Source organism: Pezoporus wallicus, unplaced genomic scaffold, assembly GCF_028554395.1.
Source record: "Pezoporus wallicus isolate ANWC-B61680 ecotype Strahan unplaced genomic scaffold, APGP_CSIRO_Pwel_v1 contig_749, whole genome shotgun sequence".
Taxonomy (NCBI): domain Eukaryota; kingdom Metazoa; phylum Chordata; class Aves; order Psittaciformes; family Psittacidae; genus Pezoporus; species Pezoporus wallicus.
This window is the reverse complement of record NW_026641327.1, coordinates 3,689,438-3,832,507: the sequence shown is the minus strand read 5'-3', so window position 1 is coordinate 3,832,507 and position 143,070 is coordinate 3,689,438. Positions and strand designations below refer to the sequence as shown.

Below are 143,070 nucleotides of genomic sequence, written 5' to 3'. Positions count from 1 at the left end.
TATACTGGTACCGTTGTCTTTGTATCCTTCAGTGCTTGAATAGTGTAATTAGCTTGTTCCATATTAAAAGACTGCTGTGATAGATTATCCCTCTGTTGTTCATACCTGTTAAAAACAATATAAATAATGGCTTTAAAACACCACACTTTATTGCTGCAAAAATTCTTTTTTTTTTTTAATTGAAAAATCAGGGCCCAGTGACTGTAAACGGGGGAATAATTAGCACACAAGATCAGCAGGCAGACAGAAAACCCAAAACAAAGCAGTCATTCTCACATCTAACTGAACTGTTGCATTCCTTAACATAGGATATTTTAGACTGTAAAGAGTTCACAGGTATTTTGGATGATAAGAGTTCATAAAGAACAAGAAACTGAGCAAGCCTGTAGAGGTAGAATTCATCTGAGGAATATGACATACAAGACAGTACAAGCTTTGGCTCAGGCAGCATCTAAAAGATTTGTAGCTCGGGGGCTATAACATTACAGTGGAGCACCCCTGAATATTTGCCATGTTTTGTCATTCTCTCCCTTGTATTTGTTGCTGGTCACTTTCCAGGACACTGTATTAGACTAGACCTGACCACAGGATCATCTATCCTGTCCATTCTGGTTTCTTGCATAGACACAACAACCTGTGGTACATATGCTCAAGTCTTAAAGGGTATCTACAGAGAAGAGGTAAATTTCCAGTAAACCAGTCAAAGATAATTAAGTACACAATTTATAGTAACCAATTAATAACAGAAAATGAGGCATTCTCAGGAAGTTTAGGAACCAAGCATAGCTTTAATAATGAGCCGATTTAGGCCAGCTTGTCTCAGTCCAAATCTATAACTCATATATAAAGGCATAAATGTGCTGACACTGTATCTGCAAGGAGATGCTTCTGAAAGGCTGGCTGGCTTGTTCAGCAGTTTTTTTTAAAGAATATTCAGAAATGAGAGCACTGGAAAGAGAAAGTGTGCCCCTCCCCCCCCCACAAAAAAAAAACAGGCTTTCATTCATCCCAAACTGAGAAAGGTTTAAACTTACATTCGCTTCTGCTTTAACACTCTCAATGCTTTCTGCTTTACTGTGTTCTGAAAAACAAAATATTGTTACATTAGGAAAAATATTTGACTACACTTGATTATATTGTTTAAACCTAATGTATGACATTGAAGTTTTCCAGAAGATTGCTCAGTTACTACTGCAAAGAGTTTAATAATAGTCACATTCAGCATTTGTAACATATTAATGATTAACCAAACAGGCTTGTATGTAAAGCTGGTAATAAAAATACTTTTAACATTTCTGGCTTTTGAATGTTTTTTTGATAAGCAGAACACAAAGTCAAACTTAGTGCATCAGAACCATCTTTCAGCAACACATTTCAATGGTCAGCAAATAATACTGCAAAAGGTACTTTAACAATACTGTTTATATATGTTGTTTATTATCATTATACATTTTATATTATATGTTGATCCCCTTTCAGAAATGGGTTTTCCTACCCCCTTTCTGCCTAGTGCAGACCTTTTTATTTTAGCTGATGAACAAAACAGCCTTTCTACCAGATTTAGTTCAGGTAACGAAGGAAGAAGGGAAGCAAGTTACTTCAGAGTGAGGAATTATATTACATTTTTGAATAAATAAAAACCAATGAAAACACTGTTCAAAGATACATGTCTAATAAAAATAACCCTGTAGGATCTTACATCTCGTCAGTAGGGCAAGGTGCAATTCTAAGGACCTAATGAACTGGCTAAATCACCCTGCTACATGACAAGCAGTGTGAGTCACATCCTCTTATGCTTAAATCCCACAGAATATTCATACCTTTGCAGGCCCCTCTCTCATCTTCTTCATTTGATCCTTATACTTCACAAGTTCTGCATCAAGCCTAGCAATTTTCTTGTCAATTGACTCAGCTCTGCTATCCACCTTTAACACAAACAAAAAAAAAATTAATTAAGGCTTTATTCAGGAATTGGACAATAAGAGAACAGCCTCAGTCTTATTATGCTTCTAACTGAATTGTTTCTTCACTCAGTGTTTTTTAAACAGTTTATGAAGTTTGTAGAGAATCCAAAACCAGAATCAAATGAAACACCTTCTAGAAGGAGCACAAGAAACATTCTGAGATTGCAGGAAGCTCTGCCATTGTAACAAGTTCTCACATTTTGACATAATCCCTTGCACACCCACTGAAGTCACAGTCTCTATTCAGGAATTTCTGATAACATACAGTGCCAGGGACTAAACCTTTTTTCAAAGGTGCCTAACTTCTTTGTCGGAAAGACACTTTTCCCATCACTTCCCACAAAGGAACCAGGACACAGCAGTTCCACCTGGTAGCTACTCTGGATTCTTTTGTTTCTAATCCCAACATTAGCTGCATAGCTCAGTAAGAAACCCCCAGAAGTCAGCCCTAAAACAGCCTTGGTGCAAAGCATGACAGAGGTGTCATTATGGAAATATTTTAACCCTTCTGCATAAGAGGGTTAAAGATGATAACCACAGAGCCAAGCATGGTATGGACCATCTAACAGCACACACAAATTCATAAAGAACCCCCAATCAAACAGACAAAAAATTAAAGAAAGCCTCCTTAACATGAACCAACTATCACAGCATTTCTTGGAAAACCACAAAATAAAGCTTCTTAACTCCTCACGGAGCCTCTCTAGGGATTAGAATATAATGACAGTCCAATTATAGCGTGAGACCAATCAGTGCAAATTTACAATTCTGACTTGCTAGAAGTGTGGCTAAACAAGTATAATTATGCAGATTTTCATCTGGGTGTCTCAGTGATCCTTCCAAATCTCTGTTGTCTGACAGCAACATGCATTTGCCAGAGGCACCCCGAGCAGAACATTTGATATGAACACTCCACACAAGACATTAAAGTGTCTGGGCACAGCTGGCATTGAAAAAAAGAAATGTGTTAAGCTTTCTATTTTGTCAAATATTGTACTAATAGCAAGAAAATGAGATATTTGTGATTTTAAAACTCTTGCAGGTTCAAAGCGTAGCCCTTCCTCAAGATGTCATCAGCTAAATGCATCTTTGAGGTCAGCCTCCTCTCCAGGGGAAAGCCAGTTATTTGGCTTATTTATATAATGATTCTTTTAAGCAGTACTAGCAGGAAACGGAGACAGATCCTCCTCCATCGATTAACTGCATTAAGTATTTCCCACACACATTGAACAGGACCTCAGATCTTAAAAATGCGAATGGACAGAAAATGGGAAAATGGATCTAATTTATCCAAAAGAAAAATCAGAGTGTATTATGACCTGAAGAGCCGCTTTCTTTTATTCACAGATAAGGCATATCAACATACAGTCCATTGCTACAGAAGAGCCCCAATTCAAACAAAAGAAAGGGATGGTGGTATCCCAAATACCTATGAAGCAAAATTGCAGTTTATTTCAGTAAATAACAACAAGTAAAAAAAACAGCAGCACATATCAGATTGAATTTTAACATTGTTGTCACAACTATCAGCCAATTGTTCCTATGTTCCCTACTTACTAGTCTGAAAAAAATAACATAAAATTGGAGTGTTCTATCGAAGAAGAAAAAAAACAATGCAAATGCAGCAGCTCCTGATGCATCCTTCCTCCTACCATCCTCAGGATGGCTTTGAGTCATCTGATTGTGCTCAGCTAGCAAGGATTGAAAGAAGTCTGCCACGTGGTGCAGTGCTGAGGCAGGCACAGCGAGCAGAAACTGCAAGGGGGAGTGGGTACATACTCATGGAGATTAAGTGGGGAGACAGGAGGGCATCACCCTGGCAAACTCGATAGTAACCAGCCATCAAAGCAAAATAGGGAGAAATGTTCCCTGGGCTTCACTAAACACTTCAGATTAGTGATTCCACAGAACCAGCTCTTAAAATACAAAAACCTTGAATCGTTTAGCTACCTTAAGGTGATGCTTATTCTCTTTTACAACAGGAAAAGAAAGTGTATCGTGTTCTGATCTTATTGGGTTCAGTTGTACTGCTTTTGCAGGGAAGAACATCCAAAACACAGGCACAGAGTTGTCTCTGCTTTTGGCAAACAGTAACTATGAACATTAAGCACCGCTTGCCAAATACAGTAATTCCTACCTGCCATTTCATGGCTTATTACTATTTAGGTAACATGGCAAGAGATTTCACAAAGCGTGTAATGCTTTGTTGTCCTGGGTTCAGCAGTAGCAGTCATTTTTCTCCTTCTTGGTAGCTGGTGCAGTGCAGTGTTTTGACTTTCGGCCTGGGAACAGAGCTGATAATAATGATGTTTTGGTTTGGCCAAGGACTTTGTGAGGCTCATGCTCTGCCAGGGAGGAGGGGAAGCCAGGAGGAAGCAGAGACAGGACACCTGACCTAAACTAGCCAAAGAGGTATTCCATACCACAGCACGTCATGCCCAGGATGTAACTGGGAGTTAGCCGGAAGGGCTGGGACTGCAGGGCTGGAGGAGGTATCGGTCGGAGCTTGGTCAGGCCTGGGGGGTGAGTTATCGGTTGGCTGGTGGTGAGGTGTTGTATTCTCTTCCCTTGTTATTTCCTTTATCATTATTATTATTGGTGGTAGCAGTGGCGATTTGTGTTATACCTTAGTTACTAAACTGTTCTTATCTCAACCCATGGGAGTTGCATTCTTTTTGACTCTCCCCTCCGTCCCGCCGGGAGCAGGGGGAGGGCAAGAAGTGGGGGGAAGTGAGTGAACAAATTGCCTGACTGGGTTTAAACCACAATATTTGTACAATAAAAAGTTTGACTCTCAAAAGGTACAACAAAATGTGTCTAAGACTTAAAACAACACAGAAGTGACATCACTTGAGTCTCCGAACTGTAGAATTTAACACAGTAAAGAAACAACGCAAGTTTCTTTAATGTCTCACGCAACTCTATTCAATAATAATTCCCATGCGATGTAAGAAAAATATCTAATGATATCTCTAGCCCTCTAGCAGGACTTACACTAGAGACTTCACTGTTGTGAAAATGAACTGAAAGTACAGCAAGCCTTTCACAAATCAGATTGATTATTTTATGTAAATTGGCTCAAAAATTTAACTCATCAACTTTGAATTTGCAAAAGTATGTTTCTCCCCACACTTACTAGTGTACAGCTTACACTGCTGAAATGGCAAATTTAAGTACTAATAACAGCATCTTGGGTGGATTTTGGAGTTCTAGCCATCCACTAAAGCATTTCCTGCTAATAGCGGGAAAGCCCTAATTTTTGAGCACGATTTATTTACTGTTCTAACTAAACAGGCTTAGAGGTATGTTTAGGCTTAATACTGCTAAAAAGCAATATGGATTCTTTGCCAATAATGTACTGGGAAAAACACTATGACCACTTCTCTCCCTGTCCCAGCCACTGGCATATGCAGGAGGCTGACGTGCACAGGTTTGTCCAGGTAGTACTGACAAATATTAGGTGTTTGACTTAGGTCTCTTCACTGGATAGCAAATTAATCTTCTGGGAGGAAAATCATGATTTTCCGAAGAAACTTCCTGTTGTCAGGTTCCAGACAACGCTCAGTTTTGGGCGCTCACCCTCACATTCACCCTCCATTTAAACCACAACCCTTACCAACCTTTCACCTGACTTTGCTAACCACTGACACAAATACTCAGGATCTCCGTGTTCTTTCTTCACCTTTTAAAATTGGTTTACAACAGAAAGAGCCGTAAAAACACACCAGTTTTCTTCACAAGCTTAAAAGCCAAGAAAAGGCTGTAAAACTACAAGATTAACCTTCTTAAAACCGTTCCTCAACGTTCTTTTCAGGCAGGCAAACCTTACAGCAGCTGTCGTGTTCTACCATGTTTCCTCAGCATTTCTTTCTTGGTCTGGGCTTAACCATCCCTCTGTTCACACCTTCACCACTGACCCTATGGCAAGCTCATGCATAGCAGACAGAACAATTCTCATCAGACAGTGGGATCTGCCCTCCGGCCTCCTAGCCTGGACAAAGAGCCTGGTTTCCTTGCTCCGGTCATTGACTTCATGTAGGTTGGCATAGGGGAGTCAGCTAGTGCAATCAAGGCAGTGATTGCCAATAATATGGGGTTCAACAAGGCAAAGTGCTGGGTCTTGCACTCGGGCCAACACAACCCTATTCAATGCTGCAGGCTTGAGAAGAGTGGCTGGAAAGCCGCTTGGTGGAAAAGGACCTGGAGGTGCTGACGGATGGAGCTGAACATGAGCCATCTTGTGCCCAGGTGGGCAAGAAGACCAACAGCATCTTAACCTGTATCAGCAACAGTGTGGCCAGCAGGGCCGGGGCAGTGATCATCCATCCTGCTGTACTCAGCACTGGTGAGGCTGCACCTCAAACCCTGTGTTCAGTTCTGGGTCCCTCCCTACAAGAGACATTTGAGGTGCTGGAGCAGGTCCAGAGAAGGGCAACGAAGCTGGTGAAGGGTCTGGAGCACAAGTCTGATGAGGAACAGCTGAGGGAACTGAGGTTGTTCAGCCTGGAGAAGGCTCGGGGGAGGGGGGGCATATTACTCTCTACAACTGCCTGCAAGGAGGTTTTAGTGAGGTTGGGGCTGGCCTCTTCTCCCAAGTTAACAAGTGTCAGGACAAGAGATAATGGTCTCAAGCTGTGCCAGGGGAGGTTTAGACTGGATATCGGGAAAAATTTCCTCACAGAGAGGGTGCTCAGGCATTGGAACAGGCTGCCCAGGGCAGTGGAGTCACCATCCCTGGAAGCGTCGACAAGCCGTGTAGATGAAGCCCTCAGTGATACGGTTTAGTGGTGGTGGTCATGGCAGTCCTGGGGTAATGGCTGGACTTGACGATCTTAAAGGTTTTTTCCATCCTGTCTGACTGCAATCAGTGCACACACCGCACCAAAGCACAGGCACATTCACTGTATTACACACACAAGAGCCGCGCTCCCACACACACAGCCGGGAACACACCCGCGCTTCCGCGTGCCGACGGCATAGACACGCAGTGACCCGCGGACGGAGCTCTGCGCACACGTACACACACACACACACACACACACACACACACACGTACACACACACACACACACACACACACGAGCGGAGCCGCGGCCCGCCGGGCTCACACCGCCTGAGCTGCCGGGCCGCCCCGCTGCTGCCAGGCCTACGGCCGGCTGCGTCCGCCCGGGGAAGGCACTCACCGTGCCGATGCAGTCGGTGAGGCTGGGCGGAGGCGCCTTCGGCTTCGCTTTGCCGAAGAAGCGGTTCATGGCGGCGGCGCGTCGGTCTCCTGCTCCCGGTCCCGGTAAACAGCAGCAGCGATACCCACCGACCCGGAAGCCGACAGCCAGCCGGGCACGGCACGCCACGCCCCGGTACCGCCCCGCAGGCATCACGTGCACAGGCCAGAACTTCCGCGCCGTGCGTAGCAGGAGACGCCTCTAATCGCGGCACAGGCGGTTGCCGGGCTTGCGCCAGCTCTTCGGAACCGCTGTCAGCGCCTAGAGAAACACCCTTTAAGTTACATCAGCAGTGACGTTTTACTGATTTTCTAATATAAAGGAATTGTAGTTGGAGAATCTTCCCTCCAAGATCAAGTTTATCTGAGCTGTTACAAAGTAACAGCACGAACAGACGTGAAACAGAAGCACATAGTAGTTGGTTTATTTCATTTATTTTTGTGTTAAGAACACGTGGGGTTTGCAGTCTTTTTTTGTACAGATGTTACTGAGGACCTAACATATCTTTAGGCTTCACCCACTGATCAAACTGGTCTGATGTGAGGAATCCCAGCTTTATAGCAGCTTCTTTTAACGTCGTCCCTTCTTTGTGTGCAGTTTTGGCAATCTTAGCTGCTTTATCATATCCTGTAACAAAACAAAACAAAGCAGTTAGCCATGCACAGTTTCACAAAATTTAGAGGTGAGAAGAAAGTGGGACACTTGGCCTATGGAGAATTAATTTGCAGGACACAGCCACTGCTGCTTAACTCAATTTGTACTAAATGTGCACCAAATGTAACGTGCAAAATCATGATACCGCAAGCTATTTCAGTGTAACGTTCTGGTAAGTTTCTGAGCCTTAAACCTACCTATATGTGGGTTCAGTGCTGTTACCAGCATCAGAGATTCATTCATCAGTTTGTTGATCCTGTCTGTATTAGCTTGGATTCCAACTACACAGTTGTCCGTAAAAGACACACAAACATCTCCGAGAAGTCTTGCAGAGTTTAAAACGTTCTTAATCTAACAACAACAACAAAACAAAAGAAATACCAGGTATTACATTCAGTCAGTAACAGGTGCACAGTCTGGTGTGTTTGTTCATAGCCAGTGACCCCCTGCAATACCCAATTCTTTAGCAAGCCTTTTGTAAAAAACGAGTGGCTGCAGGGTGTAAGCTCAGCCCACTCTCATTTAAAGGGTTCCTGAGAAGCATTCAGTGGTAGAACTAAACGTGCATGAAGATGACCACAGTACGTATAATCATTTTCTTCACAAATAACCAAGTAAAACCTACGTGAAAGCATTTGATTCATTGTTATTTCCCTTTCCAAGTACTGATCAAGAGAAGATATCTAACGATATAAAGTACAATAATGTCTGGCATTAGTCACCTACTTTGACAAGTCATCTATTTTGACAATCCATAAGATGCATTCTTGGTTTCTTTTTTGGGGAGGGATCTCTATCTCTTATGTGTATCTTATGTGTATCTCTTGGCTGTTCATGATTCCTCCCTCCCGCTTCAAAACCAGATGCTATATGCTTAGAAGAAATATGCCCTGACTGGCAGAAAAAAAAAAAAAAAAAGACATTACCCTGAGCAGGCACAGTAAGTTAGAGACAAATACTGATTCTATTGTAAAATTTCAGTTTTCTTTCAGTCATTTCCAACTAACATAATAAAAATGCCGTATCAGTCAGTATAGACTGTGCAGAATAATAACATAACATGCTGCTTCCTTTGTGCCTCTTACTTCTAACAATACAACAGAATCTTAAAAACCTTCCTTTTATTACTATTTTCTGCAAGTCACCTTAATTCTTTTTAAACTATTATCTCTACCCTAACTTCTGTGCTATTCCTTTAACAGTCTATATATAGTTATCCACAATCTTCTGATTTGATGCTTTTGTTTATATTCTCTCCCTCAATTTCTCCTGTTCATTTTTCCTTCTTGGTTTTAAGGGAGCAAAACAACCAACCAAACCAAAAGTACATAGCCCAAAGAAGAAAATAGGAATTACGACTTGGTGTCAAAACATGCAGATTTCAGTACAAGGTGATTTGTAACACTCAATTAACTTGACTGTTTTTAAATTAAACGTACAGAAGCAGCAATTATGTCTCTTGGCGTATCGTCCTCACGCTGTAGAAGGCAGAAGTACTGAAGTCTAATTATTTACAATTTTACATGACTCAGTTGCCAAAGACCTGTAATCCTTTGGTAGTCGGCAGTAACAAAGCTTAGTAACAGATAGTTGTTAAAGAAAAAAAAAAAAATCCTCATTTTTAGCTGAGACGCCAAATTCTCTTTGGCTTTGGACAAAATTTTGTCTCAGCTTGTGCTCCTCTCTCCCTGCTTCCTTTGATGATAAGCAGACATTGTTAAGATAAAAGCTTATCTGCATAAAGTAGTTTCACGTTAGAAAGATCACCACTTCCCTGTCAAAATAACAGGGACTTGCCATACAAAGGAATAAATCTTGTTTGCACAGCTCATTAGCTTCTCTGGTGCTTGTATTGACCAAATATTCACTGAGGTTTTTTTCCTACAAATTATCTGATTGTACAAACAATGACTTTAAAAACTCCTAGATATTTAAAACTTCAAGAACTTACCATCATGGGCTTAAAAACATTCAGTTCAAAGTGTCCGTTGCTACCTCCTACAGTAACAGCAACATGGTTTCCCATAACTTGAGCTGCCACCATGGTTACAGCTTCACACTGGGTAGGGTTCACTTTTCCTAGTTGCAGAAAGGAGAGAAAAAGGTTACCCAAGAAGAAGCAGTGGAAGGGAAGAAACAAACAAAACCAAAACACACAAGCAAACAAAACCAACAACCAGTTGCATTTCCTCATTTACCAAATCACATTCAACAGAAGATGTTTTGTAGGAGGTAGCATCCTACTCATGTCTATCTGTGCACCACAGAAATAATTTCCATAAATGATATTAACTGTACAATTCCAATAATTCAGCTAAGATTTTTAAAATAACTATGGTTGCTTTAGCAATTCACCAAGATTTTGAGAGCTGGACCAAACGTGCATGAGCTAAACTGCTGTTCATTACCAACATTCTTAACAGATTAACAACACATTAAAAACTGTCTTTACTTGTGCAAGTGGGCATTTCTGGTAAATCACTACTAAATCTCAATTTAGGAAAAGTATTCCTAATCTGTTAGAATTACTTTGTAATAAAATTAGTACACTATCTTTACTTTGCAGGAAAAAAAAAAGGGGGGGGCAAAACAACACAAAACAAAAACCAAACACACAAAACCCCCCAATTTAGAATGGGCTCCTAATAAGGAAGGGTTTTTTAATAGCTGATGTCATTTCTAGAAATAATCCTAATAAGAACATTATCTGCTTTTTTTAAAGCCAGATATGCTCACAACCTGTTTTATAATTTATCATAAAGGAAAAACATATTTTTGATGTAAAATATTCATATATGCATACTTTTTTAGGAGAGAGTAAAGAATGATTACTAATATTCCTTCCTTATCAACCCATACAATGGCATCATTGCCACTGTATATCATATTATATGTATATCATATGGCAGAAAGGAAAATATGAGTATGTAATAATAATCATGGTAGGAAGTAAAGATAGAAGTCAGTTTACATCACAATATTGCTACAATTCATAAATTAGATCATTTAAAGCTTGTTTCAGAAAAGCCTTTACATAAAAATCATAGAGATCTTGCAATTCTAAAAGAAGGTTTTGAGAAGTATGCTTGTATTAATAGAGACATATGCTTACAGATAATGCTCACCCCCACATACTGGCCAACACACAGCTGTGCAAACAAGGATTTTTATGAACACCAGCTTTCGTAAAATACGGCAGAAGATAAAAACTGACAGAATTGTTGAATCATAGACTTATTGATGTGTGATGGCATTTGATAAATAAGAGTTAGTAGTCCAAATCAAAAGAAACATGCAAGGTTTCTCTGTACCTGGCATGATGCTGCTTCCTGGTTCATTTTCAGGCAGGATGAGTTCTCCTAGTCCAGAACGTGGTCCAGAACCCAGGAAACGAATATCATTAGCTATTTTCATCAGACTACATGCCACTGTGTTCATAGCTCCGCTGAGTTCAACCAGAGCATCATGAGCCGCAAGAGCTTCAAACTTATTTGGAGCAGTGACAAAAGGCAAACCTACAGGGGGGAAGGGGAAATATTAAGCAGTGAGGCACATGAACTAGATAATCAAACACATAATTAGCTTCATTTGAAAATAATAACAGTCAGATCATCTCTCCTCTCTAGACCTTTCCTCAAAAACATTGCTTAAACAGATTAATACAATGTAAAAGTCACTAAAATACACAAGAATACGAAATTTGAGCATCTACGCACAACAAAATTTCAAAGATTTCACAGTGTTGCATACTAAGCCTCGCTTTCCCACTGCAGTATTTTATGAATGTCAGTAATCTCTTACAGGTTAGCCCAAATTTAATTTCTCCTGTTAAATCAAAGTTAGATTCTTTAGACCGTCAAGTGCTATGATGCTTTCTCTCTGTTATGACAATGAGGTTTTTACAGCACAGCGCAGACATTAGGATAAAGCAGTCACAATGGAATTAGGTCCTTAAAGGAAAAAAAAAGGCATTCAAGTATCAGCACTGGAAGGGAACAACAAACCAGACAGAACATGTGAAAGCTGATTCAGACTCAGAAGCATGCCTGAAACCGCTGCCAACAACAAGAGCACAGACTCAACAGAAGCAACAGCTCTGCTGACATTAATTAAATGCCTGAGATTTAAGGCTAGGTTCCATAATGAAAAACATGTCTTCAGGGCTTTGCCCTGGAAGAAAAGTCAGTAGAATGCTATTAGTGGTAATGGACATCTCTAAAGACTAACTGTGGGTTGGACTTTGTGCCTGCAAAACTCCTGGTCTGAGCTTACATTACCAGTTCAAAGAAGAGCAGCATAACACCATGATTTCTAGTGTTTTGCAATACCTGCTAAACACCAAATCCCACCCAATGTGCATGGGCTTCCAAATTGCATAGCTGCCTTCTCAGTTGCAGAGATCATTCTACACTTTTCCTTTTGTCCTTGCCAATAAACTTGCCTATAAGAACATATGGAACTTCGTAAGTCTGCCTTACTTGTTTTAAACTAGTACAGCTTTCCCATGCAGTACACCTAACATGCGTTAACATGGGGGAGCTTCCTAACCACCAATAGCTTCTTCAAGCACAAAAACCAAGCCCTGTACTGCTGCCAACAGCTGTTGTTTATGACAAGTTACTTCTGCCCTCTCAGGGTGCAAGGAAGTCTTGATTCTCTACAAGACAGAGAATAATAGATCCATTAAAACAAAAATACCATTGATAAGCAGTTTCAGCAACTTTAAATGACAGACACACGCATTCATTTTGGGGGCATTTTAAAAACATACTGTGATGCCAAAGATCTGGTTTATAGATCAAAAAACTCAATGGCTCTGTAAATTAAGTTTCAATGTCTATAAAAATAGCATAAAAAAATCAGACAGCTAACTTTTTGATATGAAAAACATAGTGGCTTTGGGAGGGTTTTTCCCCTTCTTTTGTGCCAAGTCACTGTAAATTAGCAGAGCCAGAGGAGCAAAGATCAAGACAGAGCTTTATAGCTGGACTAATAATAGAAGCCTGAAACTGTATCCATAAGCCTCACTCAGAAAAACATGGTAATTTCAGTCACTTTCAATGCACCAAGTATAATTCTAAAAATACATTGCATGAAAAACCCTAAGTATAAGGCATATAACATACAGCATTAACAGAAACTTTCATGTTAAAATATAAATACAATTTGAGCTTATAAGCAGCCTGGAAACTGAAAGCATTTTGTTTCAGTTTGACTCTATGCTACATATACTGCTTTACTGATAACTGAAGTATCATTCCTCACCCGTCAGTTCAGCTACTTTAGCAGCAACTTTCTCAGCAAAACCAATCCTTGTGTTTAGTCCTGTACCAACTGCAGTCCCGCCAGCTGCCAGCTGATACACTCTTGGCATGGTTGACTCAATCCTAGCCACACCATATTTAATTTGTTGCACATAGCCACTAAATTCCTTTGAAAGAAAGGAGGACAAAATAAACCAACAAAGACAAGGACCAAGAATAAGCATTATTACTTAAGATTTTTATCATGATTGGACTAATTTCTTTACAAACCTGAAGGCACTCAACTTTACCCAAATACAGAATTTTAGCATGTTTTCATTAAGAGGTAGAGTTTGTATGTACTAGAAGACTGCTCTCACACTACAAACAATTACACAAAAACAATCTATATATATATAAATGTGTAAACAATACATCTTTCTCTTGCCTTTTATCTCAGTTGTGTACTTAGTAGGACCTGAATCCATGTTAATCAGATTAAACTAATGTTCTCAAAGGACAAATAGAGAAGCAGATCTTGGACTTTGTTCACTGAATTTTACTTAGTAAAAAACTAACTGAGCGTTCTTGGATAAATCCACAGTTTACATGGAGTTTTATCAGTTAAAGTTAATTCATTACCAAATTAATGTAATATAAACCATTCTTGCCAATATCTAATAAAAACTTGCTATCATATACATATAAAGATCATGTATTAAACATTTTCATTCAAAATACTTGCTAGTTTTGTGTGGGCAAAATCTCATTTATGTAAATTTACCAGTCAGACTACCTATCTTCTCCCTTGCATGTCATCATTAATAGAAATACCACATTGTGTTACTTGGTAATGGAACATCATTTAAAAATCATTTATATCTTACTACTGTTAGAAGCAAGACACAAGGAAAAAATGAAGAAAATTTATGTTGCAGTTATTAGAGTGCATTATCCAAACTCTGCTAAAGATGAAAATACTTAGACTGAAATTGAGCCAGTTTCCTGTGATTTATCTTAACATGCCAATTAAGGCATCCTCAAGTTTGCCTCCATTTCCTCCAATACATTTATAAGAATTTTCCAAACAAACCCATAATTTGGGATTTTACCTGTCCAAGCGTAAGTGGAACAGCATCTTGTGTGTGAGTGCGTCCTATTTTTATGATCTGGGAAAACTCTTTGGATTTCGCTTCCAGTGCATTCTGTAGCTTCTTTAGTCCAGGTAACAACACCTCATTAACCTCCTGGGCAGCAGCAATATGCATTGCTGTTGGGAAAGTGTCATTTGAACTCTGTAAAAGAAGCTCAAGAAATTTAGTTACAAGCTCTTCTTCCCCTTACTGCTAGAAGATGTACATGTATGGCTTTATTCTCTTTATTTTGTAAACAAGAAGAAACTAAGAACAAGCAACTTTGGAGTGTTCCACAAGTCAATCTGCAGGAAGACTAAAATCTTCCAAATTCTAATCCAGTACCTTAAGGATAAAATCAACTTTTTATAACTATACCTACAGAAAGTTCAGTTGAGTAGATTGTTCACAACAATATGGGGGGGAGGAGAGAGGAGAGGAAGAAAAAAGAAAAATAATTACTAGGAGAAACAGGTGACGAATAGATGATTTTAAAGGAATTATAGGTGACTTTGAAACACCTATGTGTTGATTTGTTAATGTTAAATATAAATGTAAGGTGATGTTAAATGTAGTTTAGTTCCTAGGATACTGAGTAAGCATAAAAGATCAGGAAGGAATACAACCAAGTCAGTGGCCTAAACTTCAGCTACTCTGAAGGAAGTATCAAGAGTGAAATGTAATAAAATCGCTTACCACAATCCTTGGGGAAAATAAAAAAAATTAAATGGATATTTCATTTGCCAATTACAGGACTAAAACCACTATTATATTCTTTCTACATGCTCTATGCAATGTAGATACAGAGATAATAATTGCAAGTATCCAACTTTTACATGCTGGGTGTATATTTAAGACTGCTTGCAGTAGCAGTGGTTGTCACAAGGATACCTCTACCCACTACACTATGTGTGAAATTACGTCATGAATGAGTTGAAAGTTTCTGACATAAAACGCTCATGCTGTCACCAGTGAACATTCTAAAGTTCTTTTAAACTGAAAAACCCAGAAAGCTGTTGCCAAGGCTGTACACAAAACTCTGTTTTCGCCAAAATCTAAACAGTGGCTCTAAAAGAATTTCATTTAAATTCACAATTTAGAGCAAAAATACACTTTTCACATCAAAAGAAGTATAATATAAGTGTAACAACCTGGCTTTTGTTAACATGATCATTCGGATGCACTGGTTTTTTGCTTCCCAGTGTGCCTCCCATTATCTCAATGGCTCTATTGCTGATGACTTCATTGACATTCATATTGGTTTGAGTTCCAGAGCCAGTCTGCCACACCACCAACGGAAAATGATCATTTAATTTTCCTTCAGCTACCTAGAATGGAAAAAAAAGAAAAGTTGTTCTACTGGAACAACAAAAAAAAAAATTTAAAATCATAAATCTGAACACCTTATAGCTATAATTAAAATAATGTTCTCCATTATATTTGTAAATCTACACAGAACAATTGTGAATTTACACCAGAATAATTAAGAGTTTGATGTAATACCAGATATTAAAAGGGCAAAAAACTTTTGCTCTGCTTTTCAAAGATGCTGAATTCTGAAACACAAAGATATATTTAATTTCATGTTCTACCATCATAGAAAAGATTTTTAAAAGGTCTTTTAGATCTTATCTTCTCTTTCGCAAACAATGCAGATGATTTTGTAAGTCAAAAAACGTCACTCCCTTCCCAAATTTTAAAGCAACTGGGATTCTAATCCTCCTGGGTAGGACTAGAGGTAGTATGAGCTGGTTCTCCCTGCCACAGTTATTTCTCAGGTCAGTAAGATATCCCAGACAAGGGAAACATGTTAAGCAGTTTCTCAGTCAGAGCAGGCGCTTCAGGACACTGATTCAGTGTTATGTGTCTCCTTCAGTTACGAACATCCTCTGCGTGCCAGAAACATCAAGTTTTGGACAGTGCTTGTCTGTTTACAAACTCATCATCATCATGGGTATGCTGCTTTCTCCCATGAAATCAGGCTCAACAGCTGCACAGTTTCATCATGCATACTGATCACAACTATACTACAATCAGGGGCACCCAGAAGTCCATTCCTTGTGGCAAACGGTCCCCCAGAAGAGGTGTTTTTGGCAAAAATAATCTGAGATGCACATGCAGTACATAATATTTGTATAATCAGACTCTAAAATTTCTCCAGAAATAAATTTCATACAGGGAGGTTCCAGACTTCTTATACATGTAGACATTAAGTTTTGCATTAACAAAATGAGCCAGCAGATGGTTGCTGCTATCAAACACCTTCTTCATGTAAGGCATACTTTCCCTAGTACTGTCCTGGACCTGTGTGACTTTAAACTGAGAAGTGCCTAAAAAAGACTCATGACCGTCTTTACTGTGCCTCAACTGTAACTGAGTATGTTACACATATAAACAGGAGAGTCACATAGACTTAACAAGATTTGTATGTATTGACTTGCTGATTGTTCATGGAAACAGGGTCCTGATCAGCCAAAGACAGCTACAACAACTTTTATCTGCTACAGACAGGCTATGACAACTACTGTCTCAAATCAAAACAGAACAACTCTCCTGTTTGATCTATATTTTTTAGAGCCCACTGAAACTTATATGCATTTATCATTTTTTTTAATATGTATTTTAGGTAGTATCAGAATCTGTACTCAGAAGCATCACGCTACCATGCATATTAGCCTCAGAAAAGTTGAGAATGTAAAGCAGAGGATCTGTCGTCACAACTCTGAGGCTAGGTAACTATCTCCAGTTTAACAGGATACACCAGTCTTACTGGAATTGTACTTTTCAAGAAAGGATCTTAAGTATTTCCCATTTTATACAGGAGCAAAGTTCCCACCTCCAAGAGTAACTTGATTCCTTGCTGTACCTCTTCCTTTTTAAGTTATATTAGAAAGTTATTTTGGAGGTAGGGGAAAGGATGTCACTGCAGGGGTATTTTTAAAACCAAACAAACAAACCACTTTCAGAACTCATGAATCTAAGCTAAGTACTGGCACTAATTAATTTTGTGTCAGCCTCACCTCTGTGCCTGGCAAAATCATGGAGCAGATTCTCCTGGAAGGCATGCTACGGCACATGAAAAACAACAAGGTGCTTGGTGACAGCCAGCATGGCTTCATTAAGAGGAATCCTGTCTGACCAATTTGGTGGCCTTCTATGTTGGGGCTACAGAAGTGATGGACAGAGCAGAGCAGTTGATGTCATCTACCTGGACTTGTGCAAAGCGTTCAACACTGTCCCACACGACATCCTTGTCTCTAAATTGGAGAGACATCAATTTGATAGGTGGACCACTTGGTGGATAAAGAACTGGCTGGACGGCCACAGGCAGAGTTGTGGTCAACAGCTCAGTGTCTGGCTGGAGACCAGTAACGAGTGGCGCCCCTCAGGGATCGGTGTTGGGACTGATGCTGTTCAACATCTTTGTCAGCGACATGGACAGCAGACATGGATTGAGTGTGTGTTCAGCCTGGAGAAGAGAAGGCTGCATGGAGACCTCATAGCAGGCTTCCAGTACCTGAAGGGGACCTACAAGGATGCTGGAGAGAAACTCTACATCAAGGACTGTCATGGTGGGCCAGGTTGGACAGACCCTTGGACATGTTCTAGTGTAAAGCCATGATCTTAAGATCCTTTCCAACCCAAACCATTCTAGGATTCTGTAAGTAGCCTTTTAGCCACTGAAACTTCTGATCCCTCTTTAACTAGGAGATCCCTTGAAACCACAAGAAGAGCCTGAACATGTTCTGGGCTTCTCCAAAGCTCTTGGGTTTTGGGACTTACAGTGCTACAGCTGGTAGAAACAGTATTAAGCTTCTGCAAATACTGAAAGACTTTTAAGCTAGTTAGAATGAGAAAGCTCTGTAAAATAATGCTTCAAGATAAACACATCTGTCAACTTACAGAAAGCAACACGCCTGGTATTACCATACCTCAAATAATGGTCATTCACAATTCTCTGCACTTGGGTGGCATTTATCCTGAGAAAGAGGAGATGCCTCTGTGTGTCGCATCATGTCCTCTTTAGCTATAAAAGTGATACTTAAAAAACAGATTTACTAGTAAGTTTAAGTCTGAAGAGGAAATGGACCAGCAGCAAACTATTCAGATTGCAGATGCTCTTCACATTACCAAGATCCAATTGCTTAACGACTGAGGACTTCCAAAACAAAAAAAGCTTTGCTTGGCAAGTCGGACTTCATACTAGGTGAATGAACAAAGACTGTATTCCTCTCTTAGCTGTTGGGGTTTTTTTTTATACTGTTCATCTGGTAAGAGTCAACACTATGTAAGTAATGAGTAGTCCTAATAAAGGGGAAAATTACATTGTTTTTATAATTTAAGTATCAATATACATTTGAACATTCCATCATTTATGTAAATATGAGAAGTAACATAGTAAAACATATGAAGTAAATGATTTCTCAACCTGAAAACCAAAATTTAGTAACAATAAATGCCTTCCTCTAACAATTTGAGAAAAGCAGGTCGTCTTCCCCCAGCCTCCAAACTTCATGTGAAAAGCTTAACAAAAATACAATTGACAGTTCTAGTATTTTGAACTACCTCTAGTATTTGTTCCTACCTCATTAGCTGCCTTCACGATAGCATTAGCAATCTTTGGGTCAAGACCGTAATCTTGATTTACTTCAGCAGCTGCCCTCTTCAAGATGCCAAAAGCCCTTATAACTTGAACCTGTGACACAAGAATAAGTTTAAATGTATAATTTTGTGTATCAAAAAGGATTACATATGTTAAAATTAACAGAAAAGGAGGACTGGTTCAATTTCTAAGTAGTCTTTTTGAGGACATGTTTCAGCACACGGAAAGCCAGTAGATGACAAAGCACATGCACACTAATGCTCTATGCGCAGCTACATGTGGAAAAGTAGCTTCATATCAACTAATACTACACTAAATATCTTCAATTAAAAAAACTATATAATGCTATAGAAACAAACTACTCCAGTTTTTCTTCTTAAAAAAAAAAGGATAATTCCTATTCATTCTGGTTATTAAAAAAATTAAGCAACACAATAAAATAAAAGCAATTTATTTAAATACAACAAAAAATATTTCTACTGCAGCACAATATCTTGCCATGCAATTTCCAACTTTAATTAAAAGTCAAAGATGCTCATACTTTCAGCAAAAGTCTAAGAAGAAGGTATTCTCTCTCACATCCAAAACATACTTAAAAGAAGAAACTGAACACATTTGAATTACTTACTGGCATCCTTTCTGAAACACCTCCAATCTTGAAGTTCATTGTAGATCTTACAGTTTGGGCACCATAGTATTTGTCACTTGGGACCTTCAGTTCACCAAAGGTATCAAATTCTATCCTAAAAGCCTCCTGACTTGACTATAGAAAAAGGAAAAAAACAATTTCAAACACTGGTAAACAGCACATCCTTTTTGAAAGCAGACACAGCTACGAAAAATGTTCAAGAAGGGGGAAGAAAGAAGACAAAGACGTGCAGGTAGTCAAAGGTATTTTTCTAATTATATCTTCAAAGTTAAGACATTTTTCTAGTTTGAGCACTCGTCTCACTAAAAGTCACTTCTAACATCGTACAACCTAGCAGACCCACTGGTAACTGGCAGCACTGCAAGACTTAAGATCTCTAGCTTCCCACTGTAAGGAACACAACATCCTGATGAAAGACTCCGCTTCTTCTTTTGGAAGAACTTATCTTGGAATTCATGGAATTAGTTTTGTAAAAACCAAACTGAAGAACTAGCACAGTAAGAATTCAGGTACCATCCGCCCAGCCAACATACACGTAACACAATCCCTATCTGAAATCCACACTGCACATGAGACTTACGAAGAATACTGGAAAGGAGAAACTGATTAATCCAGTACCAAGGTACTGACAATTAATTATCTTCTTAAGCCTAACAAACCAGGAACGCAGTTGCCCTAGCTGTGCAATTCAAACCCTGCACCTAGGTATATTTTGTGCAATATTTATGGAAGGCAGTATTTCTGTATTATGTATAAACACCTAGCATGCATTATTATCTAACACAGCAAAAGTAAACTGATTTTAGCCAATGTACACCAACTAAAAATTAATTTTTCACTTTCTGTGAAACAACCCATTCATTTGTGATAATGTGAACACATTCACACACAGCTCTACAAAGACTGAGAGACTGGACAGGAAGCAAGAGCAGTTTCTCTTCCTCTTCCCATGCCTTGGTCAGCAAAGTCCCAATTTTCTGTGAGAAAGGTGTTCATCCTTCTCCAGAAGAGAAGACTACCTTCTTGCACAGTTTTCAGGAAGGGAAAGAAGTCTTTTTGAATTCTTAATCATACACAGAGTGAACCAATCCCAGCTCCATCAGTAAGATACATATATAAAGTGCTGAGCTCTGACAGAACCATGACCATCAGGGGCAAGTGTTTGGGAAAGCTCTATCAGAGCACTGAGTCAGCATTGCAGTGCAGCTAAAGGAAGAAAAAAAAATGTTAGGAACTATTAAGAAACACAGAGGACAGCAAAAGAAACACTGCTGGGCCACCCTGGTTCATCTACCCTCTGAAGTCTTTGTGCGGATTTGGTTCTTTCAGCGCCCCCCAGAGTTTATTACTGAAAATGGTTCAAAGAAAGGCAATAAAGCTGATGAAAGGTAGGGAGCAGCTTTCTTAAGACAACTTTTTTGTTCAGAAAAAAGCCAGCTTGGGGATTGAATTAAAACTGAGGCCAATATAAGCATCAGCAGATTGGTGATGGGTATTAGCTGCTCAATGTCTCTTCCAATACAAGAAATAGGAGCCACAACATTAGGCTAGTAGGAGTCAGGTTCAAAGCAAGGAAGAGGAAGCAGCTCTTCACACAAGTAGCAGACTGATGAAACTCCTTGTCAGCTGATGCCGAGGGTGCAAGAAGTCTGCACAAGTTCAGGGAACATGAGATAAACACTCAGAAGAAATATCTGAACAGTGGTATGCACAGACAAACCACAGAATCTGAAACCCCCCTGATGTGAAAATTAAGATTCTGGGTCAGAATACAAGGCAAGCATCATCTCTGTTTGCACAATTCCTTCTCTTCCCTAGGTGTCCACTTCTGAAATCATTCTGTTCCTCTCTTTTCTTGATCCATTCTCCTGGCTCCTTGCTTGGTAGGTCTTAGTCATCTTGGACAGAAGCACAGCTGGGTATTGGACAGAATACCCTCTCCAGCAGCACAGACTTTCTGCAGCACCCTGCCCAGGTCCGCATCACCACAGATGGCAAGCTGAAGGCAGCAGTGATGTGGGGGACATTTCCAGCATTTTTACTGTCCTGAGCGGCTTCCCAGCTGGATGGAGATACTCTGCCTTCAGGTACTCCAGGAGTTACATAATGGAGAGTTAAATTACCCATAGCCTTTTAGACAAAAAAGCTAGCAGTTGCACAATTGATTCGTCAAACTCACATTAATGCTAATGCTAACAATGATGAAACAAAGATAAACAAGATCAGTACCTCCTCATACAAGTACCTTTAAACAATGCAATCCGCCTAACTTTAAAAAATAAAAAATAAAAAAATTACTTCCCTACCCAATTCCATGTTACACACGCTCCCAAACTCAACTGAAGTTAACAGGGTGAGGTGCTTTAAATTGAATGTCATTTGCTGATTAACAGAGTAACAGGTGACATTAGGTAAAAAAGTGATATTTCTCTTACATACTAAAGTAATGAAACTAAATTCAGCATTACCTTCAGACTAACTAACAGCATGCAGAAGTCATGAGTTTTAATGTAAAAAACATGCTTCCTTAACTGCTTAGACAGAATTCACCCTCTTGAGTAGCTTTATGAGCAGAAGGCCCCAGTTTCTGTACCTAGAGCAGTTTCTGCAGTCACCCCACTCACTTAGGGAACCTGCTATAGAAGGGTACAAGAAGCACAGTTGTGTCAGCCCTATGCTCACCCACCAGTGGGCAAAGGGAGAAGCCAAAAGGAGACCTAGCAACTCTGACACAAGACAAGGTCACTTCGTTTCTGCCATAGCTACAGCAAGTCTCAGCTCAGAGCTATCCCTCACCTTTACAAAACAAGGTATGCTGTGCCCTCCAAAATCCCAAGAACCCACAGCACAGAGCTTATGTAGTTAGACAAATATAACTGTACTTTTGCCTTGTAGGGAACTAATCAGCTAAAACTGATTGCACCATAACACAGTGGAGATAGGCAAATGGCAGACCTGTTGCAATAATGCTTCCCATGGAAAATTACATTCTGATTTATGGATGCAGCAACTTGTGGATGTAAGTATTTAAATAATCATTTTTAGCATGTCAAAACCAATTCTCAAGGCCGGCAGAAAAAGGAATCTGTGCTCAGCTGCTCTCCTTTAGCAGATGAAGATTGCTTCAATTTTTTAGCACTGTTCCTCCTTTATAGTATCGAGTCACAAACTCTGAAATTTACTCTTTAGAAACCAAACCCAAGTATTTTACAACAATCAGCTAAGAAGGACCATTACGACTGGAATTCCATTTAGAATATCTTGTGCGATTTAGCTCCAAGTTAAGGCAACGCAACAGTCATACCATAGAACAACATGCACATTTGGTTGTGTCTACACATGTTCCTAAACAACTCTTGCTGCTTAAAAATCTCTGCAAACATTGTAAAGCATGGGTTTTCTGTTTTAAAAATGACTGGTACATTTTTGGTGGTCCTCTTGGAAACAGAGGCATTCAAAAGTTTTCCTGTAAGAATTCAACAGCTGCTTGAGTTCCAAGTTGACTGAGGAACATTCTGCTATAACCACTGCTGTTATTTAAACCCAAACAACTCATAATGTCTATGTACAGGCCAGGTCACACTTCTGACCAGCAAAGATCAAAAATGTATGTTTCTTCTAAGACTGCAGCCTTTCATAAATACTGGGTCTTCACCAAGTAAATGATGGCCATGAGCTATAATGCTTCTCTTGGATGATACCAAACAGAAAAATAAAAAAGGGTTCCATCTGACAAGCCAACGTTTGAGTTACATATTATGCCCTGACCCCGGTTTTCTTACACAGATTATGTTTCATTCACTATGCAGTTGATTCACTCATTGGGAAGCTTGTTCTTTTAAATGTGATTTTCTACCCCTTAATCAATATCACAAGTTAGAAACCAATGTTCCAGTTGAATTCATTAGCTAATTTCGTAAACTAATTAATTAATAAAATCCTAAACACCCCACTTTCTGCATAAAGTGCCACAGCACTAACACTTTTCCTGCTTACTTGCTCGGATGCCACCTCTCTCCTCCGCTCCTCGGCCATGCTAGCACAGCGTACTCACGCCGCAAATCTCGCCCTTTGGGCAGCGCACCCGGACGGGCAGTTGCGCGCTGCAGAATCCGGCCCGCCCCGGGAGCAACAGCCGGCGCGGGGCTGCAAATCCGGGTGCGACAGCGGGGCCGAACTGGGCCTCGGGACTACCCGAAGGCCGCGCAGCCCCAGGAGGGAACCGGCCCCAGAGCCTCCTTGGCGGAAGAGGGAAACGGCAGCGAAAGCCTGACAAGGAAGGGCGGCAGCGGCTTCCCGCTGCCGTTCGCTGCCCGCGGCCGCCGTTCCCTCAGGTGGTGCGCGCCCGCTCCCCCGCCCCGTGCGCCAGAGGGTAGCGAGCGCCGGCGGGCGCAGTGGGAGGAGCCATGTCGGCCGCTGCCGGCCGTGGCAGTTAGAGGTCACTGCTCCTCCCTCACCCCCCCCACCCCGTGCTTACCATAGTGGCGCTGGGCGGCGGGCCCCAGCGGGGGACTGCGGCGCGCGGGGGCGGCTGGCTCACGAGGAGCCCGGCGGAGCAGCCCAGGCGGCGGCAGGCGCGGAGTGAGCGGTGCATGGCCGGGGCGGCGGGGAGGAGACGGGGCTGCGAGACCGCCCCGGACGAGCGTCAAGGTGTGACGGGCGTCCATCACCGTACAGGCTCCGCCCCGCCAATCGGCTGCAGCGGGAGCACCGCCTCAGCCGCGGGAGCACCGCCTCAGCAGCGGCAACCGGCGCCTGCGCAGCGGCCCTTTCGTTCCTCCCGGCCTGAGGGGAACCCGCCTTCCTTACGCCAAAGGCGGCGCGGGGGTGGGACGGGCATCGGCACAGCAGGTTCCAGAGGAAGGATGAAGGCAGGGTAATTGTGCAACATTGCTTTATTACGGTATGCATGAAATGTTATTTCCTCTCTCCTTCACAAACAGTCAAGCCTTTTTCTATAAAAAGTAAGTCAAGATATAGTCTCCTTTTCCCTTCCTCTCCACACAAAAGTAATGCTTTGGTACGCTACACTTCTCCCAGGCCAGTCTCAACACCATGGCACAAGATGCAAAATCACTACAGGGGTGAAACATAGTATATTTTTTCCAACCACCCGCAGAAACATTCCAACATTAACTTTTTTCTCAAAACCAACTAACATTCAACAGTCAAAATTACAGAATGCTTCATTCAACTGAGCCTGCATAGTTACAATTCAGTCCTCCAAGAACAGGGAGCTGTTCACAGAAACGCTGCTAGCAACTGCACTATTGCCACCTTACAAGTTACATCTTGGCATTAAAACATATTGAAGTTCACAGCTGGCAAATTTTAATAAGCTGCAAAATTGCCCCTTGATTCGAGACAAAATATAGTCTAGGAAATACATACACAGGACATGATAAAAATAGCTTCAGAAATTCTAAAGATAATATCTGATCTCTACCAAGATTAAATTCTGTTCATGGTATATTTGGGAGGAAGCAACTGGTGTAGAAGTATCTTGTATTCTTCAACAGCACAACAGTATGGCACTTTTTACAATTTTAGCTTTGGAAAAAAAACAAAGTTGCAATTACTACTGCATTGTTTTCTTTCATGTTACTTGCATCAGCAATTATGATGCTTGGCTTTAAGTCCCCATTCATAAAATTCAGCATCTCAATCTTGTCCAAAACTACTGCATTTCTTGTTCTTAAAATATGGAAAAATAACTATACATCCAAAATAAAAGTATGGTAATTATATACATAACATTCGAACAAATACAAATATAAGACTTTATCACTTTATTTAGACACATCATGTGTTTTTCCTGTCAGTTTTAATAGATGGGTGAAAGAACATAAGCTGTCCTGTATTCCGTTTTCATAACTGTACAGTAAGCCACAGGAGAATACAAGCTGGAGAGAAGTTTAGTCAGCATTTTCCATTAATTGACAGTGGCAATACTATTTTGATTTGCTTGTGCTATGCTTACATACACTAACCCCCTCTAGAAGAGGGCTGACAGTTAAATTTAAGTTACTAGTATGAACGAATAGCAGGGGGGACAGTTGAGCAGTCTTGTTCATTCAGAGTTCTGTCGATCACAGGTCTGTATTTCAAGGTCACCTGAAGTAAAAGAGAACAAAGAACTTTAAGACAAAGCTTTTTTATTTAAACAAGATAGTCTAGCTAATAAGAATGACTAACACAGATAAATGAATTACTTCGTTGATGTTAAAAGCCTATTTCTCCATTATTCTCCTCCTTCCATAAAAAATGAACAGTTAGTAACCTACAAGTAACACTTAAATTCCACTGAGTTACTACTGACTGAATGCCTTAAAAAGCAAAGCCTGACCAAAAACTGGTATGAGGACTACTACTTTTAAAAAGCCTTTTGGACAAAAGTGAAGCTTTGGCTAAGATTACTAGTTCTTTAAGCTAGAAAAGTCTTGGATATAGAAAACCCAAATGGATCAGTTAGGGGACAGAACTGTGTGACACTTTCTGTTCTCAGCAGCTATTCAGGAAGCGAGGTGCTCTCACTTGTCACCATAGTAGATTCAAGGAAGCTGGAACTGGGGGAGAGCAAACAAAGAGGATCCAGAGGACAGGTTAAAAAAAACAAACAAAAAACAAAATAAAACCTCCCAAAACAAACCAAACAAAGTAAACCACTCAAGATTTTTTTATAGGGCCAGATTTTTCAGCTGCATCTTTGAAATACCATGAAAACTCTCAGATGCCTACTGTTAAACACCAACAGTACCAAGAGGTGTCTGAGAGCAGCTGTTTGTTGACAGTGAGAAAGACCCTCAAGCATCACGCTCTACCTACCTTCCCAGATGGGATATCCACATATGAAAGGGTGTGTTTTCTCCAGTGCTCTTCAAATGGCTTTCGCTGCTGGCCTTGGAGTGGTTTAGAGTAGTCAAACTCATCTACACGTAACTAAGGAGAAAGTTAGGTTAGTATAGACCAGAAGTTACATCTGCAAATCACTTCACAACCACATGATTAGTTTCCAATTACAACTGTAACACAATGTGTCCCCTAATAGCCAGCAAGCTTTATTTTAGCACTGCTCATGGCAGATTTTAAATACGAAAGCTTAACCAGGGCTTTAAGGTAAAGTTTCTTGCACAAGACAAAATAATAGTCCTGTTTATGCATTCATGACCTTATTATTACTATAGTCCTAGTTCAGATCTAATAATGCAGATGCACATATGGCACAACTCTCCTCTCAGGATTGTTACCCAGTGTTGCATGTATTGGTCATTTTATATTTATATATAACAAATAACAGATAAAACAGAGCATATGGGACCCCAAACAAATACTACACTAATCCCAACTCAAGACTCTGAGGACTGCACTTCAAAGAAATTACAACTTTTAAATAATCCATCCAAGGACACGTAACAAGGAAAATTGTCACAGAAAATATTTATACCTTATAGTCTTCTCTGGCATGAGCACCCCGAGACTCTTTGCGAGCCTCAGCTCCATAAATGGTTTGTAGAGCACAAAGCATCAGGTTTTGCAGTTCAAGGGTCTCCACCAAGTCAGTGTTCCACACAATACCTAGTAAAATATTAAAAGGCTATGGAAGATGTTCTACTCTTCAATTTACTTCTGTCCTATTGCTGATACTTAGAATTATACCAGCCAATGCTCTACCTACTGCAGTCACAGTACTCTGCAATATGGAATTATTCACTATTGCCTGCAAGGCTCAGTAACAATTCCTATACTCTAACAAATAATAATGAATCTTGGAAAAGTTCAGTTCTACCAGGTATCCCTGTTGCATGTGTGTTACTGAGACAAAATTACATCATAGATTCTTGCCTGCTTTGTATCATCCCTACAACTCAGTCCCCATACCTCATTTCAGATCACAAGATCTGGCTAAATGGTAGCTCTCTAAGTAGATCCCTAACAGATCCAGACAACAGGGCTTTCCCTTTCTTCCCACCCTTGGGGGGGGGGGGGGGAACCCCAAACAGCCCTGCTAGTTATACAAAGTTCTTAATTTAAGTACCTTCAAGGTGGACCCAAGTTCATTTACGTGAATCTATCTTCATTTTGATCCCTACATTTTAAGCTACTGTAACACTTTTATCAATGCTTGGTGAGGGCTGTCCCAGAAAGCCAGTTTTACTTTCACTGTTAGGACACACATCCAACAGCAGTAATTGGAGAGACATACACAAAAGGACAAAAGGTACATCATCAGTTTTACTTAATTAAGTTCTCCTAAGACACACTGCAGGACATAGCAGTATCTGTATGCAGCACTATCTACTCAGCTGAAAAATTAAAACTTGAGTGTTCAACCTATGAATAGTCTTGCTACCTTTTTGCAACTCCCTGGCTTTTTTAGAAGATACTAATAAAGTTCATCTTAGTAATCGAACAACTTCAAATCATGTTCCGAGAGAACAGCATTTAGTACCTTATACAGTTAAATCCAAGTTCAGGCTCTGCTTCTTTTTAAATGTATACAACCAGAAAGTGACCAGTAACATCAAGTACTTTATTAATCACTACATTTAAACAAGCAGGGCTCTAACAACATAGTTTTAAAGATTCAAAATGGTCAAAACCTTTAACAAAAGTTTCAAGAAAAGGTTTTCAGAAGAGGAAAATAATAATTTCTAAAAAACACACCAAACACCACACTTTTCCTATAGTACTCTATCAGATTACCTCTGTCAAATGTCTTTAGATGAGCCAGATCACCATAAATTTGGCTAACTTTTTCACAGCCTTCTTTGAGCACAGAACCAGTTCGAAACACAGCAGCATGGTTTTGCATTGTCTGCAAGACAGTAAAGCAAAATCAGTTTGATGTACTGCATGTGCATAATATCCCAAATAGCTTCATGAGTTCCAACAGCGCTTGATACGGAGCTGTTATGACTTCAAACATATCTGCAGCCTGAATAAAAAACATTCTTCTGTTCATCCCAAACAGAAGAAACCCTACTGTATTTGAGCAGTCCGGTCTAGTGGGATGTGTTCCTGCCCATGACAGGGCGGCTGGAACTAGATGATCTTTAAAGTCCCTTACAACCCAAACCTATGACTCAATGATTCTATGATTCCCTTATACAGCAGGTAAACTACCCAAGAGAAATAACCATGAAGAGAAGAAGAAACTAACAAAACTGATACAGCCTTTGCTGCACACAGACAGTTTACTCACACTGCTTTTTACTTCCAGAAACTGTATTTTACTTCCTAGTGTATTTTGCAATGTGACCACACCCCACTGACTGCAGCTTCTCACACGTTATAGTCAAGAGCTTAACCAGGCTTACCTTCTGCATGTTAAGTCGCACTTCTGAAGTCCTTATGGTTCCATTCGCAAATCTTAATTTGTCAAGGTTAGCAACCGATTCTTCACCAGCATTTGGTTTAATAGAGGGAATTGTCTCTCCTAATAAGAAAGATTCAATTATCAGCTCAGGCTTGGTTTTGGTTTCTATCAGTTTCGTAGACTAGCAGCTACTAAAAGTCAGATTTAACTAAAACACAATCTGTTTTCTTCCTCTGAGGTACAGGTTAATTATAACTTTCCTGAACTCCCACCAATATTATCCATACACTTAAAAATAGAGTTCTCAGTAGAGTATACAAATCACGTTTTTTTTCCTGTGACAGTTAGTGGGAAATGTATGGGTTTGGCTAAATTCTGCTGTTAATTCCTTAAAGGCAGCACGTGATGCAAATTCTCCTAAACTATGGAATAAGCTTGTGGCTCCTTACTATCTTCTCCTATACTCTCCTTGTCTCTTCACTATTAAGAAAGTTTTCTTAACATCCAAGATGCAGTGCAGGATGTAGAGAAGTCAGTCTTCATATTTAATATTCTCTTTTGCTAATTTGTGAAAAATCTCAACTGTTTTCACAACAGCACTGACCCAATTCTAGTTTTAAAAATATCATCTCACAAAGCGAATGTAAACTTCAAACATTCACATGGCAAAGAACATGCCTATAAAAAGCATAAACATGATTTCTGCCTTTTCTAACAAATAATAGTCTATATCTAGCATTCTGAATTAGGTAGTAACCACTCTTTGTGGACAAGAAATTAAATCATAAAGGCAAATGTCTCTAAAACTGTGAGACTTACCAGGCTTGCAAGTGTTTGCAATAGTAAGGGCACAAGCACGACCAAAGACCACCAAATCCAGAAGCGAGTTTGCTCCGAGTCGATTTGCACCATGGACAGATGCAGAGGCTGCTTCTCCACAAGCATATAAACCAGGTACCACTTTATCCTCACCATTCACATGTGTAATAACCTATCATTTCAGACAATTAGCACTCATTTCTTAAACAGTTTATAACAGTGCAAACCTGCAAAGGTCATGTACATCTAAGGATGAAACACAGCGATCAAGTTTTTGCCAACTCTAAAACCATAAATATTCTGGTTCTAAAGGGTAAATAGCAATGCTATGTAAATACAGGTTATCACTAAACCCGAGGTTTCTTTAATTATTCTTATGAAAAGTATGTGGTTCTGTTTCATTACAATTCTGCATCAAGACAGAAAAACACAGGAAGAAATTCTGATCAGACGTTTCTAAGGCAAAATTTTACACTGAAAATTAACAAGTACAATACACTGAAATAGAAAAATTCAGCTGACACCATCACACTGATTTTTAATGAGTATAAGTTAGAGGAACCTGCTTTAGCATGGAGATTACATGAGGTATAGAGAATTAATATACACTGACTTACACTATAGATTATAACAGAGCCTTAGTTTGATCTTTGTTCAACTATATTATCTTCAACTTGACAAACAGAATTGTTGTCAGACATGACAGTAACTTCATTTTAGATGTTTCTTGGTATTCCCATCTCCAGATGGACTGGAACGTGGTTTTTAAGTTATTTACAACAACAGACCAGATTGTGTACAAGTACTGACGTTATTATTGTAGTAGTAGTAGTATTCATCCTTACACATATGAAAAATATCTTTAATGCTTTTCTATTTGGAAAATAATTTCCTATTATTACAGTAAAAAGAAATACTGAGCGATATTTTACTTACTTGTCCTTTGTAGTTTGTAGGAATACCTCCCATATTATAATGGACAGTAGGCAGAACAGGAATAGGCTCTTTAGTGACATCAACTCCAGCAAATATCATAGCCGTTTCTGAAATTCCTGGGAGACGGGTTGCTAGCTGCTGTGGTGGTAAGTGGTGCAACTGCAGGTATACATGGTCTTTTTCAGGCCCACAACCCCTATTAAAAAAAGTAAACACTGGAATATGTAACAGGAATTCTGCAAACACCAGTAATATTTCTAATCCAATTTGTTTCATTTGTGGGGAAAATAATTTTCAAATGTTATCTGACAAAAATTAGTATCTAGCATATTTGAAAAATACTATTGACCATGGCAATATTTAAGCATATTTTTCATCTCCCAGCTTTTTGCTTACATAATTTACAGTATTTAAGACGTTAAACCACTGTATCTCTGCAGAAATATGTAAAATTTGAAGATAATTAGTGAAGAGAACAGAGCACCAAATTATTTCCATTGTTTGCAGTAAGAGCATATACATTAAACTTGCTGAACAATTGCGTCTAGATGCACCAAATTGAAGCAGGAGACTCCTGATGTCTTCTGTTCCCTTTCAGTATCTTCAGGAAGTCATAAGCAAAATTTCTGCCCTGCATGCAGAGTTCAGCTGTCAGTTATTAAAGCTCACTTGCGTGAAACATCAGGCGTTTATCAAATGAAGTATTGTACTCTATACAGTCTAGTATGATTAAGTATTTCTTCTGCACCTTCATTAAGGGTATTTAACTAACCTTCCTTCACGGATTTCTATGGTCATGGATCGAGATACTACATCCCTGGAAGCCAGGTCCTTCGCAACAGGTGCGTATCTCTCCATGAATCTTTCACCTTGACTGTTAATTAGAATACCTCCCTCTCCACGACATCCTTCTGTTATAAGGCAGCCAGCCCCATAGATACCTGTCAAAAAAAAAAAAAAAGCCCAAAACCAAACCATCAAATGAGATATTCTCTAGGGAGCTGCACAGTCAGGATGACTAGGACTGAATAAACAATATCTTCTTAAAACAAAGCAAGTCACAGGGGTAGATTTTATTCCACCCTAATCATACCACTAGGAACTGTCCCCCCAAGGACTGCTCAAAAACATGTATTGTTACTCCTTTCAAATACTTTTCCAAAAGCTGGTCAAGTTGATTTAGAACACCAACACTATCCAAAATATTAGAACTACAGAGATCTGCACCCATCAATATGCAAGGAGAATTTTACAAAGATTTTGTAGACCTTCAGCAATTAGTTTGTTAAAGATTAAGTAAAGTTGATTATCTCAAGACCAGTTTGCTCATCTTTGTTCCCTCTTCCCCTGTGCTAAGGCAATAGGGGATGGCTTCAAATAGTGTGGAATGTCAAAGCTTACTCAGTGTTAGCCTTCAGCACTTGTCATCATAGAAAACAAAAATGCTAACCAACTCGTACATTTGATTATTACATTAAAAGCTACAGAATTATCACACAGGCAATGAAGCTTCAACTGGAAAAAAAATTATCCAAGTCAAATGAACAGTGTACTGCTATAACATTGCAAAATAAATGAACAATTAAATTCACCACTTATCACAAGTTAAAACTAAGCATTTAATTAGCCACAAAAAAATATTTTTGTTTGTGACCACTGTTGTCCACAGTTTAGTGATCCTGCAATATAAAAATCAGAGTCCAAAATATATACCTTTACTTCTACTATCCCACTTCCACAAAAGATTTAGTATGTAATTCCATAATACTTGCATCTATCCTATTGCTCCTGTATCTACTATCAAACCCTTTAATATTTTAAAGGCAAAAGGAAACGTAAGTTTTAAAGGTGAAGTGGTTTCAGCCTGGAGTAAAATAAATTTGATAATAAAAATAAATAATATAATTTGGAATAAAATATAAATTGGAATAAAAAACCTTTTTGTTTTGTAAAGACAGCACCTCCAAATATTTAACACTGATCTTTAAATTAGAACAGATGAAACCCTTATGACATTCTAAGTCTTACTTAGATTTCTATTCAACAGCAGTTGCAGAGAAGTGTGAACGGCTGTCACAAACAACTAATGAACAGCTATGGAAAAGTGCAAACTGACTTGAGCACATTTTAAAACAACAACAAAAAAATGTTAATGTCAAAATCAATGTATTATTTTGTATTTTGTACCTGTAGGGTGAAACTGTACAAATTCTAAGTCCTGGCAAGGAAGACCAGCTCGTGTGACCATAGCAGTGCCATCACCCGTACTAGTATGAGCAGACGTGCAGCTGAAGTAAGTGCGGCCATACCCACTACAGAACACAAAAGTTTAAAGAATTAGCAAGGAGAAGAAATCTCTAGAACATACTGCTCAGCTATGCTGTTTGTACAATAACAGAAACAGAGCAGAGGGTTAATAAGCAAGATGCATAAATGTTGCCACATACTAAGTTCAAACAAAAGAAAGAAAGAAAAAAAACTGGTATTGCCCTGTTATGCTTGTAACTGCTGGTGACAGAAGGTCCAAGAAAAAGAATAACAATTCCAAAGCAGAACAGCTAGGTTAGTATCAGAACCCTTTTTGCAGATAAAGGTTGTGTCAGGAAATTCTCTCAATCCACTACCATTAGATTTCATTCGAACTATTACCAGCAGTTCTACCAAAACCAACATATAGCAGTAGTTTATATCCTCAGTATGGCCCTGATTTTACGTTCTTAGATTTCAAAACTCAGTTGTCTAAAATTACGTGTTAAACATTAAATCTTATACCTAAACCAAATAGGTTAGTTTCCAACATTACTGAGAACTGCCACTACTCACAATTTCAGGGCAAACTCTCACAAAAAGTATCTATCTATGTATTCAATATACCTCAAAGAACACAAGTATGAAAACAGCCCTGTCTTTAACAAAGCCGAATTATGTAGGCAAACAAACAGTCTCTCTTTGATAGGTATGCTTATAAATATTTTGCACACTGAAACAGATAGGAGACAGCCATAAGGAGCAAAAGACTAAGGCATATAGTCTTCTAATAAACATATGGCATGTTTTAAAAATTTAAGGCCATTTGGGTCATACACATGCCTTACACATTCCAACTTTATGTCATTGTTCTAGAATTCAAGGTCAGACCTGGTACTAAATTTATACTTGGTCATAAAATCAGTATGTGTCTCCTTTCAGAGGGTATGACAGAATTCAGTTATATTGCTTTTGATCAAGGCAGGAGGGGGAGGGAAGATGAACATAAAAATTACGTTTTTCAAGTCAACATGTCATCTCCACACTTCGTATTCAAATACATGTGAAAACACACACACTTTCAACTAGCAGCACTCTGAAGTTTGTCATCCGTCACAGACTTTACATTACCCTGTGGCAATGACAGTGTTCTTCGCTCTAAAACGATGGATAGTGCCATCTTCTATGCAAAGGGCAATAACACCACGACATTCTCCGTTTTCCATAAGTAGGTCCAAGGCAAAATATTCAACAAAGTAGCTTGTGTCGTATCTTAGAGACTGAAGGAAAATGAAAAAAGGAACTTTAAGAAAAACCCAGAAACCAAAGTAAACTCTTTTCAAAACTGTCAATGCCTGTGGGCTATATCAGGATACAAACTACTCCAAACAACTATCAGGAAAACCGGTTTCTTTGCAAATCCTTATAAAACTTTGCCAATGAATCCAACCTAGCTTAAAGGAATATAAGTAGTTACCAAACCATTTAATCCAAGAAGTCATAGCTAGTCAGCAACACTCATTATTTCCCTGTACCTCTGGCAACACTTTAGTCAGCTGCATTGCTTAATACGTGTACCAGCATGTTTTTTTTACTTAAACCTCTCACAGAGAAGTGGAATACATCTCCTGGAGCCTAGTATACCAGAAGAAGCAGCAGGCATCAAGTCAAACATTCTTTCATACCCTCAAGGATCAACACTGAGCAGCTGTGTTGCAGCAACATTTATAGTGTGGACGTGAAGGAGAGCAATTAGCTAGCTGCTAAGTAAATTAAAAAACATTAGCTAGTAGGTACTTAATTTCAGGTTTCAAGTAGTTTACTACCATTTTAAAATAACCAACTATTTCTTCAGTTACAGTTTACAGAACTGAGGGAATAGATGCTGGAACAGCAGTCACTTACTTGCCAGAGAGCAAGCTCAGAAATGCACAGTACACCTTCATGCATTTACACCTGTTATCTCCCCTTGTTCCCTGTTTGAAGATGAGCTGAAAGAAAATGCTGCCTTGTACTTCTTTTCATAGTTCCCCAATGCTGCTGTGTCAGGTTTTTTGTAAAAATTTTTGGTGGAATGTTTACATGAATTCTCCTTGGGTGTGGTTAACAGATCCAAAAGTATTAAAAGTGAAGAACTACTACAGACCACAAAGCTAAGACAGTGTACACTAATCAACACCTGTTGTGTTCACAAGAGCAATTACGTATCTTTCAATTTAATCTATTTCTGTACACTCCTGACACAAAACAAGCATCACCTCAGCTACATCCTTCCACATTCACTGAGGAAGGAAGGAAAACCAGAATAGTTATCAGTCATTTCCCTGGAATCCTCATTCATATGTGAACAGCTACACATTTGGTTTGGGCTTTGTTTGGGGTGGGTTTTTTTTTCCTCTTGGCTGGGTTTTTTGTTGTTTTGTTGGGGTTTTGGGGGGGAGAGAGGGAGGTGTGTTTGGTTCTCCCAAACTCTAGGGGAAAACAGGAAGACAAAAAAATGAAATAAAACTGCAAATAAAAAAGCAAGTTTACTTCACAGCTGCTTACCCTGCCATAGAGAGTATGTAACAGTGAGTGTCCTGTCCTGTCTGCCACACAGCAGCATCTGTGCGCCTGTCCTCCTTTTCCAAACTGAAGACTTTGTCCACCAAACGCACGCTGATATATTTTTCCTTCTTCAGTTCTGCTGAATGGCATCCCATAGTTTTCCAGCTGTTGAACCCAAATACAAGCATCAGAAACTCTTGTGCATAACAAGGCAAAAAGTTATTTTATTATGTTCCTAGGAAGCAGATCTCCTTGGAAGCTAGTCTGTGTTATAAACACTTACAAATATAAATACTGACAAAATTCAACAAGTCTCACCTCTATCACCGCAGCTGGAGCTTGCTCAGTCATGTAGTGTATGGCATCCTGGTCACCCAGCCAATCAGACCCTTTCACTGTGTCATAGAAATGCCACCTCCAGTTATCATCTTCCATGTTTCCTAGGGCAGCATTGATCCCTCCCTGAAAATGAAAATCCATTTCCCTGGAATTATATCACTGAAGTTGTTTTAGTAGGTTTCCCTCATTTCTGTTAAAAATCATGCACCATTTTAGCCTTCTATGAGCAAGTAACTAGGTGGATGGATGATGGTAGAGTGGTAGATGTGGTTTTTCTTGATTTCAGTAAGGTTTTCTTGATACTGTCTCCCACAGCATCCTCATAGATAAGCTAAGGAAGTGTGGGCTTGATGATCAGGTAGTGAGGTAGATCAAGAACCGGTTGGAAGGAAGAAGGCAGAGAGTTGTGGTTAATGGGGCAGAATCTAGCTGGAGGTCTGTGACTAGTGGAGTCCCTCAGGGGTCAGCGCTGGGACCAGTGCTGTTTAATATTTTCATCAACGACCTGGATGAGGGAACTGAATGTACCCTCAGCAAGTTTGCTGATGATACTAAACTGGGAGGAGTGGCTGACACACCAGAGGGCTGTGTTGCCATTCAGCAAGACCTGGACAGGCTGGAGAGGAACTTGATGAAATTCAACAAGGGCAAGTATAGTCTTGCATCTGGGGAAGAACAACCCCATGTACCAGTACAGGTTGGGGGTTGACCTGCTGGACAGTAGTGAAGAAGGCCAATGGCATCCTAGGGTGCATTAGAAAGGGTGTGGTTAGTAGGTCAAGAGAGGTTCTCCTCCCCCTCTACTCTGCCTTGGTGAGGCTGTATCTGGAATATTGTGTCCAGTTCTGGGCCCCTCAGTTCAAGAAGGACAGGGAATTGCTTGAAAGAGTCCAGCGCAGAGCTACAAAGATGATTAAGGGAATGGAACATCTCTCTTATGAGGAGAGGCTGAGGGAGCTGGGACTCTTTAGCTTGGAGGAGACTGAGGGGTGACCTCATCAATGTTTAAAAATATGTAAAGGGTGAGTGTCAGGATGATGGAGCTAGGTTTTCTTCAGTGATGTCCAGTGATGGGACAAGGGCAATGGGTGTAAACTGAATCATAGGAGGTTCCATGTGAACATCAGGAAAAACTTCTTTACTGTGAGAGTGACAGATCACTGGAACAGATTGCCCAGGGGGGTTGTGGAGTCTCCTACACTGGAGATATTCAAGGCCTGCCTGGACAAGTTCCTGTGTGATGTACTCTAGGTTACCCTGCTCTTGCAGGAGGGTTGGACTAGATGATCTTTTGAGGTCCCTTCCAACCCTTAGGATTCTGCGATTCTGTGATTTATGCCCCTGTGTACAAGAAATACAGTAAAATCATATTTAATGTGGCTGCGAGAGACATCTGCAGTTCACAGTGGCTCTTATTTTGTTCTGCTTTGTTTAACACAGGAAATTGCAAAGTTACATTGAATGCAGTGAAAAAGCACTGAACAGAATCTAAACAGATATCACCCTTCAAAATTGTTTCAACTAAACATGCGATATCCATAAGAGGAAACGTAGCCTTGAAACGTGATGTTGATGTACCTATCCAAAGCAGCTTTCTGACAGCAGGGATTTTTTAAATGTTCTATCTCATTTCTCACCTGTGCGGCAACAGTATGAGATCTGGTGGGAAATAGCTTTGTAATACATGCTGTATTAAACCCAGCTTCTGACAAACCAAACGCAGCTCGCAGACCTGCTCCTCCTGCACCCACAACAACTGCATCGAATTCATGGTCTACTACAGGGTATTGTGTAGAAATCTGGGAAAACAAATCAGTTTGTTATGATCACAAAGATTTCAAGCTAGGTCAAACTTAAGTTTTATGGGGATTCAAGCAGTATAGGTTTAATGTTCTCAAAAGACCCCTGCAGCAAGTGTTATGTACCCTCCTGGGTGGAAACGATCATTAAAAAGAGATAACCATTTCAAAATTCAGTCTCATTACGTACTTGAGCGCAACACAAAACACCAATACCCATTTGTTTAATGTCGCTCAAGCATTGTGTATTATCCAATCTGTTACTTAAGATATCAGGAAGTACAAACATACCGAATCAGAAACCTTTGTAGAAGCATTCTTCTTTCCATAGGCTGTGAAGTGTAAATTGCGGGCAAGAGTCTGGCATGCCGCTGGCCACTATGGACAGAAATCAAGACAACTGTTATGGAACACATTTCACATTAAATGTTTCCACAAGGAAGGCTGCCAGCATTCTCAGCTGCCCTACTTTTATAACAAACCTTTACTTACCACTGATACCACATACACAAAAACATTGTATCAACATATTTGAGAGCTACATGCAATGAAGTTTTGGCTTTCCTATATTTTCCGGGGGAAAAAAAAATAAATAAATAAAAGGGAAAAAAAGGTTTTGACTTGATGAGAGAACAGCATGTTTCAGGCTGTTATTTTACTTTATTAATACTAGACAGTCTCTCAGACCTATCTGAGGCTGCACTGACAGAAAAATATGCTTACAATTAATGCTGTAGTATTCTTGCAGGTTTTTCATTCAGTAAAGATGGAAGATGTCCTTATGAGAACCACAGCAATTAATGGGAAATACCTCTCATGTCAAGCAATCCTGAGAATTTGAATTATTTCAGGTGGGCAAGAATAACGAAGATAAAAACAGATGGTAGGGAAAGCTGTTCCAGCTCATTATTGCTGCAAAAGTCAGAGATATTTCTCTTCTTTTCATTCTCTATTAAATGACCAAATTAACCACTTATTAATACCTAAGTGAAGCACAGAGTTTCCCCTTCTGTAATGTTATTCCCTCTCCCCTGGCACGTTCAAAATCAAAACAAAAAAAAACAGCATCCAAACCTACCCAATACCCAGGCTTTGCTTTGACAGGTTAAAATAATCACAGTTTTAGTCTTCATCATATAAAACTCCAATGCCTTGGAACCTGGTATCCCTTCTTTACACCATTCAGAAGAATACACCTAACTCAGCACGTACAATCGATGAGAATGGCAACACAGAACATAACAGTGACCTCTGCACTTCCCTATTTGAAATACATCCTAAAATGCACTGGGACTGATTTTTGCCATTTCCAGCAACTGTTACAGCCATGGTTCAACCACCCTGTAACATGCTAACAAGCAGGCCTTCCCTCTGTGTCACTGCCAAAAGTCCACCTCTTCCCCCACCCCTGACATGAACTACAATACACTTTCCTCAACCTACTTTTATCATCTCATACTAGTTTGCTCAAATTATCTTCTTGCATAACAGTGAATCTAATGGGTCATCGCACAAACACGTTTCTGGTTTTTACAGCCATCTTTTAAGAAAGACCGGTCTTAACTCCTACCTGGAAGGAGTTCTACTAGTGCCCTCCTCCAGGCAGCTACTCTCCTCCTTCCACCCTACTATTTTATCACACTCTGGGTATTTACCATCTTCATTAATATTTCACATACAGAATCAGATCAACTAGTTCACCCAATGAAATCCAAGTATCAGATGTAGTTTACCTACACAACAGATTACCCAAGAATCACAGCTCAACCTGAAAGGGGGTGTCCTCTCTAGCAAAACTGCTTGCACAGGCCTGAGTGCAACTGAAGTTCGACTGCAGAACTGTAACTGACATGGCAGGCTACAAGGCACACTTTAAATGCAGCAGCCATACATTCTCCAGCATGTATTACTACTGCTCGTTTCCAAAATCTTGTTCCAGCAACAGTACAGCTTTTTTTACTGCAATAAATGATTCGCCATAAGTAAGCAACAGTACATTCAGTTATTGCATCAAACAAATGAAAGAAAAACTATACTGTAGGTAAAGCCAGCACACAACAGGTTTGTACATACTTTGTATTGCTTAAATAAACTACAAATGACCAAGAGGAAAAAAACACCAAAAAAATCCCAATCCCAAAACCTGTAAACTGTTCTTATGCCCTAAAACTGCAAAAGAAATTGACTAGTTTTTCTTCCCCTTAAACAGCCTTCTACAGCCTCCAGTTAGAATCCTGCCACAAAGACTTGCAACTGATTTCCTTTCAGAAAACTTTTATTTTCTAAGTTGCTACAAACAGTTATCAAATATATTTTGCATCAGAGAACACTGGAAACATATTACAACCCCCCAAACCACACAACTGTTTAGCTTTCTTTTCACAAAACTGCTATTTTTTTTCACAAGCTGCTATTCCCATCCATATACTTTTTTGTTAAAACTACACATAAGAATTTCTGCTGCCACTAAGTGTTGTCCTGAATAAGCCTGAATAAAAGTCCATAGAGCAGAAAAAAAAAAGTTATACTAAATTTGAAAGAACACTGGTCGTCGCACTGATCCTGAACTGTTATGCTAGCAGGAACACCATGGCCCTTAGCAATTAAAAGTCCTATCAGGGCCAGTTCACTGCCCTCCCAAACATGTCACTTCTAAGCCCTTCTCCCTGTCAGCTGGTTGCCTTTTCTGCACTTGCTTTACAAGAGAGGGGCACCTACAGCTTCATTTACATGCTCCTTTTCCCACACACTTAACTTCTGTAATCCCAAACACACCATGGACAAGCACGATGAGAACAGTGGAAAGAAACTGAAAACTCCCGCTTCACCACGGAGAAAACCAAGTCTTCACTGCTTGCAGATCAGCTACAACAAAACAGTTACGACACTGAAGAAGCACTTCTGCAAACACACGCTGAACAGATTTAAGCAACACGCAGACACGCACCAGCTTCCCGAAAGCGCCAGCACTGAGCTTCCTACCCAGGCACTGGCGCTGGAAGGCGCCGCCAACTGCCAAGCTCTCCCAGGGCCTTTTCCCGGCGCGCCCCGTACCCGCTGCCAGCCCACTGACGGCCTAAGGCTACGCGTTTGCTTCCCACTCCAGGAGAAGCGGCCTGGCCACAACCGCAGTCAGTTAATCCCTTGAGCCGACCACAAGGACAGCCCCGCTCCGGAAACAGAGCCGGAGGAACTGAGTCTACCGAGGGAGCAGTCGGCTCCGCAGGGCTCTCTGGCTGCCCCGTTGCTGCAGCCAAGCCTGGCTCACCGCCCCAGGGCGGGTGCTGGCAGCCAAGGTCACGGCGGAGACAACGGGTTACGGGCTGCCACCGGCCTCCGCGCACCTCAGCACGGGGGAGGGCGGGGCAGGCCGGAGCCAGGCGCGCTCCCCCACCACGGCTAAGGAGACAGGCAGGAGTCTCACGGAGTCCTGAGGCCCAGACGGCCCGGCCCCCTCCGGAAGGGGCTTCTCCGCGCCAGCTTCGCTGTCTGGCCCCTTCCCCGCCACCAGAACGCCGGCGGAGGGGAAATCAGCCCAACGCAGGGCAGAGCGGACCGGGCCGGGTCAAAAACAAGCACTCACCGGTCTCATCCAACGCCTCGCCAAACCCCGCGAAGCCGCTACCGCCGCCGCCATCTCACACGGACCCGGGGGAAGGAGCAAACACGCATGCGCGAAAGCGCCGCTAGCGACTCAACTACCCGCAAGGCTCAGCGAGAGAGACCAATTATGCTGAGAGGGGGGGAGTCGCGGGCTGAGCGTGTGCGTGTTTGCATGCGGGATTTCCCACCAAATCTCCCCCTCGTCCCACCACCTGAGCTGCCTGGGATGGGGCCAGGCCACCGAAAGCGTTTAGGGATAGGGCGAACCTGTTTGCTGTCCCCGTCGGATACCCCCCTCTTTGTCTCGGCTAATGGGCCGGCCCAGTGGGGGCCGCGTCCGCTGGTAAGTGACAGCACCCGCACTCCGCCGCGGCCCGTGCTCCGGGCTGGTAAGTGTCCGTCGGGCTGTGGGACAGCGCCATGGGGCCGCGCTCCCGTCCGGGCTGCCTGGGGACCTCCGGGGTGGTAACACCAGCAGTCAAGAGTCCTGCCGGCGTGGAAGGGGTGGGCGGTAACAGCGGCAGTGCCGAGGCCCTCGGGGCCGAGCGCGGGCGGACAGGCGCGGGGTGGGCCGCGCAGGGGGGGCTCTGGTCGGAAATCACGTCCGTGTGAAGTACCCAATTGCCGCCGTTCGAGGGTTTCGGGCAGAAAGCAGTACGGTTGGGTGCGGGGCTATCGTGGTGTTCTGCGTGCCGCTGAGGCCGTGCTTCTCCCCTGTGCTTCGCAGGTGCTTCCATGAATAATTTAAATGACCCTCCCAACTGGAACATCCTGCCAAATCGACGGGATCCCGGGGATGAAGGCAGCAGATGGAACTACGCCCTGCTGGTCCCCATGCTGGGCTTGGCCGCTTTCCGTAAGTAGTGCCCGGGCCTCTCCAACTTGCCCGCTGGCCAAAGGGAAGCCTCTGAAGTAGTGCAGTGGTACCCCGTCTAGGGATTTCCTCTGGCCTGCTCTTTTTTAGTGCTCTGAACAGTAAGCACAGCTTATAGCATAAGTAACAGCTATTTCTCGCAGATGGAATTGAGTCTGTATTTAATAAGCTCCCATTTATAAAGCCGTCTCAGAAGAGTGGACATACAATGTTCTAGAGAGGCCAAAAGTAACAACTCAGGGAGCTGCTGATGTATAATTTATGTACTGGACTTGGAAGGTTCTCAGTGCATTTACTATATTGGAAACCTCCAGTCCGATTTCCTGTAACTATTTTCCCTCTTTAATCCAAGAAGTGCATGTGTTAACAATAAAAGACTTGGCAGATTTTTTTTTTTTTTTTTACTTCATAGCATCATAGAATCACAGAATGGTTTGGGTTGGAAAGTACCTTAAGATCATCCAGTTCCAACCACCCTGCCATAGGCAGGGATGCCTCAAACTAGACCATGTTGCCCAAGGCTGTGCCCAACCTGGCTCTGTCCATCTTCAAAGGAAACTTGATCATTTCAAGTGACTTAAAGTGAAATATGGATCCACAGAAAAACATTTTGTGGGATGTGTGAATAGAAGTGAATATTACTGGGGAAGGCAGGAAAGAAAGTTCTTTACCACTTCATAGCTTCTTTCTTCACATAGTTAATTAATCATACCCATCAATGTTATATGTGTTATTCTTATGTCCGAAGTCTCAATTTATATATGATAGGTTGGATCTGGACCAGAGAATGTCAAAAAGAAATAGAAAGAGAAAGAAAAGAATACTATAAAAAACATTCATCTTTACAAAAAGATCTGGAAGGCAAATACCGGGATATAATCACAGAAAACCGTCGCACAGTTGCTCATTTGGAGCTGGAGCTTGAAAAGGAACGCAACAGAACCCTGAGTTACCGGGAAGCCCTCGTGTCCCAGAGTCGCAAACTAGTAGAAGAAAGAAGGATCCTAGAACAGGAGCAGGAGAAGTTAGAGCGAGAGAAACAAGTCCTTTTGCACTCAGGAGCAGAAGGTAGCTTGTACCAAAGTTGTCTGGCAAAGGAAGAAGACTGGCAAAAGAGAGCCAATAATTTACTAAAGGAATTTGAAGAGGGGCTTAAAGAAAGACAGGACATCTACTGCAGTCTTGTGGTACCCAGAGGCCAGAGACTAGAAATAGAGAAAAATCTGCTAGTTAAAGCAGCAACTGATCCTGTTGCTATGGCTCTACATATGGAAAGTGGCTTAAAAGATATTTTCAAACATGATAACTACTGTGGCAATATGCTGAACCGAAATAAAAGTCAAAATGGAAAACTTATGTGGCTGTATCTGAGATACTGGGAGCTAGCTATTGAGCTACAGAAGTTCAAGAGAGCAGAAAAGGCCATGTTAGGAAAACGATAAGCAGGGGAAGTAACGAGATTTCATGTGATCCACTGTGCATAGTAGGGACAATCACAGTTGTAGTCTGAAGCTGTTAAGTTCTCCTACTGTGTTTCCGTTCCTCCTCCTCGTTGCACTTGCATATGCATGGGACTTTTGCAGAGGTTGCTGCCTTTCCTTTCACTGTCTAACAACAGATGCTCCAGTTAGCTATGCATGCTCTTAAACTCTGTGAGTGTGTTTGTTTTGCAGACTGCAGCATAGTAGAGATAATGCCAGCTTCCACAGGAATCAGAAGCAGCAGAACAGGACTCGGTTTAGAGTGATTTACCTGGTTGATGGTCATACTCCATCAACAGAGAAGTGTGATTTTTCTCCCCCAAGTGAGATAGCACATTGTGCTCCTTTTCACTGATATTTTACATGGTGTCTCAACACTATCTTTTTTTTTTTTTTTTTTAAGCAAGACTGATTTTGAGGCATACATTTGGAAAACATGTTTGAGCAAGCTTCTTGCCACATAAATCCTGCATGCATGTACATACATTTATGTAAATATATATTTGTGAATGTGTGTGCATATAAGTGTATGCATTAGTATTTTGAGGGAGGGGAGTAATATCATATTTCAAATTAATCAGTCTTGCATTGTCTTCCAGCTTAATATACAAATAGTATTTTATGAATGAGCTATCCAAAAGATGCTAATTAAAATAACACATAAAGAAAAAGATTGATCAAAGTCTCATTGGAGCTTAGGATCTATGGTTGAATACTTGAGAGTGTATAAACCCAAAGTTATATGCTCATCATTCTGGACATATGTTAAGAATACTTACTTTTTTCTCAGTCAAGGTTTTATTTGTAAACCAACAGTGTGCCTCAGATGTCACTGTGCCACTGTCTCTGCATCCCAGTGCACTGCAGTTCCTCCAACTGCAGGAACCTCCATGGGTTACAGCTGTTGCACCTGGTTCACACAGGTCCTTTTTGTTATTTGCAGATAGAAACCTAAATGCAGCCTGCACTGATAGCCCCTATCTGCCTCTCTGACTGCGAGTTCTCCCAGAACTGAAGTATATGTCCCCATGACTTAAATTTCAAGCTTATGGTTCAATGCTTCACTTATGCATGACATTGGAAGTCTACAGTTATACAAGCTTTGCAAACTTTTAAGGGGGCTTTTTCAGTTAATTAACATAGGCAAACAAACATACCTAGATTTAAACAAAACAAGCAGAACAGTGCATTTCCGTGCTTGAAATCCCTTAAAACGCTGAGTGTTCTCTGGGTCTGTGTAGCAGTAGGAACCACCTTCTTTTTTCAAATGTGCCTTGTATTTTGGAGAGTAACTTTTTTTCTTCCTCCTTTTGGAATTAGCCCTAGACCTCACGGGGCAGTGTTTACACTTTTGTTTATAACATCTGGTCTTCTCTCTTACTTGCCTTTGATTAGTGTTGGTAGGCTGTCAGTTCTTTAATTAGCAGTTCTTTATTTACTGAGGGCTAGACTTGGCAAACACATTTTCTCTAGGCAATCAGCTACTGCATGGCAGGGAAGCACTCCAGGTGAAGGCACATCCAGGTTTTAATAGAGAACTCCAGCAGATATGGGGGGTGTTTTTTAGTGTTTCCTTTTGGTTTCATTTCAGTCTGGACACAGAAGACAGCAAATAAATCCTTTGAAGTAGCATGTGCAACCTAATGCAGTTACCAAGCAAAAATATCTAACATGAAACAGAATCCTTAAACAGAATACATGTTTGCCAGCTACTCAGTTTTTCAGTTGTGATTTTGCTCCCCTTGGTAGTACTAATTATATTGTTGTATTGATTTACTTGTCTCTTATGTACTGATTTTTTTTTTTTTTTTTTAAATAAAATTGTAGTAGATGGACAGACCTGGAAAAAAACTTAAATAAAGATACTGTCACAAACACCAGAGAGGCCAAAGCTTGTCTGGATGCCAAGCATATATGGGTTGGGAGATGAGACTGCAATTGAGTTACTACTCTTGTATGACAGCCTGAGGACAGCTGCTATGGCTGCCACATACACATGCCCTTATTGCCCAGTATATTGAATAACTTATCTTGTGTATAATTCCACCAGGATATGGGAAATGTCTTACCACACAGCTGTGGCACATTTCATATGTGCATACAGGCAGCTGAGCAACTTGGCTTACAAACAGCAGCCAGTGAATCAATGTCAGTGTATTTGAAAATCATGTCTTGGATTTGTACATATTCATTAAATTTTAGTATTAAAAGGTCAGGCATTTTATGCTGGTTTTTTTTTTTTTTTCCAGTTTGTCATTGACATTCAAAATGTTTAAAGAAAATGTAATCAAGAGGGTGAAATGTATACTTTATACTTTTTTCAATATACATATGTAAGTTGAAGCATCATACACTCGATTGTACAGGGTTGGATGCAATGTAATATGTGTTTGATACTCGCTTTCCCTTTTTGAGAAGTATTGATTATTTATACGATGAATTGTTGAACTATTTCTCATGGATACTTTGCAGATCATTGTATAAAGACAGAAAAGTTATTTGAGGAGGGTTTTTTAAAGTGTGTAAAGTTTAGAAGCACTGGTCCTGATAGTTTCTACCAAAACTCATGTTTGTCGATCTGTTCCGTATTTGTAGAAACTTTCCCCCTTTGTAAGTCATCATGTTGAAAATTCTATTATGAGCTTTATCTTGCCAAACAGCTCTTGTTCTGGATTGGTTGTTTCTTTGGAAATGCCCATATATATGTAAAATGCAAGAATCATTTGCTTTCAGAATATTTCATGAACCTTTTTTTGTTATGAAAATTGTCGCTCACCTGTTAATAACAATTAATAAAAACCCTTACATATTTCTGCACTGGTTTGTAACTTGGGCAAGGGGGGGGATTTACTATTCCAGTTTTCCAAGCAAATTGCACAATTTTAAGTTTTTAAAAATTGGACAGTTTTTAAATTGGCATGTTTTGTCGTTGGTGCTGAGAAGAGAGTATGTTGGAAAGATTTTATCTATCTTAGGAAAGAACTGCGTTGTTAAACAGGTAAGTGCACCAGTTTCAACTAAAGATGAGTGATTAAAGGTGACCGTCCCACTGAAAGACTGGAGTAATTCCTTCTGTTTGTTCTGTAGGGTACTCTGCCTTCCTTCAGGATCCCTCTGATGTATCTCTCATTCTGCACATCAGCTCCTTTTAATTTCAGTGTGGATTTTCTCTTGCTGCTCTCTGTGAGGAACTGCAATCCAGCTGCTCTAGGACAGTGTTCAGACACTGGAAGTCTTGTTTCCTTCATAAAAGATCCTTAGTCTCTTTGTATTTGACACATTTATCCATTTCTTACATCACAGCTAAGTCATCCCCCATCCATACTTTGCAGGGCAGTAGCTGTGTTCATATGACTTTCTACATTTAGACACAGGTAAGGAGACACCTTGAGATAACTTGTGCTTTTAATAAAAGCAAAAAAACAGATATTTGGTCTGTGTTGGGCGATACAGCTGCTGTCGTGTGTGCATGCAGCCCAAAGAGAAACACAAACCACGCTCTCAACTTCACAGAACTTGGGCTGAGTGCTAGAAAAGGGAAATCTCCCTCAGAAAGTGTTCCTAAAGGGGGGTGGGCAAAAAGGAGCAGCCCGGAGGGTCTGGCTTTCTCTTACTCCTTTTACCTAAAGAGCTGCCAGAAGACTGCTGACATGATGTCTTGCTCAAAGGGATGCTGTGGTCTGGGAGTGACAGCTCTGTTCAAGCTCTCCAGAAGGGAAGGGTCTTCAGAAGCCACCTGTGGCCTCTTGCTCTTTGAATCATGTTTTTGAGCACTCCTGCATGAGATTGAGAAAATACTGAGTGTTCCTATGTGGATTATGCAAGTCGGAAACAGTGGTCAACAGTTCACACAGTATGGCAAAATCAAAGGAATTTAAGTTACTGCTGTGATAAAAGGATGAAGTTCAAGTTTACTCAATAGTTACGGGCATGGTGTTGGATATGAAGCCTTTGCCTGTGTGCATGCCAAGGCCACTTAGTCATTAATGGACTGCCTTGTCCAGGAGCTGTCCAGCTAATGACTGCATAGCTGAGACAACAGATGGATCTGCAAAGAAGTAACTCACTGAAATGGAGGATAGCTTGGCAATGAGATCAACTGATCTGCCAGCCACTTCACAACAAAACAGTCAACTGAGGGCTGTGGGAGCTCTCCCAGCAGCTGGCACCACTCCAGTGGTTTCCCCAGCGAGCTCCTGCTAATAGGCATGAGCTCTGCTCTATAAAGCTGATAGACGCTGTCTGTGTGATTAGATATATTGCTTAACCACTTGGGGTGAAGGATCCAGTGCACAGTGAGGGTTTTCCCCAAGCAGTTCCTGTTGTCAGTTAAAGAATTGACCAAACGTGCATAATTTTATATAGTCAGTGGAAATCAGTCCTGCCTGTGCAAGGCTGAGCATGTGGGGCTGTGTTTTGTTTGTAGTTAAGAAGTGTTTTGAAGGAGATAAACATGTAAAAGCTCAGCATCTGACCTAGACTAAGTTTAAAAGACCTTGTACAGACAGACTTTCAAAGTACTGGTATTAGCAGAACTTTGACTTACAGAGGGCAACATCTGTGCTCAATAGTATCAAGGAACACAGAACTATTTTGATACTGAAATCAACTTACATGGCAAAACTGAGAGACCTATCACAATCTGATCAACCATCTTAATACTCTTTCCATGGATTCTGACAACCAGAATGGCTGATGGGTGACAAAGAGGCCTTATAGCTCAGGGTTCCCTGAGAGTGTACAATCACTCCAAGTCATCATTCAATATGCTAGGAAAAACCACAACCCTTTTGGACAGTATTCACAGAAGTGTCAAGGCCTCCTACTCAGTGACACACGAGCATTCCTTCTGGTTCCAAAGTAAAAGGAACTGCCTAAGAACATGGCCAGATGAAACTTGATCTGGAAGTGCCACCACTCATCTGGAATTGAAAAAGGATCACTACTATGTATAGTGCTAATGGAAACAACTGAAAGTAAATGGTGGCTCTGGAAACAAAGAGCGTGCACAGAGGGACTGTGAGATGCGCCGTGATGGCCATTCGCTGTTGTGCACCCCAAGCAGTCCCGTGCTCCAGGCTGATCCAAGCCTCAGCCGTCCAGCTGCTGGAAAAATGTCTCTTCACCTTTCCCTTTATAAGTGCTCCTGCAGGTCTGGGTCTGTATTTCTGAGACACCTCACCTCTAAACCAGAACGAAATCCTCAGCTAAAGCGTTTGGTGCCTCTTATTACTAAATGCTACCTCCCCCTTGTGGCTGATGGCTCTTCAAGCCAGAGCCTCAACAAAGCTTGTGTTTTGTTCCCATGAGCTCCTCTTGGGAGCATCTCTGGTGCTACGTGCTCTCTGCTCCAAACATGACTAGAGTGTAATAACAAAAAAAGACTGGAAAGACCATGGTGTTCAGTGATCAAGCCAAAACGAACTTGTCTCCACTAAAGTGGATATTGCAGTAGACCTCTATGCAAAGATAACATGCAGGAATTTGATATAGTTCAGCAACCTGTTAAGGTCTCACTGTATACTACAGCACTGTAAAAGAAAAGCAGTAACAACCTTAGTTAAAGAACACTGTTCATTGCTTAATGAACATGGAAAGCAACAACCTACAACTGTCAACATGTCCTGCTGCCTGCTAGAGAAGAGATGCATGTGATGAGAGAGATTCAATAGCGCTTCACTGACTAAGAAATTTAGAGTGACGCTAGCCACTGTGAAATCAGGTAACTTGGTGCTGTCCACAGAAGCATTTCTACACCTATGGACCTTGCCTGTATTTCACCCTGAAGTGATTCCAAAGATGAAATGCATTCTTCAAAGATGAAAGCAGTATTTTGGGGATCTTCTGAATGTGTGCAGTGCACCTTCAAGGACAGCAAATCTCCCTCCATGGTGTCAACAAGAAGAGCAAAACAAAGAAGAAGGATGCTGCTGTTGGAGCTGACATTACTCCAATAAATATTTTTACACAAAGCTGAAGTAAGTATTATACAAACTACAAGTATATACAAAATATCAAGACTGTGCCTATTTCTGGAAGATAAAAAGGAGACTGCCACGTGGGCATCAGTGTCAGCTCAGTTCTGGCTGAACTGCAGCAGACATGATGTTTGTAGCTTGTTCCCTTTAATTCTGTGGCTAAGGACACTGCTACTCCCACAGTAAACGTGGACTGGCAGTTTCTAGGCATATCAGATTGCTGAAGGAAACTCCCTGGCAGCATAAAAACACCCCAGAATAGTGTGGTTGTGGAAGCCATTGTTTATGACATCCTACCTCTGTTGTATTCTCAATAGCCTGAGACAGTGTTTCAATGACAGCTCAGTGTTGTACTGTTACTCCTCTGAAGTGATACTTGCTAGCACAAAATGACTTTCCCATCTGGAGAAGTTTACGACCACATGGGAAAGAGATTTAGCCTCAAAAGTTTATTGGGCTTCTTGAAGCCTTCAGAGTATTCTTCTTGAACTGCTATGAATGGACAGTGGCATCCATGAAACACTCATGCAGGAAATCAAATTATGCCAGCTGAGGAGCTGTGTCTTTTGGTTATTAATCAGGTAACATTTGAGAACAACAGAGCATAAAACTTAGATCAAGTTAAAGATTGACAGAACGTTTCCTGACAAGGTAAACTCCATTACCACCTGCTATTGGTTATTAGCCTTCAAACCAAGAAACTCTGAAGCATTTTGCCTGTGTATTTTCTATTGTAATACGATCATTAGTGCCCTCTAGGCTGGAGATTTTGAGTCTCCTCCTGAGCCTGGGATTCAGTGCTCCCTCTTTGTATACCTGGTCAATCATTTTACCCGCCATTGGCAGCTCATAAAAAGATTTTGTGTTTTCTCTGCATATTTTAAAAGAGAAAATTTAATTTCACCTCTGTATTTGCTTTTCTTCTTGTTTGTTTGTTTGTTTGTTTTTTTAAAGAACAAGCACCTGCCCTGTCTTGCTGGTTGCTTCTTGTCCTCCCCTTCATAGGATCTAGCCTGAAGAGGTTCTCTCAGTGCAGTTTGCCTCCAGTCCATGGTGGAGGGCAGAAGCCGAGAGGTGCTTCAGCCAGGTCCTTCAATCAGTCAACTCAACTCATTCACAGGAGAAACCTGTCCTTCTCCATACGGGAATGGCTTCCTGCAGGGCAAGTGAGCTGTGCTGGTCCAGAAATGCCCACACCAGCATGAACAGAGACCCCTAAAAGGTCAGAAGCAGGAGCAGCTGGTAGGGAGTCAGTTTGAAAGAGGGTGTCCAGTCCCTCAGGGCAGGACAGCTTGTCTCTCAGCTGGAGACAGTCACCATGGAGAGCTGGATACCACAGACACTCTGAGGGCTGCCTGTAGCCAGGAGCCCCTCAACCCAGCTGGGTACCACACCATACCTGGACCTTGCCCAGCAGAGGGAAGCAAAAGGCTCCATCCTTCTATTGTCTTGGTTTACATCCCTGATATCCATCTACTGCCCTTTATTTTATTTACTGCTACTTCCTCTCATACTTTTTCCTAACATCTTCATCATTCAGTGAGATGAAAGGCATTTTCACCCAAGAAAAAGAATAATTCTATTCAATATTCTAGGAATATGCCCATATTCTTCCACAAATGTGTATGTGTGTATATTCCAGTAAAATATATGACTTTTAGAAAGGGGGTATTTCCTTTTTGATCAATTTTTTTGTAAAATGGTGAGTTACTTATGGACAAGTTAGCTGACCTTTCTGTATAGCCTTTTCTAATTTTTGAAAAAAATAGTACGTTAAAAACATAGGGGTAGTAGATAAAAAGACAAACATGTCATTAGAAATGTTTTAACTCAAGTAATCCAGTCTAAGAACCGTTTTCTCCTGCATTTATAATTGGCAATTTACAAAACATGTCTTGTTTAGCAGCCCATATTGTGAAAGGATTGATTTCATAGAGGTTATTATCCATAACAAACCCGGTGGGACGTGCCAAACTGAAGGGAAAGTTTACCTTACAGCAAAGGACTCTGATGAATAAGCAGGTTGACTGCCGCAGAGCAGCCTCCACTTGCTTGTTCAAATCCACAGGGTGGCAATATAGACAACCCCTCCGTGCAACTGAGAGTCATGCTCGAGCTGGTGTCACTGCTACAGCAGGTCCTTCAGAAAAAGGTGCTGTGCCTTCCAAGATCATTAGCTGTGTGATTACACTGATAAAGAAATTTGAGCCTGATGCTATACCAACATATTGCTTCTGCAAATATGTAACAACAGGCAGATAACTAAGAGCCACTGAACCCTGGCATTACCCAAGTAAAATAAACTTCTCCGGAAACATACTTTGGATTTATTCCTTAGAAAGCAAATCTGGAAAGTTGGGGTTTTTTTTTTTGATACTGATAGAAACTGCTTGTACATGAAACTTAGCAGAGGGAAATTTTCAGATCATCCTAACACAAGTGTGAATTTATTTCATATCCTATCAATTTACTCTCATATAATTTGGTTCCCTGAGGAAGCTACATTCGTTCCCTCCGTGTCAGCCTTCAATGTGCTTATAGATACACATGCTATTTTAAGCTCAATAAGTTCTATACAGAATCTTGGTTGTCAAAGATTTCTAATTACATAAAGTCATTAAATTGTAGCTGTAAAATATGTTGTGCAGACAGCATGTAATCGTCATCTGATTCAGTTATTGAAAGAAGTTCTGCTTACAACTTTGCTAAGACTTAGAAATAAAGCCTATAAGTCAGGGAATGTAGAAATATTATGGGTAGGATGTTGGGTTTTCCTATTTGTCTTCTGTCTATCTTTTACTACTCTCTCATATTTCCTACAGCATGATCACTAGGGTTATCTTCCTGTGATTCAGGAGGCAGAATAATACCCCAGATGAGCTGTGAGCTCCTGGACCATGCAGTTTCTTGCTATTGACCAATAGGTCAATGTCTTTCTGCAAAACTGAAGAGGTGCAATTTGAAAGCTCTGTATTGCCACTAACAAGTGAAAATTCATTTTTCTAACTCAGGGAAGTACAATAAATGTAGTCTTTTCGGACTTCAGTAGACCAGTTACCACTTGACCACAACTGGGTGTGTTAGCTGAGCTAAACAGGAGACATAAGATGAACAAAGAACTAGGTAAAGAGCTGATGATGATAATAAACTGTGCTGAAAGCTGAACTGGTGGTCTAAGGAGAAGTTACTAATGCAGTTCCTCAAGGATGTTTAGGACAGTCATTCTTTCACTAATGACTAAGGTCAAAAACGTTATCATGTTAATGAATACTTATGACAGTCTCAGAATTATTGTAAATGCTGAAAAAATATCATTCAGGAAGAACCTCAGTGCACTGGAGTAGCAGAAATGGGGTGAAATTTAAAATACACTTGGTAGCTTAGAAAAAGAAGTTCTGCTGCAAGCCAGGAAATCCCTAGTTGGAACCACCAAAAGAGAAGAAAGGTGTTAATCCAGTGGTTAATCAGGAGACAGCCCACCCACAGAACTGACAGGGTCATGAAAAAGGCAAGTGCTATCACTAGGAAGACTGATAGAGATATTTCAAGGTAGGGAAATATTAATACCTGATTATGAGGCACAGAGAAAGTCCATCTGTATACAGCTGTCCTTGTCAAAGACTTTGTACCTTTTCTATTCAAAAGGTAATGAACAGCCTTCTTGAGGCATAAGAGGACTGAAATTCTAAACCAGATTTCTGGAAGTAGGGAGTACAAAAACTCAATTTTGAGGAACATGGTAAGATTGCAAAGGGATGCTGTGATGTGTTCGCCTTCTCTGGCAGGGACTGGACTTACAATATCCCTTCTAGTTTTATTTTCTCCACCCTGTATCATTGTATGCAATGAGCCTGTAGGGCTTAGGTGACAAAAGTCTTTCGCACAACATACACTGTGTTAGGTTTTATATATAGTTTTCAGTGGCAAGTACCTACTTTTAGATAACACTGAGGTATAAATGGAACAGTCTTGTTATGATGTACTGAAAGAATGAGGATGTGAGTAGTACCTGTAATATTTGATAACCAGAGCTGCTTTTTCATTTTTGACCAGTGTATCATAAGGTCATTAAAAAAAAGTGAAGGAACCTTTGATTTCAAGCCCATTTACAAGAAAAATGCTATATTCCTCAGACCTTGTTCCACAATGATTAGAAGCGTTAGAGTAAGCAGATTATGCTTATAATTTTAAAGGTCAGATTTTATAATCCTTTTCACTCTCCATCCTTTTTGTCAGAGCATTTAGAACAGCAAGATCTGTTTTACAGAAGGAAGAGCATGTTTCAGTAATTATCATGAAGCATACAATATTGTAAGCATATGCTATGGGAAACTGAACATGATGGTGATTCACAAGCAGTTTATCGTCCTGATAAAAACCAGCATGAAACCTCTATATTCAGTCTGAGGCCAGTGGAATCTTTTTACTCCATATTTGCTAGGGCTATATATGTATTTAAGTGAGTTTAAACAGGGGAGTGGCAAGGGATGTTTCATAACCTTATAGGTGATTACAGTTCATAGCCAAATTAGCTCTTGAATTACATTAGCTGAAATCAATGTCTTCTACTAGGTGAACAGACTGTTCCATAAAACCTCGACAGATAAAGCATTAATAAGTGTCAGAGCTGACTTAGTCAATCGAATGATTTGCTGACACTTGTTTTTACCACAAGCCTGCACTTTCAAGTTTAGTGCCAAAGGTTCATTATATATAGCTGAAGACAGCAAATAGATGATCTCTTTTTGCACAGATTTCTACCTAGCTGCCTGTTTCACTGTCTCCTCGCTGGGGCAGCATTTCTGGTCAAGAAATTGAAAAGCATGGTGAAGCTACAGTTGCCCAATCCTGGCCTGGAGGACAGGATACCTTCCCTTGAAGAACTTGAGGTCCTTGAGAAGGAAGAGGCAGACACCAGACCAAAATGGGATAACAAGGCTCAGTATATGCTGACATGTGTAGGGTTTTGCGTGGGCTTAGGAAATGTGTGGCGGTTTCCATATCTCTGTCAGAGTCACGGAGGAGGTAGGTCTTTAATATATCTTAACTGGCTTTGTCTATAAACTAGGTTTAATCTCTTTTGGGAAACAAATAGTGGAATATGTTTAGACCTGGTCAGTTCCTATAATGATGTTCACATATAGAAGGTTATTTCCCAGGTTATGTATATCCACTGAAGTCACATTAGTGATGGAGAAAAAGGAAGGGACTGGTTTTATTTCAGGACGCAGGACTGATCAAATCAGTCTTGCACTGCCATGTACATAATGTATTTTCTTTATCTAAAACTAATGTTACTTTACATACATACATATATATATAGTGTTTATTTAAAGTATTAATAAACTACTTGGGAATATGATTCTGGTCACGATGCCAATGATCATTTCATAATGGTGCTTTCATAGGTTTTGGACTGATCTGTGTATCAGCTGTAGGGCCAGTGTGTGTAATTTTTGATAGAAGTAATAGTGTGAAAGCAGTTAACGTTAAGGACATGGTATTAGCAGCTGGTGTTGTTAAGTCATTTGAAATCCGAATGTATGCCTCCAAAATCCATGGCACTTGTTGACTTCTCAACTTCTTCTACTTAGAAAGTGGGCATGCCCAGTTTCCCAGGGTTGATTTATAGTCACATTCCTGCTTTTCTATCTATCTTTCCTCATGTTCTAGCTGTATGAAATGCAGCTGAAAAATGAACGTCCAACAAACACAAAGAACTTGGTGTGGATCATGGTTTTGTGACTGATGTCAATGAAGATTTATGAATTGCTTGTGTGTGTCTGTCAGTACTGTGTTTCAATTTATCCTTTGGCAGAAATTATTTTTCTTTCTCATTATCCTGTGGCTTTGATTGCAAAGACACTCTGAAGTCTGGGTTCAGCTATCTCCAGTTGGAAATATGTATTTACTAGACATTTTGGAAAAGTTTTGCTTTAGTATTTGCCACTCAACATGGTAGCCAAGACGATTCATTCATCTTTGCACTTGTGTGGACCACTCAGGGACACAGATGTGTCTCTGTAACAGAGTAGGGGAAAACCACAACCTTCTTCCAGTCTATTACAAAGCATATACACCAAACTCGTGCGTGAGCTGAGCAAGCTCCATTTTCCCCCAGTCTGTCCAGTGCCTTTACCCTGGATGGTGTATGTCTTCACAGTTCATGTCTTCAAGGTACTACACCACAAGGTCTTCACTGAATCCTGGATGCAGAGCAGCAGGAATCTCTGCTGCTGCTCTGTTTCACTGGAGATGGGGATTATGCTGCACCTCAGTCTGTCCCTGGTATGACTGTTTTATAGACTTTTAAAGCTCACTTTGGATTTTATGGTGGATTATGGCCGTGCTTTAGGAGACAGAAAAAAATACAGCTGTTTACTACACAGTAAATACCTGCAGAGAATAAGAAGTCTTTGTGATCACATAATTAGAGGTTGTCTCTTAAGGTGCATACAGAATCAAGGCTGCATAGACAACTTCATGAAAACAGTTTCTAATTTCTAAGGGTTGGCTTTGCTATCTTAACTTCTTTCTTTTTGAAATAAGAGTTACACGGATGAGCATTCGGAGTCATTTAGCGCTGGTCAGGTCTGGTAGCAAAGATGTAGCTAGTCAGTATTTCAGCAAGGACACTCCTAAATGAGGCTAGATGTCCACTTACCTTGTGAATCAGTGTTTGTACATGTTATATTCCTCAGGAAACGTAGCCAGACTACAGTGTAGCATAAAATCTATCCTTGTAGTACTTGGACTTCAAGGAAGGTGGATTTCTTTTCTCTGCAAATAGACTGTAGTGAAGGTAGTTAAGAGCACTGAATTTACAGCTAGCTTGCCTTTCAAAAACAAATCAGTTGTTAACATAATTTGGCCACTTCTGTTTCACAGATTATGAGTCTATACTTTTTAAAAAAATTATATTTACCCCAGTCCAAGTTAGTAGAATAAAGCACATTTTATCTTTTCTATGTCTTGAAAGTTGTAAAATGTATCATTACCACAAGTGAACTAGATTTCAATATACACACAACATAAAAGCCAGTGTTTGCCACAGTGCTTTCACCAGCTTAATAAGACAGACATTTCCTTTCATTTGATAGCTTTCTCTGACATTGCTTATAGCTTTTGTTTAATCTTTATTGAGCAACATGTCATTTAATCAAGTGTTAAACATTTTGTTCCATACCTGATTAGTATTATGAAAAAGAGGATGTATGTTTAATGTTTAAACTGTTGATTAAAATAGAAGTATTTAAGTCTTCAGCTCGCATTTGTCTGCACTAAACCTTGCCACTATGTGAGGGAGAACCTGTTCATCTCTGTGCATACCACACTGAATGAAGTAGCACTAATGGCATTGGCAGTCCCTTGCTGGTTTCGGCACCCTCACTACAGTTCAGGTCTAAGAATATGATAGCATAGAAAAACATTTTTGTCTGAATTTTACCTGTCTTCTCTTTATGAGAAATTATGTGAAAACAGTAATATTTCTTTCAATTTCACATTAGAAACTCTTATATTAAAGAGAGAGTAATAGATGTTCAACAGGTGTTCAAACCAAATATTATACGTTCTGAAATGCAGCACTGAAACATGGTTAGAATCTAGTATTCCAGCTGAAAGGTTTTCAGACTGGAAGACTGCCCACTGTTTATATACATCTGTACAGCACTTATTTTCAGAGCATTGGTTTACTTGTTAGGTTCATGAAATTGTGACAGCTTAAAAACCATTGTTTCTTTTAATGTCCTGTATAGCAGCTTTGCAGAGTCGTTATCACCATTTTTCCATTATAGCTTCCTTCAGTAAGCTAGGGGAGAAATTGAGAGAAACAGAAAATACAGCAGAGTTGGATTTCTGAGCTGGCTGTTAGAGTTGAATCCTGTAAAGGAAAGAACCCAAGAAAGAGGAGAAGCGGCATACACAATTCAGAACTGCCACTTTATTTCTCTTGCAAATCTACCATATTCCAACAGCTAAATATTAGTGGTTTTACTTATTTGCTCAGTTCTGACATGGCACACACTGCATTTTTAACACATCAGTTACACTATACCATGTATAGTGTGGTAGCTAGAAATGTTTTAGTTTTATATGTTTGTGTAGGGGTATAGATCATGCAGTTCAGGTGTATACACACACCACATAGTTTGTATCTGTGGTAACAAAAAGACAGAGATAAACCTTCATTTGTATCCGTCCCAGAACCCGGTCTTTATTTCCCAGTGATTCTAATGTAATGAGAAAGCTTGGGAGCTGTGAGCACACACTTGGACAGCACACCTTTTTCTTGTGATAGATGGCTCCATGAGGGCATCCTTCCCCCTTTCCATGGCTGCACAGGAAGGCCATGGAGTCCCTTTACCTGACTGCTTTTAAAGATGTGTCATGCTTAAATACTGGTTTTATGACATCATAATAAATATATCTAAGTATCTCAAGGCCTCAGGAAATCCCCTGAGGCTAATAGAGTGCTCACAGCATGTTCACCACAAAAGATGGTTCAGTTCTGAAAGCCTTGCAGCAAATTTGATGCAGTGTGCTGCCCGCAGGGAGTGTTATGGTGCAGGGACAGAGCTGTTGCCGAATCTCACTGCCTTGGAGCGTGAAGCATCATGTCTACACAGACTGCAAGAGCTGTGTGAGTGGTGGTGTGCTTTGCATTTAAGGTTTGCAAGAATGTCTTAAGCAAGTTAAAAATGAAGGCCAAATCCGAATATCAACTTTTTATCATTCGAATATCAACTACTTTTTACCGAAAGTGGAAAGCTGACGCCTTCTAAAGGAAATGCTTTTAATGCTGATCTTCCTTTCCTTCTGCTAACAGAGATGGTAAGCACCAAACCCATTTTTTCTTTGACAGGTATGATAAGAAACAAGTGGTCACAGATTGAAAGGACTATAAAGCATGTGCATTTCTTTACGCAACAAGATCTTTGATCGGGGGGGAAGTTCTAATGAAGTCCTTATGTGATCTTACTGTGACCTGATGAAAAAAAGTGACGTCTCTAATAGGAGCAAAAATGGTTAAGCAATGCACCTTAGCAGAACTGACTGCTGGTACACTCTTCATTTCAATAGATGATCTAAAATCACTGCAAACCAAGTTTCAAAGGGGGACAAGGACTTGCCCTGAGTGCAAAAGAGGAGTACTTGAATCAGGTAGCTGTACAGATCCATCTTCTGGACTTAATTACTACTATTGCTGAGAAAGGGCTTTACCTTTCTCAGCAATAGTAGAGATAAGTGAGATTGCAGTACAGCAGAGGCATATCCAGCATTCAAGAGGGAATGTAGAAAAGATCCAAATGGAGCAGCCATACGAATTCTGTAGGGTCAGGTTTCAGACTCTTAGGAGGTGTCTTGTGCTTAAAACAGGGAATGCTCTGGAACTAAAAATCGCTGGTATAAACACAATTATCTTGCCCTTATCTCATCTTACCCTCTTGAGAGCTCCTGGACAGAGTGTGATATGAGGGAAAATGTGTGCCAGCCTGACATGAGATTGGAGAGCATGACATATTTTTGGCAGCTTGCAGCTCCATTCAGTGGTAAGTAACTTTCTGTGAAAGGCCAGAGGCCATGTGTGTGGAGGTTGTTCCCGCTGGCTCTTCCACATAGAAAGGAAGCCATTGGGATGTAGTGGGACATATCAACAGTGAGAGGGCACTCATCATGTACATTCAAAATCTTGTTTTCTAGGACAGCACGAATAAGACAATTGGGAGAAGTGTTATTCACAGAAATAAGGAGGGGTTTCAGTAGAGAACAAACTCTTTGAAGCCAAATCTGCATGCACTGCATGTCTAATCAAATGAAGAGGGACCCTTATGTGCACGTCAGTGCATGTTCCAGCACAGCTAAGCAAGTCCCTAAACCACTGGCGAGTAAGCACCATGCAGCAGCTTGCTCAGTTCCCACCTGCTGAAGACCCTGGAGCGGTGGGAAGACAGAAGGGAAGAACTTTGTTTTGGAAGATATCCCAGTCCCTCTAAAATTGCCCTATATGTTTCGTGTTTGTTATCTGAAAATACGTATCCAGAAAGGAGCTGATTGTTCTAGCACTGATACTGTTTGTAATGATACCTCAGCTAAGACTACAGTGCTAAATTTGAATTTGCAACTAGAGTTCAGTTTCCTCAGATCTAGGGTTGACCACCATACTTCATTCCTTTGTGGCATTGCAAAGCAGCCACTTTCCTCCGAGATCAGAGAACATCAGCTTGAGGCTCCTAGATCTAAAAGGTAGCTGCTCCCCATTAATGCAAGACTTTTGTTCTTGTAAAGACTACGTGGTATCTGGAAAAGTGAATGTGAAAGAAAACAAACGGGATACTGTCCTCTTTGGTGGTGATACCCATATAATCCTTTTCCTGAGGTGATAGATTGACACAAGAGAAATAAAGGAAGAGTCAGCAAAGTTGGAATTTTAGCAAACTTCTCTACAAATAACGATTCATAATGAGTCCTTCAATTTTTAACTAATAAAAAATTTCCCAAGTCAGTCATACTTCTGGCTCTCCTCTGAAACCTTTTCAGTTTGTCAGTCTCCATTTTCACAGCGATAGCCAGTTTTTAATGCAGGCAAGATGAGCTACACTGATTTTATAAGGTGTTAAACTTTTAGTAAGAAGTTTCTGTGTTGCTAAATGGCATACTTTATACAAGTCTGAGAATAGCATGCCCATACAGCTACCTTTGCCAACTGGCGTCAACAAAAAATGTCTTTTCTGGTGCATCAGTGATTAATCATTCAACCTGAAGTGTGGCATGTGCATTTTCAAAGTGCTCAGCATTTTTAATAGCTTTTTATGTATTCAAAACTACTGATTTTGATTAGCAAACCTTAAAAATGTCAGTGAAAGACAGGTGAGTAGCTAACATTACTTGAATTCCATAGGAGTGGAAAGCAGAAAGTATAATTGGCTGGTTTCATTATAATAGTGGCCACTTGGTACAACCATATTGGTTCTAGCAGACTTTACTGAAATACATAGAAAATGAAGACTTCGCTGTAATGATAATTTCTAAAACTCTGGTGTAGACAACATCATAAGATACCCCATGGAGTAGACAAGTATGCAGTTCAGCTCTTCCAAAAGCCATTCAACTGCCTTGAATTCCAAACTATAGTTTCCATTCTTCAACTTTCCTCTTTTCCTCACTATCTGATTTTCATTTCACACATGAGGAAAAAGTCAGCAAGTACCCAAGCAGGAAATGTTCACATGCTGGTTTGCATTTTTTATGCGCTGAGATTATGTACTACCTATAATTAGAAAGTTAAAGGCTTTTTGCAATGACAGATAACCATAATTCTAGTAAGCAGCAGTATAAAAGCATCTGCACTGTGGCATTCTGGTGTGGAATGTTATCTCCCAGGTCTTAGATACACTTTATTCAGGAAAAAAAATAATTTAGAATTGTCCTGTACCAATCAGCCTTGTCATAATTATCAAGGTTTGAACCCTGTACTTCAGAACTCTTCTACTCAAACATAAAGGCTGTTGAACGCAGCTGCTGCCAGGAAGTTACTGGTTACTTTATGCAGACAGTCCCAGTCTCCTGACTAATCATTTGTGGCATTTTGATCAGTTCATTCAAATACTTCACATACTTTTCATGATTCACAGTTATAACACCTGAATCCTTTCCAGAAAGAAAAGGAAGTCATTCCAGGAAAGCAGCTACCTTTCCTCCGCTTGCAACACAAAGGGGGTTTCTTCAAAGCTTAACCTTGGGGCTGTATAATTTCTGTTTATGTTTGTCACTTGGGAAGAGTAGGAATTCCTACCTGAAACCACATCTGTAATCAAGTCCCATGCTTGGGCAATCAGGCAAAAGCCTTGCTCAGAAACCAGAAAAGGTTTCCACAAGTATGCTTTCAAGTCGCTTGCTATGTCAAAAGCCCTACATGTCTGTGGTTTTTGCAGTACTTCACTGATAGGAATATTTTGTTTCTTTCTTTTCCATTTCAGGAGCTTTCATGATCCCTTTCCTGATTTTGCTAGTCTTGGAGGGTATCCCCCTGCTTCACCTTGAGTTTGCCATTGGCCAAAGGCTGAGGAGAGGCAGTGTGGGTGTCTGGAGCTCTATCCACCCTACCCTGAAAGGGGTTGGTAAGTCTGAAGAGGATACAAAAAGTTAACCGAGAAAGCATAAGTCTCTGAACTCATAATGGGAAAAGCAAATCTTCAGGACTTTATTCTGGCGTGCCATAAGAGATTCTAGGATCTATTACTTTTCCCTTCTTACTAACTCTCCATTGAGAGGTCAAACTAATAATGACAAGGCACTACAACAATTTAGTGTCCACATTCCCAGGTACTGTGGGCCCAGTTAAAACCTTTCTCGAATTTGAGACAGATTTTGTGTTTAAGAGAGATATTTTTTGTATTATCGATATTCACCGTTTTTACCATTAGGTTGAATGTTTAAGTGTGCCAAAACTTTATTCTGTAACTGTTCTAGGGATAAATAATAGTTAATTCTTTCTTTAAGCTAGTTTACTAGACTTTAGTTCCATATAATGTTACTTTCCTACATTTGAGATGTACCATGTCAAAAGCCATGGACACAGTATTTTGCAGAAATTCTTCACATTTGTACTAGACTTCTGAGTATTCAAACACTCCATCTAACAATGCAGTTAAAGCCGCATTATGCACACAGCGTAAAACACTCCACAGATAGCTCGTAACACAAGAAACTCGGAAGGTGCCATTTGAACACCACGAAACACTGGGAGGGTGACCAACCACTGGCACAGGTTTCACAGAGAGGTTGTGGAATCTCCATCCTTGGGGATGGATACTCAAAATCTGCCAGGACATGGTCCTGGACAACTGATTGTAAGCAACCCTGTTTGAGCAGGGGGTTGGACCAAGGATCCTGTCCAGCCTCAGCCATGCTGTGATTTTATGATTACCACACACTTGAAAGGGAAAAAACACAATCATTATGATGGCTGTTGGCATCCACCAGATCTGTAAATCAGTTACAAAACTTAGTTGCTCATTGCATCTGGAATTTTTCAAACTTCTTTAGAAACTAAGAGCCTACAGGAGCTAATTGTTAGCATTCACTGCTAACAAATACTGCTAACTCCTCTGCCAAAGGGGTCAGCAGAGATTGATTACAAGTGGAGGAAGAGAGGTACCAGCTTGAGCCCTGAACCTTTTCACAGACTGTGCCTCCTGGCAGCCATCCATCCTATACAACAACACATATGCTGACCTCCGCCGTGACACTGTGGCTTCTAAATGGCTGTCAGCTTCAATTCCAGAGTAGTTTTAGGCTATACTTCTATGTAGGACCCACCTGTCCAACCTTTAGGGGACAAATTTACTGTGATTAAATCTAAATCCAAAATAAAGAGAGGAGAAGGGAAAGGCTATAAACCCTGGAATTATGGCAGGGAGAAGAGCACAGAAAGGCTGAGGCTCATACTATATGTTTTGATATGTCTTGAAGACAAGAGTACTGAAACTCACATAGTGTTCTGATTTATTTTCTTCAGGCATAGCAGCAATGTTTGTATCCCTCCTGGTGGGTTTATATTATAACACTATTATTGCCTGGGTAATGTGGTATTTCTTCAACTCCTTTCAAGACCCCCTGCCTTGGAGTAGCTGCCCTCTCAATGCCAACAGAACAGGTATATTTTATGACATATTGTATTTCATCGCACAGCACATTTCTCTGTTTCTAGCAATTAGCCTAATTGAGTTTTTCTGTCATACAACAGTAAGGCATGCCAGCCCTGTCAGGAACAATGTTCTGTGTTCTGTGTTCTGTAAAATTTCACATTCTATGAAATGTGACCAATGCTTAATCTTTGAGACAAACTTTGACTTTTTATATGAAACTTCAGGGCTGATTTTGACAGATGCTCACACACAGAATACTCACAGAGTGCAACTCTAGCATAAACATTAGCATTTTCCGGATTTAGACAGTGTGTTTCATCCATCTCTTCACCAATAACCCTCTGTTAGCATACTGAAAAGGGAAAAAAAAATATTACAAAGCATAGTCCACATGAAACACCTGTATGTCTCAGTACAGCAACAGTCCATAGCAGCTTTGTTTTCCATTGTAAGCCTGACATGAAACTGAAGCAGGCTTTCCTGGTGGGTCAGTGAACAGCAATTCAGAGAGCTTTGCTCCTCTCCTCCCAGAACAGGTATAAAAAGCCATATATAAGAGCAGGCCAGGGCAGAATACTGCACAGGTCAGCACATTCCAAGGAGCTGGGAATGCAACCTGAGCTGACAACATCTTGAATGGTGCCCCATAAAACAGAAAGAAAAGGAATTGCTGATCTGAAGGAAGTGTGGGAGGGGAAGAGCTGCCTGGATGCAGGAAGCTGTGGGCAGGTCCTCACACGCCATCAGGGAAGGAAAACCAGGATGCATGTGGAAATCCCAAAGTTGGTTGGTTTTTGCTAGGAAGTGTACAATCATAGGAAAACATCAGCCTAACTGTTTTTCTTCTACTTAACATAAAAATCCATGCAATGTACATACATTTGTACTCAGAAATCCTCCCCAGTGTTTCTTTGGCACAAGCGGTTTCTAACCTCACAGTTTTGTAGAAAAAAAAGAAAAAAAACATAAAGATAGAAAAGACTTTGGGTGAGCTTCATAGATTTTATCTTCATGGTTGCATTAATAGAAATAACAGTGAAATCCGTATTAAAATCCCTGTTAAACAATTCTCTTTTAAATCTCTTATTTTTCCATGAAACCAACCTCTAAGACTCTGAAATTTGGAAACAACAAATTCGATGGCATTAGGTGGCATAATTTAGAGCACTGGTGTTTATTATTTAACGTCCTTCTTTTTTTTTCAAGTAAATAAAAAAACATAGAGAATGACAACCATTTTGTGGTTACAGGTTACATAGAAGAGTGTGCCAAGAGCTCTCCTGTAGATTATTTCTGGTACAGAGAAACACTGAACATCTCCACTTCCATTGATGATTCAGGCACTATACAGTGGTGGCTTTTGTTATGTTTAACATGTGCATGGGGTGTACTGTATGTGTGCACAATCAGAGGAATTGAAACATCAGGAAAGGTACTCTGTTTTTTGTTATTTATGAGATGATATCCATTATGCTGCTGTGATTCCTGATTCATACAGACTGAGTCATACTGTTGAAACCACCTGTTTCTTGAGTAAAAGCACATCTAAAACTTCATGTGTGATCACTAGGACTGCATTTTTAAGAAGGAAGCTAAATTTGATTTTATTTGAATTATGTGGAGATTTTTGACAGCAGTTTCACTTCCTTGTCCCTGTAGGTCCTAGTAAAACATTCGTTAGGTATCACCACCTTAACATTAATATTAATCTTAAATGCAGGATTGAGGAACTCTGTCTTTTTGCTATGGCCATTCTCTTCAAAACATACATGTAAACATTTATTTGGGTTTGTGCTAGTCCTGAATGTTACCTCTCTAAAACTGTGATCAATGCTCTGCGGCTCAGTGAAGCCTAAGAGCCCATACTTGCATTGGCAGCACCAACCTGATTCCACTGTGTAGATTATATTTTATGCTGCTTTTGAGTGATCTGATTTTAATATCAACAATGGGGATTTGTCTTAAATAGAGCACTGTAACTGTAAACATTTATTCTTAAAATGTTCTGCACATACTGTTTCCCTTGGACATAGTTTTCTTTAGTAGGCTAATTGTGACTCACTTAAAACTTGCCATTATTGTTAGTCACAGTACCGTATTTATTCCCCCTTTCTTCCCTGAAGTGCTGTTTGTATTCCAGTGCTCTGTTTTATCGGAGTGTTTTATTTAAATGTTCCTTTTGTAGGCTGTCTATGTAACATCAACTCTTCCATACCTTGTGCTTACCATTTTTTTAATCCGCGGCTTGACACTGAAAGGATCCACCAATGGAATCGTGTATCTCTTCACCCCAAATGTAAGTCACTGCATGGCTTGTCCCTTAGTGAACACGATGTAGTTCTCTCTGTAATTAACAACTGATTGAAAATTAGTGCCCCCATCGGTGCTTTTCTATCACTCAGACACCTTTAAGATCTTGATTCTGGGAGGTGAATCCTTTGCATCAGATGTAAAATGTATACATACACACAGGCATTTTCTCCCTCTCTCTCTTTCTCCACTCCTCAGCAAAATCTGTTATAAAAATGGAAGGATCATCACAGAGCAATGGAATGGGATTGCCTTAAGGGGGCTTGCTTGCTTTTCCTGTATTCCTGTTAAGGACAAGTCTAACTTTATAAAGCACAAATCATAGTTGGGAGTAGAACCCTTCTAATCAGCGCAGCTTATATGGACAAAAGACCTAAGAGAATGGTTTAAATATACAACAGTTTTTAAACAAATTAAAAGGGGCTTGATTTTCCATGAGAAGATCCCTGAATGGTCATTATTAATGCTAAATAATAAACACCTTTTCTGGAAACAGGCAAGGAAGCTGTCAGCTGTTGAAAGTAATATGTTTATCTTCAAAATACTTGTATAAAACTTAGATAGGTTTTCTTTTGAAAAACAAAACAAAACAACAGCCAAAAAACCCACATCCAAGTTTGACCAAAGTATCAACCTGTTTGTTGATATTCTTCAAAAATGGTGAGTTCTGCATGGCTAATGTTCTTGGTTTAATTGTTGTTTTAAATCCCTCATATTCGGTCACAATAGCAATGTTGCATATGCTTAAAGCTGTATGTCTGATGCCTCAGGTAACCGAGCTGGCTAACCCAGTGACGTGGCTGGATGCAGGTGCTCAGGTGTTTTACTCTTTCTCCCTGGCCTTTGGAGGCCTTATTTCATTCTCCAGTTACAACTCTGTTCAGTAAGTAGCCAGGCAAAAGCCAAATTTTATATGAATATTTCATTCTTTCAAGTGAAAAACTTCCACTTTTGCCCTATCATTACATTACATGGGACCAGTCTATGCTCCTTCAATGCCTGGTCATTCACAACTTAAGGAGGAAACTTGAGAAAGTCATTACATTCCCATGGAGATATAAGAAAAAACCCAATGCAAGTTCCAGCATTACACAGTGGAGTTGGGCTACGTGCAGTCCGACATCAGCTGATGGACGGTTTGGGAGTATAAACATCCCAGGAAAACCATGAGGTTTCAGTGCTTCAAGATTCAGTCATTCATAACAGGGAGGAGCTTGAGCATCTTAATTTCTTTGAAAGGAAGAAATCTTTTTATCAAGCCTGTTATTGAGAATCTCATGTGACAGTGGGAAAGCTGACACAAGAATACAGCAAGGAATTCCCATTCAGTGCTCTCCACCCAGTAGAGACCTATTTGCAATGCTACAAATGCAGACGGGCCACAGTGTCACAGGTCTTGGCTGGACAGGCTTGTCTTTTCTCTCCTCCTCTCAAAGGTGATCAGGAAATTAAATATGACATCAACTTAATTTCAATAGTAATCTCTTGCCCAAGAGGAATGCGACATCTACAGCTTTACAGCCTTCTCATAAAACCATTAACTAATTTAATATTGATTCTTCATCTTCTCCCTCAGATGAAAGTCTCTTTCTGGCTCTGCAATTTTTTTGTCTTAACATAGATACATACACTGGCAAGAAGTGCCCGCAGCAGAGAAGTCTCTATGAGGCAGTTAAACTTTTACAATGGAACAGTTTCTCTCTCTGTTGTTATCAGCAAAATGTTCCATCCCATTTCCAAAACCTGAGGACATTTTGAGCCATCTTTTGTCCAGCAGTCAAACACAACTGTTCCTAAATGCTCTTGGCTACTTCAATTTCACCATACCAAACTGCAATGGAAACTTTTGTTCAATTTTCCTTTGTGACTGCCTGCATCCAAACCCAAATTTTTCACCTTGCTGCAGAATACCCCAGCACCTAAAATACAGTCCGTGGCAATGTGTGTCTGCAGACACGTATGACAGGCATGAAAAGGAAGAGGCATATTTTTTGCTGTTCATGTTTTACTTTCCATGACCTGGACATGGAAACAACTCAGGCAGTTATTACTTATGAACAGGATTGTTTCAAGAAAAAAATGACAACCAACCAACCAAACCAACCAACCAAACCCATGTCTGTTAAACTGGTCAAGTCACCAAGTTTTAATTCACTAAATCTCTCTCTAACAGCATTATTCATATACTCTTAGAGACTATACTGATGTACCAATGCATCTGTAGACTACTTTTCTGGTTAGTCTTGGTAGCCAGTTTTCAGTGTTTATTTTGGGAATGTGCTTGAAACCCATTGTTTCATCTCTTTGCATTGCAGCAATAACTGTGAGAAAGATGCTCTGATTATCTCAGTGATCAATGGTTTCACATCCATCTATGCAGCAACTGTTGTATACTCCATCATTGGATTCAGAGCCACAGAAAGATATGATGACTGTTTTGACACGTAAGTTATTGCAACCCCCCCTCCCCAGATTTATGATTTCTGAATTATTGCAGCTCTTGACCTACCTGGTATCAGACTATGTATTACTTCCAAAAGTTCAAATCAAATGGTACCGTTCCCATAGAAAATGGTAATTGCTTGAGCCACCTGATTTTCTACATAAATGTTGCATACGCGACCATATTTTGCATTATTCCCCAACATTTCTGAAAAATAACATAGAAGAGTGTATTCCACATTTTAATGTGGGTTTTTTCTAAACAATTCTTTCAAATATAACCGCAGTTATTGTAACAATTTCTACCTACATAAAGTCCGATTGTTTGTGATATCTTATTTCACTAAAACATGCTAAAATAGCTATAGTTTTGGAGGTAAATGTGAAAAATTAGTACTGTGCAACAATGTGTATGAAACAGCATGTCCTGAAGAAATGTGTTTCTTTAACCTCATGTTTTCACAGAACTAGTTTTGTTGAAACTTTTGCCTTATGAGGTTTACACCACATACTTAAGAAAACATGAAATAGATATTAGGCTGCTGCTGCTACATCTACTAAGGTTGATGTCAAACCCTCAAAGGTCTCCGATATTCTTGGCCAAACTATGTGGTTCTGCTTTGGAGATCACTTGCAATGAGACACTGAAACACTGCCCATTTTATGAGAGCTCTCCATGTCTAGGCAGTTCTGAGAGTCCTGCAAAGTCCCAGCCACAGCTGAATGACAGTGTAGGTGCCTCAGGTATTGCTAATGGCTCCGCATATTCCCTTGGGAAATTACCCAAATTAATTAATTACATTATTTCTATTCTAATTTATTAGATGGAGCTCCACCAATCACTGGAAAATTGGCTAGAAGCTTTGCAAAAAAAAACCCCAAAACGCACAAACCCAATGCTGAATTCACAATAACTGATGTTTGCTGAGCTGACATGAATTCAATATTCCCTGGCCTTTGTGTTAGCTCTATATTTAGGTTGCCTTTCGAAGAGCTTAAATGCTTAGGTCTTATCAGAGGTACCTAATTTTACCAGAGCAATTCAGATCCCCTTCTAACTGGGGCTGCCAGACCTTGTAGGTTCCAGTCAAGTTCTTCCACGGTCAGCTGTAAAAGTGCATGATGCTTACCTGTGGACACCTTACACATTCCCAGAACCTGCTCAATCTGGTAACTGGTGCCTCGCCTGCAGTGCAAAGATGGTCACGTAACCTCTGCACAGGTCCCTAGAGCATCCATCCATTTAGCTGTCGTCTGTCCCATGAAAGACACTCAGTCAGACTCATCATGGAAGAAGAAAGAAAGAATTGCACATGCAACCACTGGACTCTCCAGTTTCAAAGTCTGATCTTGACATCATGCTCTCAATAACTCGCTTGGTGATGAAAATAAATCCTGAGGATGCTCACAAATAAATAATTTCAAATTACTTGTATTTCACTTTTTCAGAAATATTCTTACTCTGATGAATGCATTTGATTTGCCAGAAGGTAATGTAACCCAAGATAACTTTGAACAAATGCAGCACCTATGTAACATGACTGATCCAATGACTTTTGCAAGCCTGAAGTTTGAAACCTGTGATCTAGAAAGTTTCTTGAATGATGTAAGTTTAATACCCACACTCATATCAATGCCATAAATATAGTGGGAACACACCAGTTTTTTAATTGCCTAATGCTTTTTCTTCTGAGGTTGTTTTTTATATAGTTGCACTGACTGATTGCAGTTGGCCTGGAACACTCTTGAACTAAAGGATTACTTTTGTTTACCACATTTCTCTTTTGAAGCTATAAACTGTTAATTCCTCTGAAAGGTACTGGCAACATGTCAGACTAGCAACTAAAACCACAAGTGTTCTAGGCTGGTCAAATAGCAGCAGGCATTTCTCTAGAACTATCTGGTTGCAGCTGTGGTGGGACAGGATGACCACAGAAGAGACTCCCAGAGCAAGTAAGCAGATGGAGCAAGCCCTGTCCCAGTCAGTAGGAGCATGTCACAACACAGAAAGAATGGACCTGGACACTGGGGTTAAAAAGTCACAAGAAGGATCAAACGGTTGCACAGGGTTTTTTGGATGAAAAGGTGATGAATTGCAGATGAAAATAGGTGTCCATGAAATTTCATGAAATAGAATTCGTATTATAATTACAGAAAACATACTGCTGCATTAGGAGGTCTTTGTGAAAACAAAAGCCTAAGTATTGTGGTGTGGTGTAGCATATGCCAAGTATAGTGAATACCAATGTAAATGTCTGTGCTGTGTGATGTTAATGAGCCTGACATTGGAGCTTCTGAAATCTTCCACAGGGAGCTGAAGGAACTGGCCTAGCCTTTATTGTCTTCACGGAAGCTATCACCAGAATGCCTATCTCACCTTTGTGGTCCATTCTCTTCTTCATTATGCTCTTCTGCTTGGGTTTGTCATCTATGTTTGGAAACATTGAAGGTGTGATTGTACCTTTACAAGATCTTAAGATTATAACCCCAAAAGTGCCTAAGGAGCTTTCTAACTGTGAGTGTTTCTTTTTGGAGACAAGTGAACCTTGGGTGACATGGTTTAGTGCCAGGTGTCCCTGCCCACGGCAGGGGGGGTGGAACTAGATGATCTTAAGGTCCTTTCCAACCCAAACTATTCTATGATTCAATGACCACCCCAGGGAATATCTTGTGTGCTGAAAACTCAACCCACCAGCCATCTGTTTGCTGATCTGGCATGGTCTTAAGACATAGATAACCTAGACCTGATAACCAACTGAAGGTTTTCTCATGTCCCCCAGTGGGACAGCTCCTGTGAGGTTGCTTCAGAGCCTTGCAGAGAGCTGCTTATGCTGTGGCTTGCCCACCAGCCTGCTCATGATGATTACCATCTCCTCCAGTGGGAATCTAGAGGATCTGACTCCTCCACCCAGGCATGATTTCTCCTAGGACAGCATTGCCCAACCAATGGAGGAAGAGGACCTGCTCTGTCTCCTCATCCGTCTCCCATTTTATTTGCAGCATCTCCCACCTGTGCAATGCTAGGAGAGTTGTCATTTTACTTCCATAGAAGCAGACCTCCTCAGAGTGCCATGAAAAATTAAGTGGTTACATTCAGGCTGCAATTGAATTAGAAGTTACTTATAAAGCTTTCTAGATATTGCAAAAATATCTTACTTGTTTTATTTTGTTTTCCTTATCTAAGTGTGCTGTTTTGTTCTTTTCACAGGTTTCATTTGTTTGGGTTCTTACCTGGTAGCTTTAATTTTTGTGCTGGAGTCTGGTAATTACTGGCTAGCTCTCTTTGACAGTTTTGCTGGCTCTATTCCCCTGCTAATCATTGCATTTTTTGAGATGTTTTCAGTCGTCTACATTTATGGAATAGACAGGTATGAAATACGAGTTAAAAGTTACTAGAAACTGGTGCATAACTCAGTTATATAACTGCAATCTTGCTACATCTCGATGCATTGTTCTGTCATAGAAAATACTGAGATCACGCAGCTGTAGTTCAGGGTTGTTTATCTGATTTAGGTTTCCAAAAGAGTTCTCAACAGCAAGAAAAAATGCTTGTGAAGAGTGCAGTAGGGATTTTTATTTGCACATGAAAGCTTTCCACCTTATTAATACATTATAACAGATAATGCTCTATAATGACCAGCTAAAATAAACACACCCTTAAGATATTGCAAGACAACGTTAAGCATTAGCAAGTGCCCTAAAGTATAATAATATGAGTGCAAATAATTTAGTCTTAAAGTAGGCATCAGAATGTATGTATTTGCAACAGTTACATTAGTGCCACTGCAGCTCATTTACGTTTAAAATCTGGTGATCTTTACAATAAATCTTCCTCAGGAAAATTGCATTAAAGATTTAATTAGCAGGAGCAAATTACAAATACATTGGCACTGAGATGAAAGTTTAAAACAGAGGTATGTCCCAGGAGTATTTAATGTGACTGCTAAATGATCCTGTCCAAAGCAGGGATCTCCAGGCAGGCTGCAGATACTGTTTTATAGCCGGATGCAAATCGAAGGCTACAAAGATATGTAGAAAGCTGATAGATTCAGGACTTTATCAGTTGTAGCAGTGAGTAATTATCCCATCAACCTATAACCCTATCAGGTTCCATAGATGTAATAAATCAAATTCCACCATATTTCTATTTATAGTTAGTACATACTGAAGATGACAAAAGCATGGGGACTTCAGTCACCCACGGGTTTTGCTTGAACCTGCGCCAGCTGTGCTGCTTTTAGTGATGGGGGGATTGCTACATTGCTGTAGCCCTTTTAGAGTACAGAGCTTATCAGGGCTGCCCAAAGGTGGTCTTACCTGCTCCAGGTGAGCGTCTGTGACCTTTTTCTGAGAAAAAGGCCTTGGTAAAGAGATGACTGTTTGAAGGAGAGCCCACATGTTATCCATGACACTCCTGTGAACTACGCCTTGGGCATGCTCTGCAGTCAGGACATGGGCTCCATAGCATTTTAAGAATGACACCTAAATCTTAGAAGTTAGGGATGAAAAGATAAAATAAATTCGCATAGTAGTTGAGACTCAACTGAATTCTGTGTGTTGTTCATAGCTATAGGACCAATAAACTGTTCCCTCAGATGTATCCCCATGGGATAAGCTGGAAAGGCAGACAAGAGGACTAACAATAGAAGTCCAAATTTCCAAAATCGTTATTTTCAAGAAGTGCATGCACATGGTTCTGTATCATATGTAGAGGTCATAAATTGGTTCAGGACTGATGCAGGCAGTACCTCTCTCAACTCTGAGATGCTTACCAAAAGATTATGAACCAATACTGCAATGAGTTATGGGGAAAGTCCATTTCCATTGACTGTTTTGTGCAGCAACTATTTCACATGGGCTTCACTGACTACTTGAAGAAAGTACACTTCCAAAAACAATTTGCCTGACTTACAACAAATTCTACCTTAATTTGAACTACTTAGGTCTAACTCCTGATGTTATTATCAGTCCTCATTTCACACTGACATTGTGAAGTCCAGGGAATCCCAGCGAGGGGTAGTTTGGAGTCTCCTGTTTATGAGCAGGCACCCTTTGATCCTGATCAGTTTTTAGTGTCCTGAACTTCCTGTTTTTGTTTCTAGGTTTAACAAGGATATTGAGTTCATGGTTGGACACAAGCCCAATATTTTCTGGCAGGCTACCTGGAGAGTTATCAGTCCTCTCATTATGTTAGTTATCTTCCTCTTTTATTTTGTGGTGAAAGTCAATGAAGAGCTGCTCTACAGTGTTTGGGACCCTAGCTACGTAAGTTTATAACACCAAAAAAATTATGTACAATTATTGTCTCTATTCTTCTTTCATCTGAGTCACACTCAGTTATACGCAGCTTCCATCTGAAACAGTTTTCTAGTAAAAGACTTATTACAACACATATAGTAATAAAAAAAGGTAACCCTTAGAAAAATAAGACCTAAATTCAATTGCAATGCCTGCAGCTGGTGTCTGGTGACACGCCAGTAACCTTTCCAGAGGGGACAAAGCCAAAACATGAACCCAGTTGTCATGCAAGTCTGAAACAGGTGTCAGTTCCTGAGCAGGGTTTATAGAAGAGTCAGATATGTCACAGGCTTTCTATGTTGACTAAGGACCAAAGCTGCGAGACCATTTTGATATTGCACTTGTTTCTGGGTGCATTTAAAATCACAGAGTGGCAGTGGTACTGGTTACTCATCACCAACCGAAGAGATAAATATTACTTAGTATTAATATCCAGGTTTATATTTTCGTCTCCCATTTTTTTCATATAAAATTTAAATTATAATTGCAGCAATAGGTTAGCTAGTGTGCCTTTCTGCGCCTTGCAGAATAAAAGGCTGTATGTCATACAGAGAAGGGCATATTAGAAAAAGTGTGGACCCCATCACTTCCCCACCTGTCAAGCTCTGCTTTTTGTTCTCTGGCCTTGTACCAGTCACCATCCTTAAAGCAGGAACAGTCATGCAGCACACTTAATTTGTAAAGATGAATTTTTCTTTCCACAAGACAGAGACAGAAAGGGAGTGAAAGATGAGGAAACGGGACTGCTTTCTTCTCTCTTCCTTGGTAACCTCAATTCCTTCTTAATAAAGTTGCAGCCTTCCTGCACCCTTTGATTTCAGCCTTCCCACACAAAGGCTGTTTCGCCACCAAGCCCTGGTGGCCTGTGAGCCTCCCCCCGCCCCACACTACTTTGAGCCCGGGAAGCGTGCCTGGAGGAGTCTCCCTTCCTGGCTCTTACACCTTTCACACCATCTTTTTTCCATAGCTTGAAGCAAAAATATGTCCAAACCAGGTGAGACTGACGTGGAAACTGATGTGGAATTGGCAAATTATTGTGCCACTGTGGCTAGCTACTGTTCTGATTCCATCCTTGATCTGTTGAATTACTGAATATGTACATGTTACCAGGTATTTGCTCCTCACGACTTTCTACAACTCTATTGTTTGCTCTTCCAGGAGATGTTCCCCAAAACACAGAAGGTTGAATATCCCAGTTGGGTATATGCTATTATTGTAATCCTCGCTGGAGTGCCTAGTTTGGCTATCCCTTCTTTTGCCATCTACAAAGCTATCAGAAATTGCTGTCAGAAAAAGAATGATCGTATGGGCCTTATGATCTCCACATCTGAGACTTCTGTTAATGGAAACCTAAAGTACTCAGCATAAAATCATTAAAAAAAAAAGTAGAAGAATTCCTTGGCAGTGAGAAAAGTAAAAAATATTTTTTTAAAGAATCCAGAGTTCATTTTATTTTCATAAGATGATAACTATGTGTTGTTTCCAGGTAAACATTTCTCTGCTTAACAATGTAATGCACTATGAAGAGTAAATGGCCTGGATTCTGGCAGCAAAGCAGCAACATTGGCAGGTGATTGGGGCGCCAGGCCTAATCATTTGTCCTCTTTTTGGTTTTGAGGACAGCTTGTTTGAAACTGGCTTGCAGTTCTCTGAGGATGCACTGCACTTAGCATATCATAAGTGACTCTTCCATGTGCAATCATTCTGGCTGGCTCGACAACATGAAGGGTAACTTAATACCGACTCCTCTTGCACATTAATTGTTCTTACTTTACATGACACTGTGTTGCACAAAGCCACCAATATTATTTGTCTCATGAAGAAGTTTAAAATATTTAATAAAAGCATTTCTCAATATGAGAATGACAGCTTGATTCATTTACAATTCTAGATATTTTATTAATTTCTTATTACTTCAGTATTCCCAGCAGATAGCACTGGTTTTGCTGATGACAGAAGAGATAATCTTGTAATAGGGCAGCAGTAGTCCAGGAAATGGCAGTCTGCTTTCTCTGGCACCCATGAACAAGGGGTGCGCCCCTTGCCTGGGAGGTCCATGCTGATGGGAGAGGTACCCAAGGCACCCAAGCTTGGGTTCAAAGCTTCTTGTTTTCATCCACCCCAGGATTGTGAAAGTGAGTAGCTCTAGCTCACATACATACAGACATGGACACACACACCTACCTTACAACTGTTTCAAGCTTTAGACTTCCATGTGACCCAGAGGAGCTCAGTCAGGAGTCCCATTCCTTATGTGGTCACTGGAGAGAGAAAGGGGCACTGTGTAGAGCACCCAGGCTGAACGTCAGTAGCAGACAGTGTAAATGTCCCCTCTGGATATCATCCAGCTTTTCGGGTACATAAGCAACACGCCTGTATCGCTTTGCACCTCTTCCTATACCCACTTTCTGAGACAAGAATTGATCCAGTTTACACCCTGACATTCCCTTAGGATCAAAATATTCTTTTAGAAGAAATAGGGATATTTAGGGTCGAACTAGTCTAGACTGTATCTTTAGAGTAGTACGTTTGCTCTAAATAGAGAGTAAAGTACCGGGCATTGTATGTGTATTTGAATTATTAAATCCATTTGCATTCCATTTTTTATTATTTGAGTGTGAGTAATTATTTAAACTATTTAAAGATGTTATTCTGTAACAGAAAAGAAAGTTTTGTTAGGTTTTCCTGCTGAGAAAAAGCTCGGCCACTCAGAATGAGTAAAACCAAGTGTGACATGGTCAACTGCAGGCAGCAGGTAAGGGATTCAGTGTGTTGCTAGAATAGCCCCAGCACAGCGCAAGGCATTTCTTGATCTGAAGTGCAGCAGCAGCAGGGGTGCTGGTGATAGGTGCCCTGGCAGCAGTGATGCTGTGCAAGTGCTGCCAAACCATGCCGCACACATCAGCTCATACATGCCCTGTGAAACATCCTGATAAGGGACTGGGGAGTTGAGCTGCTCCATCTATAGATGTTTGCAGAGCTGCAAGCAGGTGAACCGTGCTTGCCTGGAGAGACTTGTGTAGCCTAGATGCGAACTTGGCTTCTGGTTGGATGAGCCTGCAACTTGATTATATTCACATGCTTAGCTGCAGAGCAGTGCTTTTATTTCTCTCTAAGTATTCTGGGAAAAAGAAATCCATCTTCACTTGGATACTCTTTCCAGTCCGAAAAGGAAATCCAGGCATAAAGTGTTGGTTTACTGAAGCAAGCAATCTGACTGGTTGACATGTTTAGTGTGGAGTGAACTGATTTGGTGTGCCAACTAGAAAACCCTGGTATAACTGAAAGACAACAGAATAACATTCTCACAGATTTTCAGTTGAAGGAAAGCATTCAGCTCTTGCATTCATCGGTAACTATTTAATGACCAATTAAAATAGTCACTTGGGATTCACTGACAGCTGGGAAGTGATTAACTTCTGGCAGCTATGCTGAAAGTGGACCACATTCTAATGTCTGAACATACATGTTCTACTCTTTCTTGCCTCTTTGATTTATTTACTTCTTGCACTTGTAAAAGATGTCTTCATTCATTTACCCCATTAACAAAGAAAGAAAGGAAATGGCAAGACTTTATTCACAGGTTTTCCCAAGTGTTCTACACTTGTAATAAGTCTGCTGTAAAGGTTTCTCCTTAATGACATTCAGTGTCACACTTCCCTGAAAGCATCTGAGAACAGAAGGAGAACAGAAAATAAAAACCTGCTTGATCCCATGTTACCCATTAACAGCATATTCCCAAGTTCTCTAACTATAGAAGGAGCTTCAAAAAAGTCAAGAGTAGTAACTCTCTCTATAATTGTAATTACTGGTTTTGTCTTTAAACTGCAGCTTTGGCAATGACACGTTCCTTTGTATTACATAAAAAGAAAGCTCCACCTCTCTTTCCAGGATCCTCCAGTCACCCCGCATAAAATCTGTAGGAGAGACAGGTTTTGAAGCATCTTCCAACTTATAGGGAAAGGAGCTAAAGAGCCAAGGATACTGCATTAAAATGTCGAAAGACTTGTCAGTGCCACCTGAAATCCCTAAAGAAGATAGCAGACCCAAGTGGGACAACAAGTTCCAGTATATTTTAAGCTGTATCGGATTTGCCGTCGGTTTGGGGAACGTGTGGCGATTTCCATACTTGTGTCAGATACATGGAGGCGGTAAGACTGACATGCGATTTTGTTGGACTATTAAATTACAATTCTTATATAACTACACTAACTTACGATGGGCACGGAAGTTAGATATAGCCCCCCAGTGATTCAGGGGGCTTTTTTTTTAACTATCTAATTCTCATAAATGTTTTGCTCCAGTTAGACTAACTTTTTCTGTAGACGTGTATTTCATTTTAACATCAAAGAGCCATAGAATCATGGAATCATAGAATCATAGAACAGTTTGGGCTTGAAGGGACCTTAAAATGATGTGTTTGTTTAGGAGATAAGACCAGACTGACACTAACTGTCAGCAAAACCAACACTGGAGCTCTTACGTTGCTTCTACAGTCCAGATAGGAGCAGGAATCTGACCCTGCAGCTTGTTACTTTAAGGAAAAGCAAGAAGTCCTGGGGAGGCCCAAGTGAACCGGCCCCCATACAAACAGTCACTGCTCTTTCCTTTGGGAAGGGAGCAAGTTGTTCCCTTTCCTTCTCTGATGCACTCAGGAGTTGCCTCATCATCTGGAACTACCCCTGCACAAAACTAAATTGTACTTTTTGATGCCTGTGAGGCATTTATCATAGATAAATGATAAGAACTAGAAGAACCCCACCAGGACCCTGCCAGGTACTGCAGGCAGCTGCCCAAGCCTGTCCCAGGGCACCATTCCCACAAAGAATTGCTTTAGAAGCAGCCAATTTAGTAAATATAAGTGGATCAGAAAAGAGTACCTGATAACTCGCCATTCACAGCAGCTTTTGAGATCCACCATGGTAAGCTGGCTAAAGCAGAGTGAGATAGCAAATTGTTTCAGACCAGTATTAGTCTTTATCTTTCAAATAACTGGAGAAAGAGAAAATTCAAACCTGGAGAACTGTCATATGACAGAAAAAAACTATTAAATCCAGCTTGTTATACCAAGGTATCCATATTACTTGATGAGCTACATATATTTGAATCAGCCAAGGAACCAGGAATGGATGCTGCCTTTAAATGGAAGAGGTGTTTCTGAAAGAAGGAGACACTTGAGGATTCTCGTAAGTATCTGAATGAGTAAGATACAGAAGGTTGTATCAACACAAAGAACCTTAGTTCTTAGTCAAAACACAGCACTGCACCAGCTACCAAGAAGGAGAAAAATGACTGCTACTGCTGAACCCAGGACACATATATAAGCAGAGCATTAGGAAGTAGGTGTAGATACTACTACCAGTACTAAGAAACTTCTGACTTCTTCAGAAAGTCCACCTTTCAAAGTCAACTTGAAAAATCAGACAAAATGCAGAAAAGCCCTAACAACTATTCAAGGTCCAGAAAACTTTTGGGACAAGGAATGACTCAAGAATCCAGTCTATTTAGCTCATGAAATTCAAAATGAAAGTGTATGTTGATCATAGTCCATAAACAAAGGGAAATTATCTTGGCTGCAAGGAGCTGTTAAACATGTAACAGCTGGATGCTACAATTAGATCGATTCAAATAAGAAAAGAGAAGAAGTGAGTTAGATTCCTCCCGAGAGACTTAACATTTTCCATTATTTATTTAGATGTGAAACCCAGTGAAACTCCCCCAGAGCAGTGACATAACTGGGTGGTGAGAAAGCCATAGGTGCAAGCATGTTTTTTTTCTGTGTTTGCCCACGGAGATGGCTGGAAAAAAGCCCGTCACTTCAGTTAATGACACAGACATTAATGAGACATGATAAACACCTTTTGAGAAACATCCCCATAGCAGGTATGGCATGGGACCTGCAAGGATGATATTCTGGAGCAGGAGCTGTAGGTCAGACAAAAACCCTACAGCATCTCAAGTGGCCTTTCTATCTTGGAGCAAGGGAACAAGCATTCAGAACAAAATTAACATAATGTGATATTTCTGTAATGTAATAATTAACACCAAGCATTCAGTGGAAGGTTTCAAACTCATAGACGGGACCATAGCAAGATGCAGCTCCTCCACACATCTCATTACACAGAGCTGGTTCTGGGGCCACCAGCTGCATGCGGCTGCATAAACTTTGTGTGTCAGGGTTTTGTGCTGTTATGGATTAAGATGAAATATTGTTCTACAGACCATAAGGAGGCTCTCACACCTTCCCATGAAGCACCAAGGGTTGATTCTCCATACTGGAGGCAGGGTCTAGCTGTGGCCAGCTGTTTTTCAACCTCTTCAGATCCCAGCCTCACTTCAGAAGATCAGGAACACTTGCCTCGTACTGAGGTTTGCTCTCTTCCCTCCATTCTTCTCCTCCTACATCCCATCACTGCCCTACAGACCTCTACCACCACAGAAGTGTGAGTCTTAGTGCAAGGATACCCAAGTGACCTGTCTGTATGGACTGCACAGTGCTCGGAAAGTCTGTTTGCTTGTGGATCCAGCTTCTGAGCACTGATATAACCCACAGGAGCTTCTAGGGACAAAAAGAACAGGGTTTAAGCAGGTTTAAAGACAATAAAAATAAGAAAATGCTGCAGGGACAAAGGCTGAATCATTCCTTTGCTTCATGAATAGTATTTGTTTCTGTGAAAAATCAGTTTAAAATAGGTAGCAGACTCAGTAATGGTATATAGGTACTTTGCATCACTACAGACTGTAGCATGAGACTGGTGAGTAAAGGTCAATATGTGGATGTCCGGGCAATGTCTGGTCACTGGATTTAAAAAAGGGCTCAGAGAGCTCAAAGCAGGGTGGACTCTGTAACAAAAGTGCTGCAGGATTTGTGAATAATTTATCCCAGAAAGCCGGCATTGGGAAAGTTTGAGGGAGTCATGAAGACCACCAAGAAGACAGAGCGGTTGGGTTTACACCGGTGTATAATGTAGCTGCATTATATTTCTGCTAATTTAAGACAGTGATGTGATTTTGGGGTTGCATTTTTTGAAAGCAAGCAACTCAGATGCAAAACCCCAATAGATAGTGAAGTATACCAATAGTACTGAAGTATAAATCCTGCTTGTGTGCATCTGAAGATGTGAGCATGGGAGAGACCAGCAGCATCTGGTTAAGTAGGAGACCTGAGAGGTGCAGTGACTATACCTGCAGCCACAGCCACAAGTGCAGCTGGTAGGGACATAGCATAGATGTGCTCTAAGGTGGAATGGTTTATGGGTACAGCTCACAGTTTCACAGCTCATTCAGGTGTTTTCCAAGTCTGTAAGAGTTAGTCAGTGCACTTCACCTCATTTCTAGATCTTTTTAAAAACAAGAGATAAAAAAGAGTGCTTGTATATTTGTCTCATGTCAGCTGTTCTCAGCAGACCTCTGGACCTTATTCATTGCACATTAGTGTTACTCAGTAACTCGGATCTAATATAATATCAGTTTTGCTGACATTTATCACCCTCTATCGTTACTGATTATTTGCATTTATTGCCTGAGTTAAGTTAGTTATTTACTTTTCATGACTAATGGATATGAAGGTTGTTTGCCACAGTAAGTGGAGACAAACACAAAGGTTCCCAGGCAACTGGGATCAAAAAGAAGTCTCTAAATGACCCAGCATATAGTTTGACACTTAAAACTGAGACTCAAACAAGCCATATAGTTATACATGTACACATAAGATCATCTGAGTGTATCTAAAAAACCCCAACAACCCAGATGTACCTGGAACTTACCGCACTGTTTTACTTTTCATTATAGCTGGGATATATATATGCTTGCCTAATCCATGGGTATTACAAATGTGCATTGTGCCTGAGCCTGCAGGATGACTGGAAAATACCTTTAACATAAAATACAGTTTCTTTCTAGGAAAATAAATACAATCAGCACTGAAGTACAGCTCAAAAGGGAGAACTGTTTACTTCTGGGGCAACGATTAACAGACTTTAATAACCCATGGCCTACCTGACCTTTGCTAGGATTTGAACTACCACTGGCTGCAAAACGCAGTTCCTGGCTCACTGTGTCCTCAGAAGGAAAATAAAATCTCAGAGGAACAACAGGTACACCAGGAAGATACTGTAAAATTAAACAAATAAAAGAAGTATGGTGGGAACAAAAGAGCTTGCATTTGGTTGCCTTTTGCAGTTCAGAGTGGTGCATGCTTGCACGTGACTGCTGCTCTCTTGCATCCCTCAGTTATGAGTATTTCATAGAGGAGTTCACCAAGGTCATTTTATAAGTTGATCTACAGGAGTTAGCCCCCTTCTTTCCAAATCGCTATTGCCACCTTGATTTTTCTGGGCATGGCTTTAGCTTCTTCAATATTGCTCAAGGGGATACAGTCACTTACACACACAACCCTGCAAAGTTGCAGAGTCTAAGAAGATGTGCAGTGTGGCCTGTAAGTCAAAATCAGTGCCATCATAAATATGCTGCACAAGTATGACATTTACAGTAGCTCATACTTTTCATCTGTATTAAGGCATGTGTAGAAGACATCGCAAAGATCATGACGTATTGTTTTCCAGAGAGAAGGGTGAATACGATTAAGCTGCTGCTTTTTTTCCTACTTGATTGATGTCTTGATGTGATTTGTTGCTGTGTTGGCTACTACCCTGCTTAGCTGAACTCCTATGGAGAAAGTGAGACAGGTCTAATAATCCCTTTTCAATGTCTAATAGCTTTTTCTCTGTATCTGTACAAGTAGTTATCAGCTATTGCAATTTCTTGTAGGTAAAACATAAATTATTCTGCTACTTGATCTGCAGGTGCTGGTAAGATGCAATATTGAACACCTGAATCAGTTCCTCTAAGCTGTTCTTCAGCATTTAACAAGTCTTTATTGGTACTCCCAGGTTTTCACATCTGCTTCTCACTGATGCTAATGAATTTCTGCTGGTCTTGGTACAGCCTTGGTACTCCTTGATGAGGAGGTAACCTGGCTGGTACATCAAACTGCTTTACATTTCCACTAGTCAGGTCTATTGCTCTCTCTTGGTAAGATGTGATAGAACCAATTTGGCTGTTTCACTCTGTGGTTGCCATTATTCAGCTTTAGACTGCTCTCCTTTGCTAAGCCCCTGGTCACTCTGCCCTCCAGTGCATCAGCAGCTCTCAACAGGCTGCCTAGCAGCTCCTGCACTTTTCTTCCAGATGGCCATGTGTGGGTGATAAAACAAAGAGTTTGCCCTTCAAGTGTCATTTTGCAAGCAGAGGGTTGAATAGGGCTGAGCAGTTGCTTTTCTCACCTGATTTGTCTGTACATCTGCCAGGCTGGATGGGGTTTTGAGCAATCTGGTCTAGTGGAAGATGACCCTGCCTACAGCAAGGGGGTTGGATAATCTTTAAGGCCCCTTCTAACCCAAACAATTCTGTGATTCTATGATACACCACAATCAAGGGATCAGGTTTTAAAAACTCTCAGTGTAGCTAGAGCACACCAAGTATTTCCTACCACCATGACTACAGAGCTGTCTCTGCTCTAATGGCTCTTCTGAGTTAGCAACACCACCAGTCGTGCTACATGCTGAAGCTCCTTGTCACTTGGGATTCTGCTGTCAAGGAAACCAGCTTATCAATATGTGCAGTATTTGTAGTTGATCGACTGATTTGAAAAAGCTATTGTAGACTTTCTGTGCCTTCTCATGTGCACAGGGATTGCTCCTCAGCTTTGCAGTATCCTTGTGCAGGATCTCTTTCCAAAATGACTTTCAACTGTGGCACATTTTGGACTGTTCGTTTTTTGTTTAGTCTGGGTAGTGCTAGAGGGTTCCTACTCACTATGAGGTATCTGATACCTTTCTAGTATCAGATAGGGGTAGGGGGATTTTACTGTGGGAAAAAGTAAGCTTCAAGTGCTTGAGCAGACTGTCTGTGCTTTTCCTAACTCCCTCCTTTTTGCTTAAAAATACTATAAAGCAAAGGAATGAACAACTGAAAGCATATTTTTACACTACAAGCCATTTATTTGAATTAGGTTTGAGAAAGATTAGCTCCAGTACCTATTTCTTCTTACCCCTATCTTCTGCCATATTTCCATATTTGCAGGTAGCATACTTTTTATATTGTTTTTATGGAAAACCAGTGTTTTCTTTCCAAGCCTGACATTACGCTTTGCCATGCTTTCAATATGACTGGAGATAGGTACAAACCAGCACAAAGTAAACAGGCTTTTATCAGCACATTATCTAAACATGCCCTGCTGTCAGTGGTTCATCTAGCAAACAGAAGAGAGCGATAACAGGGGGCAGTTTGCACTAATTATTACACAGTTATTTCCAGGAAGATATGACATGAGAGACTGCCGGTCCCTTACAGAGCGCTTTGCTAGCAAGAGTTCAGCATGGCAGGGATTGCAGTGGACAGCTGCCGCTCGGAGCTGGTGCATGGCCACACAGACAGGAGAACAAGCAGAGTGCTCCAGGCACTCTCATGGATATTCCACTATTCCCATTAGACAGCCCAAGGCATGGGGCTGTCAGGAGGGCTGGGTGGGCACCCCGGTGTGCTGCGGAAGGGGATATTGCAGCAGGTTTGAAGGAGAATGCAGGACTGAGAATGGTGAGAGGTTACCCAGTTCTTGTGGGAAGGACCTGCAAATTCCATCGCATTTACATGGGAGGCGGGTAGCTCCAGGTGAGATTTTATCAGGTGGTAAAACACTTAAACAATTGTTTTCCTTAACTCCTCTGTAAGTCTCTCTCTCCTGAGGGTGTGTGTTTGTTATAACAGCCACTTCAGAGCTTCTTCCAAGCACTGGGACTACTGTGAAGGGGGTACGTGCAAATTGAAGATTTAATGTACTAGGAATTAACTGTCTCTTTTAAAATCTGATTCTTAGCCGTTAAAAACATCTTAAGAAATCGGATCATAAGGGGACACATTTATTTCCACCTTTGGCAAACTAAAAACAGTCCTTCACTGTGAAGAGCTTTGCTGATTTTTGTTCCTATGTGTTTCTTGATAAGGGGAAATTGAAACATTAAAAGAACACACTTTCTCTGGGTGCTGCACCAAGTTACTGTAGCACCTAGCAGCAGGTACTTAATACAAGGTTTTTGCAGTACTTAATACAAGCAATTAGATTTATCTGCCCAGCCTTTCTAAATAGTCCGTGATTGCAAAACACAGAGGCCATTCTAAGAAGTGACCTGAAACCTTGTGCATCCCCCCACCTCCCTCTCAGAGCGGAAGATGGAGTGGAGAGCCGAGCTGCTCCATTCTGCTCTCTCAAGTGGTGATAGTGATGCTCTCCCTGCTAGCCTGAAGGAGAGCAGAAGGTTTCCAGCGCTGGCAGAGCAGAGCTGGGCAGACACAGATATGAGATCTGGAGGGTAAGGGAAACAGCATAACAAGGCAGAGGTTTATTGACAAAGCCATGAGGAGCACAGCCAGTAGGATAGGAAGGGGGCTGAGGCAGGACTTCTGCTTTTGTTTCCCCAGAGAAAAGAGGCTTCATGCTCACAGTGCTTGAGGGGAAGCATCCTGCAGAACTAAGCATCCTTTAGTCCTTCCTCCTGCATCTTCAGCAATAAAACTACCAGTAACAGATGTTACTTGGCAGGTATCCCTAGCAATGCTTTCTCTCCCAACACATCCTACAAGAATAAGGGTCATAAAGCAGGCAAATTATCAAACAGTAATCTCAGCGAGATGCAGATAACAACGTGGCTTAATTGCACTTTATTTTCAGGGGCATTCCTTATCCCATACTTCATCGCTCTTCTCTTCGAAGGAATCCCATTGTTGCACCTTGAACTGGCCTTGGGACAGTGCATGAGGAAAGGCAGCATCAGCGCCTGGAACAGCATCTCGCCCTACCTCGGAGGAGTCGGTATATCTCTTGGGGTCCCAGCCGAAGGAACTGCAGATGAGCTCCCAGCCAACAAACCCATGCCTGATGCTTTGTTAGGATATAAGAAGAAAGTTTGCACTGTAAGGGTAGTGAAACCATAATAGGTTGCCCAGAGAGCTGGTAGGTGTCCCATACCTGGAAACAGTCAAGGCCAGGTTGCATGGGGCTCTGAGCAACCAGATCTAGTTGTAGATGTCCCTGCTCATTAGAAGGGGGTTGGACTAAATGACCTTTAAAGGCTCCTTCTCACCCAAACTATTCTATGATTCTATATCACTCCCATCAGATGTTACTCTAGGCACAACCTTACTGCCTTAAATGCAAACCTCATAACCTTTGCTGTGGAAAGCACAGCAGTCACAAGCTCTATTGGCCAACACTGCCCTATTCCTACCATACCTTGTAGCTTACACAAGAGCTGCCTGCACACAGTGGTTCTTGCTCCTCCCTCACAGTCCCTCCAGGAGCCAGGAACAGTTGGACTGGAGGACAGAAAGAGGGGAGATCAGGAACAGGATCCTGGCACCTCCTAAAGAGCCTGAAGCAACCTAGGAGAGTTCCTCACCACAAAACACAGGCACAATGGGGCTACTGAAGGGCTATTATTAACATGAGGGACAGTCCACACAGCAGGATGCAGACTGATGAGCAGTTCTGTACCAACAATTTTTTTTTTCTATTTATTTAATATACACTGAAAAAAAAACCTGTATCTGGTATCCCAAGCACATTGTTAGGCAGCAGAAAGTGAATGGGAGCAGCCATCGTTAGAGGGCTGAACAATCAGCTGTACCAGCTTTGAGATAGCACCTTCCTGCCTGTGGGGTCAAGGAGAAACCGTCAGATGCTCCAGCCAGCACTGATGGATCATACCCTGCTTTCAGCAGGTGCTTAAAAATGGGATTGGGAGCAACTGCCATACCTGTGGGTGTGTGTGAGAGGAGAAGGGGCGGGTAAGGGGAGTTATCTAAGGGCCAAAGAGCAACGAGGAAGAAATACCAAGCAGCAGTGTAGTGGCTCCAGCTAAACCCATCTCTTACAATTAAGCTTGTCCATCCTCTCTTTGCAAAAAACACAAGCAAGCAGAAGCCATGGTGTTGCTATTCTTCCTTCCCCATCGTAGGAGCAACTCAGTTAATAGTTTAGGGCACTGTGCATGATTTCGGACAAAAGAGACAAGACATGCTGCAAAAAATTCAGTCTCTTTTGGTGTCTGCTATTAAAGTCGTGTTGCAGAAAACAATGTATTACATACTACAGCAAAGACTTCAACCCTAATCTTATAAATATGTAGTGATTGGCAGCCCTCTTGGAGCTGGGGGCTGCACCAGTGTTTGGCTACTGAGGACACAAATACTCATCTTTCATGTGAAAATTCCTGGGGGAAGCAGAAAATGTTGCAAAATGAGGAAACAGGAGCTTCTGAGAGCAAGTGCTGCGACTGATATTTTTCTCCAAACCTTTCTAAGCTGAGATCTTGTGCTTTCTGCAGGTGTTGGTTCGTGGATGGTGTCAGTTCTGGTGAGCTTATACTACAACACAGTTTTAACCTGGGTGATGTGGTATCTCATAAACTCCTTCCAGGAACCTCTTCCTTGGAGCATGTGTCCTCTAAATGAAAACAGAACAGGTAACTACCACTCTGAGCATCACTCATAGGAAAAGGAGGATCACAAACATCAGTCTGGGGACTAGAAAGGGGAAAAGGGAAGCTTTGTGTATTTTTTATGCTTGTGCTATGATACAAAAATACCAGTCTGAAAGAGCATCCTCTGCTTCCTATGGAAAAATAGTCCTTTATCAAGACACATGCTGTTACAAACTACACATCAAGACACATGAGATAGTTAACATAAAAAACAGATTTACGACTACATCTTTCAGTAACTGCTTTAAATGAGACTTCTGAGTTTTCATTAAGTGGTGATTCATTCATCATGACTCATTACAAGCTCTTACAGAAACCTTTCAGGTCATTTGCCATGATGTACTGAGAAAGATTAAGTGAGATGCCAGAGCAAGAAACACAACCTTACCAGAGAACTTCAGTTTCTGCTGTAGGTTGCTGAGACAAGAAGACAACATCCTAGAGCAGCTAATTGAGAAACCCTTGAGAAGCCACACTTGATTTGGCCCTGAGTTGTGCACAAGATCTGGTTTGTTTTCCGCTCAACAAGCTACGATAGGGTCCATAGACTACTCAAATACATCATCCTCACACGAATAACAAAAGCCATAAAGTCCATGACCTCTTTTGCTTGATTTCAAAATAGGAAATGTAATAACAGTGTTAAAAAAAAAAGGAGCAACTGAGTAAAATGTTTTTGAGGTAGCAGAGGAACTACTCAAAGAGGGAATCTTTGAGGCTCAGATCAAATTCACATTACCCATTACAAAACCTTTAGTAAGCCCAGAGACAGACAGTGTACCTAAGCAGGATAAGGAAGACTGCTCTCAGTTCTTCAAAATTATTTTCCAGCTATTTTCACTCAGAGCACAAGAGACAACAAATTCCAGGGCAGTACAAGAAACATAATCTGAGGAAGAAGCTAAGAAGACAAAACACAGCAGGAGATAACATTATTTTCGAGACCTTAGGAATATTCTAGAGTAAGAAAACAGTTAGACATCCACCATCTTTGTTACAGAAGAAAATCATCTGGCCCTTAAGAAAGAGGATTCTTTCATTTCTCAGGATACAGACGTCCCAGCTAGTGAGCTAAACAAATGTTTTCCAAATGTGCTTTGGAGATCAACTTTTTAATCAACTAGTTTGATATACTAACCCCCTGCACTTTTAGTTAAGCATCTGTCCTGGGTTTGGATGGTACTTACTTGCCAGTTGGGCTTAAACCATGACAGCACCTTTTAGAAAACACTGAAGAAGTCCTTTAAGGATGGATTTTTCAATACCAGGGCCAAGATAGGAAGAACCCACACTTCTCCATCATGATTGCAATGCTCTCTCCAGGTAGCTTCTTCCTAAATGAGTCAGACAGCAGCTGTTTCCATCCACCAGGCTTAGCTGAAGGTCACCTAAAATGGCATGATTCAGAGGTAGCTGGGACTGTGCTGGACAGCGTATGTCTCAGTGCACATCCAATTATTTTAATTCAGAGCTGAGGAAAGGACACCAGCAAGTTTGAGTACATTAGTGTCCTTGTACACTGAAAGAGGATCACCAGCTTCATTTCAGTGGCAACCATGCTTTCAAGAGTAGATTTGTAACTTGAAAGTCACTTGGCTAAATCTGTACATCCCATAGCTGCAAGTTACTTCATTATCCAAATCTCACCAGAGTAAGTTTTGGTTGAAAAGTTGCATACAGCCACAATGACCACAGTTATGATTACTCCTCTCTGTCAGCATTTTGGCTGGGACAGAGAGGAGTTGCTTTCCCACAATTTAGATGTGACACAGGTCACCTTTCTTGCTTTTCAAAGATAGGTGCCCTAACTCTTTGTCCACTGGAATTCCTGGAGTATTTCAAGACTTACACATTCAATTTGGCAGCCCGCAAGAGACCATCCTGCTACTCTTCAAGTATAAAGTATTGCTTCCTAACCGTACAGTGACTGGGGAAAATACTACCAATTCTAAAATCTTCTGCTTTCCACATTTTTTTCCAGGGTTCAACGAAGAATGTTACAGAAGTACAGCAGTCAATTATTTTTGGTACAGGAAAACTTTGAACATAACACCTGATGTCACTGAGAGTGGCACGTTACAGTGGTGGCTCGTTTTGTGCTTAGCAGCTTCTTGGGCAATTGTCTACCTCTGCACCATCCGAGGAATTGAAACCACAGGAAAGGTACAGAAAGGACAGAGAAATGCATCATCCCATACTTTGAGTCTTGCTCTCCAGATACTGAGTTTCACCACCTTCCTGATTTAGCGTACTAGAACCATTTTGGAATGTTCCTTGTCCAATAAAGTGGTAACATTGGTACAGATGGTCCAAAATCACAGTCCTTTACCACTGCAAGTGCTGCTGCCATACAAGTCTCCTCTCACACAGTTTTAAGAACAATTTCATTACAAATATGTTCTGCATATCATTCTGCTTCTTTTAAAGATGGCAATGTTCAGCTGTTGCTGGCTTATCTTACAGTATTAAGACTGTGTGTTGCAATAACTTAGGTAGGATTTATCAGTGTTATTGTCAGTAACTGTCTGCCTGCATTCTTACTTTAGGCAATTTATGTAACAGCAATATTTCCTTATCTGGTCCTAACTATATTCCTTATTCATGGACTCACGCTACCAGGAGCCACAAATGGTCTGGCTTACCTCTTCACCCCTAATGTAAGTATTGCTGCTATAATCAGAAATACTGTTTTTCCTTTTTCTCCCGCTCGGATCTCATACTGTGTATTCACTTTCCAGCAACTCCTGATCAAGGTCCCTAGGGGGGCTACAAGGAACTCTTCCATCAGGGACTGTAGGAACAGGACCGGGGGTAATGGGTTTAATCTTAAACAGAGGAAGTTTAGATCAGATGTAAGGAAGAAGTTCTTTACTGTGAAGGTGGTGAGGCACTGGAATGGGTTGCACAAAGAAGTAGTAAATGCTCCATCCTTGGCAGTGCTCAAGGCGAGGCTGGCCAGGGGCTTGCAAGGTGTCCCTGCCTATGGCAGGGGGGTTGGAACTAGATGATCTTAAGGTCCTTTCCAACCCAAAGCATTCTATGATTCTACACAAGAACTCAGGTAAGCTCTTTTTCCTGAGATTAAGTGACTTGGGTTTTAATATACTTTACCAAGAAAGGAAGCAACAAAGTATTAAACAGTTCAGTAATAAACATTTCAGAAAATACTGGAAAACTGAGTTCGTTAAGGGTGCTTCAGTCCTGAATGTGTAAGTGAAACTGATACACTTGACAATCACCTCTCTTTTACACATAAGAAAGATGGGGTTTCCCTGCCAATGCTACAGAATCTACACAACTTTAAATAATTCGCTGAGGAATTACACTGCAAAGTGTTTGGTTTGTTTTTTTTTTTTTTAAAGGTTGAAAGTAATTTTCTCCTATCCCTCTTTCACCATAGCTGAAGTTTTCCCCCCACCCTGAAGCTGCCCCTAAAAGACAGAACTGCTGGACAATACCCCTCTCCCATTTTTTTCTCATCTTGTTAAAGGGACAGGAGTGCCAGATCCCTCTATAGCTGGCCATTTCAGAAAGACCTCTTTACTTTGTCCTTAGCAGCCTTCCCAAATGCAAAGTCAAATTATCCCACCAAGTGGTTGCTATCAACTGCAGGCTCCTCAAACTCTGCCTAAAAACCTCCATAAAACAACAAGTGTGGAGAAGGAAAAGCAGCACCCACTGACAGATGGTCTCAGAGCATCCTCTGCTTCTGCAGGTTCCATCACAGAGGCACTGGGTATTTCCCTTTTCCTTCCTACAACAGGAACACAGGTATTAAGGAAAACATAACCCAAGAAGCATGGAGATATGTTACATGCCAGCCTGGAAAGTGACGACAGCAAGAGAGGGCTCAAATGAGACACCTTTTTTATCCCTCACCCTACAAGCCCAATGGCACAGAGACTCATCTCAGATGCTGTCAGAGCTCAAAAAGGATAACCTTGGTCTTTACAGAAGATAAGGACATGCACTTGCATTTTTGTAGAGCCCAGACAGGACAATAAATGCTTGGTGCAATGTCTTGATGAAGAAAGCAGATTAGACAACAGAACCAGAACAGAGTTGGGCTCTGTTGATATTTGGTCTCAGCCTGGCTGTTGGGTTTCTCTGGAAGAGTTCAGGCATCTTCAGGACTTAATCACCACACAGTGAACTTACTGCAAAAAGTAGATTTGCGTGTATGCACAAAGCCTAAAGGTATTGCAGTGCTGAGGGGGAGCAGATCATCATAAAAGAAGAGGCAGATGGTTCTGCAGATTGGCACCAGAAGTCAGAATGAAAATCCAGCTGCAATCAACCTGCAGTTAATGATTAGCTGGTTTGAGGAAGCAGATCCTGGGGACATCCTTGAGGAGTCAGCTAAAGATGGTTTTGGTGATGAAACTCCGTTCTTATCTACAAACATGGAAAAGCTGATGCAACAGCCTGGTAAGTGATATCTGCTATGGGCACTGCTGTTGCACAGATTTACCTGGCCAACCAAGACCGTATTAGCTTACAGAACTGTAAAGCAAATTCCTCAAAGTGTGTGCTGGTTTCTTCTTTTCATGTCTCTGCAGGAGGCTTGTAAAGTTTTAGTAATGTAAAATACAGCTGCCTATTTCAGCCTGCTTTAAAAAGAAGCCAAACAAAACATATATAAAGCCTCTTGACACTCTCCATTCACTGGAGGCAATCTTTTCCATCTTTTCTCCAACTTGCAATGCAGCAGAAATTGTAGTTTCCCTGTAATAGCTGTCACATCCACTCTCTGGCAACTGCTGTACCTCACTGTTGTTTTTGATAATCTGTGAGAGAAAGTACTACCTAGTGCTAAAGGTCATATCTTAATAAGTTTCAACATCATCATCACCCAACTGAATTTATTTTTTTCATTAAACATTGTTTATTTGCTTTCCAAGTTTGTATCTTAGGTCTTACTAACTAATATCACTAATAATGGCTGTATGCACATGGATTTTAAATAGAATAGGCTGTGGTTTTATTTTCATGCAAAACCACAGTTTTTTTACCATACAACACACTTTCACACTTTAAATGAATAATGAATACTATGTTTCTTTGACTTTCAGAGATGGAGAAGTCTGATGATTTATTCATCCTCTCTAAATCCTTGGCTACCTGGAAAGTGAAGCTGCCAAGAATAGAAAAAAGATACTGAAGTTATACTCACAGGCACTTGAAGGGAAAGCAGAAGCTGCACAAAGATGCAGCAATAGAGGAGCTGGAACAGAGACTTTTGGAAAAGTTCTTGGGTAAAAAAAAAAACATCAGAGGCAGCAGAAAAGGGATCACATCAAGCATCAGCAATGGTCTTTATGCATTTCAGTTTCTGTGGACATCTGTGTCAGATCAAGAGCACAGTCTTTCATACTTGAAATTGCTTCAGAGACTGTAAATATTTGGGGATTCTCTGGCAATGAACAATTCCAGGAACATGGCTGGGCAACTGATGCCTGCACCCAGAGCTCTGCTGCTATTTATGGAGTAGTGAGAATGGCCACAATAAAGGCAGCACAGTCACCATGTCCTCTATCACAGAGACCATTTGTAATTTTTTTCCTCTATTTTGCAGTTTAGTTTTACACCTGATATATTACTGTGAATGAAGACTTAAAACTCCTTTCAAGGTACCTGGTCTATCCATATTGTTTCTGGTATTGAGGACAAAACCATTACCTTAATGAACTGCTGTCTTTAAGTGCAGAATTACTTGTTGGTCACTTGCTTATGAGAAACATTAATAGCTGTTTTTACACCAAAATCACACATCACAGATATCCCAGTAGCTTTTATTTCTGTTTTAAGAAAGCTTCTGCCCATGTTTCATGTGTTTAAGTGTCCAAATGTCTCATTGTTCAGGGGGGAGCAGTTATGCTTCATTTCCTCATTACTCCTGTGTTCATTCATTAATATTCTGGTTTTATATCTTCAGCCACATCTTTCTAGCTTCAGCACATTTTTTTTTTATCTGAAGACACATTTATGAAATCTGTATGCTATATTATTGAAAATATAAAATACCATTTAGATTCATAATTTGCTTAGGACCAGATAATGACATTGCCACAGCATGCCTGCCTGTTCACTATTTCTTCAGGTTTGTGGGTTGATTAGCATCTTTTAGAATCAATAAATGCATTGCCTCTAGCACGAAACTAAACTACCTCCAGACTCATTAGCCAAAGTCCACAGTCAGAAAGCCAGACTTTTAACACTCGCATCAGCACTGACAATTGGCTTGTCAGCACTGACAATTGGCTTGTCAGCACTGACAATTGACTTAATCAAGCTGTGAAGGCCACTTGGCAACATGCTGACTTTCTGCACTGCAAGAGCAATCTACTTCTACACAAGGTCCTACCAGTGAGCACTCTGGCATTGGAGGGTTTGGTTATGATCTTTCAAAATAAACCTCTAGAAAGGTTTGCCTAAGCTGAAGCATTTAGCCAATAACGGCTACACATATCTGCTTGCTATGCTATGTTCTACCAAACATTATACCAGTTCTGCTGTAGTTGAAGCACTGGCATGCTTATGGAGAAAACATATGCAGTAATGGCATTCACTGCATCCATCCACACTGAGGTGAACACATTATTCTTCCTCCTCAAGCTCAGGCCAGTTTCAGAGAAACCCAGAATGCTATTAAGGTTCTTTGGTATACTTACCTCATTCTATAAATGCTTCTAGTAGGGTCATTCCTACAAATGTTTCTAGTCACGTACTTTGACCAATGGCACAGGCACACAGGCACAACACAGCAAACACACAATTTGCCCTAGGATTTGCCCTGGATGACTAGGATATAGATTTAACTCAGGCTGCCGTAAAACAAAGTTAAACGACAGCCCCAGTATTACTTTTGAGCCAGCTCTTTTTTAAAACACTCGCTCTTAACTAATACTGGTTTGTATTTTCACTACTTGATAATGGAACAATATTCATACCTAGTAGGGTACGAATGTAATACGCTACTTCTTAGTTTCTGCAGGAAATTAGTATTTATTGAGCACATTTACATATTGCACACTATTTATGTTTAATCTTTTTCTTTTAAACTGAGTTTAAGGGTAAGATTCCTTCTTGGTGCAGCTATTTAAAATTTATGCTATCCTCTGTAATCCAACAATCACTAACTTTTTAATTTAGCTTCCTCTATCATGTAGCCCTTACATCAAAATTCATTCTGTCAACTTCTCCTTTATCCTTATTTTTCTTATATTGCCCTTTTATATTTTATTGTTGTTTTCACAGTACTTTTAATCTAAGATGCTCTTTTAAATGAATATCCTCTTTCGGTCTACTTGGGCTTTTAGTCTTTTTATTATTTGAAAAGCTATGGAATCACTTTGTCTTAAAACAATGAAGATTTAGTATCTATAGCATACAGTTTTAGGAAGATAATATTCTTAAACTGCAAATTACCGAGTATGTGGAGTAGCAAAGACAATAAACTGAGGAAAAATGCAATGTACTGTCCCTATTATGTTCCTAATGCATTTAAAAACACATTTTTATCATCAGATAGACTAGGTGTACAATGAAACAGGTTCTATAATTGCTACATATATTTAAACAGACCTGAAACAGCTGCTTTACTGACATGTTTTGTACTAATTCCCATTTTCAGCATATTTAGATGGCAACACAACTCAATTTCAGAAGTGAAATAAGAGATGAGCTATGAGAAATGGGAGAGAAAAAGAAATTTTAATTTAAGCCTAATAAGTGCATTTATTCCAATTATTTCAGCTGAACACTTTGAAAAATCCCAGTGTATGGCTTGATGCAGCTACCCAGATTTTCTTCTCTCTCTCTTTGGCTTTTGGAGGTCTTATTGCATTCTCAAGCTACAATTCACCAGTGTAAGTAGAACTAAAACTTTTATAAATTGCCTAAATTCCTGCTGAATTTTGACCAATTTTCTGAAATTTTCAAAACTCTGTCCTTAGACTATTTAAAGAGGATCTTATTTTTTCTAAAGGATTTTAACAGCTGCTGTCTCTCCAAAAGGCCAAATAGACTTCCTAACAGGAAGGGAAGGGGAGAGAAACCTAACACATTTAAATGTTTGCAGAAATACCTGAGAGAATCACAGCTAAAATACTGCCTTTTTTTAGTTACTTCATTTGTTTGAATGCTATTTCTAGAAATGACTGTGAAAAGGACGCTGTGACAGTAGCACTTGTGAACAGCATGACATCCCTCTATGCTTCCATCCCAGTCTTTTCTGTTTTGGGATTTAAAGCAACCACAGGCTACTGGGACTGCTTGGACGGGTAAGAAACTTGTGTTTCCAGTGTTATACTGCAGTTTCAATGCCTAAACAGATAATGTGTTACTTGAAAAACATGCATTTAGATAATTCATTTTCAGTAAAAAGGAAAAGCATCCGTATAGAGAAGTCTCATATAAAAATAGAAAGTACTACAGCATTGAGACAAGAATGATCAGGGCAGGGTCTGTAAGAAGCAAGACAAATAAAACAATCCAAAAATAGAAGTAGCACACCAAGGATCACATCTCAATCTCAGACTGGGATTAGAAGTAGTTAAAAAAACAATACCTTTTCGTGTTCCACTAGATTCACTGAATTACTAAACCCAAGTGGTGGAAATTCAGGAGAGCTGATAAAATAAAATAGGAATGTTCTAGAGACTGCATCCGCATAAAGTACTCAAAGTTTGTATCTGAAAGAGAAGACATTAAAAAGTCTAAATACTTTCTCGTAACTATTTTATATAAAAGTTCTCATTTAATATTTTCCTTTATATTGTAAATAACAGCACAGAGAGTAAATAAAACTTCTGATTAAATCTGAATACATGGCAGAGCATTTCCAGCCACATCATCTGCAAACATTTAAGCTAATGATACGTTGACTTCTCTGGCAGGAACATTATCAGTATTATCAATGAATTTGATCTTCCGGAAGAAAGCATCATGCGAGATAACTACACAGCCTGGATTAGCCTCCTCAATTCATCACATCCAGAAAAAATTGCTGGACTCAAACTGAAAAGCTGTGACCTTCAAGAATTTCTTGATCAGGTACCATCATTTCTTTCAACAAAGTAACCCTTAAACAAAATATACAGAAGGACTGGCATCTTCCTTTTTCTTTTAAGTACTTGTACTTTACTCTGCTTGTAATTAATCCATTATTTCACAATTTGAAATAGCAACACTGCTGTAGGACAGTCTGAACTCAAAGCTCTCTGGTACAGCATAAAAAATTACACGTTATCACCACAAAACTGATCTTCAAAGGTGGTCCTACCTGGAGCCTACTACAGACACTAGATTCAGTCCTACTTTGTTTTACAGGTATAAGCATAACAGAGGAAACACATCTAGCTGAAAGATTATAGAAAACAGGACGTTGAATGGGAGTTTCCTAAATCAATATCTATTAAAATGTTCACTCTTTGCCTTCAATCACATGTATGACCAGGAGGAAGGTATCATCACTGTCTTCTCTTTTACCCTTCTTTCCATTCCCTCTTGTCCTCTCCCTTTTATTTTAACTCCTCTCTGCACAGGATCTCACCTATGTTTTAAATCTTTTTACCCTAAACCCCCTCCCACCACTAAAATACATCAGGATTCTCTTTGCTTCCTTCTTTTCCAACCCTCCTAAATATTTTTTCATATCACTAAACACAGATGTTTTCTCTGTTTACTTCTCAAACCTCATTTCACTTGCTCAAGTAATTCCACCCAGTCCTGTAACTGTCATTTACTACTCACACATTTGCATTCCGTCCTTACAAGGCCTTACCACCTAATGAGAAAGAACAGAACTCTCTTGCTGCTGGAGTAGCAGTCATACCTTACTTAGATCTCATGTTTAAAGTGGCATTAACAAAAAACCTGCTATTTCAATTACAACTCTCAGATCTGCTTTACTCCAGACCTGTCTCTCTTGTGAGAGCCAAGATTCTGCTCTGTGATTGTCTGCACATCTCTGATAGACCATTTAAAATTACAATCTCCACAAACACTCTCCACTACCCATTTTCTCAACTGCTGGCTGCCACAGAGCCCCACAGGCTGACCAGCACCCTTGACTCCAGGGAAGGACAGAAGTGTTTTATAATTCTATATGCATAAGAAACTACATTTACACCATTATAATGTGTATTTTTATCTGTGAATTCTGCAGAGTGTATCGGGAACTGGCTTGGCTTTCATCACTTTCACTCAAGCCATCATTATCATGCCAGGCTCCCAGGCCTGGGCTATCCTGTTTTTCATAATGTTATTCTGCCTGGGCCTTTCCTCTATGTTTGGGAACATCGAGGGAGTCTTCACTCCTCTTCTAGAACTTCGAATTATATCTAAATCAGTACGCAAAGAGGTATTATCTGGTAAGATATTTGTTTCACTTTGTTCAAAGAAGGTGTTTCTTTACAGATGAGCAAACTACCAACTGCTTAACAAACATCATAGGGGATTAAGAATCAGTAATATTAATTTGGCTATCTCATAGTGTTAGTAAGGGCAGTGGATTGTGTTTGCAGAAGACAAGCACACAGATGAGGCAACAGTTATGGCAGAAGCTGTCAGGTGGCAGTATTATATGGCCCTTGCCAGTTTTTTTCTCAGCTTGTTTCTGTCTGAGAAAGATTGTTAAATTGCTATTCCTGGAGTCAGGTTTACCCTGAGCTACTGTAGACACAAGAACAAGCCTTGTCTTCACTTAAGCCTTTGGTACCTCAACAAGTCACTTCAAGGCAACCAGTGACAGCTAGTCAGCCATAACCACCTGTGCACAACCTCACCTCACTGTCAGAACTATAAGGTAGGTCATTAAACCCTATTTCATTCAAGTTTATGCTGCTACAGATTATTTTATATTTACTGTGAACACACCAGACTACAAAATTACCGCTTGGAAAACCAGGAATGAGCGCATGAAATCCTGTTCTAGCACCAAAGCAGAATCATTTCAACCAGAGACAGTTGCTGACCCCAACCTGCTCCTCTAAAACCATACTTGGTGAGAGTCTGAGATCTTACTGTGAAACTGGTCTAGAAAAATTTCAGGCAGTTTGAAGTAATGTATTAACATTAGTGCAATGTGCCCTTTTAAATTATTTTAAATTATTATGGGAATATTGCTGTCATGACTAAAAAAGTCTTGCTGTGGCATCTAAATTATATCCTTATCATTTTACAACTTTTAATGTAAAAATAAATTTCTTTACAACTTGGTAAGGTAATTATATCACTTTGTTTTCTTAAGGAAAAAGAAGTCTGGAACCATTTTTTGACAGCATTCAACCAAAGGCCATCTCAGAGTCAGAAGCAGTTAGTAACACAAAAGAAGGACATACCAACTGATTTACAGCCCATGTCTGCATTCAGCAACACTTTCCCTCCTTTCTACATTTTCTCTCAATTACCCTAAATCCATATCTTGGCTAAAGGAGAACTGAATGTACAGAGTGTGATGAAACTTAGACCAATACACACCAGGACACAAGGGACATAACACATTTGCAGCTCTGGGCCCTTTGAGGAAGTGGGGGGCAGAAATCCAGGGAGCCCTTACACTTCTTAGGTGCTGGCTGCTGCATGCTGAGACTATTGACTGCATGGAAAGGCAGACTATTGACTGCATGGAAATGCAGACTATTGACTGCATGGAATTACATCAGTCAAAATTTAGCGTAAGACAGCCCAGCCCAGCCCAGTCTATCTGCTAAACGTATTAAAAACTGAAGGATGCTCTGAATCATACAAGCGCGTTCCTCCTGCAACAGGGTGGTGCCTCTTGGCCAACACATGGTGGAAAACTGAGTTTGGGAAGTGATATCAGCTCCCCTAAGGGAAAAGTAGCTTGTTGTAGCTCCACAGAGAGAGAATAAAAATCACTAGAACAAGAACAAAATTAATTTAGAACAAAAATATACTTACTAAGTTCAGTTCAGTACTCCAGTAACAAAGATATCTTTTTTTCTTCAGGTATAATATGTCTAATTTCTTTCCTCATTGCTCTGTGTTTTACGCTGGGTTCGGGGAGTTACTGGATTGACATTTTTGACAGCTATGCAGGCACGGTGCCTCTTCTAGTCATTGCCTTCTTTGAAGTGGTCGGGGTTGCATATGTCTATAAAATTAAAAGGTATGTTGGAAACAGACAATTATTTTTGCCATAAGAGACATGCATTTTACTCTCCATCCGTGTTTGTTACATACAGGTATGCAATATTAAGTTATTTCTGTAGCACTTACCAGTTCTGCGACTGTAGTTATCATTCTTTGCTTTAAGTCTCCTATATTTGTAAAACAGGAGGGGTAATCTCTGCATGGTACTTATGGAAGGGCAGATCTTAAGTTTAAAGCTAGCAAGTCACCAGCTATTGTAGTTCTTCGGCCAAGAGGAGTTACACTGCCTTTCAAACATCCTCCTGTTACTGCCCTTTTGTTTTGTACTCTTGTATTTTTTCTTTTGATATTTTTAATGATTTTTCCCCTCAAACTTCATAGTAAGCAACATGCAGTAAATTCCCCATGTTAAAAGGCTCAACCTGCAAGCTGAAAATTGCTTTAAATGTTCTCTTTATCGGTGGATAAAGAACTGGCTGGATGGCCGCACACAAAGAGTTGTGGTCAATGGCTCAATGCTCAGCTGGAGACCAGTAACGAGTGGTGTCCCTCAGGGATCGGTGTTGGGACCGGTCTTGTTCAACATCTTTGTCGCTGACATGGACAGTGGGATTGAGTGCGCCCTCAGCAAGTTTGCCGATGACACCAAGCTGTGTGGTTCGGTCGATACGCTGGAGAGAATGAATGCCATCCAGAGGGACCTTGACACGCTTGTGAGGTGGGCTGATGCCAACCTCATGAAGTTTAACCATGCCAAGTGCAAGGTCCTACACCTGGGTCGGAGCAATCCCAGGCACAGCTACAGGTTGGGCAGAGAAGAGATTCAAAGCAGCCCTGCGGAGAAGGACTTGGGGGTGTTGGTTGATGAGAAACTGCACATGAGCAGGCAGTGTGTGCTTGCAGCCCAGAAAGCCAACCGTATCCTGGGCTGCATCAAAAGGAGCGTGACCAGCAGGTTGAAGGAGGTGATCCTGCCCCTCTACTCTGCTCTTGTGAGACCTCACCTGGAGTATTGTGTGCAGTTCTGGTGTCCTCAACATAAAAAGGACATGGAACTGTTGGAACAAGTCCAGAGAAGGGCCACGAGGATGATCAGGGGACTGGAGCACCTCCCGTATGAAGACAGGCTGAGGAAGTTGGGGCTGTTCAGCCTGGAGAAGAGAAGGCTGCGTGGAGACCTCATAGCAGCCTTCCAGTATCTGAAGGGGGCCTATAGGGATGCTGGAGAGGGACTCTTCATTAGGGACTGTAGTGATAGGACAAGGGATAACAGGCTAAAACTTAAACAGGGGAAGTTTAGATTGGATATAAGGAGGAAAGTCTTTCCTGTTAGGATGGTGAGGCACTGGAATAGGTTGCCCAGGGAGGTTGTGAATGCTCCATCCCTGGCAGTGTTCAAGACCAGGTTGGACGAGGCCTTGGGTGATATGATTTAGCATGAGGTGTCCCTGCCCGTGGCAGGGGGGTTGGAACTAGATGATCTAAAGGTCCTTTCCAACCCTAACCATTCTATGATTCTATGAAAACAAAGCCAGTGTTTGAACACAGACATGCACAAAAATCACAGTTTCTATTCCAGACTACAAAACTCCTCCCATCTTGATAGATACAGGTTATCATGTAACTATCAAACCGAGAACCACATATATCTACTGCTCATTCGATGTATAAAATGGTAAGAGGTATATGTAAAAAAATCAGCTCCGTGTCCAAATGACTGCCACTACTGACTGCAAAGGATGCTGGTTCAAGTTGCTGTATCGTATTACTGCCGTAATATTTTCATCCCTTATTTGTGCTTAGAAACTTTAGACTGGTGCTCAAGTAATGTAAACTGACAATGTAAACAGGTCTTTATTGATGTCTACCAGGGATGAATCATCTACTTTATTGATATTATTATTTACTTAAGTCTGCAGTAAGTTATTAAAGAAGCAAATGGAAAAGATTTAGGAAACTGTAATAGCACAGAAGTTGTTTAAAACTTAGTTATGAAAGTGTTTAAAACTTACAGAAAAATATGAAAAAGTGAAACTCTTCTGACTTAGATCTGACATCTGCCTCCTCTTAAAAGGTTCAGTAAAGATGTGAAATGGATGACTGGACGAAAACCCAATCTCTACTGGCAGATCACATGGAGGTTTATTAGCCCTCTGCTCCTGCTAATTGTCTTCCTGGCTTTTGTTACTCTTCAGATACAGAGGCCATCAAGTTATGCAGCCTGGAACCCTAAATATGTATGTTCCCAAATACTTTCAAAACTTTAATAAACGCCAAGAGTTTATGTTTTTTCTCCCTTATTAGATCCTTTAGAATCATTACCACCTACTGCTTACCCACATAACGTAGCCTGAAGTGATGCAATGCGCAGAATGAGAAGGCTGCAGTATGTACAGAGGTTACACATGCTAGAAAGTGTTTCTGCCAAGAGCCTCTTCTTGAGAAGTCCCGCATACTTCATGCTCCATATATCTTATCAATGTGTGTAATGCAGACTACTATTGAAGAAGATGTCTCATAGATGCTCCACACCTACAGCAGGTTCAGAGGTGGAACAAATGTATGAGCAGAGCATTGGAGCTGCATAACAGATGCCAGGCATGAAAATATTTCTCACTGAGAACTACCCATACCGCTGGGGTCCTGATGAATATGTATTTGACAGGCAGACAGGAAGGGAGGCAGCAGTCTGAGAACAGTGTTGATCTAATTCAGCATCAAAGACATGTCATTGTTGAGACCATTTGATCTGGATGTCACTGTCAGTTGCAGTTTCTTGGATCCCTCTCAAATACACCCTGCATAGGAGTGTGAAGATTGATTCTGGTCTTAAACTGCATGAGGATTACACTGCAGCAGTGTCTCCTCCAAAATCCATGGAGAATTACCATCCCAAAATAAAACTCATAGCCACAGACTTGCAAAAATGTCATTATCATAATTCCCTTGAAATCTCTAATTTAAATCTTCCCTATTTGGATAACAGCATGCTCAATGATTGCTGAAACCAGATAAGCTTTGAGTACTAACAAGAATAATCAGAGCTTAAGCAAGAGAGTAGAAGTTTGATAACTTCAGGGAACCTCTGCAGCCCCAGGAATTTGACACAATTCCAGCTGTAAATCTTTGAAACTATAAAACAATTACAGTCATCTTTAAACCCATGAGAAGGGTATACAGAGGACATGGCCACTGAGTGCTACTGTGGAGCAGGAGTAAAACTTTTGTTGTTGGGAGTAAAACTTTTGTCCTTGCTATAACAGCATAAGAAAATGCAAATGGAAATGTTAGCAAAATGTAAGTGTACATACCAATTATTTCTTTTGCTTGCTTTTTTATCTCCATAGGAAGGCTTCCCTATGAAAGAGGAGAAAGTGTATCCACCTTGGGTACTGGCCATCTGTGTGCTGTTAGCTGTTCTTCCTTGTGCGTTTGTACCTCTGGTAGCACTCTTTCATCTGATCAAACAAATGTGCAGAAGTAAGGACCCAAGCTTTGTACAGCCAGAAGTGTTTTTGTGTCAGGGGGGCAGTATCAACTTATCTCATCCAAAAGAATCAATACCAGTTGTATCTGTCTGTAAAAAAAAGTAGGACAACCTTTATTACACATGACTAGCTGTAGTATGGTATCATCCAACCAACCTGATTTATGCAGTTCATATGCTTACAGCCGGTCACCAGCACTCTATAAACAGTGCTGCTGTTTATTTTCACCCAATTTCACAAGTTATATTAATACTGTCCCTCCTACAACCTGTCCTGAATCCTACATACCAATCTAGTACCTGCCCCATTGCTTTAACCCTTTTCATGCATTATCAACTTCAGGCCTCTCTCCAGCCAGAATTTAAACTTGCAAAGCCTGCTAGTAATTGCAAATGCCCTGTCTTCCTTCACTTCTCTCCTGAAAGAGCCAGTCTATTCCAAAGAATCAGCAATTCTTACTTAGAACAATTCTAAAATTGGAACACAAGCACCCTCATTTCATTCACTGACCTTCCCCTGAGAGATGTAGAATGGAAGCTCTTGAAGAGTAAGGACTCCTCCTGTTCACTACACTATTTTTTGTAAATCCATATCCTCAAGTGTTGCAAAGAGCAAAAATAAAGCATTGGCAGTTAAAAAGAATGTACATCAAATAAATCTGAGTAATTAATTTTGCACAAATCTCTTACCTTAGCACATTCCAACATTTATTGTAGTGGAAAATACTGTGAAAACAAATGTGCCCATTTTTTCCCCTTAATTTCTCATACAGAACACAGTAACTAAATAGGGTAATAGAAGTGCAGATGTATGGAAGCCTCTCAGTGAGCTGCAACCTTACATGACATGACAATGAAATGAAATGAATCTTCATTTAAAAATGGGTTTTCCTGTACTGGCCTGCAGATCCTAGCCACTCTGCAGTGATGTGAGGAGTCCTTTGCTGAGATACCTGAGCAAGCAGCACCTCTGAAAAAATATAGGAAAAGTATGTGAGGATAAGGTATGACTAAGCCTTTAGGCTCAGTAATTAAGAGACTCAAGGAAAGGAAAGGAAGATTAAGGAAAATGGAAGTAATTTCAGTATTTAGCCTTGTGACAGGCTAGACACTAGTAGGGCTTTGTAATAGGTAATGGGAATTTGGCCACACAGCAAGGATGAATGAGACCAACAAACTACAGAGCAAAAGCAATGACATGACACCTTGAAATGTAACTGGTTTTTATCTTGCTGCTTAAGGAAAGAGCAGGGTAAAAAGAGAGAAATAGGTTGGCTTTTTTTAGATTTTTCTTTTTTACATTTAGCATCCCCCTCACATAGCTGCTGCTGCAACCTCCTGTCCTGCAACTGGCCTAAACAGTAACTCTCCTGGGCAGTGACAGTACTAGAAACAGCTGTGTATAGTATGCCACACCACATCCACAGCACACTGTGCTCCTGCCTGCTGGAAGGAAATGCAGTTAACTGCCTGTGTGCACAGCAGCTGCCATGCCAGAACCTCCTGGCACTTCCCGCTATGTGGGATGAGTAGTATCACCTGCAAAACAATCTAGTGCTTGAGCTCCACATGTTTTTATTTCTGAGAGCCATGGACTTGACCAGTGGCATTATGATGTCCACCAATTCCCCATGGCAGCCTGCCAACAACCCCAGCCCTTCAAGTCAATAGTGGGCAGGTACCTGTCCTGGGTTCAGCAGTAGCAGTCATGTTTCTCCTCCTTGGTAGCTGGTGCAGTGCAGTGTTTTGACTTTCGGCTCGGGAACAGAGCTGATAGAGATGTTTTGGTTTGGCCAAGGACTTTGTGAGCCTCATGCTCTGCCAGGGAGGAGGGGAAGCTGGAAGGAAGCAGAGACAGGACACCTGACCCAAACTGACCAAAGAGGTATTCCATACCACAGCACGTCATGCCCAGGAGGTAACTGGGAGTTAGCCGGAAGGGCTGGGGGACTGCAGGGTTGGAGGAGGTATCGGTTGGAGCTTGGTCGGGCTTGGGGGCCGAGTTATCGGTCAGCTGGTGCTGAGGTGTTGTATTCTGTTCCCTTGTTATTTCCTTTATCATTATTATCATTGGTGGTAGCAGTAGTGATTTGTGTTATACCTTAGTTACTAAACTGTTCTTATCTCAACCCGTGGGAGTTGCATTCTTTGATTCTCCTCTCCGTCCCTCCGAGAGCAGGGGGAGGGCAAGAAAGGGGGGGAAGTGAGTGAACGAGTTGCCTGACTGGGTTTAAACGACGACAGTTCTTTTTGGCGCCCAACGTGGGGCACGAAGGGTTGAGATAACGACAGATTTGACTGGATTAATAGTCACTCGTCACAATGCTGATTTATTGGGTATCAGAGTTGTTCTTGTTGATCTCACAGCTTCAGAATGTTGTAACTTACGTAGAGCCGGTATTTGCTGTGATAGTGTTTATCAAGTGTGGGGCCTGGGCTAAGGTTCTTGTCTCACTGTGCTTTATGGCAATGGCTTGTAATACGGGTGGGCTCCAGCAGCAGGGCGGGACGGACGTGGCCGTGGACTTGTACCTGGCCGTCCGGCTGCTCTTCACCGTCCTGGCCCTCACCCTACTCTCCATCTTCGTGAGGCTGCGGGGAGCCGAGGGGGAGCGGCCCCGGGAGCCGGCGGCTGCTGAAGCGGCCCGGGAGAGCGGCCCCGGGGACCAAGCGGCGGCGGGAGCGGGGCCGGAGGCCGCGAGGGGACGGCTGCCGGTGGAGGAGGTCGGGGCGGTCGAGGAGCGGAAGGAAGCGGCTGCCGAGCAGCGGGATAAGGCGGCGGAGGAGCCGAGCCCCGCGGAAGAGCCGAGCCCCGCGGCCGAGCCCAGCCCCGCGACGGCCGAGAGCATTCCCCGGAAGCCGCCCGCCGAGCCCCAGGAGGATGCAGGAGACCACGCAGCATTTCCCAGCAAGGCAGAGGAGGAAGAGCTGGACTCAGGAAAAGAGAAGCCGGTGGTGGGAGAGCCGGCAAGCACAGCAGCTACACCAGCCCCAGTGACAAGTACAGCAGCATCGTGTGAGAGTTCTGAAGGTTTTGAATGGCCTTTGGGTATCCTTGGGACCTGCCTGCTGATTGTGATGGGGATCAGCATGTTGGCACACACACAGACTGTGTTCTACCCACAACCATTTTATCTGATCTCAAAAGTTAAGCAGAGTCAGGTTTGGGTCTTGTCTGGGGTTAGACAACAATATAGGGGGACCAAGAGATTTTCCCCAAGGCTGGAGAGTCATGAGTGGCAGGGTGTGTGGGACAGTATGGGCAAGTATCTAGTCCACTGGGCCCCTCCAGTGCTTTGGAAGCGTCGGAGATGGAAGGCAGCTGTATGGAGTCCCCAGCAACAAGCTGCAGAAACTGCTTAATGGGACAGTGAATTATTTTAAGCCTGGTGGGCCCATGGCACTTCAGGCCATCAGAGCAGAGATGCAACACAGAGATGGACTCATGATCGAGGGGTGGACTTAGCAATGGACACTATTGCCCAGGTTATTCACGAGTGTGAACACTGCACACAGTCTCTCCTGCTCTGGAAGACTGTTACAAGAGATGGAGCCTGACATGGACCAGATGGACGCAGCAGCTTTATAGGGACTGGTCCATGCACTAAGATAAGAGTGCACTAAGATAAGAGTGATGGTATATTGAAAATGTGGGAACTGAGCATGACGTGAATGGTATGGAATAAGGGGTGGATAATGTCCTGGGCTCAGCAGTAGCAGTCATGTTTCTCCTCCTTGGTAGCTGGTGCAGTGCAGTGTTTTGACTTTCGGCTCGGGAACAGAGCTGATAGAGATGTTTTGGTTTGGCCAAGGACTTTGTGAGCCTCATGCTCTGCCAGGGAGGAGGGGAAGCTGGGAGGAAGCAGAGACAGGACACCTGACCCAAACTGACCAAAGAGGTATTCCATACCACAGCACGTCATGCCCAGGAGGTAACTGGGAGTTAGCCGGAAGGGCTGGGGGACTGCAGGGTTGGAGGAGGTATCGGTTGGAGCTTGGTCGGGCTTGGGGGCCGAGTTATCGGTCAGCTGGTGCTGAGGTGTTGTATTCTGTTCCCTTGTTATTTCCTTTATCATTATTATCATTGGTGGTAGCAGTAGTGATTTGTGTTATACCTTAGTTACTAAACTGTTCTTATCTCAACCCGTGGGAGTTGCATTCTTTTCGATTCTCCTCTCCATCCCTCCGAGAGCAGGGGGAGGGCAAGAAAGGGGGGGAAGTGAGTGAACGAGTTGCCTGACTGGGTTTAAACCACGACAGTACCCCAGCATGGAAACACAGCTTCTGTCAGCAAAAGCCTCACAAGTCACGAAGGTCCAAGCAAACATCCTGATGTTCTGCAGTTACACACTGCAGAGGCTTTTGAAAAGGACACAGAAGATTAAAATTGCCACTCTGCCTGTTGCAAATTAAGTTTGAAAGGTTATGAGTAATAAAAGTCTTCCATAAAAAAAATGAGTAATCAAAAAGCCCCAATATAATTGCAATTTTGACCATATATTAAAAAAAAACTTAAATACAGAAATAAATTTTTCATTAACTAAAATATCCATTCTATATTCATGTCTCTGACTGCAGATAGCTAGATTTCATTAATATCTTATATGCAGAGTATATGCAGCAAGTTTAAGTAGGTCAGAGATCTGTTCTTAAAAAAACCAAACACATCCAACTAACACAGACACAAGCTGAGAAAAGAATTAAGCTACATATAACAAGACTGTCAAGTCTATAAATCTGTCTCAAGCTACTGTCACCGCACTCACAGAGTTCCTGACTTTCGAGTTGTCCCTTCCCATTCACCAGAAGGGAGACTTCGTGTGTTGCCAGACACACAGTTCAGCCTGGGATGGGAAGACTTGAGGGGAAGACAATTTTCAGCTCCAGTAACTACAACTCAAGGCAAGCAAATGCACTAGCTGAAGTTACTTTTTAGCCAAAGTAGGCATGTAGAAAATGTGTTGAGCAACTCTTGCAGGAACGTAACTTTTCTGCTCTCAGTGCACTTCCGATGTGACCTCTACTAAAATTCCTGTGCCAGAACTGTAGCCTTTACCAGTCAGATTAGTGCTACAGTCTTCTCCTTCCTATTCATAAGGAGCACAGCATCCTATAGGTACTATTTTCTCTTGAATAGCATAACTCTTACTTGAGTAAGCATATGCACACGAACATGAAACTGAAGGTGTTGAAGTCCTGCATACTAAACACTTTCTACTTCAGCATAATCTCCTCCCAATCTGTCACCTGCATATCTTATCAGAAACTTTGCTATAATACTCTGCTGTGAACTCATACTGTTCTGACAGAGAAGACCTCTCTAGAACTGTCTAGGCTGTAAGGACAGCCTAGATTATTGTGGGTAAATGTGTAAAAGACACAGACACAGGCATGGTGATGTTCAGCCTTAAGAATCCAGAGTCCTAAAACAAGGAGCTCAAAACCCTATTCAAGGAAAAAGTCTCAGAATAATCATGCAGTGATAAATGCTCCATCCCTGGCGGTGTTCAAGGCCAGGTTGGGTGGAGTCTTGGGTGACATGGTCTAGTGTGTGGTGTCCCAGCCCATGGCAGGGGAGTTGAAACTAAATGGTTTTAGGGGCCTTTCCAACCCTAACTATTCTATGATTCTGTTATATAAAAAACATTCCTTAAACAACCAGCTTTAACACTGAAATTTTGGCATTTATTAGTTGTATTCCCCAAAGCATAACATCTGTACATCTTGCTAGATACTGCCATGAAATGCACTTGCCCTGTGCAGGTAACTGTCTTTCAGAATATAACACAGCTGGGCAGGATGTTAAGGATTACTGTAAAATAAAGGTATTGGAGACAAGGACCCATTATTGCAAATAATCAGGCAATTTATTATAAAATAGTCTGTAACACAACAAAGAACACTTCTTCAGAAACAACATGCTGAAACAAGATAGTAGATCTGTGTATCCAGAACATAGTTAATGATCCCTTCATCAATAACATGGAAATTACAGAAGGAAACCCAGTCTATTACTTCAAATAGCCTGTGAATTAACAAAATTGTCTGCTCTTTTTAAGTCCTTGTGTGGTATCTGAGAAACAAACATGGAAAACTTCTGAGTGAAGTTGCTTTCTGTCCACTACCAAAATAAACTAGAGAGAAAAGTCATCTGGAGACATAACATTTACTTTCAAACCTGGAAAAAAAAAAAATGGAATAAACTTCAACCAGTTAGTCCAGGATAGTTTTGAAATCTTGATAAAAAGACGGTTCTGTCACTTCCTTCAATAGTGCCATAGTATCCTTTGGGATCTTCCTGAATAGCTGCATCTTACCTACAAAAATACCAGAAAAAAAAATCATTACTATTGCAAGTAACTAACAATTCTGGTTTAGAGAAAATGCTAATAATATAATTAAATCAATGCTTGATGAATCCAATTAAGAAGTTGGAATACCTGGAATATAGAGACAAAAAAAGCAGTAATAAAATATGCTACTATTCTTCTGCCCTTAAATCAGGCTAATAAATAAAAAGGTTAAAAATCGCATGTGAAAATATTAACAAACTAAGAAAATCAAGGAGCAAATTCCCCTACTATGTCCTTGTAACACTTCTTTGTTTGGATTTAAGATTTATTTTTTTTAATAAAAGATTATTTATTAAATAACTATATACACCAAAAAAGGCCTTCTGTCAAACCATAGTGATGTTGAAAGCCTGTATTCTAAACATTGCTAAGGACAAGGGACAGGTCCTGTGTGGTTGTTAATGTTTACCTGCAGCAGGAAGGTATTCCCAAACTGTTTCTTTTCCCCCTCTACTTTCAGATATGACATCAAATTAGCCTATGCTTGGAACTGACACATTAAAAAAGAAATAATACAAAGAAATAAAATCACCTTGTGCTATAAGACTGGCAACAAAGCAGCAATTCTCCCCAGAGTGCTTCCTTATAAGAGAAGAGAGTCTAACTGGAAAGCTACCCTTACGGTGGAAAATTCTGGAGACTAAACAAGGCTCTTGGGAATGGCATTTTTATGAATAAGAGTTTTGAAACAATGAAGGTCACCAAGTCTAACATCAACATTACAGACAATAAAAAGGACTTTTGAAACATTAGGAAGAACATGTAAAATCCTAGCAACAGTTAAAGTCTGTCACCTAAAGAAAGGTGGCAGAATTGTCAATGGTGCAGAAAGGCAAAAGTGCTCAATAAACATTTGTTCTGTCTTTGGAAAGGAGACTGATGATGTACTTGTATCTTATCATGATAAGGAAAGACTCTTGCTTCTTTCCCCACTGGTAATAATAAGAGGGATGTTAAACAGTAACTATATTTTAAATACTTAACTCTGACGAATGACGACAATTTGTACCGACAAGCCCCTGATGTTGATATTCAACAAGTTTTGGAATATGAAGAATGACGACAACTCCTACTAACAAGCCCCTAATGTTAATATTTAACAGGTTTTGGAACTGTGGGGAAGAAAAACCTCCTCCACAAAACTTATGAGCTTGATACCGATTCCCATGAAGAGTAATGGAAAGGCATGTGCAGGGATACAAGACAAAATGTTAAGTTTATATCAAATCCTGTCAACAACCTGATCTTACAGGGGTAATAAGTTTTATATAGCTGATACAAGCCCCAAAATGAGAACAAAAAGTGTAGTTAAGTCAACACAGGTGCTATTACCTGTCTTTGTTATCTCTGTGCTACAGCTTGCTGTGCCATATAGAGATACTGAACTAAGTCGACAGGAACACACCTCAGAACCAGTGACTTCCCTGCCACAGCTACTCTGACATCTACACATGCTACCTGATTACCAGAAGACAAACTCAAGGTAGCTCCGGTATCTCTACATAATGCTCAGCACTGTAGTAACCTTCTCTCCAGCGTGGTGATGCGATTCTAATAACATTACCCAGGAATAAGTCTGATGCAGGCCAAACAAAGCTAATTCAAGACCGAGCAGAAAAGTATCAATAGCTCTTTAAACTGATTTTAGTGCATTCCTGCAGGATTCAGAGTCTTAATATCTTACTAAAATTAGAAGAAAATACAAATATAAATGCCATGTACAATCAGGTGACTGAAAACCAGCCTTTATCTGCGATCAAAGATCTTAGAGACACGCAGATAATGATGCACATTCATACCAAGGGTATGCACATGAGTTGCCACTACAGGTCACAAGATGTCTTTGTACCACTTTACCAGCACACTGATGCCTCATCTTCCCTCCTGTTCAGCCCCTACAGGTGACATATAGTGCCTTCTCAGTTGCTTTACAAAAACAGTTTGAAATTATTTTTAAAACCTCAACCAACCCTTAAAAGAAGGAGAAAGACAGATGGAAGCAAATACAGATGCAGGCAAAGCACCTCTCAAAATCAGTTACTGGTAAATACTCAGGTTACATGACAAGCTGACACCAAACAGCTACCCTCCTGCCAGATTACCTAGCAGATGTTTTGGGAGCTTTTCATATAAGCAATAGCTACAGAAGTGCTCCACTACAGAATCACAGAATCCTAAGGGTTGGAAGGGACCTCAAAAGATCATCTAGTCCAACCCTCCTGCAAGAGCACGGTAACCTAGAGTACATCACACAGGAACTTGTCCAGGCAGGCCTTGAATATCTCCAATGTAGGAGACTCCACAACCCCCCTGGGCAACCTGTTCCAGTGATCTGTCACTCTCACAGTAAAGAAATTTTTCCTGATGTTCACATGGAACTTCCTATGCTCCAGTTTACACCCATTGCCCCTTGTCCTGTACTGGACATCACTGAAAAAAACCTAGCTCCATCATCCTGACACTCACCCTTTACATATTTGTAAACACTGGTGAGGTCACCCCTCAGTCTCCTCCAAGCTAAAGAGTCCCAGCTCCCCCAGCCTCTCTTTGTAAGAGAGATGTTCCATTCCCTTAATCAACTTTGTGGCTCTGCGCTGGACTCTTTCAAGCAATTCCCTGTCCTTCTTGAACTGAGGGGCCCAGAACTGGACACAATATTCCAGATACAGCCTCACCAAGGCAGAGTAGAGGGGGAGGAGAACCTCTCTTGACCTACTAACCACACCCTTTCTAATGCACCCTAGGATGCCATTGGCCTTCTTGGCCACAAGGGCACATTGCTGGCTCACGGTCATCCTCCTATCCACCAGGACCCCCAGGTCCCTTTCCCCTTCACTACTGTCCAGCAGGTCAGCCCCCAACCTGTACTGGTACATGGGGTTGTTCTTCCCCAGATGCAAGACTCTATACTTGCCCTTGTTGAATTTCATCAAGTTCCTCTCCGCCCAACTCTCCAGCCTGTCCAGGTCTTGCTGAATGGCAACACAGCCCCCTGGTGTGTCAGCCACTCCTCCCAGTTTAGTATCATCAGCAAACTTGCTGAGGGTACATTCAGTTCCCTCATCCAGGTCGCTGATGAAAATATTAAGCAGCACTGGTCCCAGCACCGACCCCTGAGGGACTCCACTAGTCACAGACCTCCAGCTAGATTATGCCCCATTAACCACAACTCTCTGCCTTCTTCCTTCCAACCAGGTCTTGATCGACCTCACTACCTGATCATCAAGCCCACACTTCCTTAGCTTATCTATGAGGATGCTGTGGGAGACAGTATCAAGAAAACCTTACTGAAATCAAGAAAAAACACATCTACCGCTCTACTATCATCCATCCACCTAGTTATTTGCTTATAGAAGGCTATAAAGTTGGTCAAACATTACTTCCCCTTGGTAAAGCCATGTTGGCTACTCTTAATGACCCCCTCATCCTTGATATGTCTAGAGATGGTGTCAAGAATAAGTTGTTCCATCACCTTTCCAGGGACGGAGGTAAGGCTGACCGGTCTGTAATTACCCAGGTCCTCCTTCTTGCCCTTCTTATAGACTGGTGTAACATTTGCCATCCTCCAATCCTCAGGCACCTCTCCTTTTTCCCACGACTTACCAAAATGATGGAGAGTGGCTCAGGAATGACTTCCGCCAGCTCCCTCAGCATCTGCGGGTGTATTCCATCCAGACCCATTGATTTATAGATGCCCAGATTACTTAACTGATCCCTAACCCAATCCTCATCTTCCAAAGCAAACTCCTCCTTTATCCTGACTCCTTCCGGGGCTATAGGAATCTGGGTCCCCTGGGGAGAGTCTACAGGAATAAAGACAGAGGCAAAGAAGGCATTCAACACCTCTGCCTTCTTTATATCCTGTCACCAGGGCACCCACCTCGTTTAGCGGTGGGCCTATACTGCCTCTTGTGTTAGTTTTATCTGCTATGTATTTGAATAAGCCCTTTCTATTGTCCTTGACCCGACTTGCCAGATTAAGTTTCAAGGAGGCCTTAGCTGTCCTAATTCCTTCCCTTACATCCTCTAACAGCTGTCCTATATTCCTCCCAAGAGGCCAGCCCCTCCTCCCATAATCCATAGACTCTCTTTTTCCATATGAGTTTGCCCAGCAGTTCCTTGTTTAACCTTGCTGGTCTCCTGGCTCCCCTACTTGGCTTCCTACCCATTGGGACACTCTGATCCTGAGCTTTGAAGAAGTGGTCCTTGAATGCTCACCAACTATCTTGAGCCCCTTTACCACCTCGTACCCTTTGCCATGATACTTCCCTTAGCAATTGATTGAAGAGGCCAAAGTTTGCCCTTCAGAAATCCAGAAATGTGGCCTTGCTAGGTATTCTATTCCTCCCACACAAGATCCTAAACTCCACCATCTCATGGTCACTGCAGCCCAGGCTGCCATTGACCGTCACTACTTCAACTAGACCCTCCTTGTTGGTGAGTACCAGATCCAGACTACGTATTGAGTCACCCCTGCAGCACAGATGGAACAGGGCTAGTGGAAGTACAGGTAAGATTTCATGGAGAAATAAGGAAATAGAGATCACGAAGATGGCATTCAAGTTATTTGGGCCCCAGTGATCTGTTGGCCAATCACATGAAATGTTTCCACCATAAAAGTTTCACAGTAAAAACAAGTCACATCCTGCTAATTGTTTAGGCAGCCATTAAGCAAAAATCTGAACCCTTGATCAGACATTTCCAAAAGAAAGCAGGCCTTGCAGATAGAGTTGTCCCAACATTATGAATGTGAAGAACAGATTCTGTCTCAGACAAAGTTAAGATTTACAAAAGAATAGCTGGAAATCACTCTTTTCAAGAGAATGTCACCAGTAATTTTCTACTTGCCTTTGGACATTTCCTGCTCTACCCCCCACAATAGCAAGTATAGAATTAATAGCTCTCCCCAAGAATTGAGGAAACGAGGTTATTATGTATCTGCAAGGGCAATTCTTACTGACAGAGAAGCTAACTGATAGATGGTCAGCTTTCCCTTCTTGGGGTAGAAACTATGCATACAGTGTTAGGCCTGGACCACACACAAGTTTAAGGTCAGTACTGTGGTTAGGCAAGAGGCTGCACAGGTACAGCATAAGCCTAACAATAATCATTATTCAAACTCGGAAAATTCCACCTCTACTTCCCTGCCCATTTTCCCTGGCATCTGTGGTGGTGTGATTTTGTGGACAGTGAAAGCATTTATGGCAGATGCAAACACCCATGGAAGATGAGATTTGCTGAACAATAAAGCTGCCTGGGGCTGTACCTCCACCCTGAATGTACTGTCAGATTCAACAGCAAAGCATGCGCAGAGAAAAATGTGGGAGCTTTGGCACAGGTTGTGGTCTGACAGTGTAAGACCCCAAGAGCAAAATCTTCTGCATTACAGATGAAAATTCAGAGGTGCTCTATATGGATATAAGGGAAGTCACACAGCTCCCAGAGAAGCCGTTATTCTACTAGGTGAAACCATTGCATTCTCTGCTCAGCTTTTCAGTTTGTGTCCTCTCCAAGTGATGCAAGCAGCAACTCTTCCCTTCCTGGACGCAGGTCTCTTTCCCCTGGTAGCTCTAGAAGGGCTGAACAGAACTGGCTTCTCAGCAGCAGTGATCAGACTTTGTGCCTCTGGTTTTGGTGTCAGTAAGTAACTCTGAGAGAAGGAACTTCTCTGGGAGAGGCTGATGGAGGTCTGCTCCATACGGAAAGACTGTACCTGACCAGCACACACCTGGTGCAGTCCCAACAATGAGTTCGTTTTCTGTAAATGTCTGTCATCTTTGATACATTCAGACTGTTTGCACCCAGGCATTGCTGCAAACCTCTGATATGGGAAGGAAATGGATACTTCCAAAACCAGATCTGCTCTTTTTCTGGGGCACTGGGCCCTCAGCACAGGTATCAAGGGAAGCTTGCAATATGTTTCAAATCAAATAGGGATTATCCTTGAATCAGGCTGAAGAACTCCTCAGTATTGTATAATAAACCCCACCAAGTAATGACTCATTCAGAGCACAAATTACAGAGTCAGTGCTGAGAGGCCTTCACTGCAGCTAAATTCAGCTGCAGCATTGACCACTTCAGAAAAAACCTACTGCTGTTCACTTTTGATAACTTAGAACTGAAAATTCCATTATTTCTGTGCCTGCCCTGGGGACGGCACAACTGGTCAAAGAGACAGTTCCCCATAGGCCAGATACACAGACAGGTTCTTTCAACAGTGTAGAAAGCTCAAAGATTTGCCAACACCACTCAACTCTATTACCATACAGCATATGCAGCACAGCCAAGTGCTTCTGTTTCAAAGTGACCGCGGTGACACTTCTTTTGGTAAGAGTTTACATTGCAGGAGGAACTTACTTAGTTGCCAGTTAATACAGTTTAAAGAAATAGAAACCTGAGCATTCATGCATCATTTAGTTAAACCTGCTAAGAATGCTTATATGATTAACTAGATCTTATACAGCTTTCTGAACTGTAGAAAGTTATTTAGTGCCAAGTATCAACAACTATTCCATAAGAACAAGGCTCTAGAACATGCAGTGCTGAAAACCACACCATTTTAATTTACGTACTTATGCATAATAAATTTGATTAAAATCAGAAAGCTCATTAATGTACATTTTAGAAAAACATTTTATGGTAGGAAAACTTAAAAAAATCCATTAGATTCCAAGCTTTATTACAAGTAACCATATTTCAAATTCCAACAATAATTGAATACTTACAGATTTTTAGAGGCTTAAGCAGGCATGTGTAAATAACTTTGTGGTTTGCCAGCTTGACAGTGAACGCATCGTAGCAGAGCCATTCTGCCGCCTCAGAAGGGAACATACCAGATGCACCTTTCTTACCTAAAGCAATCCCTGGAAGCAGAACATGAAAATAATGTCACTGAAACTTATGATCATGAAAAACAGTGTCTGACTTCTCCTCGCTTTCTAATCACTCCAAGATTTTTTACTAAAAATCTGTGTAGTCAATGAAGTCTCCTATGTCAGCAGAGAACTAAAAACTAAAACATGAAATATTTCAGTATCTTTGGAAAACTGAGTTTAGGAAAAAAAATGCCCTGAGATTGTTATTATGCACTCAATGTTTTCCATTCCTCATCTTTATCTCAAAATTACATGATCTGACTGCACATTCAAGACATTTTATTTGTCAAATAAAAAAAGCCAGAAAACCCCACACTGCTTCATTGCCATTAACATACTACACCTTTGTTCTTTGCTTTCAGGATACTATAGCAGCATGATGCAGTCTCAGAGATGATTCTTAGGAAGAAATAAGGATTGTTTCTAACTTGCTGGTTGAATGGAAGTTGGAGAACGCAGGCATGAAACCTGTTCATAAAAACAGCCTATTTAATCATGTCATTTGCAATTTCAAGTGAAACTATAACTACCTACCTTAGGCACTAAACATTTAAAAGCATACAACAGTTTTCAGCTGTATCAACACAGTTAGCATATGACAACTCTCCTGTATACCCACGCCCCTGGAGTGGCAGACACATGTGATGTTTGTTTCTAAATTTTGTGCTGAAAGAAGATCTTGAAGCAATCTGCCTTGGTAATGGAATTCTCTTCTGAAGACAATGACCGTCTTATGTGAAGAGAAAGTTAAACTACGCATCCTCACCAATTCCATATCACAGACCATGCAGCCAGAGAACACCCATGTGACACAGTGTAAGAGGAAGAAAAAACAAAACCAAACCCCAGAACAAATTATGTTCAGGAATTCAGGAAAACAGACCTCCAAATGACAGTGTTTCACAGACCAGCATCCCCACTCTTTTGTCTACAAACATTACTTGCATTCTAGGCTCCTTTACACCTCTGAACAGATATATTTTAAAACTGCTTTTTTTTTCCCCAGGAAGAGCAGGGGAGGGAGGGCTGAATATACTCAACAATTACAACGATGATCGTTAATTACTTGATAATGTGTATACTTATTAAATTAACCCAGCATAAGTGTAATCACTTCAAGAAATTCTGAAATTATATAATATTTAAAGGATAAACACCATTACCACACTCCATCACTGGCTAAATTAACCTGACATGCTGGTAGCATGGTGGACAGGTTTTTAAAGGTATTCTAACCTAAAGTCCTTTGATCAGGTGTTCCCATAAAAGCAAACAGAAGCAACTAAGTAATCATGTCCAGCATCAGAGAAAAAAAACATTAAGTCCCTCACAACACAAAGTTTAAACGTTCAATACATGAGTGCTGCACTAGACAAGTCCAATTACACTTCCTGAACACAAGAATGATACAGGTGGAACGCGGACCAAGCTGAATTTAAGAACAAAACTAAAATGTCACTCCCTAAAAAGTATGAGCCTAGCAAAAGAGCAACACCAGATTTCTGTGAAGAGGGAAACACCTCTTATACCTTTTTTGTGTTAATAAAAAAATTCTTGGTGCTGCCAATCATTCAAGGTTTTCGATGTATAGATATTAGTATTTTCTCCTAAATTACTTATCCATTTTTATTTCTTTCCCTTCTCACTGTTTCAAACATTCACTTCCTCTGCTTGTCAGGAACAGCTCACAAACCCCAAGGTATTACCAGCTGAGGAGCAATTAAGATATTTATCAGCAGCTAAGAAACTGCAATTAACTTGGCAGAATGTAACCTCACTTTAGGTGAAGTTATACAGGTCAAAGATCTGTATGATTTTAATAGATACAAAGTTCTAAATATAAACTGGTTAATAAGTGATAAGGCTTCTTGTCATCCTGCTGAAGCAAAACAGACTGCTTTTCTTGAGGTCAGCTGTCAATACCACAAGGCACTGAAAATGCATTTAGTCAAGTGTCACATAAATACAGACACTAATACAATCCTGTATCCCAAATCTAATAGTTACCTAAGAACGGTGTTGAAACGAGTAACTTGACTTACTTCTTACATTTACACAGCACACTTTTCCCTCCACATGTCAAGAAAGAGTAATGAAATATTCAGAGTTACTGCAGAAGACAGTGACCTACCTGTAAGCCTGAAGTAAAAATATCTTGTAGATGTTAATGATAACTGTTCTAAGGCTGTTGATCTAGAACGGAACAGAAACAGACCTATAGGAATACTTTGGTGTCACAATAGGATTTGTTCAAGTTCAACAGCATGAGATGATTTAGAGATCTAGAGAAAAAACATTCGATGCTAAACTTCAAAGATTTCCTTAGGTACCTAAGTTAACAATATTGTGAAGGCTCAGTTCTGGAAGGTGCTGAAATCCCACATTTTAGTTGATGTCAGTATTTCCAAGTTATGTCGATTACCTCTCAAAAATCAGCTTTTTATGTCAGAACTCAAAGCCTTTCTAATTATCTTTATCACTAATCACAGTATTTCCAAACATCCATTTCCATATTCCCACCTGTAAATCAAGAAATAAAGAATGGCATTTCAGTTTGAGGACGGCAGTCAATTTGTATTTCATGTTTTTCCCAGCTGTTTTACTTGAATTGAAGGAAAGACTTGATCTGATGGCAGTATAGCTATAACTAGGAAAAATAAAGAAAAAAAAAAGTAGTTAAACTCCATGGGCTAATAGACTAAATTAAATTCTGCAAAGTAAGCATTTAACTTCCCACGTCACAGACAATGCCTACTAATAATGAGCCAGTAGCCAAGAGACGACTATAACTAAATCCAATTTAGAAAGAGGCTAGACGCTGTGGCGTTAAGGTATTAACTGTTAGCTAAGGAATGACTTCAGTATCGCAGGCCGAATAATTCACCCTGCTAAGTAAACCCAAACCAATAAGCTTAAAAACAAACTAGATACATTAACAGAACACATGGTCTAGGCCAGACCACTATTAATGACTCCAGTGACAACCAAGTTATACTCTGTGATCCATGCAATGCAGGAGCTGAGGTTGGAAGTCACACAAGGGTGAACTGAGGTAACAGTTACTTAAGTCAAGCTTATGAAAAGGAAGGTGGCTCTTGTAACAAACACCTCAGGATTCTGAGTAGTATCTCCCAGATCAGTAGTACCAATGTCCTCAGCAACATAAACTGTTTCTTCCACAAACACAACTAGTAAATAAATCTCTTTGTTAATTCTAGTCCTTTGTTCTTACAGAAAATCATATCATATAAATTCCTTTCCTAAACGGTCCAAGCTTTTCTGTTTTGGACTACTACTAAAGAACTTCAACACACTGGTGATGGAAAACCTCCCTCAAATTTCCCACTTAAATGTATGTGTGGGCTGGTTATACCAAACACAATCAATAACAATATATTACTTCTCTTTAAACAGGTTTGTGTTTTTTTTATTAATCTTTAGCAAATGTCTAATGCCATCTCTAGTAGCCTACGTAAAGGGTCTACGGAGCTTTTCAGTAGGATACATTGTCCCGTCCTGAGTTCTATGCCGTTTCAGACTGCTTTGTGTAAAGAGTTAAGGTTGCTAGTTTAAACAGAGGTTACTTCTACCCTACACTACCATCTGGAGTTTACCAGAGGGAACACCTCTGATGTTGAAAGGATAACTAGTCTCTCTAGTCCATACAAAATTAATCCCATGACTAGGAAGCCACAAAAAAAAAAACCCAAAACAACAAAAAACACCCACAAAAAAACCAACAATTTCAGAATACTAACTATAGCCATATAATATCAGGCACAATACAGTGCTGAGATATATATAGCTACACATACACAGTTTCACAATAATGGTGAAAGAAGCTAAACTGAGGTGACTGAATAAACCTTCTCAGAACCATGCAGCCACCATACAGTATATGGCTTCTGGTCATTAGGGACCTGTGCTACATTCAATGGTGTTAATGGTATGTACATTCCATCAGGATGGAATGAAGAAAACAGCAGGCTGCACAGCAGAATAAAATGTTTAGACTAATGTATAAGAAACAGAACTGTAAAATCTATTTTGCAGTGAATTCAACTACATCATTCACAAGACATCCTTGTGCTTCTCACATTTTGTACAATATACTGTAAAGCTGACAGTGAAGCATACAACTCTATTTACCTGGAGTAATCGCAGTAAACCTCAAGTGTCTGTATATCAAATAATAAACCACACCATGGGATCATAGGACAATCTGGCACCTGTTTAAATTTGGAACATCCTGGGATATCATCAACACGAAAATTCATGACTGTCTTACTGGGGTTTATTAAAAAGCCATACTCAGGAATACCTGTTGCTAGAGTCCTAAAACAAATATGAACAGTAATAAGTGTAATAACAATATAAGACACATATGATCTTGCATAAAACAACAGAAACCAAAGAATAAAGGGAACAACAACTCTTTTTTATTTCTAGCCATGTTTCGGTAACCTGAAAACACCCTGAATTAGAGTTAAATAGATACATAAGTAAGCTGTAGATAATGGAGAAAAACTTTTACAGATTAATACACATTAAGAACTTAAACCAGGAAACATTTGAGACAAGCTGCATAAACCACACTCACAGAAACCACTGAGATCAAAATCACTGGAAGAAGACAGAAAAAAGTTATTGGTTTTGAAAGTTAACAAAACCAAGAAGAATCCACATAACAAGAACCTCATTTATCTGATTAAATGCATTCTTTCCCTAGGGAAAGAAGAACAGAATAGAAGGTGGTAGCATACCTGCCCAATAAAACCATTCTGAGAAAGTAATTAAGACATCTTAAAAATTTGAGGGAAAATGGTGTTGAAAGACAACTGATAGGTACTTTGGTTAGTCTGCACTACTAATTGCTGCTAGAATCTCCATCAAGGTCAGTAGCTGGGTCCCTAATTTAAAATTCAGCAGGAATCCCCCACCATCTGAGCTGCAACAGATTTTTAGTTGACCACCAAGAAAGCAGCTATTAGATTTGTTCCCAAGCACAGACTACCAACAAGGACTCCAAAATTCCCCTTGATTAAGTCATAAAATATACCTGTATGTGCAAACATATATGAAGATGAAAAAGAATGAACTAAATGGCTTATTCACTTATTTTGAAGACTATGTCGTTAATAGCATACCTTAGAAAACGTCTTGCCTTCATTAAATGTGGTGTAACCAGCAAAAAGTCATCAATGAGACGTATTAGAACTCTGTAATCAGTAAGAAATTGGGTGTTAGTTTTTTTTTAAATATGCAATTCTCTCATTTTTGTCATACTCCTCAGAGCAACAATGTGCCCATTTTAATTCACAAGAAGGTAGAGGATAATATGATCTCCAAATCAGTACCGCTTTTTTCCTAAAAATAAATAAATAAATAAATAAATAAATAAACAAGAAAGCAAAGTGGTTGGCTCTATGAAACATGACCGGAATTTATGGCACACAAACTACTCCATAGTAGCTGCTTAGATGCAGGGTTTTACTTCAAATTCTCCCTCGGAAAAGTGTATCTTAATAAGACACAGAAAGGAGGAATAATATCAGGTACACAAATGCAGCTGCTAGATTTTTGATGTACTCTAACTCGGTATCTTCATTTACCATGTAACAACCTTTCTGTGAAGCTGTAACTCAAATGTAAAACAGACTACCATCAACCACTGTAAAGGCTGGAGTTTGCTTTTTCAACAGAATTCAGGCCCCAACCATGCTGATATCTGTTTGATAAATCCTGCCTAATATATCAGGGAAAGGAAGCTCTGGAGATTACTTTGTCCAGTGTCCTCTTCAAAGCAGGAGCATTGCCATCAGTGATGGCAAAATTGTGGAAGAACCATAAACTTCTTACAGAAGAGCTTGTCAGACTCTACAGCATGCCTAAATATTGTGCCCTGTTTAAGAACAAGTCTCCTACCTACAGATCTAGGAAAGCTTCTTTTCAGCACTTTTCTTCCCAATCTTATGTCAAACAAGCAAATTCCCTCACAGAGCCACCACAGAAGCTTCAGAGATGATTCTGTGTACTACACTCTGACTGGACAGTTGGAAATCCTTGAAATTCAAAATTAAACTTCACAGAAAATGGCTAACACGTATCTTATATATTATGCATTACTATAACAGAGCACCCAGTAAAGAACAAAGCATTCCTACCCATCCTGTTGTATCCCACTAAGCAATTTGTTTTCCATGTCTCCATAGCATAAGCTGCAAAGTAAGGTTGACAAAATGGAGCCCTGTGGAATTCCACAGCACTGTATGTAGTACCTAGTACAGAAGAAAGATAAAATCAAAACACACAATATTGCAATAAACAATTCTATTAAACTTTCACTTGTTTTTTCAAGTACAACATATATGTTTCAATAAGACACAGACTACATGCTTGCTAGTTAGCCTTAAATTTGTCCTTAACTTACATACAGCTAGGAAGTTTCACATTAAACAGTGTAAAAAAACTCATTAATACGTATATTCCTTTCTTTTTAACAAACTCCAGTAAGCAACTGTTATTCAATGAAAGAAATTGCATAAATTGTCTCAAACCACAATGCCTCCTTCCTCCTTCAACTGCATAGCCACACTTCATTTAAGCTTTGTAATTCTTTATGTTGCATCTTACACTGTTTCTTGTACAAGAACGTTTGTTTCAAAGCTAAGTGCACTGGAGAAATATTCCAAACTATTATTTATTTATTTATTGAGGTGTTCTTTGTATATACTTGCACAGCATGACCTGACTGGGAAATAGCTTCTTGGGTTTATGGTTTTGTATTTTTTGTTTGTTTTGGTTGGTTGGTTTTTTTTTTTCCCCAAATAAGTATTACTTTAATTTTAGGAAAATTTCTGAGAGCTTAGCCCAGTATAGCACATGATCTGTTTTTATGCATCTCAACTACACTTTAAATCACATTTATTTCCTCATTTAACAGCTCAGGCATGAAGCTATCTTACTTTTCATTAGGAAAAAAAAACACTACATCCTGTGAAATGCTAACCCTTATTATTTGTAATTATACTCTGCCTCCCCCCGGCCTACTTGAAAAATTCACTTAAGTTATCAGTTGTCATTTTGCAGAAGCATAATCCTTGATTTGTTTCTCCTGGCTTCAAAGAATTCACATAGACATAGCAAGGGGGAGGCTTCATTACTTCCCTTGTTACTTATATAAAACCAGTAAGACCACGCATCGTAATAGTAATGTAATGCATGACATCTAGGTAAGCTACTGAAGACAGAACTCCCCATTAACTTGTGGATTTTTCTATGCCGGCAGCAACAGAATGAACATGCCACACAAAACGCAAGGGAATTATTTTCACAACACCCCTTTGAAACAGTGAGCTATTAGATTATAATGTAATGACTTTCGATAAATGTATTAAAAAGTATTAAAGTATTCCTTCTAGCACATTTCTCAAAACATCAAGTAAATATTAACTGTGATGCCTTTTGAAGAATCATCAGTTAAAGAGTGTATTCATTTACTAAACTTACTGCAGCTTGGGTTGTTTTTTTGTTTGTTTGTTTTTGTTTTTGTTTTTTTTTTTTAATTTGAAAATAAGAATAAGCTATTAAAAAAGGACAAATCCCTTCCAGGACAAACAGTATTTTTTCAGCCAAGCTGAGAGACTAAGTAAGTGTGGAGTTGGCTTTGTCAAGATGTGCTTTCTTTAAAACCATTAAACTTTCATTAAACATACTGATGTTAGTCAGTCCTTATTAATGGCCACACGAGCAGTCTCATGATTCTGCCACCTATAAAGGCTCTTTGATTTGCCTCCTTGAAAGCTTTTCACCCCCTCACACAACCCTGTGAGATTAAGTATTCTAAACTAAAGGTATTTTTTCAAGAGCAAGCAGCTATTCATTCTAATCTACCTCACTCTGAATTCACAAATAAAGACCACGTAAATACTCGTTTTCTATGTGTGATACACTTTCGCCACCTAGAGGCAAAACCAGATGAGAAATACCAAATTAGTATCTCTAGGAACACAAGAAATCTGCATTACTGCCCTCTATACTATCCGATTCCTAATTTTAGAGTTGCCAGTAATTTTAATTAATATTCTTATTGCCTTATATTTTCATTTTAAATTGCCAAATAGCAAGTCCACACAGAAAAGGTTTAATTTTGCACTACAAGGAAATGACTAACAAGACTTTTGCATGATTGCTTAGATGTTACCTTGCTTTTGTTTATCACTATGGATCCCAACATTTTAAAAGTATTTCTCTTTTGAACTACATCTGCAGTTTTAAATAAAGAAGGTTACATATCTCTAGAATAATGCATTCTTTGTATGGTTAACATCATCCAAGTGGGAAAGAGAAACTTTATTCAATATAAATTTTATTCCACACTCTTCATGTTTTTATGGAATTTAAACTGATATAACAGATTTCAAATGCATGCAAAATAAAAATCTTTAAAAGACAGCTATCGAAAATCCCCTGAGCCAATTCAAAGTATCCTGTTTAACAGGAAAAAAAAACAATTAATGAAAAAACCCAAACACACTAAAGAAAGAAAAACTATTTTCTTTTTTACCTGTTCCCGATCTCCAGGATGTTGTTATGTATCATTTGAAGAAAAAAAGTAAATAGGCTGGAACTTGTCTCATCTAAACTTAAGCTCTAGAAACGCAACAAAACAAAAGGTTTGTACTTTAGAAAGGTACTGAAAATGAAAACACAATATACACTTAGAAACCTTTATGGACGTTTAGACTGTAGGAGTTTAAATACCTAACGTAAGAAGAAAACCCACCAGAAACCAAAATCTGAATTAAACACTAAAAAGCTGCTCTCATCCAACAAGTGAATGGTGCAGTTACTTTTCTGTTTTGCTTTAGGAGAAAAGAAGTTTTGATTAGTGTTACAAGGGAAAACAATTAAGTCTAATGTCTAAACAACTTTAAGCGTTGGCATATGATACCGGATTATTACAATGTATGAGACCCCACTCTTTTGGCCACTTTCTATCCTGTAGGCCAATGTCTATAACTGTCATGTTCTTAAGGATTCCCCAAGGACAAATACACTCACTTGCCAGCTCTATTGCAAAACATTCTGTACCATGTAGTACCACCGATTCCATGCATTACTGCCCACCCAATATTTATGACGCTTATTTTATTAAAAACTGTGTAATAAAAATTTCATTTAGAGCAGTTTAAATCCCTTTAACAAAAAGAACTAAAGTAAAATTACTTCTTCTGCATAGATTAGACGTGAGACAAATACATCCAGCTTTTGACAGACCCACATGAAATCATGGTTATTTGCATTGAAAAGCTGATGTGATACACCCATGGTACAGACACCCAAGCCAGCAGGATACTGTCCTCAGAACACTTTAAAGTAATGACATACAGACACACAACTTGTTTCCAAATGCAAAATACTCTGAAATAGAATGCTGCTGTTCATGTAATATGTAGCACAGTTACCTAGATCAGATGTCCAGTGGAAAAAAGAACAAAATAAAACCTACACACACATCACAAGAGATCCAACTAATTTTTATTTTCATTCATGCACTCATTAGGCTCTCTGCACTTTGTAGGATCATAGAATCATGCACCACCCATACTGTATATTCTATTCCTACATCCACAGATATATATATATATATATATATATAAAAATCATTCTACCTGTATAAGCATAAATTACCTCAAATCAAAATTTTCCATTGGGAAGTTTGTGGGGGAAAAAAAAAAAAATAAATAGAGGAAGTAGGCTGTTAGAAAATACCCGCCTGGGCTTCTGATGGTCAGGAATATGGTAGGTTGCTACCATGGAACACCATGATACCAAGCAATAAAATGTATCAGGGAACTGACTGAGCTCCTCTCCTACTTCTATGACTTTCTCTGTCATGCTCCTTGCACAGAAGGAAATCTTGAGAACAACCATTTGGAATTAGTACAGTTCCCTGCAACACAAGAATCAAAACGGCAGAAGGATGCGTGCTTCTTGTAACAAAGTGTCCTCTGAAGAAGAGTTCATTTTTCTCAACCTTGACAGGTAATCATTGAAGTTGTCAATTTTTTTGTTTTGTTTTTTTTTTGTTTAAGTAATTTTTCTATTCTGTGCAGTTTGCTATTCAAGATACCACATCTATTTCCTCAGCTACTTAGCTTAGGATGCATTTTGCTCATTCTTACTTCTGCTTGTTTTAGAGATAGCAAGTGTTGAAGCCCTTCTTTATTAGACAGCTAATTTTTCACTTGAGAACTGTTGAAACAAACAATGGAATTAGGAAAGGAAAAAAAATACTGGTTAAAATGAAAGTCTGAGGCAACAATGAAAAAATCTGGGAAAAGTCTAGAAGGGCATTTTGCCAGATTTCTTGCCTGCTGCTCCTTCCACTGAACACCAAGAACCTGTTATAAACATCAAAGAAGAGATTACAAAAATCTTTTTATGGAAGGTGCTGGGTTACTAGAAAACAGGTGCTGTCACCACCTAATATATACATTCAATTAAAACACACAATCTTCCTCCAATTCTTCTGTAGCTTTCTTATTTCAATTGAAAATAAGCCTCCCAATATTTACCTGTTCAACTACTATTGCATTTTGCAATGAGGTAGCCTCCTGAAGGTAGGACACAAAGCTCTCCATGTCTGACTTAAAATCCTGCCAAGTAGAAACCTGTATATTGAGTGTAAAGAAAAAAAAATTACAAAAGCAATAGAAAATTCAGTACCAGACTCTTTTATTCAGTGAAGGTCAAAGGGCCAGCCTTATTCCATTATTTTAATCCAACAGTTCTGCTATTGTTAAAATGTCTCCTGACATATCTCTATTTCTGCAATACATTTACATTTATACTTACTAACATGGAGTAAAAAATGCAAAAATTACAGGGTAAAAAGAAGCTTTGCTACCTCTGAAAAATATCCAACACTATTATCAAATGGTTTATGAAGTAACTGCCAAATGCATATTGTGACACACACAAAAAAAAAAGTTATAAATAAAAATACTGCTTGGACCGAAACCTATTCACAGCAGTAAATAGAAGAAAAATTGGCATATCATACACTTCTCCTATAGGACTTTCTGGCTTTTCCACTTGGAGTAATCATAACCACAGCATAGCGTCGTATGAAGTAGGGAGTTTTTTTCTGAGGTTTTAAGATCCGTGAAACCACTTCTACAAGTTTATCGTGAGGAATAGTATCATATGCCCTGGACACATCAGCCTGAAATAGAAAAAATATCTTCCATTATGTATTCATCAATATCACTGTAAACACTACATTAGTAAGACAAGTATTGTAATATGTAAAAAAGACTGAAGGATAAATCACATAGGAGTGTAACTATTGCATCATTCAGTCCAAATATGTGACAAAACAAACTCATTGTTTATCTGCAAAACCTTTCCTCACTGATCGACAAATATGGCCTTACAAGAGATAACCACCCGTTTTAGCACAATCCTTAAATCTAACGCTGAACCTTCAATCATTTAACTGAAGTTTATTGGTGACACTTTTGTATGTTTAAATATTTTGTATATTTAAATTTTTAATTATTTAAATATTTAAATATTTGTATGTTTAAATATTAAGAAATCTTCCTCTCCATATGATCACGGAGGTGACATCTTAGGCTTTTGGAAAGCTGCAAACCTAGATGTTTTATCTTTCCTAACTCATACTGCAATCTTACCTCTGCTTTTACTTGTCACAGCCAAAATTCAAAACCTTCTGAAAAAAAACAATTTTAGCAGAACTAGGTCAATGATGTGATTTTTTGGCTTGAAGGATAACAAGACAATCACTGAAAGTAATGTCAGGACAGGATGACAACTGACATATGAAAGCACAGGAGAGAAGCCCCATTATAGTGTATATAAATTTCTGTAATTTATACACATCTGTATAACCTGCCCCAATTCAAAGCTATGAACTGAGCTCAAGCACAAAAGATTGCCTGCTAGACATAACAGAAAAAATAAGGTGTTAAGAAAAAACTCCTTCATATAGTGGGATAAGACAAGCACTCATTTTTTCAAGAGAAGAAACTTGTTGGAGAGACACTTGTTGGCAGTTCAAGTATTCATTTTCAACAGAAACTAATGAGAGCGAGATAGAAGAGACCTATTTTTTAAAAAAAATGATTAATTTATCCAAATATGCATAGCAAGTTTTTCCTGGTTTTCCTTTGGGAAGATGGACTGAAAAGCATAACTCATTTTGTATCTTTGTCCTGTTTTCATACTAATGTAAAAGTAACTGCAAAAATCCAGTGCATGTGCTACACGACAAACATAGAAAAATACAGTAAAGGAAATGCTACTGCAGGGACACACCCTGTCAAAAAAAAAAAAACAACCAAACCCCATCTTGAAAAAGCCAAACCAGAGCCTGTGTTAGGTATGCACAAAAGTTTATTTTGAAAAAGAAATAATTATGCAGTCAGATCACAGCTATTACAGCTACAGAAGTATTTACACAAGTTGACTTTGAAAAATTAGTTTGAATGTGTAATTAAAGGCATACCTTTACAAAGTAGAAATGAGGAATTTTATCATATGATTCAAGCACTTCTGTAACAAAATTCTTCCATGCCCTGTAGATATCATCTTTCCCAAACACTGAGGAGCCAATAAAACTGCTGTTTTTAGTCCGTTCATAATTTAACACACTAAATAGATTTTTCAGTTCAGTGTTGTATTGCTGCACCTACAGAGATCAAAGAGAATCACCTTAAAGTATGCTGAAACATGTTAAATTCTGTCCAATGCACAGACTTCACACTTAGATGAAAAATGAGATTAAATTTATGTATTACTTTGTTCAACTGCTGTTTTCAGAAAGCCTGAATTTAGCTGCAGCAAAAACCTGCAAATGACAAGAGAGCCTCTGTACCCAACTCTTGGAAATCAAAGTGTAATAGTTAAGGAGATAAATAGATGGACTTATTAGTTTTGACAGTCGAGATCTGTCTAATAGCTGAAAACCTCAGTGCCCTCAGCTATTTGTCAGCACTCTCCAACAGGAGTCTATTGCTCCCACTTTTCAGCAGATACAGATACTCCCTCTCAACTCCAGAGCAGGTTACTTCAAATCACTTGACCAGCTACCATGGTTGACTTTGAACCTACATCTTCTTCAGTATAGTCATATCATCCTTTGCCAGATCTGCTACAGGACCCGGCACCTTTAAAGCACTGTAGCTATTTCTGAATTAACTGTGTGTATATTTTCAAATCTGAGACTCTGACTGCCACAAAAAGGCTATGAAGAAGTAACACTTCAGATCTGGTTTGGGAATCACACACCAAGCACTAAGCACTAAGAAGCCATTGACCTATCATCCATTTGGGGAACATCAATCACGTGCACCAGATGCGACCCAGCCTTAAGGAAAAACAATTAATGCAGTCATGCAAGACAGTGAAATCAGGCTCCCACTATGTCTTGTAGTTAACTGGCCTGTTAAACAGATTAGTCTGTGCACTGTGTATTCTGCCTCTGTTCCCACACTGCAGTAATTCCCAGCTTCTTCTGTATCTCCCTAACGCGGTTCATCCAGCTTCCTTGCTATTCCTGGACCTTCTGCAATACACCCAATTCACCGTTTGGCCCTCTGGGCTGACCTGGCATCAAAGCCAACTAGTCAACACACACCATCAGTATTCAGGTAAATCCCAACAAGACAGACTTGTCTAATCCTCACGTGCTGGTGTGCCAAACAAATACGACATGTTAGTTCAGAATACTGACGGAGATTTATGTCCTTCTACTCTCATAGGTGAGTGACGCCTACCACAACCAATTAGTAAACCTGAAGGAATAGAAAGAGAAGAGGAAAAAAAAACCCTAATAGGCCATACCATTCCACTAGATTCACTTCTTTAAGACAGGCTTGCAAACAGAAGTACATGATTTTGGAACTGAAGGCTAATGGTAATTAAGCACTGGGAAGGGAGAAGTCAACAAGTAAGCCCATTCAGTCATTCCAATTTGAATGTTCCAGTTCAACATGTTAAAACTAGTTTTATATAACAAAAAGCTCACTCGCTTTATTAGTTGCCTGCATTAAACACATATAAAACAATAAAGAAAATAAAAACCTTCTTTTCTCTGCTTTCCTTGCTGAACGCTCGTGCATTAACAACGCTGCTCACATTTACTATGGGTCTTAACCCATTTGGTCTGGGAATGAACCGGAGCCTTGATGTCACATATTTTTTTTGACGGATAGCTTCAATATCTTCTGAAGATAAAGCATGTAGACGTACTCTGGCAAAATGGTTTCTAAAATACAAATACACATTAAGTGTAAACAACAGGAAAGGCAGAAAGTCAAAACATTTAATCCCGTTATAATAAATGAAGCCAAATATTTTTCTAAGAAGATAATTACAAATACTAACCCCTGCAGAAAGTGACATGGAAATCTGAATTTCAGAACAATTTCATGGTACCTTAATGAAAATGTAATACAAAAAGGAAAAGAGTACTCATTTCTGCTTGATGCAAATTAAGATAATTAAAACCAAATCTTAATTAACACAAATGAAAATTTTAGCACAGATTAGCTGAATACATCTGAAAATTAGGACATATTTTATACAAAACAACAGGAAGTTGGCTGTTTCTCATGCTTTCATAAACTTGAGGGATATTAACAAAGTTGAGCAGAACCTTCTGAAAACTATGTTAAGAAAGATTCAGGGAAGGAACTACACGAGATAATGAGCTGTTCCACTCACAGCATCTAGGGGACCTACTACTTATTAAAAGTGAATACCAGGATACATATACAAAAAGGGGTATTTAAATATCCAGTAACATGATTGAAAAGAATTGATCTGATGAGCACGTGTCAGCTAATAATGAAGAATGGAAGGCTCCCAAGTCATGGTTGTGAGGTCTGTAAGTTCATCTTACTGGGAAATGTGCTTCCACCTCAGACATCCCCCCAGAATTTACAGTTCAGTGTAGCTTAATCAATCGTTTTCTAAGCAATGAATCAGGAAAAGGAGGTGGAGAAAAAGCCCTTGCTTTTAAGTTAACACATATTGTTAAAATGCCCTAGATGCAACATAAAAGACCTGGATCAATCTCCTGCTACTTGTACTGCTCAGAAAGACAAAATGTGCCATTCCAAAAAGCCCTACAGGTTATGATACTCCCCTGGGAAGTGAGACAACTCAATCCCCACAGAAGAAGTGGGACAAATGCCTGAAAACACTGGCTGGGTAAAAGAGGATGGTGCATGGAAAGCCTCAAAATGGCCGAGGCAGCCCTAAACAGCTGTATATCCAACACCCAATTTCTCTCTTGTGTGAAGTAGGCAGCTTGCTGCCTGTACAGGTGTAGTATAATGGATTAGCAGGAGACCTCATGTTATCCTGCACACTTGAAAAAGCAGTGCTAAAATCCCTGGCACTGTGAGTGAAGCTTAAGCACAGCTGCTGGGATTAGACTAGAAGTCCATGCAGCTATGTACCCTCTAGCCAACAGCAAACATCCTGACCTCACAGGATATCCTCAGCAGGCACACAGCACAGGACTTCTTTGGGATACTTCCCCACCTTCCAGTATTGTGCAGTTCACAGATTTCCCACGTCAAAAGGGAGGTGGAACTTCCTATACAGTAGGGAAGTATGTGGGGAGGAAATCAAAAAAAACAAGATCAACCTAGCTTAGGGTTTTTTCAGTTCAGAGCACCTTGTCTTTACACACTGGGTTTTTCTGGGAAACTGGGAATAGGGACAAAAGGGCTAAACCCAAAAATATTTGTTTTCTTTCAATCAGATGCTCCACTACAAAACAGCATATCTAATACGTAAAAATTAGTACTTGATGATACTTTATGCTAAAGGCAGCCTTGAAGGTACATTAAAATGACATAAAGCACTAATTGCAACACTAAGGCTGTTAGTTTGAAGACCAGACAAACATAGTATGTGGGACTGAAAATTATATTCTACTACTACTATTTAAATTGCATACTCTGTGCTACAAATGCAAATGAGGTCAAGACCCCATTCAGTGCAAACACATATGCAGAAAAGCTGCACTGCAGATATCCAAGCTGAAATCAGAGAGTGGTGGGGCAGGAGGGAAAAAAAAAAAAAAAAATCACACACATAACATTGCAGACCAGGAGACCACTGTGAAAGCAAAAGGTTCTCCATATAAAAGAGCCATTAAAACACAAGATATGAGGTACGCTCATTTTGCACAGTTCCAAAGCGCTCTCAGATACCAACAGTTTCTAATGAAAACCCAGAAGATGTGAATTACGGAGATGTGTGCATAATCCTGTTCATTAAAACTGCCTTCAGATCTTTCATATTTTCTGACTTAATTGCTTTGAATTTGATCTTAAATAATGACCTAACTTAAATACATGCATGCATTTTTAAGACCAAAAAAGCAGCATGGAATTCCACAGCTGCACTACAAAAGATAAATATTCAATAAAATATAAACAGAAGATAAATATTCAATAAAATAAAATATTCACTTCAATAAAATCCTCAAAACACAAGACTACTGCCTGTATTCCTAAGCAGAGTATTACAGCATTTCAGCAGAGGTTTGATTATGTATAATTAAAACAATTGAAGCAAGTTGAGTATTTTTAAAATGAACTATCCCAAGGTTACTTTGGGATTGTTGCTGTGCTTTACTCACTGTTAAAAGGTGTAAAAAAAATCAACTTACCAAACCAAAAACCTCATTGTAATGGATTTTACTATTACAAAGGTTTCTCTCCTCCTACCACAGAATTCTAAATTTGAATCAGTTTTCTCACACAAAATATTTCTGAATTTACAAGCTGTGCACATTACGATCACAGACTGAATTTTCTTTTAGGAAATTAAGCAAATAAAAAGGAGGAAAAATGGGCAATAAATGAAAGCAGAATTGTAAAAACATGAGATTTCCACATATTCTACTAATGTTTGATTCATTTTCTAGCGTTACCTAATTCCAATGCTCTGTAACTTGCCCCAGACAAACTTTCGGTAGTAGAAAAGCAAGTTCTTCTGGAACGTGGTCTCAGTGACATAGAAAAATGATCTGAGCAACTCAATAACATAGGTATCCATCAGCCAGTACAGGAATTTAGCCAGAAGTTCTTCACGGAAACAATGTTCATAAGCAGGAACAAAGTGATCACCTTCAATAAACAATTCAAAGGTAAATATCAGCTATTTGTATTAGTAAAGAAACAGAACACACAAAAAAAAAACAACACACATAACACTTTCTTAGCTTGACATTAATGGAAAGGAAAAAAAGCAAATACAAAAAATGGCACAAATACCACTCCAAATTTTCACTGTCATTAAATAATGTGACTCACCCAAGCTTGAAGTACAAACATCACAATTAATGTGCAGTGACAAACTGACAGGATACGAATACATGCCATAAGTAGCACAAAGACTTACTTTCTTCCCCCAGTGTCGACTGTGGGAGGCACTATGGCAAGATTATTGTGAAGGGAAAGGTAAAATGGGAGTCAGCCTACTACAATAAAAAAAGTTTTTTAGAAAAGGCAAAAGAATGAAAATACTTAGGTTTAAATATAACAGAATTAAACTGGGCTGACTTGGGGATGAGAATGACATTCAGATTTCCCAATAACATGAAAATAAAGTTTAGGGTTAGGCTTTATTTCAGACATCCTTTACAAAACTTACTGCTGTGGTCAAAAAAGAAAAAAAAAAAACAAAAAATCACCCTAAGTCCATCAGCACTTATGACATTTAGATAGCACAAAAATTATGAACCCAGAACATTCCCAGCTGCTGTCAGATTTAAGACCATAGATCTGTGGTGAATAGAGAATAAAACCCTGTGCTACAATACTGATTTTTTGCCACCTTCAATAATACTTTTCCTAATTAAATTTAAGAGTAAAATTTAGCAAAATGCAACATGGCAACAGAAAGAAATGATACAGAAATATTATCTTAGCTGCAAAGCACAAATAATGATTATGGCACAAATGTGTTAAAACCAGTTTAATTTTGACACAATGCAGCCGAGGCTTAAATCTCAAACTTATAAAATGGAAGTAAGTCTCCAGTTCTCTAACCTGTCTGGATTTATTGCACTTCAGGACAGAGACACTCTCATGCACTCCCAAGACTATCATAAGGAGATAAATCAGTGCTCACTTCAACACAAGGCAGCTAACATTAATCAAAAAAATCCAATGACTGTTAGAAAATTCTCCAATTTAAGAGTTGCAATATGCAATTATGATACACAAATTAAATTGGGATGTTGTTAAGTAGCTGTCCTGGAACCAGATACTTTGTTTTGTAAGTTACTAACAACAGATGTAAATGATTACAATTCAGGGAAATGATAAGTAACCATTACTATTACTTTTGGAGGAAAAAAACCCAAACGCCCACAGTGCAGCAAAGGAATGAAATGTGTCTTTGAAATCCAAACACAAGGGAGCAGTTCCATGACAATTAAAATCAAGCCTATGTGTTGCTTTTCCTGGAATAAGGTCAGAGGATAAGAGACATTTTTTTAAGATATGATGTTCCAAATGGCTACAAACCAAACGTGTATCTTACAATAAAAACACTTTAAAATATGTAACTGCTCAGCATTTAAAAAAAACATCGTTTTGAGTTTCTGAATAAAGAATTAATATGTCTGCTAGAATTGACAGGTTTTTTATGGAAGTGTAACCTCTTCCATTTTTGACATCAGTTCTCAAACATCAGAATTTTTACTGTCCTCTTACATTACAAAGAACCTTTAGTAATTTTAGAACCTTACTGCACCTTTTAAAAAGCAATACCCTTTTCAGTACACGTTACTGTAGAACTAAGTACATTACCAGGAAAGAAAAAATACTGCAAACATATAGTCATGGAAGTGCAATCCACACTGTACAGATGGAGAATGGAAGCACAGATAAATGACAGCATGCATTAGATCCTGCAGGAGTCAACTACAAAACCACAGCTACAAGCCTGAATTTATGTCTTAGAACAGTGTCTGAAGAAAGACTTCTTCAGAGAAGCAAAATTTACCTGTCACCTGAAACAAGGACTAAACTGAAGGGTTTCACACAGAATTTGGAGCAATCAGCTAATGCCAGGGATAACTTGGTCTTGTGACCTCTGCTCCACTAATTACTCAACCTGAACTAGTGCTCAGTAAGGGTCTCTTGTTTGTAGAGGGCTCTAGAAAGGTGACAGATGGTGGGCAACCCTCATACTGCATGGTTCCCATACTCGCATCTTTCTCACAGGGTTGACATGAGTGGCAAAAAACCCAAACACACTGTGGGATGAAGGCTCACTACACTAGCAGAGGGACACATGCTGCTACAAGTGTTTTATCTGCCTTTAGTTCTTTCTGAAGGCTCATGGTAACCAACAAGCAGACTGCATTTGTTCATTACGTGCTCTGGTGATGCTTCAATGAATTTTCAGAGTTACTGCAATTTGGAGGGTAGGGGTGGAAAGGGAAGATCCTTTTTGGAAATGCTCAGGTTCGGAATTCATATTGATGAAAATGCCATCCTATTAAATACAAAAAGCATGAACGAAAACAATGAAAACTTCAGGTTTTGGAAGGAAGACAGGCTTAACTGTTCTTCTGTTTTTAATTACAAACACTACTAGTTTGCTCTCTCAGCTACAGTTATTACCAATGAACCCAACTACTCCGAACCCTGATTCATTACCCTGCACTTCCCACCTTAAACATGAACACCAGACATCTGACACCCCCCACCACTTAGCTCTTTAATATAAGAAGTACCTTTAACTAGACGAAGCCACATGCAGTCATTCACTCGCATCTTCCACATCAACTCCTTCAGTGAAAGCTTTGCAAACTTCCCCATGGAAATGAATACTTTCACGTTTTTTAAGAACTGGCACTTGTTATGGTTTGAACCCCAAAGCTCAGCAGGGATGACTTGCTCCAGGCACTCCCTCACAAACATGTACACCTGCCAGTGGCTGCTGTGCCGCTTGAGAAGGTTCCTGAGGTCAGACTCACACACCCCTCCTGGATTTTGCTCCTCACTCTGTGACTTCTCATGCACAGATTTTGCAAGAGGAGTGCATAAATTGTCTGGCACATTAGTGTGACCAGATTCACATCTGCTGCTTGTCACACCATTAGCAGGCTCTTTCACAAACTGTTCCGCTTGTTTGTGAGCCTCTGCTTCTCCAGGCAAAGTTACCCCACAAGGCAGCTCAGTTTTTCTCACACTGGCTTCAGATATCTTAACAGGGCAATAGTTTTTCAAGATAGCTAAGTAAGGGCACTTTCCATGGTTCTTTAGCAGCTTCTCAAATGTATGTCTCATTTGCCAATAGCGCTTGGGCAACCTCTTCTTTCTCCAGTTGCGACGTAGCAGGTTTCGGTTGTGTTTTTTCTGCAACAGACTTGTGTTTAAGAATATAGTTTCTATAAGCCGTCTTCCACCTGCCTGACAGCCCTGCAAGCGATTCAGTAAAAATGATTTAGGAAAACATTCCCGAAAACTCCTGCAGGAATAAAGCAGCAGCTTCTTATTAAAGTACACTGCAGAACGCAAGAGCTTATTTGGTAACTTCTTCGCCAAATGACCTACAGGACTTTTTTGCCTTTTGCATTTTGAAGAAATACCCTCCACAGGTTTAGTTTGCACAGAATCCGACTGAGATTCATGCATACACATTTCTACTCCTTTCCTATGGGATTCTGCTTGCATTTCAGTGCTGGACTTTAAAAGTTCATTACTCTGAACTCCTCGTGAACAAGATCTTTCACGTGCCACAACAATCTTCCTGTCACGAGATGCGTGAACTAAAGAAGGACCAGACATATCATTGTTACTTCTTTGAGAAATGTGCCTTTTTTTAATGAGACTTGCAGAATGTGATGCCACACACTGAGTTCCACATTTCTCAGAACTACTTTGGTTTACAGCAGGAGTGAGATTACAAGCCTTTTCCTCTACTCTTGCTCTCTTAGCTGGAATTTCACGTTGTTTCCTATTAAGCTTCCTTTTTAAAGATGGTACCATAGCTGACAAACACAAACTGGAGCTACTCTGTGTTTCCAGATGCTCAGTAGCTGTTCTAATCTGTCTGCTTGCTTTAGAAACAGCTTTTGTAGAATACCGGTAACTGGGCATCGAGCTTCGTATCTTGTTTTTTCTACTTCCCATGCTGGAGACATTAGTGCCAAGTCTTTGTCTGCTTTTCCACCAATGTGACTTTGAAAGATACTGTCTATGAAACACGAGCCTTTTTTGCATATAGTCAAGCAATCTACTACGTTTACGCTTTGAAAACCTTTGTCTAACAAATGCAGAGGGTGAGCATACATTATGTGGAATAAGTTCATAAACGGGTTGCCCACAAACTTGGTAACAATTACTAGGGGGAACCAGCATAAAGATTGCACAATGTTCCATTAAATACATCATCACATCGTCCCCTATCCTGCTCAGCAGTGTTTCCCAGACGCCACTGGTACAAGTCGTTTCCGTTCCAGTATTGGATAGGTAGCTGTATACACGTGAACATGGCATGACTGGGAGATGAGAACTGTTTTCATCCAGTAAGGCATATCCATATGCGAGGACATTCTTCTTTCTTTTTTCACACAGTCGCTGAACAACTCTTGCAGTAACTTCTTTCTGACTAGACAACTTGAGGAAAGAAAACTAGCTTTTATCACTGACACTTCCATAAACCACAACACACAATTTAAATAAACAGACATGCAAGATACAAAGTCCTAGACACCAAGTTTTGAAGCAGTATTAGTGATCCACATGGGCAATACTAAAGAAGGGTTTTCAAGTGTACCACAAGATGTTTACGCGCAGCAATGTGGGCCTATGACTTTAAGGAAGTCTTTTTAACATCTGCCCTGTTGATCGTGGATTTCATGCCCAGGAAACACCCTACACTATGCCCCTTGGCTCCCCGCAGCAAACCGGCCCCCAAGACCTCCATGTCATTCTGCCCTACACGTGCTTACACAGGCTCTAACCTCCAGGGAACTAACACTGATTTTCTTGAGGCCTCCATTTCCTTTTACGTACAGAAAAGCTCAATTAAACGACTTCGTTCGCAATTCTAAGACAAGCTTATTTACTACCATAGCGCAGTTCTGCTCATGCACTCTAAAACTCTTAGAAAAGCGGCCTTCCTTCTCCGTCAAGTTTCTTCTGCTTAATTACCGGCCCACAAGCGATTTCTCCCCTCACTAGAGTGGGAAGTGGCACTCGTAATTCCTCGTCGCTCCCCGGCCGCACTCGGTTTGCTCCCCCGTACCACACACGGTACGCAGGTAGCCGGGGGCTCAGCGGCACGCAGCCCTTCCGCGGTACCTAACCAACCACCCACCCGCCGCCTTTGTTTGCTCACCCTCCAGGAGAAGAGAAGGGGGAATGCACTCATACCCCTCCCCGCTGGCTGGAGCGGGCTGGCGGGGCCCAGCAACAGCCACGAGGGGCACGCATGAAAGACAGGAAGCGTGGTGCCACCATCTACCGCAGGCAGCGACGCCCTTCCGCAGCCCCCCAAGGGCAGCCACCGGCTCTGGTGCTCCCTCCAGCCACTGGAAGGGGGGCTTCGCCCGGACCCCAGCAGGCCTCACTCCTCGGCGGGGGCTGTGCAGATACGGCCATCCCGGGCCCCACGCAGGCCACCGGCACTCTTGGCCTGCCTCTTACCTGCTTGAAGGTGAAGGGCCGGGGGATAGCGCGGGCCCCCCGGGGGACGCACACCAGGCACGCCCCCACGAAGGTCCGGTAGCAGCCTATGTCGTCGCCCCGCAGCACCTCGGCCTCCCCGGAGCTGCTGTCCTGCAGCTGCCGGATGAAAGTCTCCAGCGGGGCGACCTCCGCGTAGCAGCCGCGCAGCGCGGTCAACACCGCCGCGAAGGAGTCCGTGCCCGCCATGTTGTAAGAGGCAGTGCACGCCGACACCTGAGGCCGCCCCGCGCCTCGCTCCCCTCCCTCCCGTACCGCTGCGCTGCGCTCCCCCGCCGTTGCTGCCGGCGGGTGACAGAGAGCTGCTGACTAAAACAACGAAAACAGAGTCACTTTTAAATATGAAGAAAACGCCCTCGCAAAATCATCCCGCGGCTGCTCCGTCTGAGCACCACCGACCCACAACTGCCGGGCAGGGGCGGTGGCCAAGGTGAGGTGAGGCGGGACGGGGCGGGGCAGGGAGGGAGGCCGCTGTCCAGCTCTAGCGCTCCTTCGTTACTTCTTGAGGCGCTATCTCCTGAGGCTACGGGCTCGGCCTGAGGCGGGTGGGAAGGAGCGGCTGTGGGGCAGGGAGCTAGCACCGGCTAACGAAGATGTGTGGTATGGCTTCCGACGGGAACACAGGGTGAGCGGGGACTGGATTGAGGGCAGACTGAGGAGGACTTGGGGGTGCTGGCTGGTAAGAAGCTCAACATGAGCCAGCCAGCTTCAGCGTGCGCTTGTAGCCCAGAAAGCCAGCTGTATCCTTGGCTGCATCAAAAGGAGCGTGACCAGCAGATCGAAGGAGGTGATCCTGCTCCTCTGCTCTCGTGAGACCTCACTTGGAGTATTATGTGCAGTTCTAGTGTCCTGAACACGAGAGGGATGTGGAGCTTTTGGAGCGAGTCCAGAGGAGGCCATGAAGATGATCAGAGGGCTGTAGCACCTCTCCTATGGAGACAAGCTGAGATAGTTGGGCTTGTTCAGACTGGAGAAGGTTCCAGGGAGACATATCAGCCTCCCAGTAACTAAAGGGGGCCTACAAGAAATCTTTGTATGTGAGAGGAACTTTTTACAAGGGCGTGTAGTGATAGAACAAGGGGGAATGGCTTTAAACTGAAAGAGTAGATTTATGTTAGATATGAGGAAGAAATTCTTCATCATGAGTGTCATGAGGCACTGGCACAGGTTGCCCAGAGAAGCTGTGGCAGCCCCATCCCTGGCAGTGCTCAAGGCCAGGTTGGATGGGGCTTTGAGCAGCCTGGTCTAGTGGAAGGTGTCCCTGCTCATGGCAGGGGGGGTTGAAACTGGATGAACTTTTAAGGTCCCTTCCAAACCAGCCTGTGATTTAGGCTTTTATTTTTAGTCAGCTTTGTAGCATCTTTTCAGTGGATAATTTTTGCTGTGTATTTTCGGAATGCTCAGGATAGTGTGAGTTACAGTCAAGAAAAATGTTGAAGGAAGTTATAAAGTGAGCATTACTACTTTATTAAGGTAGATTTCCTCTGGAAGTAACCAAGAAGATTCCCTTCCCAGGAACCCCTTTAGGACCAGCACTCCATGGAAGATCTGTTTGAAGTAAGAACAACAGTAATGCCTTTGTTTGTTGGTGCTAAGCAGTGCTTATACAGCCTCTAGGCCTTTTTGGCTGCTCAGACTGCCCCACTGGCACCCACTGGTGGTGCACAAGGAATTGGGAGGGGAGACAACCAGGACAGCTGATCCCAACTGACCCAAGGGATATCCCAGACCATATGGTGTCATACTCAGCATTAAACCGAAGGGGGATATTATGGGGTGGCACTGCTTGGGGACTGGTGTGCAATTGGCTGCTTAGGGTTGGTGGTGAGCCATTGTTTTCATTTGCATCACTTGCCTTTCTTGGGTTTTATTTGCCTATCTGTTGTTTGGGGTGTTCTCACAAATTATTTTCTATTTTTTTTTAATTATTATTTATTTTTAATTGTTAAGGTGTCTTTATCTCAACTCGTAAGTTCCTTTCTCACTTTTACCCTTCCAATTCTCCTCCCATCCCACCGAGGAGGGGAACTGAATGAGCAGCTGTGTGGAGCTTAGCTGCTGGCTGGGGTTAAGCCATGCCACCATGGGTTCAGTCCATGCTCAATTCCTATGTGTTGACATGTTGCTGTTCATGCAGATGAGACTCGTATGTTTTGAGACCTCCACACAAACTCATTCTCTCTGGCACATATCTCTTTGTAGCCCAGATGTGGTCTGCCCCATTGCTCTTGGACTTTGACTCCTACTTTAGTGCTGAAGATGCCCTCATCAACCAAATTCACATCTGATTTCACTCTGCATAAATGTGACATCCGTGACCTTGTCACATGGGAAACAAAGCAGAACTGTGTGCACAGTTGGCTCCCTGAAATTTTTATTTACTTAGTACTTTACATATCACTGGGTTATTTATTTATTTTTTTAACTATGTGATTGCAGTCTGCAGTAGCAAAAAGTTCATGAAAATAACCAATGCTCTTCTGGTATCAAACAGGTGGGGAACCTGCTGGCAGTGAAGAGGTGGTGTTGATCAGACAGAATATCCTTACCTGGGGATAATGCTGGAGCATTCCCCAAGTTTATGAAATCAGTCAGCTTGAAAAAAAAAAACAGTTCCTGGTTCAATACACAATTTTGTTTTCTCCTATGGATCTTCATAACAACTCAGAGAGGGTGAGGCCGAGTGATTCTTTCTCAAGCAAGTTGAAGGGTTTGTTGGTTTCACCAGATGAACCACTGCTTATTCCTTTCTGTTCTGGCTTTACTTCTCAGCTCCTACAGCTAGATTTATTCACTCAAGAGGGTTTTATCAGAAAAGCCCAGTTAGTCTGTAACAGGGGGAAGATGCTGTGCTGGTACTGGAGAGCCTCTTGAGGTCCCTTCCCAGTATCTTTCAGTATCTTATGATACAGCTGTAAGCTGTATGCTGAGGACTAGCATTACAAATAGATTATCCTGTTTCACTTGAAACACATCTTGAGGCCATTTTCCTCTTGTCCTGTTACTTATCAGTTGAGAGAAAAGACCAAAACCCACCTTGCTACAACCTCCTTTCAGGTAGTTGTAGAGTGGTAAGTCTCCCTGAGCCTCCTTTTCTCCAGGTGAAACAATCCCACTTGCCCCATCTGCTCCTTGTAAGACTTGTGCTCCAGACCCTTCACCAGCTTTTATTGCGCTTCTGGAGACACCTCAGTGTCTTTTGCTATTGCTACGCACTAGTAAGTACTGTGCAAGAGTATCTTTCGGAAGGAGATGAACATTTGCAAGTTAACTCTAAAACAGCCCCGCCCCAGGCCACTTAACTTCCAAAGCCACCCCAAGCCTAATGAAGATGCCACCTTGCTGCTTATCAAAATTAATCCTATGACAAGTGAGGAACTTTTAAACAGATCACAGATACTGATAATCCGGCATGAGCTGCAATACATTCAATGAGCTTTTGTATATGTTTTCTTCTACATTAACCACACACAGAACCACATTTTTAATCTGATGACATTTCCACAACTAGAAAACTAAAACATTTCATTTAGTATCACCAAAGGTTCTCTACTTACATAGTTTTTCACAACCTTCCTCTTCAATAACAAAAGGTAACTCTATCCCAAATGCCAAGTCTTTTATTTGGAAATGGTATGCAGAAAACAATGGCTTGAACTGGAAAGTCTCGCTTATTTTAAAGAGCTTAGAATGTTCTAATTTTGTATTAGGGTATTCTGAGGTCATTGTCATCACAAGTGCAAGACAGAAGAGCTATAAACTCACAGTACGTAAAGGTGCAAGAGTGATTTTTTTTCAACGGCTACATACAAAAAATTAGAAGCATCAAAAATGCCTGAATATGGTATTCTGCACTTTCAGACGCTGCTCCAGAAGAACCAGTGACTTGGTTGTTTTGACATGAAAAAGGGAATATGCTATGTATGTGAATTAATATCAGGAATTTTTTTCACACACCACTATTATTATGCAATGGGAGTCCCAAATTAGTTTGCCTAACAGCCATGAGCGAGCTGCTTCCAACCAAACCAGGTGCAAGATACAGCAAATGCAACCCCAGTTTTGCATACTTATTTATGTACGTTTAATGCTAAAATCAACAGTCCTCCTTAGTAACAATCGACAGTGTAAAGAGACCTTAACACAAACATGAGTTAAATATCCACTTCAAGACTCCTTTCCATTGCCAGTAGCATGTAAGGAGGATTTCAGTATAAGAAAGACTGCAGTTTGTGACAGAAGAAGTTAGGCACATGTCTTTATCTTTTGGGGACCCAAGTATTTATACGTTCAGATTTCTTCAGTATCTGAACTGTATACAATAGACTTCATAAAATAGTTGCAGACTATAGGAGCAGATCTGTGCTCTGCAAGGTTATTCAATTAATATTTTCAATCAGTGACAAATTGGGGTTACAAAGCCTTGCACAAACAGCATGCAATTCAATACGGAAACTTAAGAATCATTTGGGTTAATTTGTAAACTTACAGACCAAAGCAAAACTGGAATTGGAAACCAGAATTCTTCCTTTCAGAATTTTTTAATTGCATTTTATTTGCTACTGAAAGGAAGGCACTCTGTTTCACTAAAAACCTGGCCTTTAACAATCTAGAACCATGGTTTCTAGATACAGCTGTGTAGTTTGAATTTTGCTGTAATAATTCAACTTGATTATTTCTAGTAATTGGAAAGAAACAAATCAAAATACCTCCTTAAATGAACTGTGCCATGGAATATGGATTTTAAATGGTGTGAAAGGAAGATACTTATTCTTCACCAGGCTGTTTTTTTTTCTTCTGTATTCAGGTAGGTTGTTATTCCACTTGAATGATGTGT

The 143,070-nt window shown here is 40.6% G+C and overlaps 7 protein-coding genes and 1 long non-coding RNA gene across 10 annotated transcripts in view; 3 read left to right on the top strand and 5 right to left on the bottom strand.

Moving 5' to 3' along the window:
• CHMP5 (charged multivesicular body protein 5) overlaps positions 1 to 7,270 on the bottom strand; it is a 10,217-nt gene extending 2,947 nt beyond the window's left edge. Inside the window, exons 1-4 of the mRNA XM_057423085.1 lie at positions 7,148 to 7,270; positions 1,821 to 1,925; positions 1,035 to 1,081; positions 12 to 105 (exon numbers count right to left, since the gene is read on the bottom strand). Coding sequence (XP_057279068.1) covers positions 12 to 105; positions 1,035 to 1,081; positions 1,821 to 1,925; positions 7,148 to 7,216 — 315 coding nt within the window. The 5' untranslated portion in view covers positions 7,217 to 7,270. The remainder of the gene's footprint in view (positions 1 to 11; positions 106 to 1,034; positions 1,082 to 1,820; positions 1,926 to 7,147) is intronic.
• Positions 7,271 to 7,604: 334 nt separating this feature from the next.
• On the bottom strand, positions 7,605 to 24,074 carry FH (fumarate hydratase). Of its 2 annotated transcripts, none has more exons than XM_057423076.1 (10): positions 23,946 to 24,074; positions 19,448 to 19,582; positions 18,802 to 18,912; positions 15,368 to 15,544; positions 14,196 to 14,378; positions 13,106 to 13,271; positions 11,152 to 11,355; positions 9,792 to 9,919; positions 8,038 to 8,191; positions 7,605 to 7,813 (listed from the first exon to the last, which is right to left on the bottom strand). In XM_057423076.1, exons 1-10 carry the CDS (start codon positions 24,060 to 24,062, stop codon positions 7,671 to 7,673), a joined length of 1,518 nt encoding a protein of 505 aa, XP_057279059.1. In that variant the 5' UTR covers positions 24,063 to 24,074; the 3' UTR covers positions 7,605 to 7,670. The 2 variants fall into 2 exon arrangements, with proteins under 2 accessions (XP_057279059.1, XP_057279060.1); XM_057423077.1 differs by lacking the exon at positions 23,946 to 24,074 and adding an exon at positions 23,465 to 23,728.
• A 1,199-nt stretch (positions 24,075 to 25,273) lies between these two features.
• SDHA (succinate dehydrogenase complex flavoprotein subunit A) lies at positions 25,274 to 41,125 on the bottom strand. Its single transcript, XM_057423061.1, has 15 exons — positions 41,055 to 41,125; positions 37,763 to 37,849; positions 37,310 to 37,471; positions 35,652 to 35,795; positions 35,334 to 35,498; positions 33,918 to 34,066; positions 32,727 to 32,851; positions 31,312 to 31,480; positions 30,540 to 30,735; positions 29,604 to 29,775; positions 28,786 to 28,904; positions 28,172 to 28,283; positions 26,913 to 27,043; positions 26,294 to 26,407; positions 25,274 to 25,582 (listed from the first exon to the last, which is right to left on the bottom strand). The coding sequence occupies exons 1-15, from the start codon at positions 41,106 to 41,108 to the stop codon at positions 25,496 to 25,498; spliced, it is 1,986 nt and encodes a 661-aa protein (XP_057279044.1). The 5' UTR covers positions 41,109 to 41,125; the 3' UTR covers positions 25,274 to 25,495.
• A 121-nt stretch (positions 41,126 to 41,246) lies between these two features.
• On the top strand, positions 41,247 to 43,810 carry CCDC127 (coiled-coil domain containing 127). 2 transcript variants are annotated; one of them, XM_057423079.1, is made up of 3 exons: positions 41,247 to 41,463; positions 41,802 to 41,930; positions 42,717 to 43,810. In XM_057423079.1, the coding sequence occupies exons 1-3, from the start codon at positions 41,247 to 41,249 to the stop codon at positions 43,388 to 43,390; spliced, it is 1,020 nt and encodes a 339-aa protein (XP_057279062.1). In that variant the 3' UTR covers positions 43,391 to 43,810. The 2 variants fall into 2 exon arrangements, with proteins under 2 accessions (XP_057279062.1, XP_057279063.1); XM_057423080.1 differs by having other exon boundaries at positions 41,292 to 41,417.
• Positions 43,811 to 54,127: 10,317 nt separating this feature from the next.
• On the top strand, positions 54,128 to 74,538 carry LOC130606610 (sodium-dependent neutral amino acid transporter B(0)AT1-like). Its single transcript, XM_057423109.1, has 12 exons — positions 54,128 to 54,432; positions 61,386 to 61,526; positions 62,927 to 63,064; positions 64,307 to 64,488; positions 65,242 to 65,352; positions 66,137 to 66,249; positions 67,682 to 67,810; positions 69,258 to 69,414; positions 70,119 to 70,323; positions 71,017 to 71,176; positions 72,911 to 73,073; positions 74,265 to 74,538. Exons 1-12 carry the CDS (start codon positions 54,231 to 54,233, stop codon positions 74,472 to 74,474), a joined length of 1,911 nt encoding a protein of 636 aa, XP_057279092.1. The 5' UTR covers positions 54,128 to 54,230; the 3' UTR covers positions 74,475 to 74,538.
• Positions 74,539 to 77,011: 2,473 nt separating this feature from the next.
• Positions 77,012 to 102,459, top strand: LOC130606611 (sodium-dependent neutral amino acid transporter B(0)AT3-like). Its single transcript, XM_057423110.1, has 12 exons — positions 77,012 to 77,257; positions 84,835 to 84,975; positions 86,489 to 86,626; positions 88,626 to 88,807; positions 89,191 to 89,301; positions 94,400 to 94,512; positions 94,798 to 94,926; positions 95,542 to 95,698; positions 96,813 to 97,017; positions 98,618 to 98,777; positions 100,836 to 100,998; positions 102,109 to 102,459. Exons 1-12 carry the CDS (start codon positions 77,101 to 77,103, stop codon positions 102,352 to 102,354), a joined length of 1,902 nt encoding a protein of 633 aa, XP_057279093.1. The 5' UTR covers positions 77,012 to 77,100; the 3' UTR covers positions 102,355 to 102,459.
• A 13-nt stretch (positions 102,460 to 102,472) lies between these two features.
• On the bottom strand, positions 102,473 to 106,736 carry LOC130606613 (uncharacterized). The gene is made up of 3 exons (XR_008974028.1): positions 106,512 to 106,736; positions 103,788 to 103,930; positions 102,473 to 103,218 (listed from the first exon to the last, which is right to left on the bottom strand). It is a non-coding gene; the product is annotated as an uncharacterized LOC130606613 (long non-coding RNA).
• A 1,549-nt stretch (positions 106,737 to 108,285) lies between these two features.
• TERT (telomerase reverse transcriptase) lies at positions 108,286 to 138,633 on the bottom strand. Its single transcript, XM_057423108.1, has 16 exons — positions 138,195 to 138,633; positions 135,275 to 137,162; positions 132,458 to 132,653; positions 129,589 to 129,772; positions 128,012 to 128,194; positions 126,545 to 126,706; positions 126,057 to 126,152; positions 124,043 to 124,128; positions 121,641 to 121,754; positions 120,624 to 120,695; positions 119,626 to 119,811; positions 117,997 to 118,123; positions 117,608 to 117,669; positions 115,820 to 115,944; positions 115,327 to 115,464; positions 108,286 to 108,565 (listed from the first exon to the last, which is right to left on the bottom strand). The coding sequence occupies exons 1-16, from the start codon at positions 138,420 to 138,422 to the stop codon at positions 108,462 to 108,464; spliced, it is 3,951 nt and encodes a 1,316-aa protein (XP_057279091.1). The 5' UTR covers positions 138,423 to 138,633; the 3' UTR covers positions 108,286 to 108,461.
• Between the last annotated feature and the right edge of the window lie 4,437 nt (positions 138,634 to 143,070).

What these genes read in the sequence shown, in the direction of transcription:
- TERT (XM_057423108.1), bottom strand. Translation starts at nt 138,422, where the DNA reads ATGGCGGGCACGGACTCCTTCGCGGCGGTGTTGACCGCGCTGCGCGGC. An exon ending in ATGCAATAGTAGTTGAACAG is followed by an intron (nt 124,129 to 126,056) that starts GTAAATATTGGG and finishes TTGCGTTTCTAG; the next exon opens with AGCTTAAGTTTAGATGAGAC. An exon ending in AGTGGGATACAACAGGATGG is followed by an intron (nt 120,696 to 121,640) that starts GTAGGAATGCTT and finishes TACTGATTACAG; the next exon opens with AGTTCTAATACGTCTCATTG.
- LOC130606610 (XM_057423109.1), top strand. Translation starts at nt 54,231, where the DNA reads ATGGTGAAGCTACAGTTGCCCAATCCTGGCCTGGAGGACAGGATACCT. An exon ending in TGTATCTCTTCACCCCAAAT is followed by an intron (nt 65,353 to 66,136) that starts GTAAGTCACTGC and finishes CTGATGCCTCAG; the next exon opens with GTAACCGAGCTGGCTAACCC. An exon ending in TAGAAAGTTTCTTGAATGAT is followed by an intron (nt 69,415 to 70,118) that starts GTAAGTTTAATA and finishes AATCTTCCACAG; the next exon opens with GGAGCTGAAGGAACTGGCCT.
- FH (XM_057423076.1), bottom strand. Translation starts at nt 24,062, where the DNA reads ATGCACCGCTCACTCCGCGCCTGCCGCCGCCTGGGCTGCTCCGCCGGG. An exon ending in ATCATGTTAACAAAAGCCAG is followed by an intron (nt 14,379 to 15,367) that starts GTTGTTACACTT and finishes CTTCTTTTACAG; the next exon opens with AGTTCAAATGACACTTTCCC. An exon ending in TAAAGTAGCTGAACTGACGG is followed by an intron (nt 11,356 to 13,105) that starts GTGAGGAATGAT and finishes TCCCCCCTGTAG; the next exon opens with GTTTGCCTTTTGTCACTGCT.
- CCDC127 (XM_057423079.1), top strand. Translation starts at nt 41,247, where the DNA reads ATGCGGGATTTCCCACCAAATCTCCCCCTCGTCCCACCACCTGAGCTG. An exon ending in GCGGCCCGTGCTCCGGGCTG is followed by an intron (nt 41,464 to 41,801) that starts GTAAGTGTCCGT and finishes TGTGCTTCGCAG; the next exon opens with GTGCTTCCATGAATAATTTA. An exon ending in GCTGGGCTTGGCCGCTTTCC is followed by an intron (nt 41,931 to 42,716) that starts GTAAGTAGTGCC and finishes TATATATGATAG; the next exon opens with GTTGGATCTGGACCAGAGAA.
- SDHA (XM_057423061.1), bottom strand. Translation starts at nt 41,108, where the DNA reads ATGGCGGCGGCGGTAGCGGCTTCGCGGGGTTTGGCGAGGCGTTGGATG. An exon ending in AACACTGTCATTGCCACAGG is followed by an intron (nt 32,852 to 33,917) that starts GTAATGTAAAGT and finishes TGTGTTCTGTAG; the next exon opens with TGGGTATGGCCGCACTTACT. An exon ending in TGCGACTTAACATGCAGAAG is followed by an intron (nt 28,284 to 28,785) that starts GTAAGCCTGGTT and finishes ACTGTCTTGCAG; the next exon opens with ACAATGCAAAACCATGCTGC.
- LOC130606611 (XM_057423110.1), top strand. Translation starts at nt 77,101, where the DNA reads ATGTCGAAAGACTTGTCAGTGCCACCTGAAATCCCTAAAGAAGATAGC. An exon ending in TACTGGGACTGCTTGGACGG is followed by an intron (nt 94,927 to 95,541) that starts GTAAGAAACTTG and finishes CTTCTCTGGCAG; the next exon opens with GAACATTATCAGTATTATCA. An exon ending in TTCAAGAATTTCTTGATCAG is followed by an intron (nt 95,699 to 96,812) that starts GTACCATCATTT and finishes TGAATTCTGCAG; the next exon opens with AGTGTATCGGGAACTGGCTT.